Source organism: Brachycentrus maculatus, unplaced genomic scaffold, assembly GCF_059751285.1.
Source record: "Brachycentrus maculatus isolate JH-2025_06_01 unplaced genomic scaffold, ASM5975128v1 h1tg000549l, whole genome shotgun sequence".
In the NCBI taxonomy this organism is placed as follows: Eukaryota; Metazoa; Arthropoda; class Insecta; order Trichoptera; family Brachycentridae; genus Brachycentrus; species Brachycentrus maculatus.
Genome location: NW_028281293.1, coordinates 58,228 through 196,769, shown reverse-complemented (window position 1 = coordinate 196,769; position 138,542 = coordinate 58,228). Strand labels below are relative to the sequence as shown.

Here is a 138,542-nt window from a genome sequence, read left to right as displayed (position 1 = left end):
GTCAGAGCGTTTGACTACCATGATGGACGCTCTGGGCTCAATTCTCAGGGGGGTCGAAATACATAAAAGTGATTTTTACCATAATATTTATTTGATATTACCCTGGACTGGTACCTGAAGCGCTGGGCTGATCACCTTTCACTCGTGTATCGTGATTTTTTTTAAATGTCAATATGTAATTTATGTTTTTTTAAATGTTCAAGTATTATTTAACTTCTGATTGCAAACAGCTATATATGGTTGTATCGAACGTTTTAATCAATATCACCAGTCCGTTTTTGGTTGGTTGGAAGATAATGCTTTTTAGCAATAAGCCCGCCAATGTACTTATTTCTTTCCTCACACCCAATGGTGCATAGAGCACTGCATCACACATTAGCAGTATTACCGTGATCTTACGGTCACCTTTCAGTCATGTATTTATTTATTTATTTAAACTTCATGTACAGAAAATAAATTAGTATATAAGCGGGCTTATTGCTAAATAGCAATATCTTCCAACCAACCAAAAACAGACTAGTGATGTTGAAAATAAACGTTTGATACCATATATAGCTGTTTGCAATCAGAGGGTAGATGGTACTTGAGAATTAAAAAAATAACATAAATTACGAATTGACATTAAAAAAAACATGAATTACAAAACATGATAATAAGGAGGGCAAAGAAAAAATGGGGGTTTAAGGAAGGAGGTTGAGGGAAAAACTAATGAAGGAGGTTTGATGGATAGTTAGGATTCTAATGATAATGTGGCAACCCACAACAATCGAATGAACGAGCATAATCGAACACGCTGTGGCAACTCGACAACCGAATGAACGAGCATAATCGAACACCCAAACCGAGCTCGCACCGAACGGGAACCAGACCGTTACATTTCGTCACCGCCCGTCCACTGATCGACACGTCCTTCAACTGTTCTCACATTAGAATCACGCGATTATTCTTAAATATTTCTTGATTGTAATTTTTTAGAACTGAATAAATTTGTGTTAAAAGTAATCCGCTTTCATCTTGCTTCCCTTCTGTTAAATTAAGTTGGTGTTCAACTAGAACCCACAATAAATATTGATGTCTCAGACGTTTCTTAAAAGTTAATAGAGAAGGTGCATTTGCAAATGTTGGAGAATAGTTCCACGATGTAGTATATCCGAGCTGTCTATAGTGATTAAGCATAAGAGCAAACATTGATCTTGTTGTATGGCGCCTCTGAGCTAATTATAACAAACATTGCAAGTGTATTAACCTAACCTGGCGAGGATGATATTCGCTCTTGTACGACAGACACTACACAGTTATACACATCATCATATCTAGCTGCCAACCAAAAGTATATAATAAAAAAAATATATAAAATCGGTTAAGGTTTATGAGAAGATTTATAACTGAATGATAAAGATATTGCTAGCACAGTAGTCAAAATATATGATAAATCTTCTTCTTCTTCTAACCCTTATCCGCACCTCAATGGTGCATAGGGCACTGTGTCATATAAACGCAGTGTTATCTTGATCGTTTACACATGAAGGAAAGGTGATCAGCCCTCCGCTTCAGGTACCAGTGCATGGTAATTTTAAATAAATATTACAGTGAAAAATCATTTAAATTTATTTTACCCCCCTTGGGAATCGAACCCGGGACCTCCGAAAAATATATATATATATATATATATATATATATATATATATATATATATATATATATATATATATATATATATATATATATATATATATATATATATATATATATATATATATATATATATATATATATATATATATATATATATATATATATATATATATATATATATATATATATATATATATATATATTTATATATATATATTTATATATATATTATATATATATATATATATATATATATATATATATATATATATATATATATATATATATATATATATATATATATATATATAAACGTAAGCATACGGTAAGTCAGGAATACCCAGTTCAAAGCAATATATTGGAAATGTTTAGTACAAATCTGGTCGTGTCTATTGCATTCAGTAATATCAGTAATATTATGAATATCGTGTTTCATACTATCGTGTATCAATTTTCAATGAATAGATTTAATTAGGATACTACATAAACGTATCTATATCTGGAATCAACCCAAGGTATACTAATTAATTGTAATCTACATAATATCGTCAATGTACTGTCAAAAGCTTTGCATAGAAATCACGGTTTTGTATAGAAATCAATTATTTCAAGAAACACTGACAAAAATCATGTTACTTGTCTGATTTAAGCCATTATCTACGTCGTACTGGATCTCGCTGGTCAACAATAAACTTTACTTTACTTTTCTTTCATTCTAAGGGGTTTTGTGGGGAAAATAACATGGACAGGTATGGTGGACTTTTTAGGGAATTTTTTTTTCTAAGGCCCCAAGGAATACTATTACTAAAAAAAGATGTTGATTTCTAATTCGCATGGACTATGAATGTCTTATGTATAATGTATATACATATATACATGTATGTATATATATATATATATATATATATATATATATATATATATATATATATATATATATATATATATATATATATATATATATATATATAAACATGTAGAAGGGTGTCTCTTATATGGCTCAGTAAATTATTCACTTAAGTTAGATAAAAATGAAAATGAGTTTTATGATGTGGCCGCAAAACCAAAATACCTTATGCGGCCCTTGGTGCCTTTTGAGTTTGACACCTCTGGTCTAATATATATACTCGTATAATACAGTATCCCTAGTAAAATAGTTCTTCTTCTTCCTTCTGTGCCACTTGTAACGAAGATCGGCGATCATCATGTTCACTTTTGATGCTGCAGCTCGGAACAGAGATTTGGTTGTTCTGCCAAACCATTGTCGTAGGTTTTTCAGCCATGATGTCATTCGGCGTCCTTGAGTTCTTCGCCTTTCAATCTTTCCTTGTATGATAAGGTGGAAAGACGATATTTTTCATTTCTCATGACGTGTCCGAAGTACATCAGCGCACTCTGCTTGATGGTTGGTAAGAGAAATAATTGGCTGATATTAAAAATAGCAAGGTTGAACGCAGCCATATAATGCACCTTGAGAAGAATTTGATTAGGGAGTTTTGGAATAGGGGAAGTGCAGTTAAGGGGTGCGGAATATTATTTCTCGCAATGAGGTTTTCTTTTTGCATCCCTCGCTCTCCTCGGCAAACTATTTCCGAGTGCCTTCTCCGCCGGGGGGAGAGCTCGAGACGCGAGGGCAGGAGAGCGGTAAAACGAGATTTATGGGAGCAATACAGGCGCAAGATTTTGTGAAATACCGCGAGGTGTTTGTTGAAATGAAGGAAGGAATATCACGTTGGAAGAGGAGCGTATGTCCGCCTCCGTGGTCAGCACGCTCGGCTACCATTCTAGAGGTCCCGGGCTCTATATTGGAGAAAAAAAGCTCTGTCATAAAGCTCGATGCTGCTCATGTTGCCTAAACAAGGCGCATCATGCAAATGAAGTTGTGTTATAAAATTACATAAATCAAGGCGTTAAGTCAATTATCCGTTTATATTCATAGTAAGAAAATTACCTTTGTTGCAAATTAGGTTGCGTAAACTCACTATGGATTTTTTCCGCTTACTGAATAACATTATGTTATTTAGTTACCTACACGAATGAGTTATTTTTTAGATTTTTTTTTGACATCTCAACATAGATGAAGAAGAATATGGAAGTCTGGGCATTTACGGAGCTTACGGCCGTCATAGGCTGGTTTAAGTGATCACTTTACACACGTGTAATATTCACCAATTCTACTCATGATTAACAACCACACTACTCAAATTCTTGAAAGTTCTACATATGGTACATATATATGATCCAATTTTGAATCATTGTCCGAGAATCGCTAGAATTTTTACTATTGACGTCTATTAGTGAGACGAAGAAGTTTTTAATAAAGTGGAAATTCTTATATTTGTATGTAAAAAAAATGTAAGATAAATAACTCCTGTAATTGAAGATAATCCAGATTTGTGAACTGAACACAAATCTGAAAAAGCATATTTTTGTGAAAGTATTTGGACACACTCAAAATATCGTATATAAACATTTATATCTTTACTTTTTTGTCCGACTTTATATTCTCATAACTGTTATTAGCATCCAATGGTGCATAGAGTACTACATCGTTGAAAAACAGTGTTATTTTGACAGTCCATGGAATAATTAAATAAATATTGAGTTAAAAACCACTTACATAGGAAATTATTTTGACCCGCCTCTTAGAATCGAGCCTGGGTCAAGCACAGCATCCAAACGTTCTGACTACTCAACTATGGAAGCGAACTATATATTAGTGTAATACATTTTCATATCGGTAGATTAGAGAACGTCTGTAATAAGAGCGACGAGTATTTTGTTCAGTTCACAAAAGGCCAGATTACAAAGGGTCGGAAGTAATAATGGTTACTTCGACACATAAATATGGTCCTCCCTAACTACTTGCTCGACTACCCCATCGGCCGGGGGTGAGGGAACATCCCTCGTACTAGACCCACCTCCAGTGCAGCTCGGGACAATAAGGGCTGGTCTGTTAGAGGTAATATAATTGCATGAAGGGATGCGGATGTTGTGAAAATAAAATCGATGGTAAATCAAACTCAATCGAATGAAGCCGCTTTATTTTAATGAGATTTTTATGTTTATAATTTGTTACGCATGTCGTTTTGCAAATAAATACTTAACATTTTATGTTTGTATTCAAAATGCATCAGTTTGTAAATTAAACCAAATCCACTCTTTTATATTATGGTATGTGTATTATGCGTAATATTTTGCAAGTACGTATACGGCATATCGCTCACTCCTTTCAACAACGTCATGTATCAAAAATCGTTAATTTTTAGTTTTGCATGTTTTCAGAATGCCCAGAAAATGTACTATATCCCAGCAAAAGCGGCATATTTTTAACATAATATTTACCCGCTACAGGGCAGAAAGTGTTGTTTTAGGATTTTGAAGAAAATCTATTGTTTAATTATTTTTTATAATAAAATGAATATTTTTCAAATGGAGAAAAAACATTCAGGTTTTACCTAAAAAGATCTGTTGCACTGTAAAAAGTTCAATAAGTGGCTTGAAATTTATTTTTAAACTTTGAAAACGATCTCCTGATAAATCAAGTTTTATGATTGATGACGTTGTTGAAAGGAGTGAGCGATACGTATAAATGTATGTATTCAAAATGCATCAGTTTGTAAAATAAACGATATCTTTTGATAATCTCTTAATTATTGCATCTATAAAAATTGTTTTGGTATATTGAAATTGTTCAGAGTTAATCTAGTATATTAATACTACCCATTAATATGCATATTTAAATCAAAATGAAATATAACATACTCAATTTATATTGTAAACAGTGTAATCTTTAATGATAATATGTGTATAACGTATAAATATTAATAAATCAATAGATTTATTAAAAATAAATAAAAATCTTTTAAAGAGTAAAAAGTTCACATTTAGCAATTTGTATATTATTTCCGCATTACATTAATTCCTTTTAAATTCATTATGGATAAAAATTAAAAGAAGTGCATTGAGATGGCTTGGACATGTGGAATGAATGAGTGAAAAAATAACAGTAAAACAAATTTATAGGGTTAACTTAGTTTAAAATAAAATCAGAGTAAGACCGAAGAAAATTTGACATGATCAAGTATTTCTAATGCCTAAGAGCAGTTAAGTAAGTAGTCAGAATAATTAGCGTATATGTATGAAAAAGATCTATGAATGTGGAAGAAACATTTTTTTTGCAATGAAAAAGTGATGTAAAACTCCACACTATTCTCTCTGCCTACCCCTGCGGGGAAACAACCGCATGAAAGTACTTAGAAAAAAAAAGTCTTTAACCACTCTCATTAATTCCTCTCCTTTCCTTCTCCTTCCTGCAGAATCTATTTTTTACACCACACCCTTACCCTTTTACCCCCTTCCTCACACACACACTCCCACTCTTTTATTTTTATTTTAATCTCATAATGTTTTTGATAGTTATTATAACATAAATCTCTTACTCCTTTCAAGAACGTCATAAATCAAAATTTATCAATTTTCAGTTGTGCATGTTTTCGGAATGCCCAAAAAATGTACTATATCCCAGCAAAAGCAGCATTTTTAACTAAATATTTACCCGTTATAGGGCAGAAAGTGTTATTTTTGCTTTTTGAAGAAAAGCTATTGTTCAATTATCTTTTTTAAACAAACTTAATATTTTTCAAATAGAAAACAAACGTTCATAATTTACCTAAAAAGATCTGTTGCACAGTAAAAAGTTCAATAAATGGCTTGATATTTATTTGAAATACATTGTGTTATATTTTAAACTTTAAAAACGTTCTCCTGAAAAATCAAGTTTTTTGATTTATGACATTCTTGAAAGGAGTGAGCGAAATGTGGAATTGTTTAATTCCACATTAAGTTAATTAGATAGATCACCATGGTATCTGTAAATAAATTTAACGAATAACGGAAATATTTTGTTAGGTCCGTCGGAAATGAGCTAGAGATAAGAGTACGTCAAATCAATTTATCTTCGGGTGACTGACCGGATCAATTGCGTATGTTGAAGATTGGTTTGGCTTTCATCATAGCAGGATTATGGAGATGAGGACCGGCTTTAGATGGCTTCTTATTGTCGTGTCTGATGAGATATAGTCTGAACACCACCTCTTAATAAAATATTGAGTACGGAAATTCGAATAGCATAATAGACATAATATTTCGTTACTGTGAGTAAAGAAATGTAATTTTTTGACATCTCATCAAAGATGAAGAAGAATATGGAAGTCTGGGCATTGACGTGGTTGACGACCGTCATAGGCCGGTTTACACACGTGTAACATGCACAGATTCTACCCATTATTGAGTGGTGTGGTTGTCAATAAAAAATAATATGATTTAAATAATCACTTAATAATATGAATAATATAAAATAATATGAAAAATACTCCTTCAATTGAAGATAATCCAGATTTGTGAACAAGTATTTGGACACACTCAAAATGTTGTTAAGAAATGTATTCCTTAATTTTATTTATATTATTATTTTAAAAAGAAAAGTGTTTTTCATTATTCACAAAAATACTTCAATTTTATACTATTTCTGTGATCCTAAGCGGCTCATTATTAGAAATATGTATCAAATTTTGGTAAAGTGGGTTCGAACCGAGAAACTCTGACTCAAGAGTCCGCGAAATTGACCACGGGACCACGACCCGACTAAAAAAAAAGATTAAAAAAGTGTTATGTCGATAAAACAGAGTGCAGTGACAGAAAAAAAACCAAGATGGCGACGGTACGTCAGTTTTGAGAAGGACTTTATAATTGTGAAATCTCGTTTTACAACAATTTATAATTTTTTAAATTTTATTTATCGTACAACATTTTAAGTGTGTTTAAATACTTGTTCACTCAGGATTATCTTCGCTTAGGAGTTATTTTAAACATTTTTAACATAGTTACGTGGATGAAGAAGAATATGGAGGTTTGGGTATTTACATTTATGTTGAGAAGTCAAAATTTTTATAAATAACTACTAAGCGGAGGTAATCCGGATTTGTGAACAAGAATTTGGACACACAAAATTTTGCAAATATATTAACTGGTCAAATTATAAGCTTCATAGAAAATTGAAAATCATGTTTTCAAGCGTGGCTCAAGTATGTCGATTTAATCCAAAATTCGGACCTTGCACACAAATTGAAAGAATCTGCTTTATAAAAAGATTTCCCTATTCCAACAAAGACGGCTTTTGCAAACTCACATGCACTATGTCACTAGTGAATTAATATATCTAAAAGTTCCAAAAAGTGATTAGTGTGGTTGTCAATCATGGATAGAATTGGTAAATGTTACACGTGTGTAAAGTGATCACTTGACCAAGCCTATGACGGTCGTAAGCCCTGTAAATTCCCAGACTGCCATGCTCTTCATTATCTATGTTGAGATGTCAAAAATGTTTATTTATCATGATGAATTCCATACGAATACATACATACCGCACACTTGTATGGTAATATGAGTTGTCGACAAACGGTTTTGGATTCATCCGTACATTTAAACATTTAAATATATGACTAACTAACTGTCACGCCGCTTCCCCGCAGAGGTAGGCAGAGAGAGTAGAACGCCACACTCTGTCTTTGCAAACATTCTTTGCCTCTTCCACGTTCATGCATCTCCTCATACATACCCGCCGATTATTACAACTCCTAACCTGACCACTTTCAAGTATTTGGCATACCTGATCGTGCCATTTCAATAAATGTAAGTTCAAAAATTGATTTCTATTTATATTATATTCATAACTGTTACCGCATTTTAAATGTTATTGTTATAGTATAACCCTACTTACATTCATTGAATTTTAATCCATTTTCTCAGAAATTTTATATTAAATCCTATTTTCAACCCCTATCTTGTGTTTATAACAATTTTGTTTAGTCTCCAACCAGTCGGGGATGACGGTTACGATAAAATCAGATCTCTAGTCAAATGAACAAAAAATCAATAATTGATTCGGCGGTTTCTTTGTGCTAACATCTTTGCATTTTTATTTACGCAAGTTTTAGTTGGTAAATACCACTATTTCTTAAAATCTATCGTAACATGTGTTTCGATGTATTCCCCATAATTTTTATACAATATGTAGAATATACAATAAGTCAATTGTACAATGATGCGGAATGATGCATCTAAACACCTGGCACAATAGATTTTTATGAATAGAGGTATTTACCAAGTAATATTTTAATTAAAAATAAATAAAATAAAACCAGAAAAAACTATATATTTGTTGTTTTATGGCATGCATTTCCATCAAAAAATATCAATGCAAAAATTAATTTAAAAAATGTACTTTGCGTGAATAGTAGAAATAATATCATACAATAGGAAACAAGTCCATTGTTATTTTTTCAAAACCTGAGGCGTAAAAAAAGGCCGCAGCGCGTGTGCACCCGAGGCCATAGAATTGGAAACCATTGACAAGTATTAAATAAAATCAGAACCATGGTGGTCTACACAAAGCACGTCAAAGTTTAGTTCAAATAAATAAATCAATTAATTAAGTTATGAGAAACTATTTTATAGCATAAGGTAAAATTCAGAACGCGAACGGCTGGCTAGGTGCCGGACTTGTTGCCACGTACATATGAAAAAAAGTATATATAAGGTCCTCGAGTCTACTAAAATCGCATGTGATTAACATTTTGTGTAGTGTGTGTGAATAGTGCTATGGTGGTGACGTGTGTTCGCATGCTGTTGCAGTGATTGTCCTGACGAAGAGACGGGTACGTCTCGAAACCGGCAGAAAAAATCTCGGTGAGTGGTTATTTACTAATATTTCTAACATTTTTGTTAAAAAATATATAAAAGTAAAAATGAATAACCTTAAAGTAAATGCTTTAAATATAAATTTAAAAAATATATAAAAGTAAAAATGAGTAACCATAAAGTAAATGCTTTAAATATGAATAATATTGAGAATTTATTATTGTTTATATTTATTTTAAATTAAGCTTTTTTTAGAATACACATTAAAAATACATTTTTATCATTTTTTCATTCTTTACCTTCCAACTATTTATTTTAAACCACATATTTATTTCAAACAAAAACTCATTTTTTCAATATGCAAATTCAATTACGTTAAATGTTTACTGGATTTGAAAAGAAAATTAAGTTGCGGGCTATCGAATTTCCCGCCTAAAAGTTTAAAAAATTAGGTAAATCACGTTTTTCTGGTATTCAACTGTCCGACATCGTTCCATTCGGTAGATCAATTAATTTTTCCATACCTCTTTTGTCTATTATAATTCAACTTGAAAGTACAAATTAGTTCTACAAGTCCATCCCTTTTTTCGGAAACACGTAGTTATCATCTAGGCCTTTTCAGTTTGTGGAAACGGTATAATGGAAAAGTGCTTTACGGGGGCCCACCTTTGTGGGTATTGAGAGAGATTTAAAGAGAAATTTCTTGACCCATTACTGTCGAAAGGTATTCAAAATGTGGAACTAAGGACGTACCATTGAAGGGAAAGGAGGTCATTATTCCGCCAATTTAGTTCTATTTCTGTCACCTAAAGAGGAATCTACCATAATCGAAATAACAAAAATCCATTTAAACATAGTATGAATTACATACAAATCAACGTTAATATTAGTCATATCGGACACTGGGTAAATATACCACCAATGGGATGATATGTCAATTTTAAGGTGTCTTAACTTTATATATTTATGTATATATATATATATATATATATATATATATATATATATATATATATATATATATACACATATATATATATATATATATATATATATATATATATATATATATATATATATATATATATATATATATATATATATATATATATATATATTATATATATATACATATATATATATATATATATATATATATATATATATATATATATATATATATATATATATATATATATATATATATATATATATATATATATATATAAATATAGATTTATTAAATTGGAAGTGTTTTTGCTAAATTTATATAGAAAAGAAAAAAAAACATTTCACTTTGTGGTTAAAATTACAAAACAATTAGTCTAGTGCTACGAAATGAAATGATATACATAGTAAAACGATGGTCTGACGAAATGGAAAGGGAAAAGATTTATTTATACCCCGGTTGGTAACTGTGACTGGTTGAACCGTGAAATTAACTAGGTAAACTTGACAAGCAATTTTACGAAATGGAAAACCGCTCGCAGAAACAAAAACAACTGTCTATTAAAACAAGAACTAACCATGTTTACAGGTTTTTACACTTTTATTTTATTTACATTTTTTTCTCACATGTTTGTTCACAAAACTGGGTGTGTTCTTTTTTTTTGTCGTAATTTCAACTAGAAGAAGAATTTTTTTAGGTTTATTTATTGATTGGGCTTTTCATTTGTATAACTCCATAATCATTTATATTAATATTAAAATCAAACATTGATTAATAGGGTATATTTTATTAAAAAAAAACATGAAAATACTAAATTAAATTCGTGACAGTTGTTTCACCTTGTTAGGGCATTATCAAACTACTATCAAGTAATACTGACAGGAGTTTGATAATGCCATAACAATTGTTACGGTTTTAAAAAATGTTTTTTTAAAAAATATTTTACATATCGCTCACTCCTTTCAACAACGTTATATATCAAAAATCGTTAATTTTATGTTTTCGGAATGCCCAGAAAATGTACTTTATCCCAGCAAAAGCATCATATTTTTAACGTCATATTTACCCGCTACAGGGCAAAAAGTGTTGTTTTTTCATTTAAAAGAAAAGGTACTGTATAATTATTTTTTTAAATAAACTAAATATTTTCGAATGGGGAAAAAACCTTCAGATTTAACCTAAAAAGATGTGTTGCACGGTAAAAAGTTTAATAAGTGGCTTAGTATTTATTATTCATACATTTCATTATATATTTAAACTTTAAAAACGATATCCTAAAAAATCAAGTTTTAAGATATCGCTCACTCCTTTCAAGAACGTCATAAATCAAAAAACTTGATTTTTCAGGAGAACGTTTTTAAAGTTTAAAAATATAATACAATGTATTAAAAATAAATATCAAGCCACTTATCGAACTTTTTACTTTGCAACAGATCTTTTTAGGTAAAACCTGAAGGTTTTTTCTCCATTTGAAAAATATTTAGTATATTTAAAAAAATAATTAAACAATACTTTTTCTTCAAAATGCAAAAACAACACTTTCTGCTCTGTAGCGGGTAAATATTAAGTTAAAAATATGCCTCTTTTGCTGAGATATAGTACATTTTCTGGGCATTCTGAAAACATGCACAACTGAAAATTGACGATTTTTGATTTATGACGTTCTTGAAAGGAGTGAGCGATATGTGACGTTGTTAAAAGGAGTGAGGGATATAAGAAAACGGAAGTCTGGACATTTTACGAATTTACGAATGTCTGCAATATAAAATATTTATAATACAGTGGAACTCCTCATAACGATCATAATTTGTTCCAGAATCTTACTCGTTAAGCGAAACGCCAGTTAAGCGAAAAAAAAATTGCGAGGAAGTCCCGATTCACAAGTTAATGTCGTGTAAAAGGGGCGTTACCTTTCTCCATAACTCATTTTGCAAAATGTCACTCGTTAAGGGAGTAACTTATAACATTTTTTTTGCTCGTTATTCAAATTGCTCGTTATGAGAGGTTCCACTGTAATAGATAAATCGATGATTTCCTGTTTCAAGGAACAGCTCGGCTGTCCAAACTCAAAACACAGTAAGGGACATTTTTTTGTAGTATTTTTTTTTTACATTTTTGGACTAAGTAGATTCTACTTAGTCAAAATGCAACAAAAAAACCGTAATAGATATATCGATGATTTCCTGTTTCAAGGAACAGCTCGGCTGTCCAAACTCAAAACACAGTAAGGGACATTTTTTTGTAGTATTTTTTTTAACATTTTTGGACTAAGTAGATTCTACTTAGTCAAAATGCAACAAAAAAACCGTAATAGATATATCGATGATTTCCTGTTTCAAGGAACAGCTCGGCTGTCCAAACTCAAAACACAGTAAGGGACATTTTTTTGTAGTATTTTTTTTAACATTTTTGGACTAAGTAGATTCTACTTAGTCAAAATGCAACAAAAAAACCGTAATAGATATATCGATGATTTCCTGTTTCAAGGAACAGCTCGGCTGTCCAAACTCAGAACACAGTAAGGGACATTTTTTTGTAGTATTTTTTTTTAAACATTTTTGGACTAAGTAGATTCTACTTAGTCAAAATGCAACAAAAAAACCGCAAAAATGCAAAACACAGTAAGGGACATTTTTTGTAGTATGTTTTTTTTTTACATTTTTGGACTTAGTAGATTCTACTTAGTCAAAATGCAACAAAAAAACCGTACTAAAAAAAAATGTCTCTTACTGTGTTTTAAGTTTGGACAGCCGACTGACGGATATTATATAAAATCCATTAACATTTTTTTACATTGTAGCTAAAAATATTGTCAATGAATGCCACCAATATCCTTTTTTACTTGCAAATGAATCGTCGTTATGTGGCGGCACGTTCAGGGAGACTTATTGAAGGTGGCGGAGAGTAAACCCAATATACCGAACGAAGACTAATTTTGTGTTCTTTCCATTAGAGCTTTGTAATAAATTAAATTTAGGTGACACTCCGCGTAAATCATAAAAGATGAATATTTCAGAGAATCGTTAAATGAAAAAAAAAAACATATAATTTATATTTGAAGCACTAACTTTATGATTATATTTGTTTAATGTATGAATTGTTAAATCAAATACTGATTTTATGAGTCTACTAAGTTGCGTTTTAATGTTAAAAAAAACTTAAAAAATAATATTGTGACATTCAAAATGCCATCACTAGGCTAAACAATTATCTTGATATTAATTTTTAAGTGATTTTTTAAACAATAAAATACAACTTAGTAGACCCATAAAATCTGTGTTTGATAAAACACTTAATACATAAATTAAAATGGAACTCTACAAATTAAACGCCAAATCAATAAATACATGTATTTGTATAATTTATATTTGAAGCACTTTGTGATCTTCCATTTTATAATTAAAATGTAACGTTGTTTTAAAATCACTATAAATATTTTTATACTTTATTTGTTTTTATTTAGTCTTGATGAAGAAGCGGTTAGCTTTGAAACCGGTAGACATTATAATTAAGTTATAATAAAATATTTATAGTGATTATAAAATAAAGTTACATTTTAAGTAGAATTAGTAAAATATCACGTTAAGTTATCGTTGCAAAGTTGGGTTTTGAAATTTCCAAATAATTAAGGAGTTGTGTTGACAAATGTTCCCTTGGTTAAACCATTTGAAAAAAAAGCAGCCTGTCGCACTTGGTCCAGAAGGTCTGGCCCGGGATTCTGGGTGTCTTCTTGCGCGTTGCTTCCGTCTGTACGCAATTCCCGAATCATCTTTTTGCTGAATCGATCCCGTTCATCTGGAATCTGTAAATCCCGTTTTTGTCTGCAGCGAATTCAGATAAATGTAATTTATCGAGGAGCGTGATGTGCAAAAGTTTTGAGTAGTTTTTCGGCTGCTGGTAGACGGGGTGAATGGAGCTCCGCGCTATTTGCCGAGCTAAGATTTATGGTCACCAAAGAGACCCGAAAGGTTTTCCATTTGCCCGGCTTCTCCCGGTCATTGTGCAAAAACCCTTGGTATAAATCCAATATAACGGAACTACAGTACAACTGTTCGCGTTTAACGAAGTTATCCCACGGTTAGAGCACTTTTTAGGGGTAGACCAAAATCAAGCCCTTAAGAGTGCTGTTTTATAAATATGATTTTTTTCTTAAATTCATTTTCAAACATATATAATGTTGCCGATGAGTAATTTCCATTACTCATTCTAGGATAATAGTAAGGAAAATTAAAAAAAAAGTTATGTAGGTAAAGCTTTCGACTCATCAAATAATATTTCCAATATAACCAACTAAATAACCATCATGCCGCTTTTCCGCACTGGTAGGCACAGAGAATAGAACGCCACACCTTCTGTCTTCACAAACATTCTTCGTCTCTTCCATGTGTTAATGAAAGATGCGTGGAAAGCGATTTTTATCACCTCAAAAAGCTGGTGAAGACTTTCAAAAGCATATTTCTACGATATCAGCTTTAGAGTGTAATAAAAATGTTTCCAGAATTGGTTTGAATGTGTTCAAAAGTGCATAGACCTTATATGCGAATATTTCAAAAGGCAATAAAACACTTGTTTCAAATTTGTTCGTTTCATTTTCACTTTTTGTAAAAACTTAAAAGACAACCCTCGTATATATCCATTTTCAATTGAATATTTTACTTCGTAGATACCACTTTTTTTTTAAATTATCTATTGTGACACATTTGTTTCGATGCATTCCCCATAATTTTCACACACCGTATGCAAACACGTATAAACGTGTACTACGCCGTAGCGTAGGGGCCGTACCCCCTGCCAATAATAATACCGAATTTTATTCGCAAATAAACGTATTTTATTTGCAAAAACCCCACTTAAAAGTGGCAGATTTATTCTGTTGGGGAGGGATATTTTTTATTATTTTAAAATTCTCCCTTTTAATAGCCAACAAGGAAAAACGTGGTCTGCCACATTGTATCTACTTCTTCGTTCATGTAACATGGTTATATATGGCAAAAGGTAAAACCTTTAGATACAAACATACATACGACTATGTACACACGAACGAGCGAATCCCCATATAAATTTCTTTATTTTTTTTTAAATGGGGGTTATATTGAAAATTTACCATGCTAATGATATACAAGGTTTATAGATGAATTAGTGGATATTGGTTACTTCTAGCTTCTTTTATAGATCCTCAGGATCTGTCTTTGCCTCCGCCTGTCGCTCTTGGAATCGACTACCAGCTATCTCTCCACCTTTTTGGAGGTCTGCCTGGGGGTCTACGTCCTTCAGGGTTTCCTTAAGGGCGATACTTGTAATTAATAACACATTTTAATTTATTCTGTGTTTTAATTTACTATTTTATTAAACTTTATAAAAAAGTAAAACTTTGTTTTTAACCACATTTATTTTTGGTACCTTTCTCCAACCAGTTTCAAAGAACCTTGTCATCTTCTGGGATAGTCATGTTCTCATTTAAGAAATACATACTTTAGATGAACATGTATTTTGTTAACACGTTAAATGTCATGGGGGCACCGGTGACCTCGCCTGTATTTGATCGCAGTGCCATGGGGGCACCAGTGACCTATATCAAGAGCTATATTCAAAATCCTTTAACTATGGAACACACCGTCAAATAAAAAAAATAACATTTTGAGTGTGTCCAAATACTTGTTCACAAAATCTGGATTATCTCCAATTACAGGAGTTATTTTCATATTATTTTTGACATCTCATCAAACATGATCTCTTCTTCATCTTTGATGAGATGTCAAAAATAATATGAAAATAACTCCTGTAATTGGAGATAATTCAGATTTTGTGAACAAGTATTTGGACACACTCAAAATGTTGTAAATAAATTGTCTGGTTAAATTATAAGCTTGAATAATAAAAATGAAAATGGTATTTTCTGGCGTTTCTCATGTGTGTGATTATAATCCAGGATTTGGATCTCACATACTAATATAAGAGTTTCTGCTAAATAAAAAGCTTCTTTACATCTCACCAATAGATGTCTCTAGTGAAGTTCTAGTGATTCAAGAACAAGGTTTCTAAATTGGTTCATATATACAGAACTTCCAAGAATTTGAGTAGTGTGGTTGTCAATAATGGGTAGAATTGGTAAATGTTACACGTGTGTAAAGTGATCACTTAAACCAGCCTATGACGGTCGTCAGCCCCGTAAATGCCCAGACTTCCATATTCTTCTTCATCTTTGATGAGATGTCAAAAATAATACAAAAAAATAAATAAACTAAATACATTATATTATTAAAATACATAGATTACCGAGCAGTTTTATATTGTGAATTTCAAAATTGACAAATTTTTGTGTGGGCATTTAACGTGTTAACAACAAAGTTCTTGTTTTATTTTGTTAATTTTATAAAATCTGCAAAGAACCTTTCAAGATTTTTTTCAGTTTGAAAATAATGCAATGGATTGAAAAGCGTTTCAATTAGCAATTTTACAACAAACCTCAGACAGGATTGCTCAACATCAGTGGGAGAGCAATACGTTTGATATTTAATCACAAAAAGTAACTACTGTGTAACGATCTGTGTTTAGTAGGTACTAGATAATACAATATTATTTCGGGAGGTTTCATCTAAAACGGGGACCATTTTCAGAAGTGAAATTAAAGTACACAGTAATGAAAAATTACCTCTTAATTTCAGTCTGCAATCATCCCAGATATAAAACAAAAGCAAATTAAAATTAAAATTAAACCACATCCGCTTCCAAGGTGGAGAATATGGAGTCCACAAACTGTCTCCATGGTTTTCTGTCGGCTGCCAGCTCCCTTGCATCCTCCCGAGTCAGATCAGCGTTCCGAAGCTCTGACGAGAACTGCCGACGAATTGCCAGCAGTTGTCGTCCTGGGCGGCGCGAACCTGATGCCTTGTAAAAGAGGCAAGCTTGATTAAGGCTCTCTCATGAGGCATGCGGAGTACATGGCCAAGCCAACTGAATCGCCTTTTCTTGACGACAGTTGTGACCAAGATTTGCTGCGTCCTACGTCTTATCTCTTCATTCCTCACAAAGTCAAACTACGGCACGCATAAAATTCTCCGCAGACACCTGTTCTCAAAGCTCAGTACACGGCTGCTAAGGGGCCTTTGTAAGGTGCCATGTTTCACAGCCGTATAAGAGAACAGAAGCATTACAGGCATTGTATAGGCGGCTTTTCCACAGCGGTAAGAAGAAAATAAAATGAAACTAATATTTTTCAAACAAACTTCGCTTCTTCTACATTCAAGCATTTCCTTATACATACCCGCCGATCATTTAGACTCCTGACCTAACCTCGCCCAAGCATTTAAATTACTTGATCTTGTCAAGTTTTTCTAGATCTTCCTCTGCTTCTATTACCAATCACACTCGTCTCATAAATTTGTCTAACTATACTTTCTTCACTCATCCGATTCACATGTCTAAACCATCTCGATAGACCTTTCTTAATTTAATTTCCATTATTTCCTTAAAACACCATTCGAACATCTATCAAACATCATTTTTCCGCACATTCATCGGAGAGATCGTATTTCAACAGCATTCAGTCTACTTTCATCCATCTTTTGCAAAGCCTATACTTCACGTTCATACATAAGGTTAGGCTTTTATTCAATTAAACTTACTTCAATGCACCGTTAACTCTATTCCCAGCATTCACATTCCTTTCCATATCTTCTAATCAATCTTGCCATCTCTAGAAAACATATTTCACAAATATGCTAAATCATAATTTAATTATGATTTAGCATATTTGTGAAGTATGTTTTCTAGGGATGGAAAGATTGAAAAAGATATACAAAGGAAAGTTTAATTTTTTTTTTAAATAGTAATAATATAAATTTGAATAAAACAATAATTTAAAGAATAGAATTAAAACACATACTTCACAAATATGCTTAATCATAATTTAATTATGATTAAGCATATTTGTGAAGTATGTTTTCTAGGGATGGAAAGATTGAAAAAGATATACATGCAAAGGAAAGTTTTGCAATTTTTTTATTTGAAATAGTAATAATATAAATTTGAATAAAACAATAATTTAAAAAATAGAATTAAAACACCATATATTTTGTAAATATTTATTTATTAAAGGAAATTATTTACAGAAGTTGAGAAATCGTTTGAAGTTTGAAGATAGGTACACCAGATATACAATAAAGGTCAAAAATGGTACACCAGATATACAATAAACGTCAAAAATGAAAAAGAAAACTCGTTTCTATATGAGATAATAGTAAATTTACAAGTCAAAAGTCCAGTGTGTGATGAAAAAAACAAGTGATTTCAAATACTTAAAAAATAGTATAAAAACGTAAGTAGGCAAAAAATACACAACATTTTAAGTGTGTCCAAATATTTGTTCACAAATTCTGGGTTTGTTTACACTTTGAGTGTTTATATTGATATCTCAACATAGATGAAGTATAATGTGAAAAATATGGGTATTCACAGGGTTTAAATGTCATAGGCTGGTTTAAGTCTGGAAAATAATCATAGTATGAAAAATGATTCGGAAAGAATCTTACATACATTTTATAAAGGTCTCTTAAATAAATAAAAAAACATACTGAACTCTTTAACCAGCCTATGATTAATAATATGTCTAGGTAAATGTACCCAAACTTCCATATTATTTTTCTTAATTAAAAAAAGGAGAAATATCTGTGTTTTTATTAGTTTCACAAATATTTCAATTTCATACTATTTCTGTGAGCCTAAGCGGCTCATTATTAGAAATAGGTATAAAATTGTGGTAGAGTGGGTTCGAACCGAGAAACTCTGACTTAAGAGTCCGCGACACTAACCACGGGACCACAACCCGACACCATTCTTTTTCATCTATGTTGAGATATCAAAAAAGAAAAAAATACATTCATTTTCTTATTATTTAATAATGATAATAATAATAAATTGTGGATGATTTATAAAGCTCCATTTTCGTTTTAATATCTTTAAGGTCACATCAAGAATATCATTATTTATTTACATATTTTTATCACATACTTTATTGAGTAAACACCATAAACTAACAAGTAATTTGTCACATATTAAAATATATATTTATCAAAAATATATATAACATCAACGTGAACGACTTTTCAAAAAGTCAACAGAAATAAATCTATTATTAAATTCGTCGTACTGATTAATTTTAACACATACTTATATGCAAAAGAAAAAATATTAGATTAAAATTTACTTATAATTAGGAATGTTCGAAGTATCACGAAATAAATCAAGATGCCGAATAAGTTAATGTTCGGAAAAAACATGGCTCCTTATTTAAATATATATTTATATATATATATATATATATATATATATATATATATATATATATATATATATATATATATATATAAATATATATATATACACACACACACACACACACAGATATATTTGTTTTATGTATTAGTTTTTAAATCAAACACAGATTTTATGAGTCTACTAAGTTGTATTTTGTTGTTAAAAAACACATAAACTTTATATTGTGACATTGAAAATGCCATAACTAGGCGAAACAATTGCCACAATATTAATGTTAAGGTTTTTTTAACAATAAAATACAAATTAGTAGACCCATAAAATCTGTGTTTGATTGAACACTTAATACATAAATTAAAATGGAGTTCTACAAATTAAGCGCCAAATCAATCAATACAAATATTTGTCTAATTTATATTTGAAGCCCTTACTTTGTGATTTTCCATTTTATAATTAAAATGTAACTTTGTTTTAAATCACTATAAATATTTTGTTATAACTTAATTATAACGTCTACCGGTTTCGAAGCCAACCACTTTTTTATCAAGACTGAATGATACTTATCAGTTCTTGAATGTTTTTTGGAGATACTTTGTGGCACATTTTATAAACTTTATAAAATTAAACAACTTTATTTTAACCACTTTTTTCAATGTGGTTAAAACAAATTTGTTTGATTTTATAAAGATACTAATCAGTCTTGATAAAGAAGCGGTTAGCTTCGAAACCGGTAGACAATATAATTAAGTTATAATAAAATGTTTATTTAAAGCGATTTTAAAACAAAGTTACATTTTAATTATAATTATATTTGTATGGAAATCTAAGCAAATGTTTCTTTTTCTTCATATTTATCTATAAGGCGTCATTCACAGGGTGTTTTTTCAGTACTATATATAACAACAATTATTTTTTTAATTAGTTTACTGAATAAAATATAAATTTGTCACATTTTTACTACTTAACCTAGGTAACGCAGTTTTATAATCATCATCGATTTTGTGACAACATCCTAATAAGGCACGATATACAAACATAGTATTCATTATATATTTTTAATATTCTTAATTTATTACACAAGAAAAAAATATTCTGAAAATATATAAGAAAAAAATTGTAGTGAGGCTGAGATTCGTTACGAAAGTTAACGCTTTAACTACAAAGTGTAAAAAGTCTAACTGTATTTTTAATTGAAAAAATATTCATTTAAAAAATCAGAAACTTTAAGATTGTGATAACATGAATTGACAACCGAAAAAATGGCCAAGTCATTACTTCGATTATTAATATATCATAAAAGCCCCGAGTAAAGAAAAAAATATCTACATTCAGTAGTTAGAGCGTAAACTTCCACTTGTAATCGCAGCCCAGGAATGTATTATAACAGTAAATATAATTGATACAAATTCCAATTTTGAAAAATGTGATAATTTAATTTAACCTTCATTTAGTCGCGCCATGTTATTTTGAGTAATTTAAATTGCCATTTTAAATGTAATCTATATCATATTTTCCATTTCTTTTTCCTAACTCTTATCTACACCTAATGGTGTTTAAAGACACTGCATCGTTTTGACGAAGTGTTATCTTGATCGTTACATGCATAGAGGCAAAGTGATCAATACTGCGCTTCGAGTAACAGTCCAGGGAAATATTGAAAAAATATTATGGAGAAAAATCACAATTAATTTGAATGATTTATCACAATTTCACAAGAATTTAAATATTTGCAGCATAATCTTCATGTTTAGACATTTTATATATAACCGCTCACCCTGGTGTAAGGCACTATTTGTCTTCGGACAGATTTATAACGCATGTGATAAGTTTTTTTTCTGTAGAGGTATGAATGCATATATTGCCGTAGTAATGGTGCATAGTGTTGTTTGCAATAGTGTAGTGATTATTCTGACGAAGACACGTGTACGTCTCAAAACTGGTAGACTAAATTTCAGTTAGTGGTTACTAGCATTTTAACTCTTAACTGCCCAGGCCATGAAAACCCCTCCAATGCTCACGGGGTCTATATGGGCCCAAATGCATAGTATTATATTATTGATTATTGCTTGACTACCGTTTAGTTTTTTTGGGCTGGCAACACTTCTTTTGTAACACTGACAATATTGCTTCATACCAGTTTACATTTATTCCGTTATTTCGTTAAAGAAAAAAAAATGGGAATTAGAAAAAAATCCTGGGCTGTTAAGCAGTTTAAAATTTTTTGGCCTAATATTGACCCTAGGGGCAGTCGTGGGTTAACACAAGTATTCATGAAATATTTCATATCCTGTACTGCGTGTGCAACGAAATAATGGTTTAATTTAAATGGCATTAAATAAGAAAAAAAGTTACTATAACTGGTATAAATTAAATAACTGCTAATATCGACTATCTTCATAGGAATGACATGGATTACAGTAAAAAAAATATTGTCAGATGTCAGTAAAACACTTTACATTAAGACAAATCAATCAATTATTTGTTCTAAAATACAAAATCAACTAAAATACAACATAAAGCTACATATCAAGAATTATTTTACGATTGAAATGACTAAAATTTAGGAATCGAACGAATTAAGAGTTATGACTGTAACTGTGATTCAGAATTCAAAACTAATGGCCTTTGAAAAGCTGCCTTACTCTAATTTTGATCTTTGATACAGGAAATACACTAATTAAGTAGGAAGTATCAGAGGAAAATTTATAAAATGACAAAAATTAAGATTATCGTATGCAGAAACTAGTTTGGTTAACATCACACATGAGAGTTTACAATGTTTATTCTTCGAGACTATCAGAATCACTGGCGTCGTAAATGGCACTGTGGATTTCTTGAACAATGTTCGTATTCTTTTGCTGTGATTTGTCGGTATTGCCCAATCTGCTGTAGCTCACATCGCTAGAGCCCACTCCTCCGATGCAGCAAATTCGCACTCCTAGCTTGGTCAGTAGACACGCGAGAAGAAAGTAGAAGATGACGCCGGCAACCAACGCCATGATAATGGCAAACAGTATATACAGCCTGAAGAGCCAAGAGGCGCTTTCGATTTGAGGGAGAACTTGCAATGGATAGCAATAGTTCTCAGGAATGCTGACAGAAGTGGTCGAAGAATTCACGAGTCTCGCATCTTCGGGGCATGTAAGGCACTGGTAGCTGTAAGGGCCGGAGCACGTAGCGCAGGAATAGTGGCAGTCCAAGCAGATTCTAGGAGGCACTGGCTTCATGATATTCCTAGACACGTGCAGTCTCTTCTGCCCTGAGTGAGAGCCCCTCTTCTTAAGGGAAGCCGACAAGGCTTCGATGCTGTCGGGATTGGCAACCGTCTCCTGGGGTTTCGGCTTGACCACCTTCTCGTAGAATGATCGACTGGCGAACGTTTTATCGGGACACTGGACAAAGCATTGGCCAGAGAAGAGGAAGAACGCCGGTTTGCATTCTGTAGGAAAAGAAATAACGTCATTAGAAAACGAGACAAAACAAAAGCTCACTGTATAAACGAAAGCGAAAAAGGCACGTAAAGAATTAGTGAAATATAGTAAAAAAATAAGAGCAAATGATTGCAATATAAAACAAAATGTGTAGCACTGTCAATTTCGTTAGAACTTATCTGTAAAAAAGACAAATGTCTTATATTGATATTTATATTTCTTAGTACCTATAATAAATAGTAATTTAACAAATGTAAGTAGGATGTTAATAGTTCCAAATATTAAAACAAAAAAAAATGCTTAAAAGCGTTATTATGTAAGTAACAAATCAAATTAAGATACAATCTCCTATCAAGATAGGAGATAAGCTTGAGCTTATGGGAACATATTAAAAGGAATCAAATGAACTTATTATTTAAACATTATAACATTGTTTACATAAAGTGTTTTATTCCTGTAAGATAAAGGCTAAGTGGACTTTAATGTGTTTTAATACAAAAAAAAATATTAGTAGAAAATTAAATACATTGATTTAAGAGCATATTTACTAACTTCTTTGTAATAAAAATACATCATTAATGATATTTTCGTGATTTAAAAAAAACTGGTTGCATTTCATAAATAAATATTAAATTAACAATATCAACTTAATATACCTGCAAATTATAATATGCACAAAAATAATTATTACATAAACTGTGTACTTAGATTTATAATTTATAGATTCTTAAAAAAAAATAGAAAAACGGACTATTGGGATAACGTTTAAGTAAAATAGACAATTGTTCTATTGAAATCAATACAAAAAAGTGTAAGATACAGGTATAAACAATAAAAATACTACAAATCACCAAACACCAGAGAAAAATACGGTAAGAAAAAGAGTCATGCCGTTACAAGATCTACTGAAGCAACGAAGAACGACACAAGGAATTCTAAAACAAGTGTGGAAGTAAAAAAAGGAATATTCAAAAAGAATGAAAAAGAAAAGAAAGAGGGTAGAGTTTTATACACAGTACGAGATATCAACACCGCACAAGCATAGAAGCAAAACAGAAAACAAGGAGCGGGGAAGATAATCAAACTCACCCTCCGCTTGTAGAAAGCTCAACGATTCTCTTCTCGTCTTAATCTTTAATTCTTCAAAGTTCTAGGCGGTTAGTTTCGTATGAAACAATTTCAATAGAGGCTTCGAAACAACCTTACAATCGTATGCTTTAAGTTCGTCTGATGGGCCCTGGCGCTGATTGGTTCTCTAATCGGTGCAAGAAGTTTCTAGTAGTAGTGACCCCCACCTGTTAACTCAGATAATACACACAAGAGACAAGATACGTTCAATTAGGCAACAAGCATATACTCCGAACCATCTCATCACGACATATCGGCTTTTACAGGGATACCAATAGGTTTCTTGGATTAGTCAGAAGACATAAGGAAGTATGGTAGAAATATAAAGCACACAAATAGATAAACATTTAAAATTAATATTTATCATTATTAATTTAAGTTTTACTAGGTAAATACTACTGTTTTATAAAATCTATTGTGACACGTGTCCCAAGGACACATCACTTTCAAACACCGTTTATGAAGCTACGTCTAAATTTTAGAGTTGTGTCCTTGGGACGTTGAAGGATGAAGAGAAGGTAGAAGGTGTTTCTTACTGTTATTTTTTATCAGCGGGAACATAGACAAAAGAGGAGAGACTTTAGTCATTGTCATATTGTCGAAAGAGGAGATACTTAAGTTATATTTACTATAGGTTTATTATTATATATATTTTAATGATTTTTATGACATTTAAATTTATGACTTTTGGTATAAATAATTTTGAATTATTGTTGTTATATCGCTCACTCCTTTCAACAACGTCATTTAAAAAAAAAAAACAATTTTCAGTTGTGTTTTCAATGTTTTTGGAATGCCCAGAAAATGTACTATATCCTAGCAAAAGCGGCATATTTTAAACTTAATATTTACCCACTACAGGGCAGAAAGTGTTGTTTTTGTATTTTGAAGAAAAGGTGTTGTTTAATTTTTTTTAATATGTGCACTAGATATTTTTCAAATGCAGAAAAAACATCCAGGATTAACCTAAAAAGATTTGTTGCACAGTAAAAAGTTCAGTAAGTGGCTTGATATTTATTTTTAATACATAAACTTTACAATATCCTGAAAAATCAAGTTTTTTGATAAATGACGTTGTTGAAAGGAGTGAGCGATATGTGTATTTAATAAATGGCTAGCGAACTGTGAAAAATAATTATTTATTAAACATAATTCATAATAATAATTTATAAAAAGTAGTATTTATCAAGTAAATCTTCAATTAAAAATGTATAGATATTAAGTGACTGCCAAATCAATAAATGAAATTAATATTAACAAAATCGTCCTAGTAGGCATCCTTAAAATGGTACATTTAAAAAAAACACAACCATAAAAGCCGATATTGCATGTGCGTGTTTTAAATACTGCAGGCATAATTTTTCCTCGAATTAGTCTACTCTATAATCTATGATTTTGATTAAATATCCTTACTTACCATCATACTAACCATCATATAACCATTGATTACATAAAAGCAGAAAAATATTGAAATTTTAGATTAGTATATCGTAAATAATAAACAGGTTTTAATAAATTATATTTGAAAATAAAAATAAACACTTGTAAACGATCACTTTCGAATTTATTAATGTAAACAGAACTAGAACATCTCTATATTTTTAAAAATTTACTTTAAAAGTTTTACTTGGTAAATAAAACTATTTCTAATCTATAATGACACGTGTTTCGATGCATTTCGATCATTTTCAAATACCGTATCATCTGTAGTTCTCGAAACTAGTCGTGTTTACATTAAACGCCTCAAAACTGGCCTTAAACAAATATTTTATTCATATTTTATATTGAAATTTTCATGTTATTAAAAACAACTGTGAATCAATAAAGTATTGTTATATTTACTTTATATTTATTATGCATATATTATTACTTCATATTTTTATGATTTTTGTTTTCATATAAAACCCTTATATTCATATGATATGCTATGTTTACCATAAAAACAATAACATTTTAGAAATCTTCGTAAATAATGAAATAAAGATAGATTTTTATTTTCCTTGTAGCAGAGAGAATGATGACATGTAAATATTTGTATAAAATTTATGATTTTTCAATAGTTTCTTTATTTATTCTTTTTGACATGTATCACAGGAAAATAAGTCCCTTGTAGTTTTATGATTAAAAAATAGTATACAATAATTGATTCCCCTTAAGTATGCGAACCGGGTTAGATAAAAACCACATAAAAACAAGTAAGAAAAAACAAATAACAAAATAAAACATAAAAAGAGTGAGGCCAAAAAAACGGGGTTTTAATCACAATAAAACAAATCTTTTATTTTGTATGAAAACATTTCTCATTTTATTGTATTATTTAAGTCTTTCGTAGGTTATAGTTTTAAATATATACATTTAAAAATTATTACAGTACAATGTCGGGTTAATTCAAATTGAAATCAATTTACATACATTCATATTTCGAAATGCACAATTATAATATTTTAGGTTAACAGGGTGATTTACAATAAATAGCTTTAGAACTTCAATTTATCAGGTCGTTCAGAATTGAACTAATTGTAAACTGTCGTTTAAAGTAACGTAGAACAATTGACTTGAATTTTGATGTGTTACTTGAGCCCAGTACAAAAAAATAAATCTGTATTTGGTCTACAATAATGAACGTATCGACCTGAATCGTTGTTTCCCTGGCACTTATTGTCACGATACTTCGATCGATACCACGATCTAAATATTTTTTTGTACTGGGCTCAAGTAACACATCAAAGTTCAAGTAGCCCCGTTCTATGTAGGTGAGTAAATTGATAGGTTATATAGCAAATACGAAATAATTTCATTAAACAGTTCATGAATTATGCTGAGAATTTAAGATAAATGAAATATTTAAATTAATAAGATGTCGAGTGTAAAGACTTAACGGAGAAAATGCAAAGAAATGATGTAAATTTTAAGTATTTTTTAAAATATATGATGCAATAATAATAATCACCGTAAACGTACATTCATCTCACTTAAACACTATTTAAGTATAAATATCACAAATCATAAAGTGAAATATCAAAAGAGTCTTTGACATTTTTTTTAAATTCCATAGTCCTTCATAAGATGATGATGTCCATATTTTGCTATCTATCCACGAGTATAAATCGAAGTAAAAGAGATATTTGTAACTATCACTTTGAGATGATTAGTAGGTGTGACGCAGAAAAACGTCTAGTTTTGTGAAAATAACAAAATTTCTTCAAATTTTGATTGCCTGCGCTCAGTTAAGTAGGCTCACATTTCGCATTAAATATATTGTTAAATATGTTACCATATTATGGTAAATATGCATTTCTAAATTTTCACCTTGGTATACCTTGAATTGAAAAAGTTTGCGGAACACTGTTATAGAGAATGTCACAAGTACATATCTCATATGGTGATTGACAAAAATTCATCGTGTGATAAACTTCGATTACTCTATTTTGTATATTAAAAGTATTGTTAATATTGTGGTATGTTCATATAACATTCTTTTTAACATTCATCGTTCACTTTGTGTAATACCACTTTGAATTGGTATTACACAAAGTGAACGATGAATGATAAGGAGAGTGTCGATTAATCTCACTAAAACAGTGATGAAAACAAGGCTTTTATCCGTATAATAAATGAATACAGTAAACCCTTCTATAACGTATATAAAGATACCGCATTATCAAAGGGAATGTTATAAGGAGTTTTTAAAACTGTTTTTTTCATTTTAACCAGCGGAAAAGACTGAAATGAGTCATTAAGAATTGAAATACAGTAATTAAACTCCTATCTCTAAACTCTTAACTCTTATCTTAACTGTCCGCCTCCGTAGTGTAATGGTCAGCAAGCTCGGCTACCGTTCTGGAGGTCCTGGGTTCAATTCCCAGGGGGGTAAAATAAATACAAGTGATTTTTTCACTGTAATATTTATTTAATATCACCCTAGACTGGTACCTGAAGCGGAGGGCTGATCACCTTTCCTTCATGTGTAAAAACGATCAAGATAACACTGCGTTTATATGAAGCAGTGCCCTATGCACCATTTGGGTGCGGATAAGGGTTTTTTTTACTATTATTATAAATTAAACTCTTATAACGTTCCCTTCGATAACGCTGTACCTATCTCAACGTTAAAGGGGGGTTTACTGTATATATTATCACACTGTAAAAAATAATGATTCGATAAATTTATCAAAAGTGGGCAGAATGCAACAGTTTTAGAACTGAATCAAGAAATACGAGATGCGTGAACAAATATAATTTTCTCTCTTACTTCGTGAAAAACCCCATTTCACTTTATATATCTACATTTGACTAACTCCCTTTATCATCTTCATAATGCTACTAACATATAACTTAATTAATATTCACATATAAAGTTACACTATCATTATTGGTAAAAGATATGTATTTTAAATTTACTTATCTTTTAACGTATAACATACTATATCGTAATAAACAAATTACATAGGCTGATGATTTGAGAGAACCTTAAAAAATATCGCTCCCAACAATACAAATTAATATATAATTAGATTAAAACCAATATTTTTAGCTTTTCCACTTTATTTTTATTTGACCAGCGACCGGGTTTCGTCGTTACCGACATCATCAGACTGGTGGGAGGCTATATAAATTGTTATGTTATATATAAAACAAGGCAGGAGTTGATAACCATGATTTGATATAATTTTATTGAGAAATTAATTTAATTTGAGTGAATTTAAGTATTGTATGATATTAAAAATATTTTATATTATTTTTGTGTGTTTTTTTTTTTAATATCATACAATACTTAAATTCACTCAAATTAAATTAATTACTCAATAAAATTATATCAAATCATGGTTATCAACTCCTGCCTTGTTTTATATATATAACATAACAATTTGTATAGCCTCCCACCAGTCTGATGATGTCGGTAACGACGAAACCCGGTCGCTGGTCAAATAAAAATAAAGCGGAAAAGCTAAAAATATTGGTTTTAATCTAATAATATATTAAAAATGCAATTCCATCACGAAGTGTCAGTGGATAATATAAATCTAATATAAATTAAGATTAAATTTAAAAAATAAGTAGGAAATCGGACAAGGAATTTTATTTAATTTAAGATACTTATTTTCATCTTCAAAATTTAGGAACATGATAGATTAACAAAACTTGTATTAATAAAACTGTGATGGATGGTTTTATAAAATTCTACATTAAGATAATCGTGTTAAGTTGAATGCCGCCAAATAATCAAATTAGTAAATTTATTTTGTATGTAAAGCATTGATAACTTTGTGGTATGGTAAAGCTAGTGTTTTAGCCTAGAATTTTTACTCATGAATTACATGAAATTATAGTAACTTTAAACATAAAGAGTAAATCCACTCACAAGTAGGCATAGGCTATGAAACTTATAAAGTTGAAGCCTGAGTAGGGACATGATGAACGGTGTTGCAAAAGTCGTAGCTAGATTTCAGAGTCACTTGGACGTTAGGTAATTAAAAAATAAATAAATAATAAAGTGGTATGGTAATAAAACACTCTCCTTACTATCCATTGTTTACTTTGTGTAATACAACTTTTTTAAAGCACTTATTTGTGACGGTTTCGGAAAATTATTCCATCAATGGGAACATTTTCAAAAGTGGACTCGAAGTTAAATTTAGTTGGTTATTTATTATGGGTAAGTCTTTATTGATTGCTTTACATATTTCTAATTTTTCTAGATTATCTACCCAAAGACCATTTTTATTTACATGTAAAATTTCTATATGAAGTAGTGTTACACAAAGTAAACAATGGATGGTAAGGAGAGTGTTTTATTAATAAATTTATTAATAAAACATAAATATGACACACGAACAAGCATTTTATTGGAAGGCATCTCTCTGAGCAAACTAACCGGGTACTGAGAACTTTCAAAGTAAGTTTCAAAGTATGACAATGATTTATCGGTCTTCCGTTTTTGTCGATAAGTGACGTCGTCCTATGTGATCGATCCAAGTTTTACAAGGATATACGAGAATAATATAATATAAATGAAAGGAAGCATCCGGGAACAGAAAATTTCATAGAATAGATCGCAAAGTTCGAGAAAAATATACAAAGGAAATATCTCGTTGTATGAGAAAGATGTCAAACCCTAGCTTCCAATCACATTTTAAATTAAATGATAGCCTTTGTATGAATTTACGATTTTTCAAATGGATATTAGAAAATATATACTAAAGAAATATAATTCGTCGTTTGCGTTTAAACAGGGAGTTTTTATATTTACATTTTAAAGCAAATTCAACACTCGCGATTTCCCCGTATGAAAAATAGCGTAGTTAATTCATTCTGCAATGTGTATACAGAAATTAAACTTAAGATAATACTACTGCTTAGAAATGTATATATTTATTAAGATAAGCAGTGTTTAAACATGAAAAAAAACGGTTTGAATTAGCTTTGCAATTTGAAAACCATGTATAGTATTAGGAATATTTTGGTAAAAACGTTTATATCGTAGTCGTACACAAGAAAGTGACCAACTACCAAATCGTAAAATGTTCAGGAGGGCCATTTAAGTCTCTTTTGCTTGGCAAGAAAATAAACATCAATGCAGTTAGTCATTTTTAACAAGTCAACATATTATACCTCCAAGTTTAAAACCGCATAATATATCAAATAGTCAATAATCACGTTTTTGTAAAAAATGCACTTTGTCACACAAATATATATATATATATATATATATATATATATATATATATATATATATATATATATATATATATATATATATATATATATAAAAATATATATATATATATATATATATATATATATATATATATATATATATATATATATATATATATATATATATATATATATATACCCAGAAATTAATGCAATATATGTATATGTTCAAGACTGGTGATCATCATAAATTATATTATGTACAAGTGTATAAAATGATCACTTAAGCCAGCCAAATGCCAGGTCGTGAGCCCTGGAATGCTCAAGTATCCATTTTTTATAATTTTAATAATTAAAAACGATAGATGATTGGTTCAAACACCATTCATATAGATCAGTATATTACTTTATCCATAGAGAGATGCAAAAATGTGGAAGAGGATAATATTGCTTGCAAAAACAGATTGGTGTGGGTTCTAGTACAAAGTCAGATTTTCCATCTTACATGGTTTTAAAACTGGACCGCCGATGTGTTTGTTATTGATGATGTGTGATATTACATTTTAAGCTTGTGTGATATTCGTGTGACATTCATATATTAAGTAAGGTAATTGCACTTGACATTTAAGCGACATTTTTCATATTTGCGCTCGTATGTTACAAATTGTCACTAAGTTAATTTATTAGGAATCAGTGTTTGTTGTATTTTGTGCGAAAGAAAACAAGGTAAGTACTTAGTATAAAATTTGGCATACAAATCCCTTATTCTTAAGACGAAAGGGTTCTAATCTACACTTAGAATCAAATAAGTATTGTCTATGGATAGACACTCAATACTTGGCACTTTACGTTTTATATTTACATGGTGCAGTTCATGTCATACAGCAGGATTCAATGAAGGGGTATGGAAACAAACACGGAAGTGTCCATCTTGGTTTAAGAGCAAGGTGGAAAATTGAGTTGAGCTAAGTGGAAAAAATGTTTTATAATTTTTCACATAAATATTTTTTTAAGAATGAAAAAAATTACTGTGACGAGGTTATATTTATATAACGCGTTTAAAATGGGGATGTTTCAAATTATTTATAAAACAGCATCTTTGCGATATAACGCGTTTAAAATATGAATGTTTCAAATTATCTATAAAACGACATATTTGCTCGTTAAAGATCTAACGCGTTTAAAATATGGAAATATGGATGTTTCAAATTATTTATAAAACAACATCTTTGCGATATAACGCGTTTGAAATATGGATGTTTAAAATTATCTATAAAACGACATATTTGCTCGTTAAAGATCTAACGCGTTTAAAATATGGACGTTTCAAATTATCTATAAAACGACATATTTGCTCGTTAAAGATCTAATGCGTTTAAAACATGAATGTTTCAAATTATCTATAAAACGACATATTTGTGCGCTAAAGATCTAACACGTTTAAAATACGTATGTTTTAAATTATGTATAAAACGACATATTTGTGCGCTAAAGATCCAACACGTTTAAAAAACGAATGTTTCAAATTCTATAAAACGACATATTCACGCGCTAAAGATCTAACGCGTTACAATAGCGATGTTTTAAATTATATATGAAATGACATATTTGCACGATAAAGATCTATAACCTCGCAAAAGTATATATTTAAAATTTTACAGCATTGAGAATTGTGGCTTTTAAACAAGCAAGTTGGAGCAGGGTATGGGATTTACATTTGAAACGTCATCATCATGTTGACTAATGGCAAGCCGTTTAATATTTTCTTATTTATAAAACAGAAAATTAACAATATATTAATTCATTTAGTATCATATTAAAAGCATCGTTAAAATACAATACATAGATATTTAACGTTATCCCCGATTTGTCGAAACACCCTATTATTTTAAGCATTACTATATATAAAAGGATATCTTTTAATACAAATTCCATTATGAATTAACAATGAATATGGGAGTCGAACACTGCAATATATCGTTCCGAACATTTTTAATTTGTTGCCGACGATATTAGAGGTCAAATAAAATATGGAACAAAGTTAATTTATGAAAATTGTAAAATGTTTACATTCTTAATTTTTCTCTTTTTTGTGTGTATATTGGGTTAAAATCGTTTAAAACAATAAAAAAAAAGGATTCAAAAAGAACTCAACCGACAAGACACAAAAGGTGGCTTGGTGGGTCTCTGCAAAAAAATGTTTTAAATATGTTTAAAATTGTGATTTCAATAAATGTATACAATTTATGTTAAAAATAAAAAAAATATTTAATGTTATCCCCGATTTGTCAAAACACCCTATTATTTTAAGCATCATTATATATAAAATGATATATTTTAATACAAATTCCATTTCGAATCTTTTATAATTTTATTCCTTTGAAGAAATATCTACCAAATGAAGCATACACTTCCATCTTTGTTTCCAAACTCCTGAAATATTCAATAAATCTTTCCTACGTCAATTTTTTAAGGTTTGCTGGATGCATATGAAAAATCACAAAACGCTCACTCCTTTCAACAACGTCATATATCAAAATACTTTATTTTTCAGGAGATCGTTTTTAAAGTTTTAGAATATAATGAAATGCATTAAAAATAAATATCAAGTCACTTATTGAACTTTTTACTGTGCAATAGATCATTTTAGGTAAAACCTGAACGTTTTTTCTCCATTCGAAATATATTTAGTTTATTTTAAAAAAAAAATTAAACAATACCTTTTCTTCAAAATTCAAAAACAACACTTTTTGCCCTGTAGCGGGTATTAAGTAAAAATATGCCGCTTTTGCCGAGATATAGTACATTTTCTGGGCATTTCGAAAACATGCACAACTGAAAATTGACGTTTTTCGATATATTATGGCGTTGTTGAAAAGAGTACATTGAAACTATAAATGTAGTTAAGTTGTTTTTTTTGATGAGCGAATGAATGAATAACATATTTAAAATTTATTACCATACTACAAAGTAATTTTAACTTTGTAGTATGGTAATAAAATACTCTACTTATCATTCATCGTTCACTTTATATAATTCCACTTAAAAATACTACTTCAAGACTACCGACTTCAGAATAACCATTCCAACATCAGAACAAATTTAAACCAAATGATGAAATGGTTATCCCAAAACGGGTAGCCATGAAGTAGTGTTTTTAAGTGGTATTGCGCAAAGTGAACTATGAATGATAAGGAGAGTGTTGAAACAACATAAGATTAAAATACAATTATTAAAAAATATATAAATTAATGTTTATACAAGTAAACTACAAGTAAAATTATTTAAAATTAATCTGGAATCCATGTTAGATTTTTTCACAAAATGTACAAATATTATTGTAATGAGAAATACTGTAAAAAAATTGAAACTTACTTATTTACAAAATATTAAATAAATCTGACTGTAAATAACATGTAACTTAGTAAATAAACTTCCCTTTATTATAATACAAACAGCAATAAACATAAAAAAGGATATCATTATTTCATATATTATGTGGTATCAATAAGTGATGTTTAAATATAATTCATTTAGGATATAATGCGATGTAGAAATATCTATTTGAAGGGCTTAAAACTAATGGTAAAACATAACATCTAGATCATTTTACTATTGCTAACAAATGAGGAACGCAAGGACAATAATGATGACATTAATAAGTTACATGTCGCTCCTTTGGTGTAACAATGACGCAATTACACTTTTTAAAAAATCAAGGTAAAAACGTATATATCGTAGTCGTACAGGAGAAAGTGACCAACTAACAAAACGTAAAATGTTCAGGAGGGCCATTCAAGTCGCTTTTGCTTGGAAATAAAGTAAACATCAATGCAGTTGGTCATTTTTAACAAGTCAATATATTTTACAACATTTTGAGTGCGTCCAAATACTTGTTCACAAAATCTGGATTATCTCCAATTACAGGAGTTATTTTCATATTATTTTTTAGTGAAGTTCTAGTGAAGAACAAGGTTTCTAAATTGGTTCATATATATAGAACTTCCAAGGATTGTGGTTGTCAATAATGGGTAGAATTGGTGAATGTTACACGTGTGTAAAGTGATCACTTAAACCAGCCTATGACGGTCGTCAGCCCCGTAAATGCCCAGACTTCCATATTCTTCTTCATCTTTGATGAGATGTCAAAAAATAATAAGTCAATATATACTTCCAAGTTTAAAATCCTTTGGGATTTTTTCAGGGCAATATTAAGCTAGTAAGATATCAAACAGTCAATGATCACGTTTTTTAAAAAAAAATGCACTTGGTCTCTTTCTCGTGTATGCTTATGTCAAAATGTGCGCAAATACTGTTTACATAGGGAGAAACATCAACAGAATTGCTTTTGTGGTGAAATTGTCATTGTAGAATTGAGTGAAATGGCACCATTTCTGTTGCTACAGCATCTGAATGGCATCCCCTGAATATTTCTAAAAGCGTAATCACCCCATTGTTGCACCAAATGACCGAAATATCAAAATTAATTTCGTGTAGTTCATTCATGATTTTTTTCGTAATAACCCCTATGAACACTTGCATAGTTCCGTTTATTGCGGCAAACGAACCGCAAACGCAACGCAATAACGTCTGGATATATCGGTCAAATGGGGCAGAATACCATATGCGTAACCGCGTTGATATTGCTCACCGCACGTTCGTTTTAATATATTCCACAGTGTATTTGGGTTGCATCTGGGCTGCGATCCCAGGTATATTGACGTGGTTAAGTCGTTAAATAAGCGCGTTTGTTGAACACGCCAGTGCGCCCAGCTTTGCTGTTATTGAAAAGCATTGCGCGTGCGCGATAGTTATTTAAAAATCAACTTTACGTTTTTTGATATTTGATATTATCAAAGCGTAGATCTGCTACTGTGATATGGAAATTATTGTAAAAACATATGATAAAACGTATAAGCGCGAGCATCAAAATTTCAAATAAACATCTCCCCATCTAGTATCTAGCGAGTGTTTTTGCCTAGAATTTTCACTTACGAATTACATTAAATTATAGCAACTTTAAACATAATGAGTAAATCCGCTCACGAATAGGTATAGCCTATAAAATTTAAAAAGTTACAGCCTTAGTAGGGTCACGATAAGCGGTGTCGCATAAGCCGTAGCTAGATTTCAGAGTCACTTGGACGTTAGGTAATTAAAAAATCATCAGAGGCTAAGTATGAAATCGCGGTTATTTAACGATTTAACTTCTTGGATACGAACCTAAGATCACAGTTCTGAGGCGCGTTTATTTAAATAAACGAACGTGTACAAAGGGACTATTTAAAACAAAACTAACGAAAAATAAATGAGTTACATTTGATCAATGACAGAAGGTTATACAAAATTTAAACAATAATAATTTTATAATTTTGAACACGGACACACTGTAACTTAGTCAATAGACGAACGCAGAAGCGTTCATTTTTGTCAAAAATGTAAAAGGCTTTAATTGGAAAGACGATTCTGGAATACACATCTAACTTACTTTTCAATTGTACTCGCAATATTTACGCTAACAATTTGAAAATTGTCTAACTAAAAGTACAAAACATACCTCGATCACAATATATATTTTTATTAAATAGTGTTGGCTTATTATATTTGGATGACGAGATTGGTTATTCGATCATCGGTTAGCCGAAATCGCCACTGGAAGGAGTGTGGTAATTGGCCGATGATCCGATTACGTCACCGAATGATTTTAACGAACGATTTCCGTCCAATTTGCTAAGAGTTAATTCACGTGAAATAGAGACGTCTGCGCAAAGGGACGATTTATTGGTGGAATCGTTAAAATTATTTAGAAATAATCTAGCTGATGGCCGAGACCATGATTCTAGATTTAACGAAACACGATCGCCTATTACATTTAATTTGTTATTGAATATATCTACACGCGGTTGATTTAAACTATTTATCAGGGACATATTAGCTCCGTCATCTTTCATCACAGATAAGCGAGTAAGAACATGTGGAGAAGAAAATATGACTTGTTTCTTATTCGATACTTTACTAAAAATTGCCAAGGCAAGCACGTCTTTTTCTTCTGAACTTATCGCTAGGTTTTCTGTTTTGTATCCACTATCCATTTGATCGGATTGATTGTCGTTTGAGTCAATTTCTGAATTTCTGTCTTCATTTTGAGATCCATCTTGGTTGGGTGTATTTTGGATGCTGTTGGTGTGTCTCCGCTTGCTAGTTTTCGGTTCGTTTGATGTGGCTTGAGGGACATTGAGTGTATAGAACAATACAAGAAGGAATAAGCACAAACCTATACAGTGTTGGGGTTCCGTCGCTACATAATTGAGACAACCAGAACTGGCGGCCGAGTCGTCGGTGTTAGAATCTTGCGAACCCTGCTTCTCCACTCTTCCATCTTCTCGGATCTGTCGGAAAATTTAGAAAAAATAAGACAACTTCAAAAATTTATTCGGCAGTCACTTTTTTTAAATATGTAATAAATTTAATTTACTTTGTTTATTTTTTATTTTATTTACTTTTTTATATAAAAAAATAATAATTGTAAAACGAACTCCCTCTCTAAACACAAGTATCTACTTTATTAGAGAGGTAGAAACGTTATATTTGAAATGTTTTGAATATTTGACAACTATTTTGTATTATTTAAATATGTATTTTGTAAAAAAAAATTATCTTTTCATTTTTTAACTCAAATTTTACTTGGTTGATATCACTATTTCTTTAAATCTACTGTGACACGTGTTTCAATGCGTTTCGCATCATTTTCTAACACCGTATGACGAATGCGATGCAGTGCCCTATGGACCATTGATTGATTGGTTAGGTTGATATAAAGATGATAAAGTTAAACGTTAATTGAAAGAGTTTCTGCTTAGTAAAAAGCTTCTTTCGTCTCACTGTAGATGTCTCTAGTTCTAGTGATTCAAGTACAATGTTTCAAAATTGGATCATATATATAGAACTTCCTAGAATTTGAGTAGTGTGGTTGTCAATCATTGGTAGAATTCGTGAAGGTTGCACGTGTGTAAAGTGATCACTTAAACTAGCTTACGACGGTCGTAAGCCCCGTAAATGCCCAGACTTCCATATTCTTTTTCACCTTTGATGAGATGTCAAAAAAAAAGTAAACAAATATGTTGACATAACGATGATAAATTCAAACGTATCGAAGTCGAGTAAAAGATAAAAAAAATACTAACTTTTTGAGTATCCCTCCACCTAGAGTTGGACCGATCAGACTCGATGGAGTTGTGTTGGCCCGCTTCGCCCTCGCCCATGTTGAGTTCCACTTGGCCCAGGGAGTTCGGAACGGTGCCGGGAACTATATCCAGACCTTCCTGAGCGGGCACCTCGGTCCCGTAGAATATCATCCCCCACTGGGACAGGGAACCTGAACATCCAAACAGGTCACTTAGAAAAGCAGGAACGGTCGCAGACAATTCGAATGAGAGATCATGCGACATTTCATACATATGAAAAAAAAAACAAAGGAAAAATAAAACTTTGTATACTATCAATAAAATAAATCAAAACACGATCAATGGTTTCATTATTTTTCTTAATGATAGCTATTTCGCCTCGGGCATTATTAAACTATGTCGAAAAAAACAGATACACATATTTAAAAACAAAATTTGTTTAAAGCAGTTCATAAAGTAGAAACGCAAATTGTGTGCAAAAATAGATGGTGTGGAATTCTATTCTCCCTGCCTACCCCACCGGGAAGTGGGGTTGATGGTTATATAGTTTTTTTTTTAAAGTTAAATTCTTCTCATATGCAGTGAATGGATTTTTTTAAGACTGACGTCCAAAATATATGAAAAATATCCTTGGTTTGTACGCTATGGAGGCGAAACAGCTGTCACAAAATTAAATAGTGTCGGTTAAATCATAAAACGTGTTTTAATTATAATAGTAATAACATATTATGAGAGTCTACAAACTACATAAATGCTAACTCAACAGATAAAACTTAAAATGTGAAAGACTTGTATGGAGAAAATCGGCTTTTTACACTAGTTGAAACATGACATAGAAATTCAGGAGTCAATAATTCTAGCAGTAATATGAGTGTTACAGTAATTAAATGAAAAGTTTTCACGAATTTAGAGATAAAAAAGTCAATCATTTTGTAACTCACACATGCTAGACTTTAGGATTTTAAAAAAAATTCTTTTCATTAATTCATTTTAAAAATCTTACCACGGTTCAAGTGCATTATTATAAAACCAATGGCTTAAAATTCATTGCAAATGCGTATTAATTTGTTAGATTGAGTAATTAAACAAACAGTCAAACATGCACTTTCAAGGTTGCAATATTTTCTATAGCACCGATCTTTCTTGGTTATAAAGGTGTATTGAAATAAATCGTCAAAATACTTTTATACGTATCTACATATTGTAATTATTAAAAATATAAAATTGACTAACAAGTGAAATAGAAGTAGACTGACAACACTGAAAAGTGCAACAAGACATATACAGGAACATGCTTGAAACGAAAATAAAAGAAGAGCCTATAAAAAATAAAAGTACAAAAGTAAAATAAAATAACAATAACAAAATAAAATTGGTAAACTTCGCACTACAAAAAGATAAAAAAATAAATTAAAATAAAATAAAAAAACTTCACGTTACACACTATAAAACAAGGATAAAAACTAAAATCAACAAGCGATTGTAAACAGCCAGGCAATATGTTGTTGAAGCTGTAAAGCTATCGGCAATACCCTTGTCTTCCGATGTAAGACTGGACTCGTGGTGATCCCTATCCATCTCGCTGTCCAGAGATTCCTGCGGAGCCAGACCTCGGAGGTACAGCTCGGGATGAAACTGTGACAGGGGGGGATGCTGCCGGGATGGCTTATTTGCGACAACGTCCACCTTGGGATACGGGAACAAAGCAGGATAGATGTGCTGTATTTTTGGATACTTCTGGAATAACGAGGGAATCCTCGAATTCTTAGGGGCTACGTGTCCATCCGGCGGCTGATCGACGAATATGAAGCCTCTGAAGTTTGGAGGGTTCGTGGAGACTTCCATGGTACTCGGGTAAGGCCTTGTCGAGAACAGGTCATCTTCTGTAGACATTCTGGACTCGGATTTCCTAGCGATGGATTCCACTTTATACACAGGATTGTCGGATTTAAGATTGACGTTTAAATCAAACGGTTGCTTTGAAACGTTTTTCTGAAATTTCGTGGTGTGATAAGGTATTGTTGAGTCCGAATTGACTAGAGCCGTTTTGGACAATTTGGTGGTTTTTTCGTGTTTCGGGTTTTTGGTCACTCCTGACATCGTAAGCGTGGTTTCTTGTCTTGGTTTTTCAGTGGTGAGAGACAAAAAATGCGATTTCTTTTGACCGGAAGAAGATGACCGAAGTCCAGACGATGAATCTGTTTGTCTCTGAGGACCTTTTCCATTTCCGTATTGTCTATTGTAAGATGAGGTTTTGTTAGTTATACCTCTGAGGCTGGTTACAGTCGGCCTGATGGAAGACTTGTTTTTGCCTTGAGAGTTTCTGTGTTGATTTTTGACGTTCTTATTCTTTTTTGTGTTCCCGCTTGAGCTGACTACATACTGCGTAGAAAGGTTACCGTTTCCATTATTTTTTCCGGTGTTCTTATTTCTATTTTTGTTAGATGGCATCACGACGGAAGGCACAAGGACGGATTGGGTAATATTAATTTTGTAATAATTGTTATTATAAGGACTGGGATCATTTTTGTCGGCCGGGCTTCCAGTGCCATAGAATATGAGCGCCCAGTCTTGAAGGGTGGCGCGCCCTATAAATGTTCATAACACAAACATATTAGGAAGCGTAAAAGTTATCTCGTTCAGTTAATATAATATGAATCAGGCCTAAATACAAAATATACAGGATTAAGAGAGTTATTAGTTGAAACCGTATTAAATGTATATTGTTAGTTTGATTAAACGTAAATGGTATTTTACAAAATATATGTTATTAAATTTAAAAAAAAAGGATCCATACCCAAATATCTTCCTTCGTTGTGGATCTCCAACTGCCAAATACCATAAGGAGACTCTCCCCATGTATGGACAGACATGAAAGGCCATGAAACGAAACCGTTCCGTGATATATCGTGTGACCTTAAAATAAAACATTCATTTTACAAACAAATGATAACTAATGGTGATTTGAAGAAAGAATGCAAGGCTGAGATAAAACAAATTTATGAGGAGAATGTGGTTGGTAATAAATGCAGAAGAAAACGGAAGAAAACAAAGCATGATCAAGTATTTCAAATGCTTAAAAGTGGTCAGGTCAGGAATCGGAATAATCGGCGGGTTTGTATGAGGACTTGCATGATTAAAAAAAAAAAGTGATGACTAAAAGATAAAGTAATTTTTTAAGTGCATTTCTTCTAACCTGGACGCGAGGAGAGTTGTCTTAGTTCCAGCCGGCGATGTGAGGTTTATCTGCAGATCTCCACGACGAGCGGCCGACAAGGTGATTTTGGCCTGGACATGTTCCAAGTAGTTGACTCCAGCGCAGTGATTTACAGCGAGTTGCAATACCACTTGGCTCTTTGCCGGGATCAACCTAGACAGATAATTGAATCAGATTATGACCGAGTTAAGAACTTTAAGGCTAAAATTAAAATAGCAGTTTTTCTTTAAATCTATCTCAGAGTAAAAGGAGAAATGTGGTAAAGAAAATAGATGAACGTGGGACAGAGCAGTTGGGATTATCTAAGACATCCATTAAGGCATTACAGATATACCAAGAACCGGTCCGTAAAAAGGACTAAATCCAACAGTCAATGAGCTAATGATGAAGAAGAAAAACAACGTGTACAAATAACATAAGAGATATATCAAGACCAGATCCGTAAAAAGGCTTAAATCCACCATTCAATGAGCAAAGATGAAGAAGAAAAAACACAGCGTGCAAATGACACAAGAGATATACCGAGACCAGGTCCGTAAAAAGGTCTCAGTCCAACAGTCAATGAACAAAAGACGAAGAAGATAAAACACAGTGTGCAAATGACATAAGAAATGTACCAATACTAGTTCCATAAATACCTAAATCTAACAGCTAATGATCAAAAGATGAAGAAGAAAAATCACAGTGTGCAAGAGATATACTAAGACCAAGTCAGATAAAAGGCTGAAGTCCAAAATTCAAATGTCATTGAGATAAAGATGAACAAAAAAAAACACAGTGTACAAATGACAAAAAGGCCTAAATCCAACAGTCAATGAACTAAAAATGAAGAAGAAAAACAGAGTTTGTTGATTTGGTGACTTACTTGTCAACATGAGGCGCTGAGACCTCGCAGTGACGCTGCTGGGGAACAGTTCTCCAAGAGCGGGCCAAGCGGACCATGGCAGAGGCATCCATCAATCCATAGCCGAAGGAGTGCGAGACATTCCTACCGACTCCATTGGTCCGCCAGCCAGTGGTGGCGAGGTTGGCTGGCTTTGCAGTGCGTACCACTGTAAAAAATATTTTTTATTAATCCACCCACAAGGAAGGTCATATGTGGGGGTCCTCACCAAAACGTCACATATCCATGATAAATGATTTTAAGTAATCAGAAATTCTAGCTTTTAAAATTGTTACGTTTTGGTGCGATTTAATGATTTCATATTGGTTCAACACAGGATTGGTCACGTTTTGTCGCAATTTTAATTCAGATTTCGATAGTAAACGTAATAGATTTGCATTTCAAGGATTTTTTTGTACAATAATGTAACTTTTTGGTGAGGACCTTCATATATATGACACATATTCAGATTTTATAAAATCTTTAATCAAAATGTGAAATACAAAATAAATTTAAATATTACTGCTGTCCGCTGTCCGTTTTGGGATCGATATTGACATTGTAGACATTGTACCTACTCAGTCCTTAAAAAAACATAGTACATTGCCATAGCTGACTCGCCTAGGGTGCTCAGAATATTAGAAAACGTAGCATCTAAACCGACCAGAATTTGAACTAAAGAACAATATTTCTTCTTACCAATATGCTGCATATCTCTCCATGTCAAATCTCTATTAGCTTCCAGGACCAGCGCACATATTCCAGCAGCGAGAGGCGCAGAGGCCGATGTCCCAGTGTGGCTAGTGGTGCAAGAGTGGTGCAAGTCGGTGGTCACAACCTGTGTACAAAATATCATAAATATCACCCGGTCGCATATGGAAATAAAGAGTCCTAAATAAAGTTTTCTTCAACGGGTACGGTAGCCAGGTACATTATACGTTATTTCGGAAATCAAAACCAGACTATCTAGACGTCCACTGATTAGAAGATTTAATATTGGGTTGATGCAAAAGTTTTGACCGTTTTTTACATATATATATTTTTTTAAATTTTTTCTTGTGTATTATTTATTTAATAAATTATATAATTTCCATCAGTTCTTTTAACCTTCTTCCATCTTTCTATCAACTTATTAATACCAGTAGTATAAAATTCCGCGGATTTTAATGCGAAAAATGAAGTAAGGGATGTTTTTACCTGCTCTATTGAATAATTTTTTTCATCATTAAAATTTTTTCGCAGTGATCGGAATAAATAAAAATCAGAAAGAGCAAGATCTGGAAAATACAGTGGATGCTTGATAACATCCCAATTTAACTCATTTAGCTTGTGTTGGGTCATCATAGCCACATGTGGTCGCGCGTTGTCGTGATGAAACACTGCCCCTTTTCTGTTTACCAATTTTGGTCTATCCTTTTGAAGGACCATGTTCAATTTGGATAATTGCTGACAATATCGTTCTGCTGTACTTGTCTTATCGTGTTCCAAGAGTTCAGAATACACAATACCCTTATTATTCCACCAAACACAAAGTATAACTTTTTTATGGATTTCGGCCTTCGAAGTTGTTAATGGGGCTTGTCCAGGTATAGTCCAATGTCTTTTTCTTGTCACGTTGTTGTACACGACCCATTTCTCATGTCCCATCACCAAACGATGCAAAAAAGGTTCATGTTTTTGTCTCGCACTCAAAGCAACGCGCGTTGAAACACGATCCAATAAATTGGCAGCCGACAATTGATGAGGTATCCAAACGTCGTACCGCGAAACCATTTCCATACGCTTCAAATGTCTTAATGCGATTGTTTGGTTGACTCCCATCATTGACACAATCTCCCTGATGGTTAGACGTAGATTGGTGTCAATTATGACTTTTAATTCGTCGTCATCAGACTTCAATGGCCGCCCGGTACGTGGTTTATCAATGAGTGAAAAATCTCCAGATCGGAATTTTGCAAACCATCTTTGTACCTGTCGAACTTTGATGACATCTGCTCCATACACTTTACAAATGTTTTTGGTTGCCACACTCGCGGTATTGTCTTTACGGAATTCATAAAGTAAACAATACGTAAATGCACTTTATCGAACGACATTTTGAAAAAATACAAGGGGTTATTACTGTACTCTGGCCAGGCCAAAACTGAATAGAAAGTAGAGGGAAAGCATCCTTTATACAATGGAATCATAAAAAAAGAAGATTCTATTCATAATTTATGAAAAATTTTTTTTTTACCTGGGATCATAAAAAACGGTCATTACTTTTGCATCAACCCAATAGATAATACTATATTTAATCTTCTTCCTTTTAGAGTATTTTTTTTGATGTTTTAAATCACTTAACGATATGAATGTGTATATTAACCCTTTGGTGGGCGGTGGGAAGATGTATTCCCACCTAAGAAAATGGCACAAAAAAGTCATTGGGGAGCAGTGTTTTCACTTGGATTTTACTAATGTCAATTAAAAAATATAATGATTTTTATTCCGACTAAAATTAGGTGACTGAAATGGTTCCGTGGGATATATGCTTCCCACCACGATTATCTTTTTACCACGAATATTTTTTTAATATTTTTTTTTACATTCATATTATAAAATGGCTTGTTAACAAATTCAGGTAAGTAATTTGAAGTAATTATAAGGAATAAAATTTGTCCACCAAAGGGTTAAAATCATACCTGTTTATCATTTGTGGATCCGCTGCTGTAAGTGGTCGCCAAGGTCGAGCTGCACATCTCGGAGTACCAGGGCACTTCGCCCTTCTCCGTGGCAGAGCTGATTGAAAGGGTCCAGATGGAGTTGGTATACCCATCGCAGTTGCAGTTGTCATGATCTCTGCCCCCGTTGCCAGAGGCCCACACGAAGATGGACCCCTTGCCAGCTCGACCCTTGGAACAAAGAAAAAAATGTATATAAAATTACAATAAATAAAATGGAAAACAAAATTTAAAATAAACACTTTTCATGATAAAATTATTATATAAATTCGGAATATAAAATATGATTTGTAATTCGAAGGAATAAAAAAAACCGTTGATTTTCGATTATTTTTTTACATCTAGAGAAAGACCGAAAAATTCATGGATGCTGCAAAGAGAAAATATGGTTCGAAGACATGGCCTAGGTGACGTTGTCCATGACAGGAGGACCTACAACCTGAGGACGAGGAGAGTTAACCCCAGCAGCCTACAAAGACGATAAGTTGGGATGTAGCCAGGAAGAAGAAGAAGACATTATTTTTTTATATCAAACATAGATGAAGAAGGAAGAATGTGGAGGTCTGGATAATTACAGGGGCTACGACCGTCAAAGGCTGGTTTAAGTGATGGATCTACCCACGATTGGCAACCACACTAATTCTTGAAACTTCTAGATATACGAGTAAATTAAAACAAAGTAAATAAAATAAAAAACTTGGTATGGAATCTAGGAAGGGGTGAGTCTTATATCGCTCACTCCTTTCAAGAACGTCATAAATCAGAAATCGTCAATTTTCAGTTGGGCGTGTTTTCGGAATGCCCAGAAAATGTACTATGTCCCAGAAAAAGCGGCATATTTTTAACTTAATATTTACCCGCTACAGGGCAGAAAGTGTTGTTTTTGCATTTTGAAGAAAAGGTATTGTTAAATTATTTTTTTAAATATATTAAATGTTTTTCAAATTGAGAAAAAACCTCCAGGTTTTACCTAAAAAGATCCGTTGCACAGTAAAAAGTTCAGAAAGTGGCTATATATTTATTTTTAATACATTGTATTATTAGATTTATATTATCCACTGACACTTAGTGATGGAATTGCATTTTAATATATTATTAGATTCAAACCAATATTTTTAGCTTTTCCACTTTATTTTTATTTGACCAGCGACCGGGTTCGTCGTTACCGACATCATCAGACTGGTGATGTCGGTAACGACGAAACCCGGTCGCTGGTCAAATAAAAATAAAGTGGAAAAGCTAAAAATATTGGTTTTAATCGAATAATATATAACATTGTATTATATTTTTAAACTTTAAAAAGTTCTCCTGAAAAATCAAGTTTTTTTTATTTATGACGTTCTTGAAAGGAGTGAGCGATATGTGTTTTAAATTATATACATAGATCTATACAGATCCCGGTGATGGAGCCACTGACCTATAACTAGCATAATAATAAGTAATCTCTATCTACCTTAGTTACACCTTCTATGAATGCCCTTGTAGCTAGCTCTCCAGGTCCATCGACAGACTTTCCGTCATCATCAGGACCCCAGGAGGCGCTGTAGATGTCTATGTGCTGGGGGTTCAGGCTCAAGGATCTGGCTTCCACGGCGTCCGTGACGTCGCCGTCCAACATCCGGACTCCTGGTAAAGAAGAAAAATAAAAAAAATAATTAAAGAAATGTACCAAGCAATGTTGATTATAAATATGCAATAAAACGATGTATGGTAGAAGTTCGAATGCTGACAAAAAAATGCGATGTTGTGTACGAATGGTTGTTGAATAAAAATGGATAGAATTTTACCACAAAGTGTCTGCCAAATCAATAAATGAAATGATAAATTTCCCACAGTGTGTATTTAAATCACTCGCACTTCAGAAAAAAAAAACATTGGACGCCCGTATAAAAACCATAACAAAAAAGAACGCCACAAATTGATCTGTGATGATATTTTCCTTAAATTATTCTTCCTGAACATTGTTAATTTACATATCACTAAATTATATACAAACATATATTTTTATCGGAAATTGTACGGCTTTAATTTAAAAAATATATAAAAAAAATAGTTACATTAACAATAGTAAACATTATATTACATTAACAAAAATAGTTACATTTATAATAATAAAGCAAATTAAACAATTCCACATTTATGTTATAATAACAATTAAAACATTAAGAGATAAAAAAGAAAAAAAAGGAAGAGTGAGAGTGTGTGTGTGAGAAAGGGAGTAAAAGGGAAAGGGTATGGTATAAAAAATGATAAATGCAGGAAGGAAAAAAAAGGAGAGTTATTTATGAGAGTGGTTAAAGATTTTTTTCTATGGAACAAGATTAAAAAAGAATATATTTAAAATATACATACACATACACACACACACACACACACACACACATATATATATATATATATATATATATATATATATATATATATATATATATATATATATATATATATATATATATAGGGTCCGCCATCTAAAGTTTTTTTTTTCAACTAGTGCTTATTTCGTGAATGGTAACACTTAGCTCATGTCTGATTTGACAGATAATTAGTTTTATCCTTCCGCTGAGCGAATATGGTTGTGTATACGTTTGAACAACGCTGGGAAATATTGCGACATTACTTTGAAAATCATGGTAATGTTGCAGAATGTGTGCGAAAATTGCGTACGGTTTTTGGAAGAAGAGAAGCACCGTCAGCTCCGTATGTTCGTTATCTTGTGAAAAAAGTGAAAGAAACTGGCATCCTCATCGATAAACCAAAGCGTGAAAAGCCAAAAACAGTGCGTACACCCGAGAATATCGATGTTGTGGCAGAAAGTGTGCGTGAAGCGCCATCAACATCAATTCACCGTCGTTCTCAACAATTGAACATTTCGGAGACATCATTGAGACGAATTTTGCATAAAGACCTTGGTATGACGCCATACAAAGTCCAATTGGTTCAGGAGTTGAAGCCAACTGACCATCCAATGCGTTTTCGCTTCGCTGAGTGGGCCTGCGATCGACTTACAGAAGATGCCGATTTTGCCAAAAAAATCATCTTTTCGGATGAAGCTCATTTTGATCTTGGCGGGTATGTAAACAAGCAAAATTGTCGTATTTGGGGCACAGAAAACCAGCACGCATACATTGAAAAGCCGGTACACCCAAAACGAGTCACTGTTTGGTGCGGATTTTGGTCCAGAGGCATAATTGGGCCATTTTTCTTTGAAAATGAGCAAGGAGTGGCCGTTACAGTCAATGGCGATCGTTATCGGGCCATGTTGAACGGATTTTTGTTCACAAAAATTGAAGAGGAAGATATTGGCAACATTTGGTTTCAACAGGACGGCGCTACGTGCCACACAGCCGAAGCTACACTCGATGTTTTGCGCCCTGTTTTTGAAGATCGCATTATCAGCCGCAGAGCTGATGTCGTTTGGCCACCTCGGAGCTGCGATTTGACACCGTTGGACTATTATTTGTGGGGTGCCCTCAAAGATAAATGTTACGCCGACAAGCCAGAGACAGTTGACGCTTTAAAGGACAATATTCGTGAAGCCATTGGTGAAATACAGCTGCACACAATCGATAATGTGCTTAAAAATTGGACCGATCGTGTAGGCTACTGCATGGCCAGCCGAGGCAGCCATTTGAATGAAATTATTTTCCATTATTAACCGGAAGGATTGTACTTATAAATAAAAAAAGAAATTTGAGAAAATATTCAGTAGTTTTGTTTTTATAGCATTTTCAAAAAAAAAAAGTTATTTGGCGGACCCTTTATATATATATATATATATATATATATATATATATATATATATATATATATATATATATATATATTATAATAATAAAACCCTTATCCACACCCCAATGGTGCATAGGGCACTGCGTCATATAAACGCAGTGTTATCTTGATCGTTTACACATGAAGGAAAGGTGATCAGCCCTCCGCTTCTAGTACCAGTCCAGGGTAATATTGAATAAATATTACAGTGAAAAAATCACTCATATTTGTTCTTACCCCCCCTGAGAATCGAACCCGGGTCCTCCAGAACGGTAGCCGAGCGTGCTTACCATTACACTACGGAGGCGGACAAATATATATATATATATATATATATATATATATATATATATATATATATATATATATATATATATATATATATATATATATATATATATATATATATATCTTTTAGAGCAAAAGTATAAAAATAGCCGATAAAATTGTTTGCTCCCGGAAACTGTTTCGCAGGATTCCATAAAGTGTTCAATACAGCAAATTGAGACCTTTCCTAAATTCTGGGGAAGCGCTAGTAAAAGGGTCGTGCTGATTTCTAGCGCTTACAACTTTTACAAGTGCAAACGAGTTTTTCTCAAATCTGGCCGATTTGCGATTTCCAATACGCCCTGGGCTTCGTCCATTCAGACTTCCTCCGTAAAAGTTGGCTCGGAGATTAGCCCCGGATTCAGAGACGCTCGCCACACGGATATCGAAATATTTTCAGTGGATGCGAGCAAAAAAGGTAGATAGATAATATTTACTACAACTCAACTTTTAAAATTAGAATATTAATATAAAATATGTATTATAGATACGGGCTCAGAATTTGTAATATAATTATGTATTACATGAAAGTATTATAACAAATTATGATAAATTACCAAAACAAAAATTGTCATGAACATATTACTAGAAATAAGGATAAAATAATACTGCCATTTAAAAAAAACAGAGTCTCAAAATTGTTTAATGTATAAGGGTTTGAAAATATATGATGAGATGCCTGAATGTATGAAGAATGAAAGGAGTCTGAAAGAATTTAAAAATAAATGTTTTGTTTACTGTAAGGAAAGTAAATATGTATGGTAAATTAAGTGATGAAATGTAGATATAGTAAATTAAGTGAATATAATAGTTGAAATTAGTTGTAATATAAGCTTACTTAAGAAATATTAAAAACAAAAACAGAAAAAATAAAATATATATATATATATATATATATATATATATATATATATATATATATATATATATATATATATATATATATATATATATATATATAAATATATATAAATTTTTATATATATATATATATATATATATATATATATATATATATATATATATATATATATATATATATATATATATATATATATATATATATATATATATATATATATATATATATATATATATAAAGTTATTCATTTGCAGGGACGGAAAGGAATAATTCGTGAAAAAATCAGGGATAAAATCACCAATACACAAACGTTTCTGTGCGTGGCGTGCTAGTAGTGCGCAGATCGTCTTACGTGGCGGTCGTGTCGCTACGCCAGCTATTGCGGCTACTTGCGGGGTATTTTTTCTCGTTTTCAGATACTTCTCAGAGCTAACATTGCAAGATTGTTACATCTGAACTTCAACTATGATCAATAAAAGCAACATATAGGAATATTCACATTTTTCCCATTTTTAAAAACGGGAATGTGTATTTTGACAAATGTACAAAATACATTTGTCACCGGTGCACGAGGAAATTTTTAGCACCGTAAGGGCGACTGTCCACTACCCGGAATTTGACCGTCCGGCAGTCCGGTTTTGAAAAATGAAAGCGACTACGACAGTTTAGCGTGATCGAATTTACGCACAACGTGTTCACGCACTCATCAAGAGCTCCGATCCGAAGAAAGATGGACAAAAGAACAAGCCAATCCAAGCCAATCGTCGTTTGAAAACGCTAACTGACGTGACGGACAGTAAAATTCCGCGTAATTCCGTGTAGTGGACAAACGCCCTAAGGGAAAAGATAAAGCACAACGATTCTGTGGCAGTAAAGATACGTGTATTTTTTTAAATCCGGGGGTCGATTAAGACTATCCATCTTTCATCCAGACTGTGAATATGGCTCGCCTTGGGCAGAACACGTACAGGAAACTTTAATCTCCCGTTCTAGGTGATTTTGGTAATAGCTTCGTGTTGACAAATGAAAAGATTAGTGTCCATCTGAATGGCACGGCGTGGAATTAGCTGGATTTCCTTTTTGACGAGGTGAAAGGTGGGAGAATTTGTCACAAGAAGGAATCAAATTTATTTCAGGCAAGCAAATGGTTCGATACAAACTGGCATTAGGAGAATCCCTCGTGACGTTCCTGAATAGGAACACGATAATCCGATTCTCATTAGCAATTTTGAGGTTCCCGGAAGCCAATATACGAATTTTATTGGAATAACAGACAAAGGGTTAATAGAAAGGGCCTTGAAAGAATCCTTTACTTGAGAATATACACGTACATTTATGGAAATGCCTGAACTAGGAATCACAAATATATTCCTTGCGTTGATCTAAACTAGAAAGGACGTAAAGACTACGCGCGTAGTGAAAAAATATCCTTATTTGTAATTTATACTATAATATAATATATTATATGAATAAATCTATCATTATATTTAAATAATATATTAAGTCTGCAGATGACAGGTTTATTTACATGAATTTTATACTTGTCCGCCTCTGTAGTGTAATGGTCAGCATGCTCGGCTACCGTTCTGGAGGCCCTGGATTCGATTCCCAGGGGGAGGGGGGTCAAATAAATATTCTTCTAACCCTTATCCGCACCCGATGGTGCATAGGGCACTGCATCATATAAACGCAGTGTTATCTTAATCGTGAACACATGAAGGAACGGTGATCAGCCCTACGCTTCAGGCACTAGTACAGGGTAATATTGAATAAATATTACAGCGAAGAAATGACTTCAATTGCATATTTGACCCCCCCTGGGAATTAAACCCGGGACCTCCAGTACGGTAGCCGACCGTGCTGACCATTACACTACGGAGGCGGACAAATAAATATAAGAGATTTTTTCACTCTAATATTTATTCAATATAAACCTTGATTGGTACCTGTAGCGGAAGTCTGATCACCCTTCCTTCATGTGTTAACGATCAAGATAACACTGCGTTTATATGATTTAGTGCCCTATGTACCATCGGTTAGCATATATATATATATATATATATATATATATATATATATATATATATATATATATATATATATATATATATATATATATATATATATATATATATATATATATATATATATATATATATATATATATATATATATATATATATATATATATATATATATATATATATATATATATATATATATATATATATATATATATATATATATATATATATATATATATGTATTATATATAAGTTATCAAAGTATAGTTGCCCTTCCTAGAGGTGTCCGAATATATTCCGAAATTTCTCCAACGCAACACGAAATTGTTCTCGACACAGACCACACGGTCCAATGTCCAGTTTCCGAAAGGCCTTTAACTATTCACCCGGAAGGTAAACTACACAAGACTCGGATACACGAGATGGTGTTTGTATTGGAACCCTAAAGATCGATACGACAAAGTTATCCTGGGGTGAAAGCAGACAGCATTCACTTATTTGTTCAAGGGATGGATTTAATATGGTAAACGCAAGGAAAATATCGCAGAGGTCATAAGGATGAAATTGAATCGAAGCCTTTCATGGCACCCTTTATTATTTATTGATTCGGCATTAACTTTGTGGAACAACATGACAATTTATATAATATATTTGAAAAAAATTTCTTGTCTCAACGAAAGCAGTATAGCCGCTTGTGTACTACACGGAATTTTACCGTCCGGCAGTCCGGTTTTGAGATATAAAAGCGACTACGACAGTTTAGCGTGATCGAATTTACACGCAACGTGATCCGAAGAAAGATGGACAAAAAGCTCAAGCCAATCATCGTTTTATCATTTTATTTATTGATTTGGCGTTTAATTTGTAGAACTCCATTTTAATTTATGTGTTAATTTCAAATCAAACTCAGATTCATTCGTTTGACAATGCCCTAACAAGGCGAAACAATAGTCACAATATTATTTTTTTATGTTTTTTTGTTAATAAAATACAACTTAGTAGACTCAAAAAATCTGTGTTTGATTAAAAATTAATACATAAATTAAAATCGTTTTATCACGCTAACTGAAGTGCCGGACAGTAAAATTCCGTGTGGTGCACAAACGCCCTATTAGCGCTCATACTGAATAAATCGGGTCACCATCGCCTTACATTAGATATATAAATCCAAGCAGAGAAATTAGATGGCGCTGTAAACCATAATGCTATAAATAACCGACGACCTGAAGTGCTTTTGCGAATACCTCACTACATTCTCGCGGGAATGCATTGAATCAAATCAGATCGCATTAATCACACTGGTGACACGCTGCGATTCGAGTCGGGCAGGCCGATAAGGTTAATGGACGTCCGTTGTCTGTGTATGGACAGTGAATGGTCATTGTCAGCGTCGGCCAATGGGAAGTATGCTAACTAACTGATAGGCCAAACACTATGTACTGATTATTCTGAATATTGATTGCTTACTGCATATATGGACAGCTGCCGACCCTCAATCATCTAACGGTGGGGACGGGAGCATTTCGTGGTAACGTAACGTCGTAGCTTCGCTCGCGGCGAGCGCTCCGACTATGGATGGAGCGATCGGCTCGCTGTACTGACTACACGAATGCTCGCATCGTAACGTGTTACGTTACGACGAAATGACTCCGGTCAGTCTCCACCATTAACTCTTACCACTCTGTAGGCCAGACATTCTGGCCCGTATGATTCTAGTAGGCAGCTCCGTGGGCCACAATGTCTGGCCCGGCGCAGGTATAACTTTAATCACTGATTTCTCTATCACCCAAGTGTATTCTACCAAAAAATATTTCAGATAAATACAGTTAATCTTAATTAACATGGTCATACGAATTGCCAGACAGGGTGTCTCAAAATTAGGGAACCAAAATATTTATTTTAATGGTAAAAAAAAACGTCGCATTTTTTTTTATCAGAGTAGCTTTTTGTCAGTTATGAGAAAAAATGGTCAGAGTGGAAAAGGTTGAACTAACTAATCATCATGTCGCTTCACGCTGCGGTATATACGTACATACCCGCCAATTATTCAGACTCCTAACCTGATCACGGCTGAGTATTTGATATACCTGATCAAGTCAAGTTTTCCTCGGCCTTCCTCTCCTTCTTTTACCAACCACATTCATCTCATAAATTTGTTTTACCGTTCTTTCGACAGATTGGTGTTCTATTCTCTCTGCCTATCCCTACGGGGAAGTGGCATAATGGTTAGTTTTACTAATACTATTTATAGAATTGGCGTTTAATTTGTAGAAATCTATTTTAATTTATACGTTAAATGTCGACACACAACCCGACGGTTGTGGTCCTGTGGTTAGTGTTGCGGACTCTTACCAGAATTTCTCGGTTCGAACCCACTCTACCACAATTTGATGCCTATTTTTAATGATTAGCTGCTTAGGCTCACAGAAATAGCATACAATCGAAATATTTGTAAAAATAATAAAAACACAATTATTTCTCTTAAAAAAAATATATATATATATATATATATATATATCGCAGTCATACAGGAGAAAGTGACCAAGTGCACTTTTTAGAAAGACGTGATCATTGACTATTCGTTATCTTACTAGCTTCATATTGCCCTAAAAAAGTCCTAAAGGATTTTAAAACATGGAAGTATAATATATTGACTTGTTAAAAATGACTAACCTGCATTTACGTTTATTTTCTTGCCGAGCAAAGGTGACTTAAATGGCCCTCCTGAACATTTTACGTTTTGTTAGTTGGTCACTTTCTCCTGTACGACAACGATATATTAACATCAAACACTGATTTTTAGAGTCTACATAATTGTACTTTATTCTTTAAAATACGTCAAAATAAAATTTGTGACAATTGTTTCGTCTTATGAGATTTTCAAACTACTTTATTTATTATTATAAAATACAATTTAGTAGACTATAAAAATCAGTGTTTGATTTTGATATTTCATTCAAAACCTTATCCGCACCATAGGTGCAAAGGGCACTGAATAATACAAACGCAGTGTTATCTTGATCGTTTAACGCATAAAGGAAAGGTGATCAGCCTTCCGCTTCAGATACCAGTCCAGGGTACTATGGAATAAATATTAGAGTGAAAAAATCACTTACATTTATTTTACCCCCCTGGGAATCGAACCCGGGACTTCAGAAAGTTGGCCGAGTGTGCTGACCATTACACTACGGAGGCGGACAAAAAATATAATATATACCTATATACTTTTTATATTTAATATTTAAGCGGATTTTAATATTCAATACATATAAAGTTTTTTATTGAGAGTATTCATTCATAAAGCCTTCAGAGTAAGTGTAACCCATTGATCCATCGTAATTTAATGTAACAGCTTTTTAAAATGTAAAAATGATATCTTCAAAAAATATAACGTGTCTCCGGGGGAAGGAATGGGGATAGGTAAGACGAATGGGAGGGAAAGTCGTAGAAAATGTAAAGTCAAGAATTATACTGTCATTGGTCCCAGCGGGTTCTGAACAAAACTTAACTGTATGTGAAATGTTACACAATGTCTTAACAATCCAACTTTCGCGCAGAATGCATTAAGTTACCATGCCAGTGAGTTAGGAGACAATCTCCAAATCGTAAATGACAACGAAAATGAAGGAAATTTTAATAAATAAGAAATAATACAAAATAAAGCAATGAATGTAGTTCTTAAGAAAAAAAGATAAAATAAAATAGAAAAAAATGAGAGAAAAACTAAACTGATTATCTATAACAAAAGGACTTTTTTATTTATAAGGAAATTTAATATGCTGATCTTTATACATATATTTTAATACAAATACGAGTACATGTGGAAAAAACTATATGGTTATTTCATTATATATTTTATAAAATGTAGTTCCACTAAGAAATGTCAGCACAAAACTTAAATCAAATTGAAATTAAATCATATTTATTGTTTAATGTTACTGTAATTTCATGTAATTAATGAGAGTAAATTCTAGAATCGCATGTAATCAACATTTTATGTAGTTAGTTATAAATATGTGAAAAGCGCTATGGTAGTGACATGAAGTATTGTTTGCATGCTATTGTAGTAATTATCCTGACGAAGAGACGGGTACTTGGTTATATACTAATATTACTATTTGTAAAAAAAGATTTAAAAAAAGTAAAAACACTATTCGAACACTCGTTCCGAATCCAAATTTGAAATTTAAAAATTACCTCCGACACTAGCGCCATAGGCCACGCCCACTGCGCAGAGCGAGTTGTTGGCCGTAGCGGCCACCTCTCCTGCACATCGCGTCCCGTGGCGGTTGGAGTCCACCATGTCGTACCTAGGAGATGGGTCCTCGTCGTGGTTGTTGACGTCATATGAGGCTTGAGGGTCCTGAAAAGAAAAAGAGAAAAATATATACTTTGAAAAACACAAAAAAGTCGTCACTTGGACATGAAAATTAGACACGAAGAGGCTTGCAGGAGGAGAGTGACAGAACGATGGTACGTTAGTGCGAATGAGTGTGATAGCGTATAAGAGAACGCAAGGCAAATGGTCGGATAACATTTTGAGTGTGTCCAAATACTTTTTCTCTCGTGTACCACTCTGTCGAGTTCAAGAGTGTATAAAGTTTGATCGATATATCTAGAGGTAGTGCTCAATAAAAAAAGCTTCTTCATCTCACCAATAGATGTCTCTCGTGAACGTTCTAGTGATTCTTGTACAACGTTTCGAAATTGGATAAATAATATAGAACTTCCGAAAATTTGAGTAGTGTGGTTTACACGCGTGTAAAGCGATCACTTAAACCAGCCTATGACGGTCGTAAGCCCCGTTAATGCCCAGACTTACATATTCTTCGTCATCTATGTTGAGATGCATAAAAATAATAAAAAAATAATTCATTGAAAATCACAAAAAAATCGTAATTTGGACATAAACGTGTCTGGTTGTAGTACCGTGGTTAATGTCGCGAGCTCTAGAGTCAGAGTTCCTCGGTTCGAACCCACTCTATTACAATTTGATATCTATTTCTAATAATGAGCCGCTTAGGCTCACGGAAATAGTAAAATAATAAAAAACACAAATGTTTCTCTTTATATGCATACAAACATAATTAAATGCAATGTACCAAGAAATATCATTTTTTTTTAAACTTTAGTTTTGTGGAAGAGTAATTTCTCAATACGGATAGGTACACAGTATTATAAGGGATAAAATTCAAGACACTATTAAGGAACTCAATTAAAAAGGTAAAACAAATTTATGAGGCGAATGTAATTGGAAAAAGGAGCAGAGGAAGACCGATAAAAACTTGGCACGATCAGGTATGCTAAATACTTGAAAGTGGTCAGGTTAGGAGTCGTAACAATTGGCGGGCATGTATGAGGGGATTCATGAACGTGGAAGACGCGAAGAATGTTTGCAAAGACAGAGTGGTGTGGCGTTCTATTCTCTCTGCCTACCCCTGCGGAGAAGGGTAAAGGTTCTTACATTCGTATTTCGGCTTAGCTCAAATCATAATTTAATTCTGGCCTTCTAGTGGATAAGAAACCTCAAAGGGCGATCATGTACCCAAGAGTCAAGAAATATATATTTTTTTAAAACTTTAGTTTTATGCAAGTCCGCCTCCGTAGTGTAATGGTCAGCATGCTCGGCTACCGTTCTGGAGGTCCCGGGTTCGATTCCCAGGGGGGTTTAATAAATATAAGTGATTTTTTCACTCTAATATTTATTCAATATTACACTGGACTGGTATCTGAAGTGGAGGGCTGATCACCTTTCCTTCATGTGTAATCGATCGAGATAACACTGCGTTTATATGAAGCAGTGCCCTATGCACCATTGGGGTGCGGTAAGGGATTTATTATTATTATTTATGCAAGAGTAATTTAGCAATACGGATAGACAGTATTATAAGGAATAAAATTCAAGACACTTTTAAGGAACTCAATTAAAAATACATCATAACAAGTTTATCTTCAAGGAAAGAGTACGATGAAAAAAGGTTAGTAAAAAATCCAAATGCAAGTAAAATGCTAATAACAGTAGTTGGAACTGCCTTAACAACTTTGTGCTGAGGGTTGGTTTTCCATTCACGGGGTGCGCTGTAAGGAAACTTTGCCCCATAATTCACAACTTTACCGATACATTGTGTAGCGTCAGCAACTTTGTATTAGACAAGACAATGTTTATTTTTTTCTTGGATGATGATATCGACGATAGCGTTTTTCGTGTAGTTTATTCAAACACCAACTATGGGTGGTGATAAATCGCGAGATTGAAAGTTCAATAACTCTTTCTTTCAAAAACGTTTCAAGTACGCCAATTGCAATATTACATTTGAGCGAAGAATATTTTTGTTATGTTTGTCTATATATATGTGTATATATATATATATATATATATATATATATATATATATATATATATATATATATATATATATATATATATATATATAAATATATATATATATATATATATATATATATATATATATATATATATATATATATATATATATATATATATATATGTACATATATATATATATATATATATATATATATATATATATATATATATATATATATATATATATATATATATATATATATATATATATATATATATATTATATAAATATATATATATATATATATATATATATATATATATATATATATATATATATATATATATATATATATATATATATATATATATATATATATATATATATATATATATATATATATATATATATATATATATATATATATATATATATATATATATATATATATATATATATATATATATATATATATATATTTATATATATATATATATATATATATATATATATATATATATATATATATATATATATATATTTATATATATATATATATTTATATATATATATATATATATATATATATATATATATATATATATATATATGTTTATATTTATATGTTTATATATATATGTATATATATATATATATATATATATATATATATATATATATATATATATATATATATATATATATATATATATAATATATATATATATATATATATATATATATATATATATATATATATATATATATATATATATATATATATATATATATATATATATAAATATATATATTTTTTTTTATATAAATTTTACAAATGACCGGAATGATAGGACCACAATCAGCCACACTTCCAGATGTATAGATTTACTTTTTCATATGTGAAAGAGATCCAAAAAAATGTTATATAGGTGTTCAATAATGGACAGAATGGTGAACGTACACAAGAGTACGAACAAGTGATCACTTAAGCCAGCCAAGTTCCAGGTAGTGAGCCCTGGGGTGTTCAGAATTCAATCTTCTTTCGTATAAAAAATCAAATATGTTTTATCTCAAGTTGGGACACATATAAAATAAAAATTTAATTTATCTGAGAAAATACTATATTGTGATGTTCCCTTGGCCGTTTTTGAAGAGAGTTTTTATTTAAATTTGATTTCATTCGAGCAATTCAAATATTACATCCAAAAACTGAACTTCTTCGGTTTATGCGTGCGAATGAATATTTTAAACTACATCAGCAGTAGAATAGTTTTAAAAATGTGATGTAAAAAACTAACGAAATTCTCGTGTATTGAGCAATTTTCTCGTTTCATTTCCATAAACCGACACGCGCCGCGGGGGAATAAACGCGAGAAACACATTAATTTTAACGAAATTCTAAGAGCGTGTATTTTAAAACACTCGCAAATGTGAAACACATCTTGAGTTTTACAGGCGCCGTTTCGTAGTGTACTTGTGAAACTTTAACAGTGAACAGGCGTGTAATTTATTCTAAAACACATCCTCGTACGAATGCCTACCAAAAGTTACCTGCCCGTTAACAAGTTCCTTGATCGAATAAACACCAATTTCTAACGGGCCGCTTCTCAAAATAACGTCACGGAAAATAAAGTGTAAAACGTATACGTGCCCGACGCGCTCACCTTAGACCAGGGGTTCCCAAAGTGTGCGCCGCGGCGCCCTGGTGCGCCGTAGATAGTCAAGAGGGGCGCCGTGAGTCGATCCTCTATCATTATCCGAAACCACAAATATTCACGGGTTTGCAACAATTTTTCAACAATTTCAATTTAGAGAGCTAGCATCTTTCTACCCAACTTCTATAGTTGTAGGTACCTATTTCTTTCGACTATAAGATATATACATATGTATATAGTCACATTATCTTTTCCAAATAGTTTACTAAAGTAGGGCGCCGTGACAAAATACTAAACTTGGAAGTGTGCCGCGGGCTGAAAAAGATTGGGAACCCCTGCCTTAGACTATCGCGCGAGGCAAAGGTAAACATTATACAGTGTGGCGCAAAATTAATCATTCTATCGGAAGATGTTATAATGGCGTCGTACGTCAATCATATTTGACATTTCGCTCACTCCTTTCAAGAACGTCATAAATCAAAAATCGTCAATTTTCAGTTATGCATGTTTTCAGAATGCCCAGAAAATGTACTATATCCCAGCAAAAGAGGCATATTTTTAACTTAATATTTACCCGGTTCAGGGCAGATTGCGTTGTTTTTTCATTTTGAAGAAAAGGTATTGTTTAATTATTTTTTTAAATAAACTAAATATTTTTCGAATAGAGAAAATACCTTCAGGTTTTACCTAAAAAGTTCTGTTGCACAGTAAAAAGTTCAATTAGTGGCTTGATATTTATTTTGAATACATTGTATTATATTTTCAAACTTTAAAAACGTTCTCCTGAAAAATCAAGTATTTTGATTTATGACGTTCTTGAAAGGAGTTAGCGATTTGTGATCTAGACAGACTCACAAGTGAATGTCGTGAAAAAGGGACTCGCCCTTTCTCTGCAACTCGTTATGCTAAATTTCGCTCGTTAAGGAAGCAACCTTTTCACTTTTTTGTTTTAGTTCGTTTTGCGAATTACACGTTATGAGAGGTGCTCGCTGTGACAGGTTCCTGTACTTTTATTTGACCAGTTGATCAATTATTTATTATTATTTATTCTCAGAATCAGACAGTGGATTATTTACTTTACGGATGACAAATTAACACATATTAATATAGACAAATGAAGACGTGTCATCAGTAGCGTGAATAATCCAGCATCCGATAGATAATAATAAATTGTTGTTCATTCCACAATTCTTAGAATCGTTCAAAACAAAATATTGTATAATAACATACCCAAATATTACTTGTGCATAAATTTAATTTAAATCGCCTATCTGTGCGGTGATCTAGCGATGGTCAATCTGATCACTCAAATTTACCGAACATCAAAAGAAAAATATTGAGGTGTTATCTTACATTCGTATTTCGGCTTAGCGCAAATCATAATTTAATTCTGGCCTTCGAGTGGATGAGAAACCTCAAAGGACGATCATGTACTCAAGAGTCTAAGAGTAGTGGATTACATACACCTCATGTGATATTACTATGGGAGGCATGGTTTCCAAGCGAGGGTACATTTCGTCCGAAATTTATTATGAAGGAGGGATGAGTTGGCATTTTGTTTTTAACCTTTTGGGTAGTAAGACTTTTGCGGTTACTATTTTTAATATCAACATAAATAATTAAAAAATAAAATGGGTGAGATGATTAAGAAAAACTCGGTAACATTGTTGAATTAAATTTGGCGAGACCGAATTACACAGCCAGAGTTATCACCAATCGAACATCTATCATACAACGTTTTTCCACACATTCGTCTGAAAGAACGCATTTTGACTGCATCCAGTCTACCTTTATCCTATTTTTTTATTTTTCGCTAGAGTACTTACCGAATTACCAAAAGTGCCATGTCTAAGCTAGACAAAATCTGGAAAGACCGAAGTGTGAGTAAAAACCCCAAGATAAAGCTTGTCAGGAGTTTGGTCCACTCCGATTTTCTGAAACATGCACCATAAAAGCAGCTGAAAGGAGAAAAATTGACGCTTTCGAAATGTGGTGTTGGAGGCGTATGCTCCGTAATTCCATGGACAGCTAGACGCATCAACGAGTCCATTCACCAGGAACTACACTTTGTTTGGATGGCATGAATCTAGCCAATGTCTGTAGACGACGGATTCTTCAGTTCTTTAGACACGTTGCGCGTGGTAATGAGGATAGCCTGGAATGACTGGTTGTGGTTGGTAGCCTGTATGGAAAGATCTCCACACGATGGACCGATCAAGTTAAGGCAGCAAGCAGTATGCACCTCGGTGGTTTGAGCGCTACGTGCAGCGCAGTCAGGGGATAACTGGAGAAGACTCATTGCTTTATCAAGAGTCACAACCCTCAGAAATGAGGACTAAGACGAAGAAGAAGAAGAGTACCGAAAGCCCGTATTTCGAATTTTCGTAGCCAAAGGGTTAAGAAACAGGTGCCTGTGAAGCTCAATTCCTCAAGAAAACTTAAACGTAAAATATCCTGGATAGAACATTTGTACGTGAACGGCAAATGGTAATGTTCTCGTCTCGAGACGTAGGAACCTTTTGACCAGCGTGGTCAATAAATTGCTGGAAACGTATAAGCTTATAAATAAGCGAAAAGCTCGCATGATAGTAGAAGTTGGATTCGAAGTATTGACTTGAATTGAACCGAAGGTAGGATATAAATTTTGCGGTTTATTGGAAAAACATCGCACAACGTTTTATAATACTTGGTAGGCAAAGAGGATGGAACGCCACACTCGTCTGGCTTGATATACACTCCTAACTTTCTTGACATCTGTACATCTAGTCATTCATTATCATACCCTCCGATAGCGTAGACTTTTGACATCATCAGATTTTAAGTTCTGATTCATGTTAGACCTCGACTCTTAATGCATGTTTGTTCTGCAAACCCTAGTGCAAGTTGGTCTGGTGGTAGTGATCGTCCTGACGAAGAGACGGGTACGTCTCGAAACCGGTAGACATAGAAATCTCGGTGAGTGGTTACATAATAATATTACTTATATTTTGTAAAAAAAAAGTATTTATCACTTATATTTATTTGACCCCCCATGGTAATCGAAACCGGGACCTACGATAGCCGAGCGTGCTTACTACTAACTGACTGACTGACACTACGGAGGTGGATAAAAAAAGCCTCTCTTCATCTCACCAATAGATGTCTCTAGTGAAGTTCTAGTGATTCAAGAACAATGTTTCAAAATTGGTTCATATATATATTTAGAACTTCCAAGAATTTGAGTAGTGTGGTTGTCATTAATGAGTAAAATTGGCGAATGTTACAGTGTGTAAAGTGATCACTTAAACCAGTCTATGACGGTTGTCAGCCCCGTAAATGTCCAGACTTCCATATTATTCTTCATCTTTGATGAGATGTCAAATATAATTTAAAAAGGTGAGTTTTTTTTTATGAAATTCGTAAAATGTACCACAAAAATCAACAAAATACTAAAAAAACAGGTAATGAAGATTATACTGAAGCTACCAACATACGTTTCAACTAAGTATCTTGTTGGTGGTCCTGTTTACAAGTAATAACACATACACAAGCTCCATCATATTAAATATTTCTTCGCCGTCTTCCTTCCGAAAGCGAGTACCATTCACACATCACATTAGCGAGACCCCATATTCTGAAGGATTCCAAATTAAATCATCGCCCCACGACGTCTATGTATGAAAATTCAACTCGGGCAAAACTTGCCGACTAAGTTAGAGCAAAACAAAGCTAGTTTCGTTCGTCCCGCCGCAAGTGACGAAGCCTGCCACGAGAGTCCCGTACTCTTGGACTTTAGTACTTCTTGGGACTCTAGCCGGAAATTCAAAAGACTAAATTCATAAACTGAGTCGCAGGTTTTCTCGAACTAATGTAAGATATTTGGGTCGTGCTGACATGACAGTGTTGATAAATTAAGACAACATGGTTAGTTTTCAAATAAATAAAATTTCAAGTTTTAGACGTTTCAACTTCATATGAGACATCTATCATCCTCTTTATACGATAGAAGATGAAAGTCTGAGCATTACAACTTTATTTTTTGTTTATGGCAGCGCCATCTGTTAAACATAAAAGCAACTCATGCATTTCTTAAGATTGCTTGTGGCGGACAGCGTGCTTGTTGACAGCTGCTGACATTGAGAATTTTTTAGCATTATTGCTCCATAGATTTTCTAAATGTGTATTTTATTTGCTTTATAAGCGTTGTAAAATACATATGACAAAAAATAAATTTAAAACCCATATTTTTATTTTATTTTATTTAAAATACTAAGCCACAGCAAAACGTGGCCGGATACAGCAGGTATTAAATAAAATAAGAATTTGAACAACATTTTTTTTTTGATATCTCATCAAAGATGAAGAAGAATATGGAAATCTGGGCATTTACGGGGCTGACGACCGTCATAGGCTGGTTTAAGTGATCACTTTACACACGTGTAACATTCACCAATTCTACCCATTATTGACAACCACACTACTCAAATTCTTGAAAGTTCTGTTTATATGAACCAATTTAGAAACCTTGTTCTTGAATCACTAGAACTTCACTAGAGACATCTATTGGTGAGATGTAAAGAAACTTTTTATTAAGTAGAAACTCTTATATTAGTATGTGAGGTCCGAATCCTGGATTATAATCACACACATGAAAAACGCCAGAAAATACCATTTTCATTTTTATTATTTAAGCTTATAATTTGACCAGACAATTTATTTACAACATTTTGAGTGTGTCCAAATACTTGTTCACAAAATCTGGATTATCTCCATTATCGTCATAGGCTTAAACCAGCCTATGACGATCGTCAGCCCCGTAAATGCCCAGACTTCCATATTCTTCTTCATCTTTGATGAGATATCAAAAAATAATATGAAAATAACTCCTGTAATTGGAGATAATCCAGATTTTGTGAACAAGTATTTGGACACACTCAAAATGTTGTACCATTTATTTGTTGTATTAAAAGCAAGACGATGATATTTTTAAATATATTTCATATAAAACCTTCTTTACAAAAATACTCTATAGGGTTTCCTAAACACGTGAAGTCTATAACCAAAGCGTCGATTTTTCATTAATAACAGGCAGTAAAGCGAAAAGTAGGAAGTTTTGTTAATTTTACGAATGGCAAGAAATGAAAACAAAATTTAAATTTGCACACGCAAGTCCAGTCTTCATTCAAACTATAAAGACAGCATTTTGAATGTGTCCAAATACTTGTTCACAAATCTGTATTATCTCCAATTATAGGAGTTATTTTTTACATTATTTTTTGACATCTCAACATACATAGATGAAAACGAATATGGAAGTCTGGGCATTTACGGGGCTTACGACCGTCATAGGCTGGTTTAAGTGATCACTTTACACATGTGTAGCATTCATCACATTGCCCTTGATTGACAACCACATTACTAAAATTCTTAGAACTTCTTTTAAAAAATGTACATTGTTTAAATTTGAAATATATCGCTTGAATTGACTAGAATTTCACTAGAGACATCTATGGTGGCTGCTTAATAACAGATTTCTTCATCCCATCATATATGGCTAATGTGAACTCACGCATACTGTGTTACGAATTTTATTTATTTTTAAATACATATATACAATATTTGAAATCAAATCACAACATTTTGAGTGTGTTTAAATACATAAAAATCTGAGTTTCTGCACTAATTTTTCATAATTATCTTTTTTATATTTTAGACATCTAAACAAAGATGAAGAAGATTATTGTAAACTCAATGATGAAGCGTTATGAGATTGATGATTTCTACGAGTTCCAAAAATTTGGAATCATGGGTATGAATGTTAAACGTGTGTAAAATGATCACTTAACCAGCCTTTGATAGGTCAAAAGCCCTGTAAATACCCAGCCTTCCATATTCTTCATCTTTGATGTGATTATCTATATGTTTCTTACATTTCCAATCACAAAACTGAAAATGTAACTAATATTATAAAGAAGTGACGCTTACGACCGTTTCGCTCTCCAACCCCGATATTATTAGCCAAGATACTGAAATGTGCGGAGAATTACGAAAATATGATAACGCAATAATTTGGCATTGTATTAATTCCCTCGAAAGGGTATAAAAAGAAAAATTCGGTGTCCTTTTAGGGATTTTTTCAAAGGAGACGCTGTTATATTAAGCTTCGAAAGAAAGCATAAAGGAGAGAGGGCTGGGGACCAATATTTCCTACAATTTGTTCCTAAACCAATCATAATTTTAATAAGGAAAAATAATTTTAATAAGGTAGGACCAAGTGTCACTTTTTATTATCTTATATTACACAGGGAAATATCGTTTAACGAAATTATTCAATCTATTATGGTAACAATATTTCGATTTAGTCCAAATATCTGTTCACAAAATCAGGGTTGGAAAAATGAATTTTTTCCAATGGGTTATAACAAAATGAATATTTAATTTGTTAGCGAAGATTATTGAAAATATTTTATTTATTTCGATTAAGTCATCATATACATAATTACAAATTAGAAATTACGGTAATGTGCCGTCACCGAGTTTTCCCGTGCCGATGGCACACTTTACAATGTACCGAGGAAATGTCTTTTTAACTTTTGCAAACATAACTTTGTTAATATTGTTCATATATTTTTTTGACATCTCAACACAGATGAAGAAGAATATGGAAGTCTGGGCATTTACGGGGCTTACACACCTGTAACATTTACTAATTCTACCCATGATTGACAATCACACTACTTAAATTCTATGTTAAGGTGTCAAAAAATAATATGAAGAATAACTGCTATAATTGGAGATAATCCAGATTTGTGTACTTGATCGTATTCAAAATAAATTTCTAAAAATGTTGGATGGTAAGCTTCATTTATGTTTCAACTCTAACGAAGAATCTTCAGCCTTCCATAAATTATCTTCACTTAGTAAACGTAGGAATATATCAGATTAATTTTTTTTGTATAAAGTTATAAATAGTATAACTGATAGCCCCTATCTTCTTGAGCAGATACCTTTTCATTGTTTAATTAGATTCACTAGACAAAGTCATCCTTTTTATAATCCAGCACCATCAAATAACGATTTGGAAAATTCCTTTATTCATCGAAGTTGTGGGAAATCCAATGAATGTTGTACCCACTTTGATATGTTTTACTCCAATCTTTCAAACTTTAAAGCTAAATTGTTCGAAATCTTATAAACCTAAAAGGGTAATTCTATTTCCAGTCCTTTCCTTTTCTTCTTTTCCTATAACTGTCATCTCCTTTTCTCCTTATCCCATCTTTGTCTCATTTCTCTTCTTATATATAGACTTTTCTTATGCATAGGTGTGAAGAACTGTAATTGGTACTCATGACTTTTTTTGTATTCTGATTTATCATATGTTGTAACTGTTGTTTTACCTTCCAATAAAATAAAATAAATATATTTGGACACTCAAAATATTGTTATTATTGTATAATAAACGCCTATTTTCAGCATTTAATTGAACTGAATATTCTTAATAAATTATTTAATTTATTACAATAATTTTCCATTCACGCGGCGCGTTCACAAGTAATACCGAAAGTTGACCAATTTAATGTAAAAGCTTTCGAAAAGCGGTTAAATATTTAATGAGTGAGTATCCAATGTGGTTGATGTAATATGTAATATCGAGGCGTCCTTGGTAGTGATTAACAAGCTCGGCATTAAACTTTGGACGTCCCTCAACCTCATGTACGAGAGACTCCAAAGTAAATCTAATGACGAAGCTTTAGCATTAATATATTTTGCCGGGAGAGCTTTTGGTGTTACTTCGGCTGGAAAGTGTTGCGAAACTTTAGTCGCTAGAAGGCAACAGTTTTGTGCACCAATAATATGTTTCTTGCGACTTTCCACATTGTATTTCAAAGGACCTAATTTCATTTTACAAACAGGACATTTTAAATAAAAAAAATTAGTGAAACATTTTTGCAACATTTTGAGTGTGCCCAAATACTTGTTCACAAATCTGGATTATCTCCAATTATATGAGTATTTTTCATATTATTTTTTGACATCTCATCAAAGATGAAGAAGAATATGGAAGAAGCATTTACGGGGCTGACGACCGTCATAGGCTGGTTCAAGTGATCACTTTACACACGTGTAACATTCACCAATTCTACCCGATATTGACCAACCACAATACTTAATTTCTTGAATGTTCTATATTTATGAACCAATTTTGAAACATTATTCTTGAATTACTAGAACTTCACTTGGTGAGATGAAATTGAGTGTGAATGTCAATAATGGGTAGAATTGGTGAATGTTACACGTGTATAAAGTGATCACTTAAACCAGCCTATGACGGTCGTCAGCCCCGTATGTGCCCAGACTTCCATATTCTTCTTCATCTTTGATGAGATGTCAAAAAATAATATGAAAATTAACTCCTATACTTGGAGATAATCCAGATTTGTGATCAAGTATTTGGACACACTCAAAATGTTGTACAATGTTCTTAATCTTTATTCTGACATAATTGAAAATTGGAAACCGAATTTTAGGTGGCTGGAGCTTATTTTGCCAGCCGTCAAGTATTTCACGTAGACGAGCATAGTAGAGAGAAATAAAGTTTTAATTGTGACCGCCCGCAGTTTGGAAGTTTTAGACCGAAGTCATGGCGTAGGCAAGACTGTGAAATACTTGTATTCACGGGGATAAACTATTTGCAGCACTCTGTATAATTATTTCAGGAAACGGAGTGCTTTGTTTTTATTTCATCAAAATTGTTTGATATAATGATTAAAGAAAACACTTCGTTTTTTACCACTTGAGTTTTATTATAGACTACATGTTTCAGAAGTTAAACTTCCATCATTCAGGTCTGTATAATAACTACAATAGAAATTTAGAAATTAATTTAGAAATCCAAAAGAAACTGAATTCTAATAATAATTTATTAAATAATATATTGTTTCAAAATTCTTCACCATTGTTTTCCATTTTTCCTTTATTTTCAAACTCCGTCCCTTGACTTCCTCTTACTTTCCCCTCTCCTTATTTATAGAACAATTTTATATTTTATATTTTAGTTATTATACAGACCTGAATGATGGAAGTTTAACTTCTGAAACATGTAGTCTATAATAAAACTCAAGTGGTAAAAAACGAAGTGTTTTCTTTAATCATTGTAACATGTCTTACCACAAAGTTAATGCCGAAACAATAAATAAAATATTGTTTGAAATAATGTTCTGAAGCTTTACCGATTTAATAATGAATAAATATTAATTTCTGTTCCTCGACCCTCTGTTTTACCTTTATATGAATACGTGCAATATCTGTACTTGGCCTGTTTAATAAATACGTAGACTGACGTCATAACACAAAATGTACTTTATTTATAAGTTACAAGTATGGGTCTTCTTCAAGTATTCACCTCCCCGACGCACACACTTATCCCAACGGTGTTTCCACTTTTGGAAACGGTCCTGAAATGCTTATTTTGAGATGTCTTTCTGCTCCTTTATCGCATTTGTCTTGATATTAACAATTTTATTTATGTAATTATGTATTTGTATACACAGTAAAACCCCCTATAACGTTAAGATAGGTAAGTACCGCATTATCAGAGGGAATGTTATAAGTCTTTATAAAATTAATAGACTTTGCTTTCACCACTTTTTTTTATTCATACAATTCAATCTACCGGTTTCAACAATATATTGTCATCATCAGGGTTTATTTAAAAAAAAACATTAAAAATATTAAAATACTTTCACCGAAAACTTCCACACACTCCATTAAAATCCTAAATGTTATTTTTCAAATGTTATTTAATTTTTTTTTAAAAAGTGGTGAAAACAAAGTCTATTAATTTAAAAAGGATGTAAAATGTACCACAAAGTATCAGCATGAACATTCAAGAAATGTTATAAGTGGGGCATGTGTGATTATATGTATGGATGTAAAGGAAGCTAGGAGTGTATGTCAGGACAAAAAAGTGTGGTTTTTCATCCTCTTTGCCTACCCCTGCGGGAAAACGGCGTGATGGTAGTGGCAGTAGTAGTAGAACGTGTGTGTGTGTGTGTGTGCTTGTATGGAATCGCAGCCTTGGGCTGTGCTAAAGTTGCATACATTACTTCAAACTAAATGGCGTAAATTGTATAATTTAATACCAGGGAGGCAGCTCTGAGAATATGCAATTTAAGAACGAGTCACAAGAAACAAAGATTTATGGAGATAAGGGATGAATCTGTTTTCAACTTACTCGTGTTATAAGGAATTATGTTGAAACAGGGTTTGAAGAAATAAGAGAAAGATTAAATTATTTTAAGAAATACAAAGGACTGTTATTTTATATATATTTTATCTAAGTATATCTCAACTTTTGGTTTGGAATTCTGGGCATTTACGGGGCTTACGACTGTCGTAGGCTGGTCTGAGTGATCATATTACACACGAGTAGCATTCATCATTCTGCCCTTGATTGACAACCACATTACATAAATTCTTGGAACTTCTTTACATATATGTATATTGTTTAAATTTGAAATGTATTGCTTGAATTGACTAGAATTTCACTAGAGACATCTATGGGGAGACGAAATGATGAAATGATGATGATCTATAAGTCGAAAGCCCCGTAAATGCCCAGACTTCCATATTCTTCTTCATCTATGCTGAGATGTCAAAAAATAATATATTTTTATTCATTTATATTAAATAACATTTAACGCTTCTTAAAGCTCAATAATCTCTTTAATTTAAGTTGGAAAACCGCTGAATAACTATTCGATCATGCTCGAATCACAGTAACCGATTATAGTACCATTATGAATATAAATGGTTGAAAAGTTTAAACTCAAATGATAATGAAACATAATATTAAATCCATTAATTAAACTTACGAGAACTAAATATATATTACGGTCAGGTTGGATCAGTAGTTCTGAAACTTTTTGAAGTCAGGGAGCACTTTTGATCTTACGGAAAATTTGCGGTGCACCAAAACTAAAGATTAAAAAAACAAACAAATATAACTTAAATAAAAAATGAAACTGATTATTAATATAAGACATGTTAAAAATTATATTAACTTTTAATAAAATACATAAAAACGTGAACTTATTGCGGCGAAAATTATTTAAAAAATGTGTTTTTATTATTTACACAAAAATTTCAATTTCAAACTAATGCCCCTTGACTAACCCCCTCCTCCTAACTTACCCCTCTCCGTATTTAACGAACAGTTTTTTTAAATTTTATATTTTAGTTATTATTCAGACCTGACGATGGAAGTTAAGCTTCCGTAACTAGAAGTCATTAATAAACTCATGTGGTATATAAACAATTGTTTCCTCAATCATTTTTTCATACTATTTCTGTGAGCTTAAGCGGCTCATTATTAGATATACGTATCAACTTGTGGTGGAGTGAGTTCGAACCGAGAAACTCTGACTTAAGAGTCCGCGACACTAACCACGGGACCACAACCTGACACATTTAATGTGACACCTGAGCTTGTCGGCTTTTGCAAATTTCAGCGATATTCGGTCTTATATTTGATATATCGTAGTCGTACATGAGAAAGTGACCAACCACCAAAACGTAAAATGTTCAGGAGGGCCATTTAAGTCACTATTGCTTGGCAAGAAAATAAACACCAATGCACTTAGTCATTTTTAACTAGTCAATATATTATCCTTCCAAGTTTAAAATCTTTTGGGATTTTTTCAGGGCAATATTAAGCTAGTAAGATATCAAATAGTTGGTTACTTTATCCTGTATGACGACGATATATGTAAACTATCATTTCTTCATCCAAATTGCTAAGCCAAATCCTTTCAATGAACCTACTGTTGAGGAAGCACCGTCTGTACAAATAGGTCCCATGATATTTTCAATTGTTCTAAGGATTATATTATAGAATCCAAGATATCTCGACCGACCGATGAGGTGAGCACACACAACCTCCCTTCGCAAGGGTGCTGCCATCTAGCCATTTTATTTGCAACTTAAAATGCACAGTAAATGAGCCAACATTAAATTTTGATTTTCATAATTTCGCGGAGTACTAGCAACATGCTCGCGGAGGACCAATGCTCCGCGGACCAGCGGTTAAGAACCACTGGGTTAGATTGTAAATTACAATTTAGGGCGACCCTTCATTAGTGTTTCAGCGGGAAAGTTATGGCGATTAATTAAAATTAAATACTTATTAAAATTAAGTGATAAAATAAGCATTTTAATTAATAAGGTAATCTTTCACTTGATAACAATTGAGATTTATTTAAATAAAAGGGACCTTGTCTTATCAATTTAATCAAATTATTCTTCAAGAGAAATTGATTAAAATGCTGACTTACATGACGGGCGCCATGGCGTAGTTGGGTAGACGCTCGATTGCGAAACTGGCATCGCGAGTTCGATTCCCGCCAATTGAAAGGTAAATCCAAGAAATATTTATTTTCAGGTCTGGGTGCTTGTAATGTATTTTGCACTTCTAGAATTCTTATCCTTACTATCCTACATGCAGACAAGCTTAACAAAGTAGAGGCTTTGAAGGTTTTTCCTTTAAAAAAATGAATTGATAGAATTTGGACAAAATTGTGTTATGTAACACAATAATTGAAGTCAAATTCTCAGGCGGCGATTCGATAATCGATAATTGATAATTATACGTCGGGCGCTATATATGAACAGTGAGGTACGACGAGTTGTGTAAGGAATTATTTATAAATGTGTTTTGTGTTTATTTACGTTCTTTAACTTTGTGGCTTGTGGTTGTTAGTAACAAAATTTGTGTTATGATTGCCGTGATTACCTTTAAGTGATCGAATAAAAAACAATTACGTAACAACTTACGAGTATTTAAAAAAATCGATATTTTATTCGATAGCCCATCACTGGTACAAACGTCACCCCGACCGTAAAATGTTCCCTACGATGTAATAGTAATTTTATATGCGAAAGTTTTGCGATGCGTTCATATCTCTCTCGGACCGTAAAGCGATAAAATAAGAGCAACCATTTCTTTACATTGTCTCTGCCTTAATTTTGGAAGCGTTCCAAATGACCGTCCGAAGTCGCTAACAACGCAGAAAGGAATTACCACCCCCGCTGAACGAAAAATGTTACCGCATGTCCTTAAAACGACCCGAAATAGCGGAGAAACAAGTTGTAGCAAAATGGGGAAATAGCTTCGCATACGAAATGCTTGAAAATTCCTTACTGAAATGCTTGTGCACTCGATCCTTCTATAAAATAAATCACCCTAAAAAAAAGTTACAAGAATATAAAAAAATGGATACCATAAAAAATGTTACATTCAACATTTTGAGTGTGTTCAAACACTCAATCAAAAGCTTCTTTCATCTCACCAATATAAGTCCGTAGTGAAATTCTAGTGATTGAAGCACAATGTTTCGAAATGGAATTATATATATATATATATATATATATATATATATATATATATATATATATATATATATATATATATATATATATATATATATAAATATATTTATATATATATATATATATATATATATATATATATATATATATATATATATATATATATATATAATATATATATATATATATATATATATATATATATATATATATATATATATATATATATATATATATATATATATATATATATATATATATATATATATATATGTATATATATATATATATATATATATATATATATATATATATATATATATATATATATATATATGTGTATATATATATATATATATATATATATATATATATATATATATATATATATATATATATATATGTATATATATATGTATATATATATATATATATATATATATATATATATATATATATATATATATATATATATATATATATATATATATATATATATATATATATATATATATATATATATATGTATATATATATGTATATATATATGTATATATATATATATATATATATATATATATATATATATATATATTTATATATATATATATATATATATATATATATATATATATATATATATATATATATATATATATATATATATATATATATATATATATATATATATATATATATATATATATATATATATATATATATATATATATATATATATATATATATATATATATAAAGAAGTTACAAGAATTTGAGTAGTGTGGTTGTCAATCATAGGTAGAATTGGTGAATGTTACACGTGTGTAAAGGGATCACTTAAACCGGCCTATGACGGTCATAAGCCCCGTTAATGTCCACCTTCTATATTCTTCTTCATCTATGCTGAGATGTTAAAAAAATAATAGGAAAAGTCATCATTAATATATGAGACAAAAATAATTTTTCATTGATTGATTCGGCGGTCACTTTGTCTATCGATTTTGAATTTAAGTTTTACTTAATGAAAACCACTTTTTTATAATAAACCTAAGTTTATTAAATAGAAGTGGTATTTATCAACTAAAACATAAGTTGAAAATCAGTAAACAAAAGTTTTATTCAATTAATTTTTAAGACGTTGATAAGTTTTTGTTAAAAAAAAAACAGTTCTTGAAATTCCAGTGTTTGCACCAAATTTGTTAAAAATTTAATAAAGTATAAGCAAAACTATGAAAGGGTCACTATATTCTATTTTTCTAATTCGTGGAATAGGCCTTGTGGCCTGTTTTAATGGGGGATTAGCCTCCTGAGATGTCGATACCCAGCTGTCAACTCTTTACTAGGAGGGATCTACCTTGGGGTTGGCCGTGCATGGAATATGGGAAAGTTTGAATGGTTCCATTATCCTCACGTGCGCATACCATTGTCTATATATTCCATATATCGTACTTATACAGGAGAAAGTGACCAAGTGCATTTTTTACAAAAACATGATCATTGACTATTTGATATCTTACTAGCTTAATAGTGCCCGGAAAAAATCCCAAAGGATTTTAAACTTGGAAGTATAATATATTGACTTGTTAAAAATGACTAGCTGCATTGATGTTTATTTTCTTGCCAAGCAAAAGTGACTTAAATGGCCCTCCTGAACATTTTACATTTTATTAGTTGGTCACTTTCTCATGTACGACTACGATATGGGACATATACAATTTTGTATTAATGTGTTTGTACATAAAAATCTGAAAAATATATTTCTTTTAATTTTACATTTAAAAAAAGTCTTCTCCAATTTTGAGGTTTATTTATTTATTTTCATTTTGCGTAAACCAAAAGAGAAAATAACTCAAGTTATTCCAATTCGGAATCGGACGAGTAATTAAATTTTAATACCGAAGCGTATGAAAACAAGGCATTTTGGATGTTTCCGCAAAATTATTTGGGCAGAATTATAAGACGGACAAATAAACTCGTATTTCCACAAATTGGTTTTGCTTCATCTCTAGAGTGCCCGGATTCTAGAAAATCGCCAATTACGAGGATCTTCTGGAATACGAGGAGTCGTAAAAACCGGTGGTTGAAATCCACAAAACTTGGAGTAGTTTCCAAAGCCGACGAGCGCGCTAAGGGCTCCAACTCCCCTCTCTAATAACATCACTCCCAATATACCGCGAACAATCAAAAAGCGATCTGAGATATTGTTACAAGATTCAGTTATACCTACGTAAGGCAGTTATCGATTCACGGATGAATCCCATTCTTAGAAAATTTTATGAGATATACATCCAGCCTTTAAAGTTGGAAAAATATCGCGAAAATTCATTATCAGAATTTTAAAAATATCTAAAGTGCCTTAATAATAATAATAAATAAAGGATATTGTATTTATTATAAATTCATTATCTCAGGGGTTCCCAAAGTGTGCGCCGCGGCGCTCTGGTGCGCCGTAGAAAGTAAAGAGGGGCGCCGTGAGTCGATCCTCTATCATTATCCGAAACCACAAATATTTTCTTTTTTGCTGTTCTGTTTCGATTCTGAATTCTTATAAATATAATAAAACTCTTTTCTTTCTTGTTAGTAATTATTTTTCGGAATTTGCAAATCATATAATAGATACTAATCACTCATTTCACTCTCATAAATTAAAATTATTACACCTTGTTCCATATAAAGGCCAAATTATGAATTATCTTGAAAATTTAGAAATCCAAAAAAACCTGAATTCTAACAATAATTTATTAAATAATATATTTTTTCAAAATTCTTCACCATTGCTTTCCATTTTTCCTTTGTTTTCAAACTCCGTCCCTTGACTAACCCCTTCTCCTTACTTTCCCTTCTCCTAATTTATAGAACAATTTTATATTTTATATTTTAGTTACTATACAGACCTGAATGATGGAAGTTTAACTTCTGAAACATGTAGTCTATAATAAAACTCAAGTGGTAAAAAACGAAGTGTTTTCTTTAATCATTATAATAAAACTCAATTTCATATTGTGGATGTTTTAATTTTTGTGCCTATCTACCCAACTACTATTATTGTAGGTACCTACCTGTTCTTTTCGACTTAAATATAAACGGGGTCTTTCATTAAGTTCTTTCTATCTTAATTTTTTTTATAAAACCAAGAGTGCGTCAGAGATTTATCATCAACAATATGGCCGTTATTAACTGTAAAAGTTTGAAAGTCTTTATTGAAAGACCCTTATATGTAGTCACTATATCTATTCCAAATAGCTTACTTATGTAGGGCGCCGTGACAATTTATTTATTTTTTTAATTTTTTTATTACAAGGAAAAACAACAGTTTCAATACATGAAAAAAACAGAATACAAAAATAATAATCATGAATACCAATAACAGTTTTTCACATTTATACATAGGAAAGTAAGAGAGAAAAAATCTTTATAAAACAAGAGATATGCGATAAGGATGGGATAAATTCATTTGTAAATTTGAAGGAAAGAGAAGATTCATTTGTCTTCTCTTTCATTCAAATTTAAGTTTTGTGTAAATGTCAGACGGTAACAATTTCACTTAAGTCTACATTTGACCTGATGATGGAATGATTACGAAACCGGTTGTCACAAAGTAGTGTATTTTAAAGAGGCACTACACAACTTGAACTATGAATGATAAAGAGAGTATTATATTACTATAACACAAAGTTAACAATGCTTTTAATATATGTACAATATATATTCAATTTATAATATAATATAAACCTTTAAAATAGTTTAGTCAACTTAATAAAATCTTTGGTTTTAATAAGCGAAAATACAAAATAAGCAGAATTTAAAGAAAATTCCGGGAAAATATGAATTTCACAAAAGCAGAAATTTCGCAAAAAATGTGACTTAATTTTCAATTAAGAAAGGATTTATGAATACACCAAGAACGAGACTGTAAACGTCACCCTTGTAATGTAGGTGAACGGGGTCGTGTAAGACAGGGATGGGCTGAAGGCGATGCGATGTTAAGCCGAATTTCATTAGCGTTACTGAAACTTATGAATGCCGTCAGATGCAATTTTTAAAAAAATATGATTTTAAAAAATAAATATATATTTTTGCATTTTTGATTTCTTTAGTTAGCTTATATTACATTCAATATACACTATTTTTTACACTCAATTTACATCATGCATATTAAATGTATGTTTAAATTTTCTAACAGTAAACAAATAAAATTTTTAATAATAATGTTGATTGCCCAGAGCTTTTATCACTCATCAATTTAAGAGTCCCGGTACAGACCAGAAACAAAACCTTATTTAAAATCCCTAAAATGTACACCAAGTCCTACCAAAATTCGTTTTAAATCGAGCCTGCGATATGTGCAGTGAAATGCTTAATGAAATAGACATCAATAATGTTTCTTTAATACGTTTATTAGAAATATTGTTGATGTCTATTTGACAATTTGATAAAGAAAATTTCTATTATTTGAAAAAAACATTTAATGTTAGTTTATTATATAGTTATACTTTTATGTACATGACAGTTTATTTTTATATTATTTAAGTGAAAACCTGTAACTGAAATTTTATTTTTTTATTATATTGTGGTATTTTTGTAAATGTTCTGTTGGTTTTCCAATAAATAAATAAATAAATTAAATAAAATATATTTTTAAATTTTTTCTATTATTTTCATTCTTCATTCAGAAATCTCATATTAAATTTTCAAACTCTTATACATTATAAAATTTTGCGATTCTGTTTTATTTTCAAAAAATTAAATTAAATCTTATTTTATTCTTTTTCTAGTTCATGATTTTTTTTGTTCAGAACTTTTTTATCCTTAAAATATTATTTGAAATATATGGTTTTTGAAAGAGATAAAAGTATATCTGGGTGTGAAATTTTGGTAAATGAGGAAATTATGGAATAGGTCAAACATTTCGTATACTTGGAAAGTATGTTTTTTAGAAATGGAAAGGTTGATAAAGTTATAGAAAGGAGAGTGAATGCTAGGAACAGAGTGAATGGTGCACTGAAATCAGTTATGGCAAATAAAAACCTTTATCGAAAGCTAAATTGGCAGTACACAACGGAGTCCTGGTTTCAACCCTAATGTATGGAAGTGAAACATGGAGTTAGCAAAAAAAGGATTAAAGTAGACTGAATGGTATGCAAAGCATTACCGATAAAATTAAGAAAAGTGTGTTGAGAGTGTTTGGGCATGTGGAACGAATGAGTGAGTAAAGAACGGTGAATCAAATTTATGAAGTTGGAAAAAAGAGTAGAGGAGAACCGAGAAAAACTTGGCACGATCATTAATGCCAAATGCTTTGAAGCGGTCAAGTTGGGAGTCGAAATAATCGGCGAGTATGTATGAGGAGATGCATGAACGTGGAAGAGGCGAAGAATGTTTGCAAAGACAGAGTGGTGTGGCGTTCTATTCTCTCTGCCTACCCCTGCGGGGAAGCGGCGTGGTGGTTAGTTGTTTAGTTATTTTGATGCATTTTCAGCATGGTGTAAGACAAAAATAACACAAAACGTAAAGCCTAGACGGGGTATGGAGGCTTGCAGCGTCAAGGGGGGTTCACGAAAGCCATTTCTCATAGCCAACACGGCTGTCCAAACTTAAAACACAGTAAGGTACATTTTTTTGTATTTAGAATCTACTTAGTCCAAAAATGCAAAAAAAAACGTACTTCAAAAAAATGTCCCTTACTGTGTTTTGAGCTTGGACAGCCGAACAGACGTCGCAAAAGCCTTTAAATTATGAACTTAGCCTGAAAAAGCGGCCAAAGCTCGCCGGAATAAATTATTCGACACATTGTCAACAAGTCTGACGTTGTGACATTACGATTAAAGGTCAAAAGAATAATAACTAAAAAATGTTAAATTCTTAATAACGGGGGGCTTAGGCCTACAAGAATAGTATGAAATTAAAATAAATAAAAGCTTTCTCAATTCAACATAGATGGATGTTGTACCCAAACTCATACGTACTATGGCATGATATTAATCACATAACTTATGTCCGCCTCCGTAGTGTAATGGTCAGCACGCTCGGCTACCGTTCTGGAGGTCCCAGGTTCGATTTCCAGGGGGGGATCAAATAAATATAGGTGATTTTTTCACTCAAATATTTATTCAATATTACCCTGGACTGGTACCTGAAGTGGAGGGCTGATCACCTTTCCTTCATGTGTTAACGATCAAGATAACACTGCGCTTATATGATGCAGTGCTCTATGCACCATCGGGGTGCGAGAAAGGGTTTTAAAAAAACTTATAACTCAAATTTTTAAACTGGTCAAATTATAAGCTACATAAAAAAATTAAAATGATGTTTTCAGGCGTTTCCCAGTATGAGAAAATAATCCGGGGTTCGGATGCTGCATCCATCCTAATAAAAGGTTCTCTGCTAAATAAGAAGTATTCTCAATCCAATATAGACGGCTGTTATGAACTCATGTGTACTGTGTCATGAGATTGATCATATATTTAGGAGTTTAAAAAATTTGAGAAGTGTGGTTGTCAATCATGGGCAGAATATTACACGTGTGTAAAATGATCACTTAACCAGTTAATGACAGGTCAAACAAAAGCCCTAAAAATACCCATATTTCTATATTCTTCTTCATCTGTGTTAAGTCGTCACAATACAAAATAAAGTCCTGAATGGAAAAACCCAATTTGTGAACAACGATTTGGACACACATATTCTTCTTCAACTAAGTTGAGATGTCATAATATAAAAAAAAGGTTTATTATTAACCTGTCGAAAGTCAACGAAAAAGAGAACCAACAAAAAAGAGAATATCAAGAATAGTTATAATACATATCGCTTACTCCTTTCAAGAACGTCATAAATCGAAAAACTTGATTTTTCAGGAGAACGTTTTTAAAGTTTAAAAATATAACACAATGTTTTAAAAATAAATGTCAAGCCACTTATTGATCTTTTTACTCTGCAACAGTTCTTTTTAGGTAAAACCTGAAGGTTTTTTCTCCATTTGAAAAATATTTGATGTATTTAAAAAAATAATTAAACAATACATTTTCTTCAAAATGAAAAAACAACGCAATCTGCCCTGAACCGGGTAAATATTAAGTTAAAAATATGCCTCTTTTGCTGGGATATAGTACATTTTCTGGGCATTCCGAAAACATGCACAACTGAAAATTGACGATTTTTGATTTATGACGTTCTTGAAAGGAGTGAGCGATATGTTATACAGTGAATCAGTGATTTGGAGTAACATTGAATATGAGAATTCAAACCGTGAAATTTCAAAACGTGATTCAAGCAATAAAAGGATTCTATACGTGTACAGATTTCTTATTGTAAATGTGTAATAAAATCAAACAGGAAATGGTTTTTCTATCGCACTGGTTCTATTGTGAAAGCTGTAAAGGAAACGTTCCGGAGACCAAACGCAGTAAAGATTTTATGTACCGTAAATAAACGCAATCTACATATTTATAGGGCGAATACAACTACACAATTTGAATATTAAATGAGAAATATCCTTACAACATTTTGAGTGTGTCCAAATAATTGTTCACAAAATCTGGATTATCTCCAATTACAGGAGTTATTTTCATATTAATGACACACTCAAAATGTTGTAAATAAATTATCTGGTCAAATTATAAGCTTAATAATAAAAATGAAAATGGTATTTTCTGGCGTTTCTCATGTGTGTGATTATAATCCAGGATTCGGATCTCACATACTAATATAAGAGTTTCTGCTTAATAAAAAGCTTCTTTACATCTCACCAATAGATGTCTCTAGTGAAGTTCTAGTGATTCATGAACAAGGTTTCTAAATTGGTTCATATATATATAGAACTTCCAAGAATTTGAGTAGTGTGGTTGTCAATAATGGGTAGAATTGGTGAATGTTACACGTGTGTAAAGTGATCACTTAAACCAGCCCATGACGGTCGTAAGCCCCGTAAATGCCCAGACTTCCATATTCTTCTTCATCTTTGATGAGATGTCAAAAAATAATACGAGAAATATCCTTATTATTTATTGATTTGTGAATATTTGTAGAATTATATGATGTAAATGTGACAATAAAACACTTGTATAATACTTTATTTGAATTTATTAATGTTAAGGCAGTACTCGCGAATATCCAGTTCAGGAAGCGATCTACCGCGCAAGACGTTTTTCCACGAACAAATTTTTCTGGACACATACTAAAAATATATTTTTGACACTCTTTTACCTAAAGAAAATTGAGTTGCGATGTATTGATTACTGGGTCTTAACGAGACTAGTTTCGAGAACATTAGCTGTTCTCATAACAGATAAAAATACAAACTCAAAACAGTTTTTATTATCGATTGTTGATGAAAACAAGTCGTGCTTTTAATAAATTCAAAAGTAGTTTTCAAGATCGATCTTTCGCAATGAAACATAAAAGAAGCATAATGGAAGACCGAGGAAAACTTGGCTTGATCAAGTATTTCAAATACATGAAAGTGGTAACGTCAAGAGTCGGAATTATCAGCGTGTATGTATGAGAAAATGTATGAATGTGGAAGAGGTGACGATTGTGTGCAAAGACAGACTGGTGTGTGGCGTTCTATTGTTTCTGCCAACCCCTGTGAGGAAGCGGCGTCATGGTTAGTTAGTTAGTTAGAATCAACTTAATAAGTAAACAACATTTTGAGTGTGTCCATTCACAAATCTGGATTATTTCCAACTATAGGAGTTTTTTTTAAATATTTTGTTGAGATGTCAAAAAATAATATTAATTAGTTGAATCTGGAATTTCGTACGTATAAGATAAAGTCCGCCTCCGTAGTGTAATGGTCAGCACGCTCGGCTACCTTTCTGGAGGTCCCGAGTTCGATTCCCAGGGGGGAGCGAAATAAATATAAGTGATTTTTTTAGTGTAATATTTATTCATGTTACCCTGGACTGGTTACTGAAGCGGAGGGCTGATCCTTCATGTGTTGACGACAAGATAACACTGCGTTTATATGATGCAGTGCCCTATGCACCATTGGGTGCGGATAAGGGTTGGTAGTAGTAAAGATAAAGTGCTGACCACTGCGTCACACAAAATAAGATTTGTGCCAAAAGCCGGCAAACTCCTCTTTTTGTCGAAGAAATAAAAATTGTCACATACACGCAGGGAAAATATCGAATCCGAATAATTTCGAGCGAATTTCACGTCAGTTCTTTGGTGAATGGAGGTGGATGCCTTGGACGCCGGACAGGGAAGAAAGATGGGGGGGAGGGGTACAGGAAGTGAGGGGGAACAGGAAATAAGACCATGTCGCCGAATCGGTATCGTGTTTGCCAGAAGATATAGTACTCCCAACACATAATATGCGGCAATACACTTTGGCTTTGGTCCAGTGCAGTTGAAAACTGTACAGAACCCACGGACCCGTCTCCAGAATGGGGCGAATACACCGAAAAATAAACAAGCGAGGTCTCATCTACATTTAGACGACACGAATAAAATTTATAAGCTCGAATAAATAATGAAAAAAACTTAATTAAATTGCTTTTTTGACATCTCAACATATATAGAAGAAGAAGAATATAGTAGTCTGGGCATTTACGGAGATTACGACCGTCGTAGGCTAGTTTAATTGATCACTTTAATTCACCGATCTACCCATGATTGACAATCACAGTAATCAAATTCTATATATATATATATATGATCCAATTTTGAAACGTTATGCTTGAATCACTAGAACTTTACTAGAGACATCTATTCGGCTGTCCAAATTTAAAACACAGTAAGGGACATTTTTTTGTAGTAGGTTTTTTTTTTGCATTTATGGACTAAGTAGACTCTACTTAGTCCAAAAATGAAAAAAAAAACCTACTACAAAAAAAAATGTCCCTTACTGTGTTTCAAATTTGGACAGCCGTATTGTGATATAAAATAAGCTTTTTATCAAGCAGAAACTCTTTCAATTGTATGTAAAGTCCAAATCGTGGATTATAATCACATACATGAGAAACGCCAGAATATATCTTTTTCATTTCAATATTTTTAGCTTTTAATTTGTTATACCCTGTAAATGCCCAGATTTCCATTTTCTTCTTCATCTTTGATGAGATGTCAAAAAATTACCGAACGAAGAATTTATATTCATAACAACAATTTAAGTGTGTCCAAATACTTGTTCACAAATCTGGATTATCTCCAATTATAGGAGTATTTTTCATATTATTTTTTGACATCTCATCAAAGATGAAGAAAAATAATAATATTGATGAGATGTAAAAAAATTATATGAAAAATAACTCCTATAATTGGAGATAATCCAGATTTGTGAACAAGTATTTGGACATACTCAAAATGTTGTAAATAAATTATCTGGTCAAATTATAAGCTGAAATAATAAAAATGAAAATGATATTCTCTGACTTTTGTCATGTCGCTCACTCCTTTCAAGAACGTCATAAATCAAAAAACTTGATCTTTCAGGAGAACGTTTTTAAAGTTTAAAATATAACACAATGTATAAAAAATAAATATCAAGCCACTAATTGAACTTTTTACTGTGCTACAGATCTTTTATGGTAAAACCAGAAGGTTTTTTCTCCATTTGATATTTGATAAAATATTTAGTTTATTTAAAAATATAATAAAACAATACATTTTCTTAAAAATGCAAAAACAACAGATTCTGCCCTGTAGCGGGTAAATATTAAGTTAAAAATGTGCCTCTTTTGCTGGGATATAGTACATTTTCTGGGCATTCCGCAAACATGCACAACTGAAAATGTACGATTTTTGATTTATGACGTTCTTGAAAGGAGTGAGCGATGTGTGTTATTATAATCCGGGATTCGGACCTCACATAATAAAATAAGAGTTTCTGCTCAATAAAAACTTCTTTTCATCTCACCACTATTGGTAATCCACTCACATCTATATCTTTATCTTTGATGAGATGTCAAAAAATAATTATAAAGAATATCTACCTTTTTATTTTCAGATATATTTGTTAGCAAAAGAAACTAACAAAAAAGCTGAAGAGTTGAAAAGAAACGGAAAAATAGTTTACGATCTCCATCGCCATGACAACGCTACTACCTTGTAACGAAATCCGTTGAAGTGAACATTCAGTATGCAAAGAATTTCGTACACAGGTTTCGGATGGGGCTACAACGCTTAAAGTTCGCATCAACTTCAAATGGCTGGCGTAAAGAATTTAAATATTGCCCGAGGTATCAAGAAACGTTTAGCGCGGCAGAAGAGGGTAGGTGTGTAGTGAATATATTGAAAAAAGAGGAATAAAAACCGCAGAAAACGAGAAAAGAATGTGTGCCATAAGGAAAGGTACGAATAGGGTAGGAGCGAAAGAAAATTTGGTATGTCACATTACTACAAAGTGGATTCATTCAGTTAAAAGTTCAAAAAGTACACGAACAAGTTCAATAAAATGTACAAAAAGGGAAAAATACGAACAAAAAAATGTTTTTATTCACTCAAACATGCTTAAGTTCTCTCTCTGGTACAGGACTATTTATCAAGCTTTTCCCACTATCTCATCGTAAAAGAAAATATTCTTTTAAAAACAGTAAAATCTCGAAATAACGGACTTATTAGAAAGAGGGGTCGGTTAAAGTCGAAAGTCGGGTTGTGGTCCCGTGGTTAATGTCGCGGATTATTATGTCAGAGTTTCTCGGTTCGAGCCCCTCTACCGCAATTTGATACCTATTTCTAATAGTGAGCCGCTTAGGCTGACAGAAATAGTATGAAATTGAAATATTTGTGGAAATAATAAAAACAAAAATATTTCTCTCTTTATTTAAAAAACAAAAAATGTCAAATATCGTAAGGTAATCTTATACAGTAAATTAAACACTTATTCCAAAGAATTAACTAAAGCTACACAAGAAAAAAGTATCTTGATTAATTGATTCGGCAGTCACTATTAGGTAAAACCAGCATTTGACGACCGTCATATGCTGGTTTAAGTGATAACTTTACACACGGGTAACATTCCCCAATTCTACCCATTATTGACAACCACTCTACTCGAATTCCTGGAAGTTCTATATATATATATATATATATATATATATATATATATATATATATATATATATATATATATATATATATATATATATATATATATATATATATATATATATATATATATATGTATATATAAAGGGTCCGCCAAATAACTTTTTTTTTTTGAAAACAGGGCGCAAAACATCGAGTGTAGCTTCGGCTGTGTGGCACGTAGCGCCGTCCTGTTGAAACCAAATGTTGCCAATATCCTCCTCTTCAATTTTTGTGAACAAAAATCCGTTCAACATGGCCCGATAACGATCGCCATTGACTGTAACGGCCACTCCTTGCTCATTTTCAAAGAAAAATGGCCCAATTATGCCTCTGGACCAAAATCCGCACCAAACAGTGACTCGTTTTGGGTGTACCGGCTTTTCAATGTATGCGTGCGGGTTTTCTGTGCCCCAAATACGACAATTTTGCTTGTTTACATACCCGCCAAGATCAAAATGAGCTTCATCCGAAAAGATGATTTTTTTGGCAAAATCGGCATCTTCTGTAAGTCGATCGCAGGCCCACTCAGCGAAGCGAAAACGCATTGGATGGTCAGTTGGCTTCAACTCCTGAACCAATTGGACTTTGTATGGCGTCATACCAAGGTCTTTATGCAAAATTCGTCTCAATGATGTCTCCGAAATGTTCAATTGTTGAGAACGACGGTGAATTGATGTTGATGGCGCTTCACGCACACTTTCTGCCACAACATCGATATTCTCGGGTGTACGCACTGTTTTTGGCTTTTCACGCTTTGGTTTATCGATGAGGATGCCAGTTTCTTTCACTTTTTTCACAAGATAACGAACATACGGAGCTGACGGTGCTTCTCTTCTTCCAAAAACCGTACGCAATTTTCGCACACATTCTGCAACATTACCATGATTTTCAAAGTAATGTCGCAATATTTCCCAGCGTTGTTCAAGCGTATACACAACCATATTCGCTCAGCGGAAGGATAAAACTAATTATCTGTCAAATCAGACATGAGCTAAGTGTTACCATTCACGAAATAAGCACTAGTTGAAAAAAAAAACTTTAGATGGCGGACCCTATATGTATATATATATATATATATATATATATATATATATATATATATATATATATATATATATATATATATATATATATATATGTAATAAAATAACTAGGTACCTACCTATACATTTTATTAAGTACTTACAAAAAGTACCTACATAAAACAGTTCAACCACCAGATGCCGCATGCGTCGCTCAGAATAAAACAAAAGACTTCCGATAATATTATTGACTGTCAGAATCAGATAGATAGATAGATAGATAGATATAAAATTATTATAAAGATAAATTAAGAATAAACTTTAATTACAAAGCAACACATTGTTTATTTTATTATTATACACCCACTTTACATATTATTTACACTTAATTTTCAAAAGGAAAATATTACCACGTTATAAAACGACGATTTTGTTAATTGGAAATGGATGATGAAACATTAGATGTATTAAAACAATTACTACAATATGTTCGGAGTGAGAGAGAAAAATTAGAAGATGATCAAAGAAAACGATTAGAAGATAATCAAAGAAGACGTGGAAATCTAAGAACTAGTGATAAAATTAAAGATAAAAGTCCATGTAAGATTTGTGAAAATTTAAATAAGGGAACTCGATATCACTCTGAAGCAACGTGCTGGTTTAAAACAAAAGAGGATGATAAGATTAATAATAAAAATGAAGATTTACAAATTACACAGAAACAGTGCTTGAAGAATGAAAATAAAAATAATGTGGAAAAAATTTCTACAAAATATAAAATAAAATATACTCCAGAAAAGAAAAATTTCGAAGCAGATTGTATGAGCAGGAATCCAGTATTAGAATCGAAGGAAAATGCAGATGAACAATTAAAAGTTGTAAATTTGGTTAAATTACAAGATAATTTAAAAGATCAGAATAAAAATAAAGACATACAAATAACACAGAAACAGTGCTTGAAAAATGAAAATAAAAATAAAGTAGAAAAAACTTCTACGAAAGATAAAATAAAATATTCTCCAGGAAAGAAAAATTTAGAAGTAGATTGTCCAAGCAGGAATTCAGTATTAAACTCGAATGAAAATGCAGATGAACAATTAAAAGTTGTAAATTTAGTTAAATTAGAAGATAATTTAAGAGATCAGAATAAAAATGAAGGAATTCAAAAGAAAAAAACAAATGGATTGAAAAAAAACTGTGTCTACTTTAAAAGGGTCAAGAAGAAAAAAAAAAAGAAAGAAAAAAAAAAGAACGAAAAAAAAAAAAAACTTTATTATATCACTAAACTTATACACGAAGATGATCCGGAGGACGAGTGAAAATTTTACTATGAATTTTCATCCCCAAGGGGGGAGATGTAATAAAATAACTAGGTACCTACCTATACATTTTATTAAGTACTTACAAAAAGTACCTACATAAAACAGTTCAACCACCAGATGCCGCATGCGTCGCTCAGAATAAAACAAAAGACTTCCGATAATATTATTGACTGTCAGAATCAGATAGATAGATAGATAGATAGATATAAAATTATTATAAAGATAAATTAAGAATAAACTTTAATTACAAAGCAACACATTGTTTATTTTATTATTATACACCCACTTTACATATTATTTACACTTAATTTTCAAAAGGAAAATATTACCACGTTATATATATATATATATATATATATATATATATGAATAAATTTTGAATCGTTGTTCTTGAATCACTAGAGACAACACCAGAAAATATAATTTTCATTTTTATTATTTAAGCTTATAATTTGACCAGATAATTTATTTACAACATCCAACATACAACACACTCAAAATGTTGTAAGTAAAACTTAAATTTAGAAAAAAGCAAGCATCTTGTAACATAGTTAGCGAATATCGCAAAAATAATTTTCCAGGGTTAAAAACTGTAGTTTATTATTGAAGTACAAGATGCACTTACGTAGTTGGCAATAAGATCAGGATGGTCCATTTCGAGTCCATCATCCAAGATGGCGACCACGACCCCCTTCCCGGTGATGCCCTCCCTCCAGGCTGGAATCACGTTCATGTCCAACCCGCCCCCCCGGTGCTGAAATAAAAATTACAGAAATAAAGTTAGAAAAATTCTCGACATATCTTAAAGTACACTGATCTCTATCTGAGCCAATGGGATATACGACACCGCGTCAAATATCAATATGTGTAAACGACCTATAATAAACATATGTTCAACTTATTCCACAAATACTTTTGAAATTAATTTGTTAGATGATAATTACCTATGTAAGTGATCACTTTACACACGTGTAACATTCACCAATTCTACCCATTATTGACAACCACACTACTCACTTGGAAGTTCTATACATATATATATATATATATATATATATATATATATATATATATATATATATATATATATATATATATATATATATATATATATATATATATATATATATATATATATATATATATATATATATATATATATATACATATTTAAATATATTTAAATATATATTTGTCCCACCATAAAATGAATGCCGAAATGATAAATTACATCAAGTTACTCGTATTTGAACTTATGAATTATTTAAATAATTTATTATTATTCGGTTCATAATCGTTATGCTCAACACAAACACTTCAAGACAAATTCCAGACATTTTTGTAGAGTTTTGTCGTAGATTGCGAATGTAACATCTCAAATAGCTCAGCACTGTATCTAAGTAGGCATTATCATCAGCTGTAAACCGCTCTTTCAAAGGCACTTTAATGAAAATGGCGCTATGATAATAATAATAACGATAATCCTTTGTCGCAAGTGGGGCGACGTTCCTCGCAAGTTAATTAAGAACTCTACGATATTATTACACAATTCGGAAAGAATGTCAGTTCGCGAGGATGCGATAAACAGGGGTAATCAAGGCAAGACGTTTTCTCGGTAACTTGTGGACACAATACTACAGTAATTCCTCGACTTACGCTATTAATTCGTCGCAAGGATATCGTTCAAGTAAAAAAAATATGATAACTTTTATTTTATCATTTTTTATATAATTTGTTACAATTTCTATGCATTTCTACTTAATAAAATCTTATATTTTATTGCACTGAGCCTCTCCAAAAAAGAAACAGATGTTGGTCTTGGAGAGGGATTTTTTTCTTCTTTTTCGTTTTTTTTCAATAGTCTCATGTATTACATTGAAAAAATATATTACAGGGGAACAAATATATTTAAGCGATACGAGGGAGTTATCTTCTTTAGTTTTCTATTGAATAGTCTGTATAACGTAGGCGTACAGGAGAAAGTGACCAACTACCAAAACGTAAAATGCTCAGGAGGGCCATTTAAGTCACTATTGCTTGGCAAGAAAATAAACACCAATGCAGTAAGTCATTTTTGACTAGTCAATATATTATACTTCCAAATTTAAAATTCTTCGTGATTTTTTTCAGGGCTATTATATTAAGCTAGTAAGATATTAAATAGTCAATTATCACGTTTTTGTAAAACAATGCACTTGGTCAAATTTCTCCTGTATGACTACGATATGTTTGTAGTGTTGGTTAAGTTTCTTTTTTACAGTGATTGTGTCTTTTATGGTATATTTGTGTTATGCAATAATTTGTTTTAAAGAATAAAGGACATACAAGTATATTAAACAAGTCTTAAAAAGTAAAGGTTTTATGGGTCAATTCATTTAAAAAAAAAAAATCGGAAAAAATACCGAGCGCAAATACATAGCCAAAATACAGATAGTTAATATGTTTATGTATATTCAATAAATGAAATGATATTAATCAATTTATTTTTATTTTCAAATCGTGTAAGTACGAATAAACGTTAGTCGAAATCACGTAAGTAAAGGACTTAATGTATCGGGGAGGAGGGCCCTCAGCAAAGCAAAAAGCGCGAAGCGTCATAATAAGAGGAATGGGAAGCAGCCGGGGACTCTCGCATTATTGCTTCCGGAATACCGCGCATACAACTGAGCTTCTCAAAGTGACAAATTTACTTGGAGTATAATTTGTTTTAGTGTATTTTTACCGCTCTGAGATTATTAACTGGCCGCCGTTCGTCAGGATAGTAAATGCCCTATATAATTGCATTCCTTATTTTTATGTTATCATGTTGGGAGTGTGGTTATATCGTAGTCGTACTGGTGAAACTGACCAACTAACAAAACGTAAAATGTTCAGGAGAGCCATTTAAGTCACTTTTGCTTGGCAAGAAAATAAACATCAATACAGTTGGTCATTTTTAACAAGTCAATATATTTTATATATTATTTCGAGAAATAAAAATACTTTGTATTCTGATCCACTCGCATTTGTGAATGGATCAGAATACAAAGTATTTTTATTTCTCGAAATAATATATCAATATGATCCACAAAGTTAATGCTTTCAATATTCAAAACACAATATATTTTACTTCCAAGTTTAAAATCCTTTGGGATTTTTTTCAGGGCAATATTAAGCTAGTAAGATATCAAATAGACAATGATCACGTAATTGTAAAAAATGCACTTGGTCACTTTCTCCTGTATGACTACGATATATACAGTAGCGAGTACTCAAATCATTCCAGACAGAAAATATCAGTTATTTTAAATAATATTTCTTGTTGTGATTCCTCGATATATTTTCAGTCCAAATTATTAAACAACACTGCTTAAAAATGATATTTAAAAAAATTGCCTATTTAACGAACAATTTTTTTTTCTAAAATTTTTATAAAAATGCAAAAAATCCATGACAAAACGGATTGAAGCAGTAAAAAAAAGAAGGAACAACAAAGTTGGTACTGTATTTTTTTGGTTTTCGATTATTGTAAGTATTATGTACCTATATAATTTAATTTTAAATCAATATGTACATTTTTTAAAATTATATGAGAATTTTTGATTTTCGTGAGAAAAAATTAAAAATTTACAAATTAACTATAAAATTACAAAAAAAAAATTGGTCACTAAATAGGCATTTTTTGGTATATCATCTTTAAGCAGTGTTGTTTAATAATTTGGACTGAAAATCTATCAAGAAATCACAACAAAAAAATTATTAAAAAAAAACTGATATTTTCAGTCTGGAAATAAAAGTCCGGTCTAAAATAAAAATCAAGAATGGTGGATAGATTTTCTTGTAATCAATTAAAAACATATGAAAAATAGAATTAATTTTTGCCTATTGTATCTTTCTTTTATTTAAAAAGATACTTCAAAAATTTTAGTTGTAAAAATTATATTAACCCTCCGCATACTTCTCTGCGCATAGTAAATTTTTCTCTCTTTTTTTACCCTGTGTTTTTTCGAAATAGTGTAAAAAGGTAATAAAAATTAATATGTTATCATTGATAAAACAAAAACAAAAAACAATCGGTAATTACTGAGCAAATATATCCAGACTCCAAAAACCATTGAAGCACTTACCGTTTAAATAAAACAAACCTGTTTCATTAATTAACAACAAAATTGAGTGATTTTTTGCGTGTAATGTACAAAAATTTGATGTATACATCAAAAACCATTGTTTACGTTTGAAGGCAGTCAATCAAAATTTTATTTACAAAAAAAAAACATTACGAGCGACGCGTACAAGTTAAAAAATGGCCATTCTGAAACAAATTATTTGTTTTTTCCACAGTGAATCAAGCTAAATTTACAGTAGACTTGTCAAAATATAAAATGTTTATTCTATTACCATCAAAAGTATGCGTTAGCGAAAATCGGGATATTTATTTTATTTTCGAATATTACACAATAAAAACACTCTAAAAAATTAATCTACAGTCATGTTGATTTATGATGCAGTGTGAATATAATTATAAAAACATTTAATAAATCAAATTATGAAAAATATGAAATAAAATGACAATGAAACTGATAAAGGTTTTTACCGGCCTTTGAAATGTAATGGTTAACGAATTAAGTGAATATGTACAATAATAATAATAAATAATAAAACCCTTATCCGCACCCCAATGGTGCATAGGGCACTGTGTCATATAAACGCAGTGTTAACTTGATCGTTTACACAAGAAGGAAGGGTGATCAGCCCTCCGCTTCAGGTACCAGTCCATGGTAATATTGAATAAATATTACAGTGAAAAAATCACTTATATTTATTTTACCCCCCTTGGGAATCGAACCCGGGACCTCCAGAACGGTAGCCGAGCGTGCTGACCATTACACTACGGAGGTGGACTGTGTATAATGATCGATATGTATATGTACGATACGATACTTATTTATTTATTCACACAACCGCCCGAGGGCTTTTACAAGTGACAAAAATCAAGTGACAAAAAAATAAGAGCTGTTATAAGTATAAGTTACAAAAAAAATAGAAATTTTATAAGTACAAGTTACAAAAAAATATAGAAATTTTATAAGTACAAGTTACAAAAAACATAGAGTTGTTATAAGTATAAGTTACAAACAAAATATAGAATTGTTCAAAGTATAAGACAAGAAGATTCAGATACATAAAATAACAAGAAAGTATGATCTACATTACAAAAATTACATGAATAGTCTAGCAGCTAGACTATTCATCCTGAGCTAGACTCTAGCTGACAGAAAACTATTACGTAATGCTTGTTTATACGCAGATAGGGAGTTGGAAAAAATGTCTGCAGCTTCACTCGTTACCAAGATTATGGATTCTTGGTAATATGTATATGTATAAACAGTATAAAATGTATATGAATCAATTGCCCTTCGTTAGATAAATAAATAATCGAAAAAAAATAATATTTGTCTCAATACTAAGGTGGTATTGTATAAAAGATAAATGGGAAAAACTAAAAGGAACAGTCGAAAAATCGTTTGTATGGGAATGGCCAGGTCGAATTACTTTCAATGGATGGCGTTCTTGGCGGACCTATAAATTGATACGACTATTTAATAAGTTTCATTTTTAAAATTCATTTACAACATTTTGAGTGTGTCCAAATACTTTTTCACAAAATCTGGATTATCTCCAATTACAGGAGTTATTTTAATTGTAGATAATCCAGATTTTGTGAATAAGTATTTGGACACAGTCAAAATGTTGTAAATAAATTATCTGGTCAAATTATAAGTTTAAATAATAAAAATGAAAATGATATTTTCTGGCGTTTCTCATGTGTGTGATTATAATCCGGGATTCGGACCTCACATACTAATATAAGAGTTTCTGCTTAGTAAAAAGCTTCTTTACATCACACCAATAGATGTCTCTAGCGAACTTCTAGTGATTCAAGAACAAGGTTTCTAAATTAGTTCATATATATAGAACTTCCAAGAATTTGAGTAGTGTGGTTGTCAATAATGGGTAGAATTGGTGAATGTTACACGTGTGTAAAGTGATCACTTAAACCAGCCTATAACGGTCGTCAGCCCCGTAAATGCCCAGACTTCCATATTCTTCTTCATCTTTGATGAGATGTCAAAAAATAATTTAAAATTCATTAAATTTTAAAAATGACTATTTAATAAGTTTCATTAAAATATATATGAAATGAGTGCTTTCTATTTCATTTCACCAGACTGAGCCACAACAACTCGTGGCCGAGTACAAGCTAGTCTTAACTAAAAAACTTAAAGCTTAGGTTTAAACTTCAAGTGTTATGGAGCAGAATAGTCGCTGTTCAAGTTATTTCATGATGTTCATATATTCAAAATTCCGATACAACTTCATTCAAAAGAGTTAAAAATAGCGCAGTACATTTCAGTAGAGCGTCAAATAAATAAAACATTATTTAAAACAGGTTCTAAAATGTTCGAGAAGTGCACTCGTACCTTATAGGAAATACTGGCGATAAAAGGCGTTTGGAAAATATGCTAATCTACCTTTGTACGAAATCAGAAATAGAAAAATAATTTTCCACATATACATAAATGCGTTTTCTTGGGCCTATTCAGTAGTAAGAATATATGAAGAATAAATGTGCAAAAAGCGCTAGAATTGCCGACAGTAGGTACCTAGAGACAACTGCATTATGTTAAGGCTTAGTTAGTTATTAATAGCCAGCAACTTAATTTTCTCAAAACCCTGTTATCAATTGACGTAATTGATTTTTTTAAAAACACATTTTAATATTAAAAAAAAAAAGTTTTTCTTCGAAATAAATATATGGTTTAGAAAAAAAAAATCTATATATATATATATATATATATATATATATATATATTTATTTATATATAAATATATAAAGATATATATATATATATATATATATATATATATATATATATATATATATATATATATATATATATATATATATATATATATATATATATATATATATATATATATATGTATATATATATATATATATATATATATATATATATAAATATATATATATATATATATATATATATATATATATATATATATATATATATATATATATATATATATATATATATATATATATATATATATATATATATATATATATATATATATATATATATATATGTAATAAAATAACTAGGTACCTACCTATACATTTTATTAAGTACTTACAAATAGTACCTACATAAAACAGTTCTACCACCAGATGTCGCATGCGTCGCACAGAATTAAACAAAAGAGATCCGATAGAAAAAATATAATATTATTAACTGTCAGAATCAGATAGATATAAAAATTATTGTAAAGAATTATTAAGAATAAACTTTTATTGTCGTTTCTTTAATTACAAAGCAACACATTGTTTATTTTATTATTATACACCCACTTTACATATTATTTACACCCAATTTACAAAAGAAAAATATTACCACGTTATATATATATATATATATATATATATATATATATATATATATATATATATATATATATATATATATATATATATATATATATATATATATATATATATATATATATATATAAATGTATATATATATATATATATACATATATATATATATATATATATATATATATATATATATATATATATATATATATATATTTAAAACTATAAATATATGGTTTTGAAAAGACTCCTTATCTTTCAATAACAAAGAGTTTTTGAAAGGTAAGGAGTAAAAAAATCAAATAAGAAGTTATTTCAAAATTATTTGAGAAAAAAAGCTCCTGATTGGAAATAATACAGATCTGTGAACAAGTATTTGGACACACTCAAAATGTTGTAATTTATTTTATCATCCGTAGGGCGTCTAGTATCTGATGAATAAAAAATACTAAAAAAATTGAAATCATCTCAATTTTTGTATTAATGTAAACTATTTTAGCCCTGGTGAGTTCTCAGATGAACGTACACAACATATTTTAGAGAAAAATATAACATCATTTCCTAAGGAGATGTTTATTATTACGGCAGTAATATTCCCGATTTGTAGCAAATAACGCGCATTCGCAGTGAATAGATCAAATTTCGTTCCGGAATCCGGAGGAAGAGAACAAGAAAGCAATTTAGCAACCGATATATTCAGATACAAGCAGGAAATTTGACTGCCACTTTCATGAATGCAGCGCTTCCGGCGCTTCGAGCTCCCAACAGGAAATCAGAACCTTGATATCCCGCGGGACCTATTCAAATACGAATATTAAATTATTTTTACTCATAATTAAAATGTAACTTTGTTTTAAAATCACTTTAAATATTTAGTTATGACTTAATTATAATGTCTACCGGTTTCGAAGCTAACCGCTTCTTTATCAAGACTGATTATTACTAAAACTGTATCTACTAAACAATATTCAAAATATTTTGACGGTTAATGAAATAAACTTTCTAACTAACTAACCATAGTGCCGCCTCTCCCCAGGGGTAAGCAGAGAGAATAGAATGCCACGCCGTTCTGTCACTGCTAACAAAATTTTGCCTTTTCCATACTCATGTTATACATCTTCTCATCCATAAACGCCGATTATTCTCTGACTCCTGACCTGACCACGTTCATATATTTCAAATAATTAATAATGCCGAATTCCTCAGTCTCCTCTGCTTCTATTGCCAACCGCGTTCGCCTCATTAATTTGTTTAAATATCCTTTCTTTACTCATTCGATTCACATGCCCAAACCATCCCAACACAACTTTCTTAATTTTATCAATGCTCATAAATAATATTAATATATAACTCTCCTATCATTCGTCCTTCACGTTGTATAATACCACTTTCAATAAACGATGAACGATGAGGAAAATGTTATTTTACCATACCACAAAATTAACAATGCTTTGAATATCCAAAAGATGTAAATAAAATTATGAAAAACATGAAATAAAATGACAATGAAACTGACAAAGGTTTTTACCGGCCTTTGAAGTGTAATAGTTAACGAATTAAGTGAATATGAACGATAATGTATGTATAATGATCGATATGTATACGTACGATACGATATACACACATATATATATATATATATATATATATATATATATATATATATATATATACATATATATACATATATATATATATATATATATATATATATATATATATATATATATATATATATATATATATATATATATATATATATATATATATATATATATATATATAAATAAATATTATTGTTCATTTCTGGAGACCTTTGACATTATATTTAAATCAAAGGTAAGAAGTGGTCTTAATTAAAATTGGGGAATTCTCAAGGAGTACGTTTTATTTTCTCGTGAAAAGATCACCATTTTGGTAATTGAATGAGTATTTATTTTAATCTTTTGAGTTTTAGCAATACAAATCTTTTCATTGAGGGCTGCGTCTCTCGGTACAAATTGTTTTCATATAAAACGAAGAGTCCTCCATCCCTCTTGAATCTCCTCTCGGAGACTTCGCATTAAAACCCCCATCAGCATTTAATTAAAAATATTCTTCATTTTTCATGAGTTTTCGCTTTTAATTAAACATTCAATATCGTAAAGCCTCTTCGCGTTCCCTGCTTTTTGAAAGGCTACCTGAATAGAGTAAATATTTTTATTTTTCTTCCCTTCAAGGGAAGGATTCAGCTTGTTTGAATGCGGTAATTTGAGAGTTCCTGAAAAGGATGTTTGAAAATTATTCTCAATATATTCCTTTATGGAAAAAATGCATACTGTCAGTGTATTTGCACGGATTACGACCTATCTTAGCCTGCTTTAAGATATCACTTTATACACGTCGAACATAATTTTTTCCTTTATAAAATAAAACAACTTTGTTTTAACCACTTTTTATTGGTACACTTTTTCCAACTGGTTTCGACAAGAACCTTGTCATCATCAGGGTTTATGTACTAATTCTAAAACATTGAAATACTCATAGTTAGGTTATAGTCAATTACCCTTCCCTTACGATCCAAAAACTTCCACGCACTCCGTACCTACACCATATGAAAATGTGATTTAAAAATGTGATTAAAAAAAAGCGGTTGGAAAAAGTGTACCTATAAAAAGTGGTAGAAACAAAGTTATTTCATTTTATAAAGTTTATAAAATGTGCCACAAAGTATTTGCGAAAAGCATTCAAGAAAAAATATTTTTTTTCCTTTCCTTAATTGATTCGGCAGTCACTTACTTTGTGGTAAAATCAATCCACTTTTAATATAAGTTTTACTAAGTAAATACCACTATTTCAAAAAATCTATAGTGACACGTGTTTCGGTGCGTTCCGCACCATTTTCAAACACCGTTATATAGAAATACGGTAAGTAAAACTAAAATAAAAAAGGATCAATTTGTTTAAATGTTCTTTTTTCACTCATTCGATTCGCGTGCCCAAGCCATCTAAACATACATTTAAAAAAAATACAGATAATATATCAGACCACAATGCGTGTTTCGATGACTCGTATTATAAAAAACTTTTTCTCTACGTTCATCTACTTATGAAACTTGATATGGTGGTTGAAAAGTTTTACTCGGTCTTCATTTGCTCCTATATCCAACTTCATCCGCTTGTAAATTTATTTTGCTGTTCTGTTTTTACTTTTGCTCAAAATAAAATATCAACTTTATTGTGAACTATATACATCCACTTGAATTTTTTAAGAGATATAAACTAAATATGCTATAAATCATTTTACATTTTTTATGTTTTTAAGTTTTTAATTTAAATATAAGTATATACAAATATTAAAAAAAAAATATATGTATATACTTATATTTTTTTGTTTTCTGATAGTCAAGTATTTTTGTATTTTATTATTATGAACACTATTATTCTAGTTCTACTTATAATACCTATACCCTTATACCCTTTACTATGACCTAAATTATATTGTATACTTACACACAGGCCATGCCATTGTGGGATCTTCTTTTGTATTTATATTTTATTCATATTTTTTTGTATTTGAATTTACGTCATGTTTGTATAATACAAAAGAATTTAATATAAAGAAACAAAAAAAAACATTACAGGCAAGGAAAATTTCTTTAGCCAACTAACTAATATATTAAAAAATAAATAAAAAAGTCAATGGTTTTCACTTATAACAATAATCAACATGTCAATATGATCAGACCTGAAGATGGAAGCAGCTTCCGAAACTTGTCATAAAAATAAACATAAAATAAAGTGGTTAAAAAACAAGTGTATTTCTTTTACTATTTCATCATGTCTTACCACAAAGTGAATGCCGAAACAATAAATAAAATATTATTTTTTGACATCTCATCAAAAATGAATAAGAACATGGAAGTCTGGGCATTTACGGGGCTGACGACCGTCATAGGCTGGTTTAAGTGATCACTTTACACACGTGTAACATTCACCAATTCTACCCATTATTGACAGCCACACAATTAAAATTCTTGAAAGTTCTATATATATGAACCAACTTTGAAACATTATTCTTGAATCACTAGAACTTCACTAGAGACATCTATTGGTGAGATGAAAAATAAATGATTCTATTATTCTTCTTCATCTTTGATGAGATGTCAAAAAATAATATGAAAATAACTCCTATAAAATGTCGTAAATAAATAAAATATCTTTATTTTGAAATAGAATTTTCTATCATCAAATTTTCTATCATCATTGAAATATCATTTTCTCACCTTTTAATAAAAAGAACGATTCGTAACCTCAAAAACATACCTCACTTTGACATCTAATTAATCCCGGGCAGTTATCATCACAAGGAGCTACCAACTTTTTGTGCGGAAACTTTCAATCAACTTTCTCATTAATTTATATGAAACTTCTCATCTCGCAAACAGTGCGGCCAATCCATCTTCCAGACGAGCAGCGTTGATTGATTGGCGGGGGGAAATAATTGATATAACCGGCGACAACGCACCGTTTCGGCTGATCAAGATAGGAGGGAATTGCTCTAATTGGAGATAGAACATTGTGTTTCCAGGGCTATTAGGTAAATGGATCATCGTCACAATATTAATTTTTTATGTGTTTTTGTGTGTTTTTGTCCGCCTCCGTAGTGTAATGGTCAGCACGCTCGGCTACCGTTCTGGAGGTTCCGGGTTCGATTCCCAGGGGGGTCAAATAAATATAAGTGATTTTTGCACTGGAATATTTATTCAATACTACCCTGGACTGGTACCTGAAGCGGAGGGCTGATCACCTTTCCTTCATGTGTAAACGATCAAGATAACACTGCGTTTATATGAAGCAGTGCCCTATGCACCATTGGTGTGCGGATAAGGGTTTTATTATTATTATTTTTGTTAGTAAAATACAACTTAGTAGACTCAAAAAATCTGTGTTTCATTTAAAATTCATACGTTGATTAAAATGGAGTTCTGCAAATTAAACGCCAAATCAATAAATAATTAAATGGATCATTCTCATGGTGTGTTATTATTGGCTAATAAATTAATATGAAAAATCACAAGACTATCGGTAACATTCTTATTAAAATCTGTAGAGAAGTAAAGGAGATATGAAGGTTTAAACATTAGATATTTTAATAAAACGAAAAATGGACACCGCTTTAAGTCATCAAAATTTACGTCATCGGGTGTGATATGAGGCGTATCCCTTTGTGTATCTGCTTTAAAGAGCTGTAATAGCAGTAGTGTGGATTCGTTTCTTTGACGTCATTCGTTACCAACTTACGAAAACAACTTATTTACGGAGGCGAATTTTGCAGAAAAGAATGTTGAATGAAAATATTGATTTTATCGGTTGTTATAAACACAAAACGAGTCTGCACTTTATTATCTTCAATTTATATATAAACTCAATCTTTTATAGGTTGAGTATGTCACATTAGATATTCCTCCAGAGTGATAATACCCTATTTTCTTCCGTAATCGTGGCGCTGGGTGTAAAAGTGGAGTTACCCACATCTTTTAAAAGCTCTGAAAAGGGAGAATCTCGTTTACGACACTAGAAATAAGGCATTTTTACGATTTATTCTATTAAACGAGTATTAAATATATCGTTGCTCTCCTAACTAACTGTTAAATCTGCATTTTTTTTCAGGAGAACTTATATTCTCAAAATTTTTAATATTTAAAGCACTTAATGAGTTTTATTTTTATACACGACTAGTTTCTAAAACGTACTACAGATGTTTTCAACTACAGGTGAAAATTAAAAACTGATCAAAACATCTGTTCGTTTTCGAAACTAGTCGTGTTTAAAAATAAAACCCATTAAATTAAAGGGTTTATTACACGTTTTTATTTATTTTTTTTTAATTATCAACATGTCATTCCACAAAGTTAATGCCGAATCAATAAAAAATAAAATATTTAAAGCATTTACTTTGTGGTTAGTCATTTTTACATATTTTTTTTTACAAAATGTTAGTAATATTTTGTATTTATTACGGTCAATTAACTGTATATATTCTGGATTTAAATTGTAATTTAAAAGCTTTATTTATGTTGGAATGTATTTTCTATTTTTCAAGACTATAAATAAGGATATTAAAAATGATATAAAAATTGGAACGTAGGGTTTATTTTTATATGAATCATTGAAATTCGCTTTGTGGTTGTAGATACATATAGAATCGATAGTTTAAAAAAAATATGTGATGTTTTCAGCATATTAATCGAACGAGTGAAGAAAAAACAGAAAAAAACATAGTTGAGGTGAATGTAGTGTGAACAGCAGGGTGAATAGAAGCAGAGGAAGACCGAAGAAAACTTGGGATGATCAAGTAATTAAAAGGCTTGAATGTGGCCAGGTTAAGAGTCGGAATAATCGGCGGGTATGTATGATGAATGTGAAAGAGCAGATTGTTTGCAATGACAAATCAGAGTGGCATTCTATTCTCTCTAACTACCCCTGCGAGGACCGGCGCGACGAACTTACTTATGTAAGTTTGTAGCAATGTGAACTTTGGAGTACTTGATAAAATAATTTATTTCAAAATCCGATAAACGTCAACACAGTTACGGGCCAAAGTTATAAGACAGGCCCGAGAAAGTTTTCGCATTTTACCAACGATATGTGATCAATGTATTAAAGCGATGACCAGTGGCGTGCATTCCATATAGGCAGAAAAACATTGCCTACCATGGCTTACTCGCGTTCCATATAGAAACAAGTCCAGTGCCTACTATGCCTTATCCTTACCCAACTCTACTCCCTACCCTGATTAAAAACACATATCGCTCACTCCTTTCAAGAACGTCATAAATCAAACATCGTCAACTTTCAGTTTTGCATGTCTTCGGAATGCCCAGAAAATGTACTATATCCCAGAAAAAAAGGCATATTTTTAACTTAATATTTACAGTGGCAGAAAGTGTTGTTTTTGCATTTTGAAGAAAAGGTATTGTTTTATTATTTAAAAAAAAAATAAACTAATTATTTTTCAAATGGAGAAAAAAACTTCAGGTTTAACCTAAAAAGTTTGTTGCAGAGTAAAAAGTTCAATAAGTGGCTTGATATTTATTTTTAATAAATTGTATTATATGTTGAAACTTTAAAAACATTCTCCTGAAAAATCAAGTTTTTTTTATTTATGACGTTCTTGAAAGGATTGAGCGATATGCACTAGAGACTATAGCTCTGACAAAGAGAAATGCAGAGAAGCTCAAGTACACACAGAGATCCATTCAAAGATCCATGCTTGGTTTGATAATAAAAAAATGAGGATACCAGGAAAAGAACCAAAGTAGATGATATCATGGTTCGCGTGCCAAAATTCAAATGACTATGGGCAGGACATATTGCAACACAGGACCCACAAGATGGACCACAATTTTTAACGATGGAGACCTTGGAAGAACAAAAGAGGTGTCGGAAGACCCCAAAAGAGATGGTCCGACGACATAGTTGCTGTGGGGGGTAGAAACTGGCTGCAAGCAGCAACCGGCCGGAGGAAATGGAAAGAAGGGGAAAAGGCCTATATTCAGCAAAAAAAGGACAAAGGGCTCATGAAGAAGAAAAAGAAGAAGAATACGCCACTGGCGAGGCCGATATTAAGGGGGGTATAATATTTGCAGAGGACGCGAAAGTGACACCTGTCTGGCAAAGTAAGTTTTGTTGTGCGAAGGAATAAATCGATTCTTATCGTTTGGCCCATCACTCACGATCCTGTGACACAAGTTATCTTTGTAGCGCCTGAAAACTTTCTTAAAGCGAGAAAAGTGAATTCTCGAGGAAAACTTTTCCACAAAATGTAATTTTTTGTGGACATTTATAAGTGAATAAAAAAACAAACAAAAAAGTCACGCAGCGTTCTTACAGGGGTAGGTAGAGAAAAAACATTTTTAATTTAAGTTTTACTTGGTGAATACCGCTATTTCTTAAAATCTTTTGTGACACGTGTACGATGCATTCCGCGTCATTTTCAAACACCATATATGATTTAAATAACATAATAGATTATAAGAAAAAGTTTTTTTACCAAGTGAATTTTAAACTGTCCGTATCCAAGGTGAAATGGTTAGCACGCTCGGCTACCGTACTGGAGGTCCCGGATTTTAATCCCAGGGGGGAGGTTAAAATAAGAAAAAAATGTTTTTTTAAAACTAATATTTATTTAATATTACTCTTGACTAGTACCTGAAGCACAGGGCTAATCACCTTTCGTTCGCGTGTTAACAATCAAGATAACAATACGATTATATGATGCAGTGCTCTATGCACTATCGGGTAAGGATGAGGGTTTGAAGAAGCAGTAATTCCGAGTTTATTCGCATATTTTAAAACTTAGCGTTGGCAGTATGTAATCAACGATATAAATGAAAACTGAGCGGGTGAATATTATTCTTAGCTTTGTGTAAAAGAGTCCGCGAAAAAAGTAGTGGTCCATTTCTACACGCTTGCTGAATATACCAAACAAAGAAAGCACAATGGATCTCACGTGAAAAGCGTGCTGTGTTGTGCAAACGAAAAAAGACGAAAAACTGATTTTACCTCCAGAAGGTACTTGAAGCAAGATGTTTAAAGCGAAGCCGTTCCATTTCCTACATGTTTATAAATTTAGTATTATTTTACATGTCGAGAATTTTTTACTAAAATGTCGAAGGATAGTGGATAAAATTTTGTAAAAACACATTAAAAATATTCAGTTTAGCAAAAAATATTTCAAAACAACGAAAAATATTTTTTCACTTATTTATTCGGCACTTTGTGGTGGTAATCGATTGATTTATAATTTAAAATTAATTTTACTTGGTAAATACAACTTTATCCTTTAATAATAAATCCATAAATTAAAATATGATAAACCAATTATGTGTTTATAATGAATAAAAAATCTTTAAAAAACAATATGGCAATGACTTAAGCTTTCCCCCTTCAACCCATATTCCCACTGAAATAAAAAAAAATCTTCAACGTCTTATTGACAAAACTCAAAAATATAGATTTCGTTTCACGTACGGTGTTTGATAATGACGCGGAATGCATCGGAATACGCGTCACAACAGATTTTAATAAGTTTACCAAGTAAAACTTTTATTAAAAATGGACAGATCTTAATTTTTACAAAGTAACTGTCGAATGAATTAGAAAATAATGAAATGGAATTTAAAATATTTAGTTCATAAATGAAATTGTAGAATAGACAGTGGCGTGCACAGACAATTTATGAGGGTAAGCAGTAGAGGTAGGAAGTAACGTAAGCCAGATACTACTTACTAAAGTAGGTAGTAAGTTAAGCTGGTACTACTTAGTAAGGTAAGGTAGGTACTGGTTGCGTTGTTATACCATATGTCACGCGGGTATGTTAGGATAGGCACCGTTTTTCTGCCTATGTGGAAGGCACGCCCCTAAGTATAGCCCGCCCCCTAGGTGCATTAAATTATAATACAGATGCCTTATCCGTAGAGTGAATTAAAATTTTAATTTTTGTAACAGTATTAAACTAGTAAGAAATATAAATGTAGATAAACTACTCACCAAATACCACATCTGCGGCCAGCGTGAATCGTTGAGAGGAAAATCCGTATCGGGTCCCGGGAAGTATGAATTACTTGTAAGTCTCTGTGAAAACGGAAGCAAGAGATCTCTATCAGTTCTATTAGGGCCAGCCGTACTGAGCACAGAATTCTGAACAGTGCTCCGGGCGTCTGTGGAAGAACTTTGGCTGTCTCCCGTCGCCCTTGGATTCAAACTGCTTTCGGTGTTTGCAGAGACACCAGTAATGGTTTGACTACTGTCTGTGGTGGTCTGAGTGCTTTGGGCGGTTGGGGGTTCGCTTCGAACCGCTTGGGGCGTGGTGCTGTGGAGGTTCGCGAAGGAGATGAAGTCCCTCTTCTTTCGCGAGAGGATCTTCTGTTGTTTCGCCCACCGGACTCTCTCGTCTGCAGAGAGCTTTCTGTGGTAGTAGTTGGACGGGGATATCGACCTTCGTCGCACGGAGTTGTGGTGGAAGTGGTAAAAGTCTCCAAGAATCTGAAAAAAAAACAAAAAAATTAAATACAAAAACTAACTAACTAACTAACTAACCATCACGCCGCTTCCCCGCAGGGGTAGGCAGAGAGAATAGAACGCCACACCACTCTGTCTTTGCAAACATTCTTCGCCTCTTCCACGTTCATGCATCTCCTCATAGATACCCACCGATTATTAATTTTTATGTGTTTAAAAAAAATACAACTAAGTAGACTCAAAAAATCTGTGCTTGATTTAAAAATTATTACACACTCAAAATATTGAATAAAATAACTGGTAAAATAAGATGTTTTTTTTTTTAAATAAATAATTCAGGTAGAATCTTATCTGAACCATACATTAAGCCAAGAATTATTAGTATTTTTTTAATATTGAACCCCTGCATTAAACATTAAAAATATTGAGAATGTGTCAATATTACCGTATATTGTAAAGCGCTCTTGAGGAGATTTCTTACGTAAACGACGCTATATAAATTGACCGACAAATAAATACATAAATCAGACATACCTACATATTCGACTAACCTGCCAGAAACCTAAACAAACCCACTAAATAAAATAAACAGAACTTCTGTTTATTCATTCGGTTAAAATGTTTAAATTACAGTAGAAAATAGGCCAGATTCGACCACGAATGTTAATTTTGATATTAACTTTTCCAATTGATGGAGACTACAACTTTACCGAATAGAGCCCGATGTATATACAAGGTGTTTTTTCTTTAAAGGTTTGGTTTTTAAACTGATAAAACAATTTCTACAGACTGTCAATTTGACAGTTGATTTGTAGTCAGTATGTACGTTTGTCATTTCACAATGATTACACTGAATGACCATTCGCGTTGTAGGTTCGGTGAATGGGCCGAAAACAATATTCAGCTTGATCCTCTTTTTCAACGCAAAATTTTGTTCACCGATGAGGCAAATTTTTGGTTAAATGGCTAAGTCGATAAGTAGAATTGCCGAATTTGGAGTGGAGAAGCCCAGAAGCCTTTTTAGAGACGCCCTCACATCCATTAAAAGTCACTGTTTAGTTTGCTTTATGGGCAGGTGGAATCATTGGCCCATATTTTAAAAATGACTATACCGGTCAGAATGTTACGACCAATGAAGAGCGCTACAGAACCATGATTACTGACTTCTTCGTACCTTAGTTGAATGACATTGATGTGACAAAGCTTCGGTTTCAAGGAGATGGCACAACATGCCACAATTTGCAATTTGCCATGCAATCGATTTGCGGGAAATTTAAATTTTTATACCTCAAAAAAAAAACATCCTTTATAATAAAGAAACCAGCTTCTATGAACAAACTTCCCATTTTAATAAATATTCTCAACTAAACAGACGGATAAATAACCGAAATCGCTTTAACGTTACAAAATTAAACTCGTATTTATTTACAAGTTGAGTCTAGTAAATTCAGTTTCAAAACTAAAACAAATATGTTCTCATAAAATATGGTTCTCGTATGTATAAACAAATACGAAAATGAGAGGATTTTTAAAAGGCTTTTCGTAATACTAGGAATTCTCGTAACTTTGCCTAGATAACTTTTATAATACAGTGGTCAGAAAGTCGAACGAGTTTGATTTTTAGATCGGTTTAAAACAATTAAATATTTTATTTATTGTTTCGGCATTAACTTTGTGGTAAGACATGTTACAATGATAAAAAAGAAAACACTTGTTTTTTACCACTTGAGTTTTATTATAGACTACCTGTTTCAGAAGTTAAACTTCCATCATTCAGGTCTGTATAATAACAATGATTAAAGAAAACACTTGTTTTTTACCACTTGAGTTTTATTATAGACTACATGTTTCAGAAGTTAAATTTCCATCATTCAGGTCTGTATAATAACTACAATGATTAAAGAAAACACTTACAATGATGAAAGAAAACACTTGTTTTTTACCACTTGAATTTTATTATAGACGAAGTTATATTAGAATTATTACGAAGTTAATATAGTTTCAGAAGTTAAACTTCCATCATTCAGGTCAATGATTAGTTATTATACAGACCTGAATGATGAAAGTTTAACTTCTGAAACATGTAGTCTATAATAAAACACAAGTGGTAAAAAACAAGTGTTTTCTTTAATTATTATTAAATATTTGTATTTTACGTTAACAGGTGCAACACTACACCAGCAGATACTGTATAACACTTAGTAAGTTTAAGTGTAAGTTTTCGAAACTAGTCGTGTATAATAATAAAACTCATTAAGTGGTTTATTGCAAGTGTTTAATTAACAACAAAATAATATTGTATAACACGTCTAAATCAAGTCAATAATTCAATAAAAAAAATAAAACACTTGTTTAAAACCACTATTGAGTTTATAAATGTAACATGACTAGTTTCAAGAACTACTGATATTTTCATCAACGGCTGAAAATACAAAATCAACTACAACAGTTTTGTATTTTCACCTGCAGATTAGTTATTGAAACTTGTCGTATTCAGAAATAATCTCAAAAGTGATCTTGTATAAGTGTTTTATTTTTATATTTAAATAACCATATTAATCTACAAACTCCTGACCTGACCATTTTCAAGTATTTGAAATACTTTGTCATGCCAAGTTTTTCTCGGTCTTCTTCTGCCAATTATATTCGCCTCATGAATTTGTTTTATTGTTTTTTCTTCACTCATTCGTTCCACATACCCAAACTTCATCAATCACAATACAAATAACTTAGGTAATTTTATTGACTAAGTTTTTTGCCTTGCATTATTTAATACATCGTCTTGCAGCACATTTGCCTGAGAGATCACATTTTGAGTGCATTCAGTCTACTATCATTCCTTTTTTATCAACTCCATGCTTCACTTACACTTTGCGTACATTAGGGTTAGAATAAGGACTCCATTGTGTACTGCCAAATTATCGAACATTTATCATATATCATTTTGCAGCACATTCATCTGAGAGATCCCATTAATATTACATTCTGTCTACTTTCATCCTTCTTTTGCCAACTCCATGCTTCACTTCCATGCTTTAGAGGACTCCGTTGCGTACTGCAAGTTAAGCTTTAGCTGATAGGCTTTTATATGCTAAAACTGATTTCAGCACACATTTCCTTCTGTTGAGATATCGTGGGTATACTGGCAACAAAACGTTAACTCTAAAATCCATGTCATTTAAAGCTTTAGACTGAATAAAATACCCGTTATTAAACTTAAAAATTAATTTACTTTTAAAACCACATAAACATCACATTTCAAACTACTTTGTATTTTGCCAGTAAATATGTAATTTGCAAATCATATAATAGATACTAATCACTCATTTCACTCTCATAAATTAAAATTATTACACCTTGTTCCATATAAAGGCCAAATTATGAATTATCTTGAAAATTTAGAAATACAAAAAAACCTGAATTCTAATAATAATTTATTAAATAATATATTGTTTCAAAATTCTTCGCCATTGCTTTCAATTTTTCCTTTGTTTTCAAACTCCGTTCCTTGACTAACCCCTTCCCCTTACTTTCCCCTCTCCTTATTTATAGAAAAATTTTATATTTTATATTTTAGTTATTATACAGACCTGAATGATGGAAGTTTAACTTCTGAAACATGTAGTCTTTAATATAACTCAAGTGGTAAAAAACAAAGTGTTTTTTTTAATTATTGAAATATGTAGAACGTTGAAAACTTTTGAATACTGCATCATTAAGTCAAAATTGCATATTTTCGAGTTGATTTTTTTTCCAGTACGCCCACGATATTAAGTTATATTTAAAAACGCAAAGGTTCATTATTGCTCAGTCAGTAAAAAATGTTAAAACGAAGAGAAAAAACTAACAATAATAAAACATAAAAACGAAACAACATAAGTGCTAAGAAAAGGTTTTAAATATTTATTATACTGGCGATCACCATCCCAAAATTGAATTCATCGATAGGGTGGAATTCAGACAAGATTTTCAGGGTAGAACCTGAAAGGCTTCGCTTCTATTTCAGTAAACATGATATAGGATCATTATCACTTGGCCCGGAGGTCCAACGGCGATTTATGAGGGTCGATGGCCCCAAAATCTCGAATTTAAATTCCACAAGGCGTGAGAAATTTTCAGGATCTTGTTTGCAGAACATGACCATTAAAAGTTGATGTAGAGATTAATGGTGAATCTGCATAAAATGGTTCCGTAATACAAAAATAATTATAAGTAATTGGTGGTTCGATCATAAAGAATTTATTTTATTTTATGATTATTTAATATAACTAACTATAATTATTTTAAATAATTTATTAATTTTCTGTACATTTATACTTTGCAATCTCAAAATTAATTACGCAGTTCTCTCCAACAAAAAAACTGACCACTTATATTACTAATAATAATAACAATGGTTTCACTATTTTAGCTAAACCCTTATTTTCCATGACTTATTTTTTTTATCTTTTATTCCATAATTTGTAATTTAATAAGTGTGTTATTTTCAACTTTGTTGAGATGTCATTATAAATAACTTCTAGATGGACAAATCCAGATTTGTAGATACTAAAAATATTTTGAATAAAATAACTGATAAAATTAAAAGTTTAATCGGTAATTTTAACTTGATAAATTCTACTATTTCATCAAATCTATTGTGACACATGTTTCAATGCATTTCACTTAATTTTCAAATACCGTATGTGAAACTAAGCCGCTCTTCATCCTTCAACGTCTCAAAGACACAATTCTAAAATTTAGACTTAGCTTCACATACGGTGTTTGAAAATGATGCGAAAAGCATCGAAACGAGTGTTACAATAGATTTTAAGAAAAAGTGGTGTTTAAAAATGCTCAATAAAAAAAAACCTTCAATCGATACAAAATGGTGATTTATAAAAAATAAAATAATTGTCATTTCCAAATAATGTATTTTTTTAAATTTATTTATAGGATCAACCCGCAAAGCCTCCCCACTTTTAGAGGTTTTTCCTCAGAAATACATCATAAACATCCAGACAACTTACATATAAATCTTTCATGATTTTATTTTGCGATTGGCGGAAATCGAACCCACGACACCAGTTTCGCAGTCGAGCATCTACCCAACTACGCCACGACGCCTATCACATGAAAGGTATGTTGCACGAAGAAACTTTTTTTCAAGTAGTCGAGCTACCAGTACAAGACAAAATAAAATGAATTTTCATAACTTTCATATGTGGAGGTCCTCACCAAAAAGTAACAATTTCATTATTGCACAAAAAATCCTTTAAATGCAAATCTTTTCTGTTTAATGTATTCTATGAAATCTTAATTCAAGTTGCGACCAAACGTGACCAATCCTGAGATCAATATGAAATCATTAAATAGCACCAAAACTTAACAATTTTACAAGCTACAATTTCTGTTTACTTAAAATCATTTATAATGGAAATGTAACGTTTTGGAATGGACCTCCACATATAACGTTGACAATATTTTTAAAGTGTGTCCGAACTTTCGTTCGCTGGATTTCACCCCACATAGGGGTGGTTTATTGACGTTGGGACATCAATATTTTTTTTCTTTATATAAAATTTATTAAACGAAGTGATTTTTCCCGAAGAAAGAGGTTAACATCTTTTCCGAGTAATAACAGTAAACAAACTTTTTATAGATATTATTGTATCGTATTTTTACTTCTTGATAAATACAGAGTTCATGTTACTCGTAAAATTTATTTCTTCAATTAATTTTCTGTATTGAATAAAAATATTTCATACGATATCCATACACACAAGTTTTTTCTTACGTCGAGCTAAAAATAATATTGTTTGGAGTTAGTTGTGGAAAAAAAACTAATCTTTAGAGATAATATCGTGAGTATACAGGCAAAAAACGTTAAACCTAAAATTCCTGTTTTAATAATCCCTGTTATAATAAAACTTTTAGCCTGAGTAAAATGCCCGCTATTAAACTCAATGTTGGATTTATGTACTTTAAAACTACATAAATATGACATTTAAAACTACAAAGTGTATTTTCCAGTTTAAAAAACGTTTGAAAATTTAATAATATGCATTATTAAGTCAAAATTGCAATTTTTGAGTTCACGTTTTTTGCCAGTATCCCCACGATATGTGCGTGGCGATTATGATTGAATTTACTCTCATATATCCGAAAAAATATAAGTTTTGTATATATGTATGAGTAGAATCAACTCGTGCCAAGTGTTTTTGCCTAAAATTTTCACTCACGAATTACATTATATTATAGTAACTTTAAAAATAGAGAGTAAATCCACTCACGAGTAGGCATAGGCTATCAAATTTTAAAAAAATAAGGCCTGAATAGGGTCATGACAAACGGTGGTGCATAAGCCGTAGTTAGATATCAGAGTCACTTGGGCGTTAGGTAATTAAAAAAAAGGAGTAGAAACATGAATGTGGAACAGGCGAAGATCATTTGCAAAGACAGATTGGTGTGGCGTTCTATTCCCTCTGCTTACCCCTGTGGATAGCGGTGTCATGGGTAGTCGGTTTTATCTGTAGGTAGGTCCATTTATTTCAACTAGCTCTTGAAAAAAATTCAAAGATATAAAAAAAATAGTATCAGTCTTGAAAAAGAAGCGGTTAGTTTCAAAACCGGTAGACATAATAATTTAATATAAAAAGTTATTTTAAAACAAAGTTATATTTTAATTAAAAATATAAAGTTATTTAATTTCAACCTGAATCAGATATTTTGTGTCCGCTTTTCACCGTTTTACATATTTATATTCTAGTGTAGAAAGTTATCTCTTTTAATATTTCTAAGAATTTGCATTTTGCACTCTTTATTTTATTTTTCAACCCGCCATTCTCTTTTATTTATATTGAATCTGCAGATTAGTCACAGAAATGGAAAATCCAAGGGAAATGGTAAATTCCGTTAGCAATGAAAATATTTAAGTTCATCTCATATAAAACAGTGATATTACATACACTTTAATCTTGTTACACTATATAATTATAAAAACCTCATAATTATTTAACCTTATAATCCTGAAAGATAAAAAAATACTAAACTTGTATTTGTGAATTAGTTTCGTACAACACTCTTCCGATAAGATTTTTTTTAAGAGCAATCAAAGGCAAATTTTTAAGGCAATGTGCAAACTTTTTGAGCTCACGGTTTTATACCTATCTCAAAATATAAACATTTGAAGAACCTACTTTCAGTCTACCTGATTTTTTTAAAAATTGGACGACAATTTTATTTTGAATCTTCTTTTTCTTCTTGTTGTAGGGCTTGTGACCTGTTTTTAAAAGAGATTAGCCTCCTGCGATGTCGATTCCCAGCTATCGATCCATCTCTTTGCTGGTCTACCCGAATCTTTAATTTTGAATCTGTCACAAAAAAATATATACTGAAAAATCGAAAAATTGCAAATTCTGAAAAATAGGAGGAAAATAAATAAAAATCAAACTGAATAGAGAAATATAAAAACAGAGGTCTGATTTAACTTTCGTCGCAAGGATTTTCTTCTTCGGTCCATCCTTTGTAAAACTGAAAGGTTTACCTTTGTCGGCCCGAAGGGCTTCGCTTTCTTTTTGAGTCGAATATCTAATATAGAAAATGACACCACAAGCATTGTAACAAAATAAAAAATTTAAAGCGTGTACATTAAAATCGAAAATATGCAAGAATACTATTGCCAAGGTGTAGAAGAATCCCGTTTCGGAAAACTTCTTCAGACATATGGAGCACATCAATATCCAATGAGATATCGTTCAACATAGCGGTAGCTATTCCTACAGGCATAACCATCGGCAGGTTGGTCTTGTGTATAGGAATGTGAAACAATCTATGATGCAGTTCCCTATGCACCATTGGGGTATGGATAAGGGTTTGAAAAAAATATTTATGTAAGAAACAGTTTTAAAAATATGGAATGTCGTGTATGTAGTACAATTTGAGGATAGTGATTTAAAATACTATCACACTTTAGCTGAAAATTTCTTATAACGTAAAATGTCGGCGTAGTGAAAATGCGAGCAATCTTGGCGTTTAACCCGGGCGCTTTGACTATCGGGACAAAGCTGGTTTTATTAGATAATTAAAATATTTGCTTGTAAACAGGGCGACAGAGCCTGCGAAGGTACGACAATACGTAACAGTTAACAGCCGAGGGCTGAACTCAGAATCTTGGGTCGTTTGGTTACAAAGCTTGTTTTACCTTTGATTACTTACGTACAACACGGGTACGTCTGAAATCTACAGTGAAAGCTTTGAAATGAGGACCAACATATATATTTATTTTTTAAATAATAATATTATATTTCAAAAATACATTAACTCTAGATATACTGGAACTTTATTTAACGTACTTCGGATCTAACGGATGAAAAATTCGGTCAGTTTAAAAAAATCAAAAATCGTCTGTTAATATTATACAAACGAGTAAATCTCCTCATGTTGACAATTTTACAATTAAAATTAACGCATTTTAGTTATTTTTTTTATTTTTTATTTCTTAATTTTGCTTATATTACAACTAATATAAATTATTATTTACACTTAATTTCCATGATCTATAAAAATCTATTTACATCTCTTTACACCAAACAAATTTGATTATAAAAAAAAAATAGCAAACTTCAATAGTGCTAACAAAACTTGATTCCTATTGCAAAGCAGGATTACCAAAAGCAATCTCATCAATATCAAACAGCAATGTTAGTTTAAGACGGGTACTCGAAGACAATAAATATAATTTTATTGAACAATTGTTTATTAATATCTAAATACAGTGTTTATATTTTCAACAACAAAAAAAATAATTTTAAACATATTTCTATATAACGGACCTTCGACTTTAACGGACACTCCCTTTCCCCAATTAGTCCGTTATATTGAGGTTTTACTGTACCTAGCGTAATAATGATAGATGTTTGAATGGTGACATAAGGAAAGAATGCAAGGCTGAGATAAGCAAATGCAATAAAAAATGATGTGTTTTTATATCGTTTCGGCATGTGAAACGAATGAGTGAAGAAAAAACAGCGAAACAAATTTATAAGGCGAATGTAGTTGAAAATAGAAGCAGAGGAGGACTGAAAAAAATAAGCGGACTGAAATAATAAAAATAATAAAAAGAAAGAAATAAGAAATAATAAAAAATACAAATAAATATAAATAAATAAAAAAACACCTATAATAACGAAAAACGTTATATCTGCAACATATAGTTTCTAAACAAGTTAAAGTCGACATAATTAAACAACCCATGATTTTCCCCTTATTTTCTCCAAAACACACCGAATATCAGATATGGGAATTATTATTTGCGTCCCAATAAACAGTTTACGTTAAATAAGAGAGATAAAATCTGAACCGAATTGGCAATATCACTAAAGTTATAATCGGTTCCAATCCGATGGCCAGGTGCTGTCGATTGTACCTTTACAGTACCGAAATTAACTTGCGATATTTCTGGGTGCGGATTTCCTATAGCCCTGGAAGGTATGCCTACCGCAGTACCCACTTCCCCGTGAAGGAAGATAAAGGAGTATCCGGTTTTTCTAAGGTATCGTAACAATTTCAAACAATTGGCCATCTTGTACTGAAGGGTTGTTTATATTTTAAAAGGCAAAGTAGGTAAACTGCCCGAGAAAAGCGAATTCAATTCAATATTAAAAAGTGAACGTTGAAAAAAATATTTTAAAATATTATCAGTTTTGCGTTCAAATTATTAAACGCAGGGAGAGTAAAATATTTTTTCAGGAAAATATTATCAAATTAAACTAACTAACTAACTAACTAACCATCACGCCGCTTATCCGCAGGGGTAGGCAGAGAGAAAAGAGCGCCACACATCTCTGTCCTTGCAAACATTCTTCGCCTCTTCCACGTTCATGCATCTCCTCATACATACCCGCCGATTGTTACGACTCCTAACCTGAGCACTTTCAAGTATTTGGCATACCTGATCGTGCCATGTTATTCTCGGTCTTCCTCTGCTTCTTTTCCCACTAACATTCGCCTCATAAATTTGTTTTACCGTTCATGTCCAAACCATCTCAACACACCTTTCTTAATTTTATCGATAATGCTTATCTCAGGTTTGCATTCCTTCCTTATTTCACTATTCGCACATCTATCATACATCGTTTTGTCGCAGATTCTTCTGAGAGATCGCATTTCGACTGCATTCAGTCTACTTTCATCCTTCTTTTTCCAACTCCACGTTTCACTTCCATACATTAGAGTTGGAACCAGGACTCCGTTGTGCACTGCCAGTTTAGCTTCTGCTGATAGGTTTTTATTTGCTATAACTGATTTGTGAGTGCACCATTCACTTTGTTCCCAGCATTCACTCTCCTTTCTATATCTTTATCAATCTTTCCATCCCTAGAAAACATACTACCCAAATACACGAAATCATCTACCTGTTCCAAAATCTCTCCGTATACCAATATTTCACATTCAGATCTGCATTCTTCTCTTTCAAAAACCATAATCTTGGATTTGCTAACATTCATCAATAAATCACTTTCCTTGCACACATTATACACTTCATCAAATTAACAATACCACAATTGAAAGGAAAAGAAAATATTAGGGTTTTACAAGCAAAATAACAACATTCTGTACTCAAACGTAAGACTCAAAATGTTATAAATTTTATGAAAGGGATATTTCTGAAGAAAAAAAACTTGGTGTTGGTGTGAGCTCAGTTAATATTTTTTTAAACCATTTTTCTGTATGTTTTTTGAGTCCAAGACTACAAAAAATTAAGTATTGTTTAATAATTTATTAGTTTTACTCATTTAATAAGTAAATTTCAATTAATTTCTGATTAAAATTCAATTTAGTTTGAATTGAACCTTAATATTCTAAATTTAAGTATGGGCAAGTCTTAAGACATATCTCCAAGAAAATGTAGGGAAGTACCAACCTAACTACTTCATTCCACATATTTCTAAAGAGAGATAGCAGCACTCACAGGTATTTTGAAGTCTGGGGTTAACCGGAAAAAAAAGAAAAATTCATAAAAACCCACCTCTAGAAGCAGCCCGCGTCTGAAAAAGTGGGAGAAAAACGATCACCACTCCGCGTGGTCACCGTAAAATCAGGACATCTATTTCCAAAATCGTAAAACGTGTGTTGATTGTCCACTACGTTGATAAACGATGTAGGAATCAACGCCTCCAAAATGACAGTTTGGAGACGGTTAGTTGAAGTAAATCTAATTGGTCGACGTCCAACCAAAAAATTACGCCTGACTGAGGCCATGAAGAAAAAACGACTCTTATGGGCCAGAACACTCCGGAATATGACTGTTTCGGACTGGAATCGAGTATTTATGACTTATATTTGTATAATAAAATAAGAAGATAATAAAAAATACACATTTTCGCAATCATGGTAATACTTTATAGGTCTGCTTCTAAGACGAGTCAACATTTAAAATTTTGGTGGGAAAAACTTAATTCGTCCGACGGGGCCCAGGAGAAAAATTCCACCCGGACTGCCTGGTGAAGAGAGCTAAAAACACCCTGTTAGCATAATGTTGTGGTCCATGATCTCATTTAAGGGTATGGGACGCCTCCATATCATGGAAGGGACCATGAGGCAAGACCAGTACCAGCGAGTACTGAAAAGTCGGCTCCAGCCGAAGCTAAGGAATGGTTCCCTGGTGATGAAGGGTATGTGTTTATGCATGAATAAGTACCGTGTCATAAAGCCAGGAGTGTTACCACATTCCTGGCTGAAAAAAATGTCTGTTGAGTATGTGTTTTGCCTTGCCCGGGCAATTTGCTGGATATGAACCCCATTGAAAATATTTGGGGGCTAACGAAACGGGAAATTGCTAAAAAAAGTCATCACCACCAAGCGGTTACTGAAAGAAACTCTTATCAGAGTATGGCATGGTAACCCTAATCTTCGGCACAATACAAAAATCTGCAAAGAAAGCATGCCCCGACGTTTGGAAGTTGTAATTGCAGCATAGGGTGTTATTACTAAATATTAAGGTTTTTTCTGAAATTTTTGAATAATCGCTTTTTATGATAAAAATAAATTACTTTTATTAAATGTAGGATTACATTGTTTCTAAATTCTAAATAAAGCACCCCAATCAATTAAAAAAATAATTGAAAAACCTAATTATTTGCTAATTAAATTAATTTGATCATGAAAATTACAGGAAATTCGAAGTGTCCCTAATAATTTGGCCACCCACTGTATATATATATATATATATATATATATATATATATATATATATATATATATATATATATATATATATATGTATATATATATATATATATAAATATATATATATCGGAATTCGCTAACCATTTAATAGATAATGATCCCAAATTTAACCACAATAACGTAGAAATCCTAAAAATAATCAATACGAAAAGCCATAAACTGCAGCATTTTGAAACAATAGAAATTCATAAGAATATAAATAACAATAAACCCATAGTTAACAATATGACAATGACTAAAGCCTCCCCCCTTTTGTCTATGTTCCCTCTGATAAGAAATAAAAATAATAATAAAAATTTAATTAATAAATAAAAATAAGAAACAGCTACTACCCCCTCTTCAACCTTCAACGTCCCAAGGACCCAACTCTAAAATTTAGAATTAGCTTCACATACGGTGTTTGAAAATGATGCGGAATGCATCGAAACACGTGTCACAGTAGATTTTAAGAAATAGTGGTATTTACTAAGTTAAACATTAATTAAAAAAAAAAATATATATATATATATATATATATATATATATATATATATATATATATATATATATATATATATATATATATATATATATATATATATATATATATATATATATATATATATATATATATATATATATATATATATATATATATATATATATATATATATATCCTTTATTTCGCAATTGCTTTCACATGTAAGTTATATAGGATAGAGTAGTGTGGCGTTCTATTCTCTCTGTCTACCTCTGCGGTTTTCTGTTTGAAATAATTAGAATTAACTCCATATCATAGAATATATTGTTATACCATATATTGCATATGCACGCAATCACGCATAGGCAGTACCGATGTGAGATTTTATTTATTTATATTTATTTGGACTCCGCATCCATGGTGTAGTAGTGAGCGTGTTTTTCGTCCGTGCTGGAGGTCCCAGGTTCGATTCCCAGGATGGGGGGGGGGGGGGTAAAATAAATATAAGTGATATTACACTGCAATAATTATTTTATATTACCCTAAAGCGCAGGCGTGAACATCTTGCCTTAATGTATGTAACGATCAAGATAACACTGCGTCAATACGATGCAGTGACCTATGCACCATTGGGTGCAGATAAGGGTAAGAATAATTTTTTGGATTTTATTTAATCTCTTTTCGTTTGAAACACATGTCATATAAATGAACGCTTTAACTATTAAAAAATAAAAAGGGAAATGTGGAAAAATTCAAAATTCGTAAATAAATCAACGACCCACCCCATTACAATTTTTTTAATCTATTCAGTTTCTCCTGTAGACAAGGTCGAATGGGTTTAGTTGGTTTGAACATTAAAAATGCAAAATTCATCACAACCATAAAAAGGGTATAAACCCCATTTGGGCCATTAAAAGTTTTAAAGTTAATGGAAAATAAAGCATTAAACATCTTTGCAAGCTTCTAGAAAGGCGTCAAGGTTATGAAAATAAATACAAAGAACTTATCGAGCTTTTTTAATCCAAGAGAAAAAAAGTATTACGCAAAAATTTGCACCTTGTTTTTTGATTAATTCAAAGTTAAAACTCGGACGGTTAAATAAATAGAGGGTGAATTAAAGCCTTGATATTATATTCAAAATAATTACACCACCAGGAATACAGGAATAGTCGTTTACCAGGAATTAATCTCTTTTACTTTAATTAAAAAAACTCTTTTTAATTGAACCTTGGCGAGCAATAAAAATATGAACAAGACATTTTAAAAAGCTTCACGTTAACACATAAAGAGGAGAGTCATTAAATGCGATGCAAATCTAAAAAATACAAATAAAATAGTCTACGTATTCACAACGAACACAGGCGTTATAAGCTAAATATTAATATTATAAATAAAAATATGCAATGAAATCGAACGATATTTATTTATTATTGAAGTCTGCATTTAACCCTATAGGGCGTTATAGTTGAACCCCGTAAATCCGAACTAATAAGGGCTGTGGCCTGTTTGGATTCGGAAAAGTTCGGATAAGCCAAAAAAAAATGTAATACAGTACATATTAACATAGTATTTCAAACTACAGTAGTTAAGTCTTTTAAATTTTTTGAATTTCATTCAATTATTTTTTTACATTTTAATATAATATTACAGTACTTGACTAGCAATACATTTACATTACTGTATACTTTTTCAACTTTTAATGATTTAAGTCCCTGAGTATATAAAATAAGCAATGTTTCATCAATTTCAATTATTCATTCGGCAGTCACTTTGCGGTAATATTTATCAATTTTAATAGATTTATATTATCCACTGACACTTCGTGATGGAATTGCATTTTTAATTTAATATTAGATTAAAACCAATATTTTTAGCTTTTCCACTTTTTTATTTGACCAGCGACCGGGTTTCGTCGTTACCGACATCATCAGACTGGTGAGAGGCTATACAAATTGTTATGTTATATATAAAAGAAGGCAGGAGTTGATAATTATGATTTGATATAATTTTATTGAGAAATTAATTTAATTTGAGTGAATTTAAGTATTGTATGATATTAAAAATATTTTTTATAAAAAATATTTTTAATATCATACAATACTTAAATTCACTCAAATTAAATTAATTTCTCAATAAAATTATATCAAATCATGGTTATCAACTCCTGCCTTTTTTTATATACAACATAACAATTTGTATAGCCTCTCACCAGTCTGATGATGTCGGTAACGACGAAACCCGGTCGCTGGTCAAATAAAAAAGTTGAAAAGCTAAAAATATTGGTTTTAATCTAATAACAAATTATCCATTTTAATATTATATTTTACTTGGTAAATACCGCTATTTCTTGAAATCTGTTGTGACATGTGATTCGATGCATTCAGCGTAGGCCGTAGTCAAACATCGTATGCTGCATGTATCCAAATAAGTGTCACAAGAGATTTAAAGATATAGTGGTGATAAAGAAGTAAAATTTTAAATAAAAAATGTCATTATTCTTTGCAGGGAATCATACGATATATTAATTCAACTGAAATAGTAAATAATATATATTATGCATATTTTTTTGTATCGGGGATCACACAATGCATCGAAACACGATCGATTTGAAAAATAGTGGTATTTAACAAGAAAATTTCAATATAAGAAAGTAATTTTTTCTTTGCATGGAATCATACGATATGATAATTTAACGGATAAATGAAATACTAATCTTTTTGTCGGGTATATTTTTTGTATCGAGGATCTCACAATGCATCGAAACACGATAAGATTTTTGAGGAATAGGAATACATATTTAACTAGAGAAAAAAAAACATAATTCTTCGCAAAAAAATCAAACAATATAACAATTCAATGGGAAAATTAAAAATATATTTTAATTTTAGGTAAAATAAATATGTCGGGGATGATGCTAGGAATCTCGCCACGTTGGTTTCCGACCTTTAAGCTACCAGGAGCTCAGCATCCGAGAAGGATGCAGCATGCAGGCTGCAACTGACATATTTAGTGGTCTACCTATCCCAACAGTCCTCCGGCAAGAGTCCTCCTCTCATTGAATTATTATCGATTAATTCCCAGTGCCTACTCATAAGTCCATATCTAAGAATTCAAATAAAAAAATAAATATAGAATATATAAAAATAAATATATCACAGATAAAAAAATAAAATAAAAATTATTAGAATAAACAAAAATCAACTGAATGATCTTTAAACGTACATAATAAGCAAGGCAAATAATAAACGCAACTCTCGTCTAAAAAAATCTAATTCATTCGTGATAATATTGATTCTAAACTATTTTTAATTATCTTAATATTATAATTTATAAAATTACATTTTCGTCCGCCTCCGTAGTGTAATGGTCAGCACGCTCGGCTACCGTTCTGGAGGTCCCGGGTTCGATTCCCAAGGGGGGTAAAATAAATATAAGTGATTTTTTCACTGTAATATTTATTCAATATTACTCTGGACTGGTACCTGAAGCGGAGGGCTGATTACCTTTCCTTCATGCGTAAACGATCAAGATAACACTGCGTTTATATGACGCAGTGCCCTATGCACCATTGGGTGCGGATAAGGTTTTTTTTTATTTATTTATATATAAAATTACATTTATTGCTTGTCAATTTGTATTTTCACCTGTTGATGAGAGCATCTATAGTTCTCGAAACTAGTCGTGTTTACATTAATAAACTCAAAAAGTGTCTTGTTTGTATACTTTAATTTATATAAACATTTAACATAATTTCACAAAGCAAATGCCTAATCAATAAAGAAATAATACAGTCGTATATCACAATTAAATATCCCACTATTTAGTGAAACTTCCCTCTTAATATCGGATTATGAAGGAAATACGTGCGCTTATAATCGGCATCAAAAATTCATTAAGTATAAAAATTTAATAATTTATGGGTTATTTCCGGTCGATTCCTTCCTCAGCGGAAAATTCCCTAAACGGGAGAACTTCCGGTTGTAAATTATGAAAAATCTGTCTCGGATTATTTATCAAATCGGAAAAATAACTTTAGAAATAAGTATTTTCAGTTAAACGAGTATGAAAGGAATTTTAACGCTAGCATTTTTTTTTCAAATTCGATTCTCTTGACCAATATCCGCAGTCAAAAAGTGCATAAGGAACCGCTTCTTCGACTTATTTTTAGAATCCACTGTCACACGTGTTTCGATGCATTCCGCATAATTTTTAAACACCGTATGAAAAATAATTCGGATTCTCATGCATGTGATTATAATCCAGGATTCGGACCTCACATACAAATTAAAGAGATTCTGCTCAATAAAAAGCTTCTTTCATCTCAGCAATACTTCATCTTTGTTGAGATGTCAAAAATGAACAAGTAAAACCTAAATTAAAAATGGATAGATATTACTATAAAGTGACTGCCGAATCAATTAAAGAAAAAAAGCATTTTAAAATATCGCTCACTCCTTTCAAGAAAGTCATCAAAAACCGTCAATTTTCAGTTGTACATGTTTTTGGAATGTCCAGAAAATGTACTTTATCCCAGCGAAAGCGGCATATTTTTAACTTAATATTTGCCGGCTACAGGGCAGGAAGTGTTGTTTTTGTATTTTGAAGAAAAGGTATTGTTTAAGTATTTTTTTTTAAATACTAAATATTTTTCAAATGGAGGATAAACAGTCAGGTTTTACCTAAAAAGATCTGTTGCACAGTTAAAAGTTCAATAAGTGGCTTGATATTTATTTTTAATATATTTCATTATATTTTTAAACTTTAAAAACGTTCTCCTGAAAATCTTTTTTTTATGTATGACGTTCTTTAAAGAATTGAGCGATATGTTAAAAGTGAGCATTCCAATGCATAAACTAATTTAACAAAAAAATCTTAAAAATGTAATATTCAGTAGGACCCCACTTAACGATGTTTCGCTTAACGCTTTTCCAGTAGTAGTAGAATACCCTGAAATCGCACGTAGTATCTATGTATTGACATTTCTTCAATTCGAGCACGATTTGTTGCTTAGCGTCCGCATGCAATCTCGTGACGTATTTTATTATATTTAAATTACGTGATAAGATATTAATATTAGGTATTTAAGATTAACTCCTTTAGCTCTTAAACTCATTAAAACGTATTCCTGCGTTAAACAGAGTCGTATGTACGCCAATTCAATTCAATTCAATGATTTAAATAATAATTAAAATATTTCATTTTTCATTCAAACCCTTATCCGCACCCCAATGGTGCATAGGGCACTGCATCATATAAACGCAGTGTTATCTTGATCATTAACACATGAAGGAAAGGTGATCAGCCCTCCGCTTCAGGTAACCAGTCCAGGGTAATATTGAATAAATATTACAGTGAAAAAATCACTTATATTTATTCGACCCTCCCTGGGAATCGAACCCGGGACCTCCAGTACGGTAGCCGAGCGTGCTGACCATTACACTACGGAGGCGGACAAAATAAAAAACAATTAAAATATACATTAAAAAAAATATTTAAGTAAGGAAGAACACTCTTATTAATGATGTAGAAGAATCCCGCTTCGGAATACCCCCTTGGACACATGGAACAGATCAACATCCGGCGTGATATTGTTCGGCATAGCGGTAGCTCTTCCTACAGGCATAACCATCGGCAGGTTGGTCCTGTACATAGGAATGTATAGGTAGGTATGTAATAAATGCATGAAATTAGCTGATTTTCGTTTGTTAAATGCAAAACATGATTTGAACGTAGATAAATCATAATAATTATCATAATTAATTCCCTTCCTACCACTATTTGACAAAGCCGATAGGGCATTATTTTATTAAGGTACACAAATTGGAAATTTATCGCAAACCAATACATCGATTGCGCCTATAATTACGCCGAATCGCCTAGAAAATTAATTCCGAATAACCGGAATATAATGCCGAACGAAACACATAAAGTATCCCAAATTGTGGTAATCTAGAGCGATTCAATTAACTTATCAAAGTTGGAAATCAAATTTAGGACCGCTGTACATTTGTATGTAAGTTATATGAAAGCCACAATTAATATCCGTTTTATTATCTATTTTTAATTTATGGGATGTACCCAAAATGTAATTAATTGATAAAACCAATAAGAATGCGTAGAGAAATATAAGAGTAATATTTAAAATGGAAGACAAAAAATCAGCTTGTTTTTTATTGTGCTTGAAAAATCCCATCCCTAATATAAAAAATACCCATAGAGCGCCACACCACTCCGTCCTTGCAAACATTCTTCGCCTCTTCCACGTTCATGCATCTCCTCATACATACCCGCCGATTGTTACGACTCCTAACCTGACCACTTTCAAGTATTTGGCATACCTGATTATTTGAATAATTTGAACTTAACTATTAAATTTCATTTGTTGATTCGACAGTTACTTTGTGATCTATCCATTCTTATTGATTTCTCAACATAGGTAAAGAAGAATATCGATGTTTGGGTATCGTCCATTCGTTATAGGCTGGTTTAAGTGATCACTTTATACGCGTGTATCATTCACTACTATACCAATAATTGACCCACCACACTACTCAAATTTCATTAAAAAGTAGAATTTATCCTTTAAAGGCGATTCAGTTGGCTTGGCCATGTACTCCGCGTGCCTCCTGAGATCCTTAATCAAGCTTGCCTCTTTTACAAGGCATCAGGTTCGCGCCGCCCAGGACGACCACTGCTCACAATTCGTCGGCAGTTCTCGTCAGAACTTCGGGACGCGGATCTGACTTGGAAGGATGCAAGGGAGCTAGCAGCCGACAGAAAAGCCTGAAGACAGTTTGTGGACTCCATATGCTCCACCTTGGGAGCTGATATGGTTTTAATTAATTAATTTATAATTTAACTAACACTTTTATTCACATACGTCATGATGGGTCGGACACAAGTTTTGTAAATCTCGATTTTGCTGCCGATCTTCATCTCAGGATTTTCCATATGGCATTTTTCAGGCATCCTGAGATGGCTGCAGCCTTGTCACTTGCCCATAACTTCGCATCGCAGATCCGTTTGACCACACAGGTCCATACCCAGGTATTTTAACTTTTCCACCTGCGCTACGAAGACGCCATCCACAGTCACACTACATCCCACTGGGATCCGAGAGAACACCATGCTCTTGGTCTTTGTAGCGGATTAAGTGACATTATTTTTTGACATCTCATCAAAGATGAAGAAGAATATGAAAGTCTGGGCATTTACGGGGCTGACGACCGTCATAGGCTGGTTTAAGTGATCACTTTACACACGGTAACATTCACCAATTCTACCCATTATTGACAACCACACTACTCAAATTCTTGGAAGTTCTATATATATGAACCAATTTTGAAACCTTGTTCTTGAATCACTAGAACTTCACTAGAGACATCTATTGGTGAGATGTAAAGAAGCTTTTTACTAAGCAGAAACTCTTATATTAGTATGTGAGGTCTAAATCCTGGATTACAATCACACGCGTGAGTAACGCCAGAAAATACCATTTTGATTTTTATTATTTAAGCTTATAATTTGAACAAGTATTTGGACACACTCAAAATGTTGTAGATAAAGTCATATTGTATTTTGACTAGCCAGATAGAATGCGTGCGAGAGTAGTTGCAGGTCCCCTTCAGTCTCAGCGAATACAACAGCGGTATTTATCAAAAATATAAATTAAAATAATCTGGGACAATTGAACGCTACATAAACGCAAAAATATAACTTGCATTATTTATGAATCTATTTCTTTTATACAATAGAATCTAATCGCAACGGCTTGACATTTATATTGAAGATTCCACATTTATGTTTGAAAACTGTTTTATTTAAAGTAAGCGGGCAGCTTAAGTTATAAATCTATTGACTCGGCACATTGAACGGAACGGGCAAGCGTTGAATAAAAACTACCCATGAAACTTTTCTAATTTCAATAAATCTTAGTCTTTCATTATAAGGGAAACATATTTTCACATAATTGACGTTGATGTCAGAGGTAGAAAGAAAATTTTCGAACAAATCCACTAAATTTATAAGAGTTTTCATATTATGATCAGTAGGTAATAAAACAACAATTATATCAAACTTTTATCAAAATGTATCTTGTTAGACCAGTGACCGGGTTTCGTCTTTACCGAGCTCATCGTCATGTTAGTGACGACGAAACCCGGTTTTACTTGGTAAATACCACGCCTCCGTGGTGTAATGGTTAGCGTGTTTAGCTACCGAGCTGGAGGTCCCGGGATCGATTCCAAGAGGGGGGAGGGGTGAAAATAAATACTAGCGATTTTACACTATAATATTGATTGATTATTATGATTATTATCCTAGACTGATCCCTAAAGTTCAGGAGTGATCACCTTGCATTCTTGAAAGAAATTATCAAAATAACACTGAGTCAATACGATCCAGTGCTCTATGCACCATTGGATGCGGATAAGGGTTAGAAGAAGAAGAAGAAGAAGTAAAAAAATATTTTTCTTGTATTATGTTTAAAGAAAAATTATTGCCAATTCCGTTTTGGTCAGAAATTTGCATTCACTAAAATACCATTGTTTCGTTAGTACGTGTTTCGATGCATTCCGCATCATTTCAAACCCTGTGTCTTGAAAATGATGCGGAATGCATCGAAACACATTTCACCATACGTTTTTGAAAAAAAACTGGTTCTTACCAAGTAAAATTTAAATTAATAATAATGAATAAAAGTTAGATAATCCGGTTACTATATTTTATTTACCTTTCACGTACATAAACATATCGCTCACTCCTTTCAAGAACGTCATGTTTTCGGAATGCCCAGAAAATGAACAATATCCCAGCAAAAGCGGCATATTTTTAACTTAATATTTACCCGCTATAGGGCAGAAAGTGTTGGTTTTGCATTTTGAAGAAAGGGTATTGTTTAATTATTTTTTTAATACAATAAATATTTTTCAAATGGAGAAAAAACCTTCAAGTTTTACCTAAAAAGATCTGTTGCATAGTAAAAAGTTTAATAAGTGGCTTGATATCGAAATTAATGCAAAATATTATATTTTCAAACTAAAAAAACTTTCTTCTGAAATATCATGTTTTTTGATTTATGACGTTCTTGAAAGGGGTGAGCGATATGTTTATGTACGTGAAAGGTTAATAAAATTAGGCGATTTACCTCAACAACGTAGTGGACATTATTCATTAAGATTCGTTGGGCGGTCAGGAAAAGGATTTGTTGGGATTGTTACGGAAATAAGTGGTCATTATTTAAACATGTCGCGTAAATGTTAGTCGTCGGTCGTGATACCCAGAGGAGAGGGCCATCGGTATGCAAACGGGAACCAACAAACATATTGAAATACAAGGATTTTGCGAAGTTATTTGAAAGCATGTTAAACAATACATTATTATTATTATTAAAATCCAGCTTTAAGGGATAGTGCGAATGATTGTAATATTCAAATGGTAAAGTTGCATGCACGATTATGAACAATATTGTGAGGTCAAAAAAAATCCTAAATGAAGAAAACCCAGAATTGTGAACGAGTATTTGAACACACTAAAAATGCTGTAAAAGTAACTTATAAAAGCTGCATAAAATAGAAAATCATAATTTCAGGTGTTTCCTAGTATGTTAAAATAATCCGGGGTTCGGATTTTGCGTACTAACTAAACTAACTGACATATTTTTATTTCCAGCAAAAACTTATATTTTCGAAACAAAAACGGTGTTTTAAGCAAATAATTCAATTGAGTTCAAAGTTACCTGGGAAACCTGGTTTTCTTAAAAGAAAATTACGTACAACATTTTGAGTGTGTCCAAATACTTGTTCACAAAATCTGGATTATCTCCAATTACAGGAGTTATTAATAACTCCTGTAATTGGAGATAATCCAGATTTTGTGAACAAGTATTTGGACACACTCAAAATGTTGTAAATAAATTATCTGGTCAAATTATAAGCTTAATAATGAAAATGAAAATGGTATTTTCTGGCGTTTCTCATGTGTGTGATTATAATCCAGGATTCGGATCTCACATACTAATATAAGAGTTTCTGCTTAATAAAAAGCTTCTTTACATCTCACCAATAGATGTCTCTAGTGAAGTTCTAGTGATTCATGAACAAGGTTTCTAAATTGGTTCATATATATAGAACTTCCAAGAATTTGAGTAGTGTGGTTGTCAATAATGGGTAGAATTGGTGAATGTTACACGTGTTTAAAGTGATCACTTAAACCAGCCTATGACGGTCGTAAGCCCCGTAAATGCCCAGACTTCCATATTCTTCTTCATCTTTGATGAGATGTCAAAAAATAATAAGAAAATTACGTTATGCGATTTATCGTATATAGGTCTAAAACGCTTTTTCTAACCCGAAACCATTAGTGCATAGGGTACTGCATTAAATTAACGCGAGGATCTTAATCGTTTACATAAAGGCATGTTGATTAGTTCTGCGTTTCAGGTACCAATTCAGGATAATATAAAATAAATATATATTGCCGAATCAATTTATGCAAATATAAATAACTATATAAGTGGACAACCCCAGAGTGGTTTATTTTCAAACAAAGAATTAGACACCTATTAAAAAAATATCAATTTAAATTTGGTTGGTTGGTTGGCCGTTTACTGCTTATCGACCCCCCTTGTTAGCCCGTGTCCGGAAGCTGAGAGGTCAACTTAAGGGCTGTTAAAATAAAAGGACTAAGATAAAAAGATCATTTCTGTTGTCCTCGAGTAATGGGGGTATGTGTTAAATTGTTGTAAGGGCTTTAAAAGACAACCTGAATTATGGAAAAACGAAAAAAAAAAAATACTATTTTTCTTTCTACCGAGTCTACCAACCTTTTTATTATTATTATTTCAGCCATCTGTTTACAAAATAATTTCATTAATTGATTGTCGCTTTGTAGTAAACCTCCGCCTTTAGTCCGCCTCTGTGGTGTAATGGTTAGAGTGTTTACAAACCGTGCTGGAGGTCCCGGGTTCGATTCCCGGGGGGGTGGTGTAAATAAATATTAGTGAATTTACGCTTAAATACTTATTTAATATTATCCTGGACTGGTCCCTGAAGCACAGGAATGATCGCTTTTGCTTTTGTGTAAGTAACGATCAAGATAACACTTCGTCAATACGATATAGGGCCCTTTGCACCATTGAGTGCGTAAAGGGTTAGAGAGATTGTACTAAATTCTATGCATTTTAAATTTAAGTTTTACTTTTACGACATTTTCCTTTGCCCTCCTAATTATCATCTTTTGTAATTTATATTTTTTTAAATGTTAATCTGTAATTCATGTTTTTTTTAAATGTTCGAGTACTATCTACCCTCTGATTGCAAACAGCTACATATGGTATCAAACGTTTTGATCAATATCATCAGTCTGTTTTTGGTTGGTTGGAATATATTGCTTTTTAGCAATAAGCCCGCCAATGTACTTATTTATTTTCCGTACATGAAGTTTAAATAAATAAATATTTGAAAATGATGCGGAATGCATCGAAACACGTGTCACAATAGATTTTAAGAAATAATGGTAAACTTATACCAAGTAAAACTTTAATAAAAAATAAAACACTTTACATGCTGAAAAGTTGAATATTTAATACCTTATCTCCATTTCTGGTTACATGCTTTGTAGATTGTAATTCAAAAACGATTCTTGAGAGCATTCACCTAAAAACATTCTTAATGTTTTCACAAATTTGAGTTTTTCTACTTATATTTTACAAATATTACCCAGCCTTCCATGATATTCTATGTGTATTCTCAAGTCATATACTGAATAAGCCATAAATTGAGAAGATATATGTAAATTAAAATAATTAAAAATATTTTTCAAATGTTGAAATGTAGTTGTAAGTACACATGACTCACTCCTTTCAACAACGTCATATATAAAAAAAAAACTAGATTTTTCAGGAGATTGTTTTCAAAGTTTAAAAATATAATAAAATGTATTAAAAATAAATATCAAGCCAGTTATTGAACTTCTTACAGTGCAACAGATCTTTTTAGGTACAACCTGAAGGTTTTTTTTTCTCTATTTGAAAACATTTAGTATATTTAAACAAATAATTAAACAATACCTTTTCTTCAAAATGCAAAAACCACACTTTCTGCCCTGAAGCGGGTAAATATTTAGTTTTAAATATGCCGCTTTTGCTGGGATATAGTACATTTTCAGGGCACTTCGAAAATATGCACAGCTGAAAATTCACGATTTTTGATATATGATGTTGTTGAAAGGAGTGAGCGATATGTATAAGGGATGCGGGAAATTACAAATAAGTGTTGCGTATTGTTAAATGAATTGATATATTTTTCTCTTTTTTCGCACCGTGCTATTTCGAAATCGTGAATGGGAGTTCAATTTACAAGTAAATTCAAGTGCATAATAGATTTAAAACTCGCGAAAGAAGAAAAAAAGCCATCATGGAGGCCCTAAACAACATTTTACACGTAAAAGACTGATCGAAATACGCACAGTAAGGGACTTTAGGACAAAACCCGTGAAAAACAACCTTTTCGAAAGCTTTTTCAAGTGGGGCGCATTATCACGACAGTCCACGTAACAAGCGCTTGCAAGGGTGTGCCTTTATGTAACCTATAAACGTGACCGATAAAATGAAAATCGTACGAGGATTTGAATAATTTATTGCAAATTGAAATCGCGGACGCGGGAAAATTAATGCCCTCATTAAAATTTATAGAGATATCTCAAAAATAAAAATAAAATTAATTGGGTCGTTAATGTGAAGAACTGTATGTTATTATCTTATCCCATATCGAATGGTGTAAACTGGCAGTACACAACGGAGTCCTGGTTGCAACTCTAACGTATGGAAGTGAAACACGGAGTTGGCAAAAGAAGGATGAAAGTAGACTGTAGTAGTAAATGCAGTCGAAATGCGATCTCTCAGGAGAATGTGCGACAAAACGATGTATGATACATGGGTAAATGCACAGACTTCCATATTCTTCTTCATCTTTGATGAGATGTCAAAAAAAAAATTAAAAAAAGATATTTTTTACTATATATTTTTTTATCAAATTTAATTAAAAAATTATTTATCACGGTGACTACCGAATAAATTTAGGACATATTACTCTAGATTACTTTCAGTTTTTGAAGACACTAGTTTTTTTAGAAATTTTTCGAAACCCTTAAGGATATAAAATATTTCAGTATCAAACATTGCTACCGATAGTAATGAAAAGTTGTTTGTATATTTTTGAATGAAGAAAATGTTTCGTGATTGATATTGAAAATTACACGTTCGAGATAATAAAGAGAATAAGTAGGTTATCTCATATGTGCTTCAAAAGCTTTGAGGTAGCAACGTGATGGTAATCTTATTGATTAACGAAAGCACTTGACATCAAACGACGTCTTAACCCATTTTTCTACGGTATTAATGGTGTCAATTTCACTCCCTTACTAAGCTGAAAAGCTCGCCCAAGGTTACAACGAAATAAAACGTCTTTTTTGGGTCTGTAAAAAATAAAATAAAACTAGAACAACCGCTGTTTCAAATTAGTCCCGGGAAAGTTAATTAGTTAATGAATAAAATTAACCCCTCGTGCCTGAATTTAAAGTACCCTTAACGAAATAATTCCTAGCACTTAAAACTAGCCGCTAATATTTTCTTTCCCAATGCAAACAGCACTTTCGTGAATGGAAACACACAAATCACCGACAAAATATTTAATTCCACATTTTCGAAACGGTATTTAGATAGTAGCTGAACATATTTTCATTTTCCACCCTTGCATGTTTGCAAAAACCCTTTTAGGCCTTGAGCGTTTTGACCGGAAAGGAAACAAAAGATAAAAAGAAAAGAAAGGGAGATGAATAAGCGGGATTGATAATAGGGCGTTAACCCTTTGGCTACCAGAACCTGTGGTTACTATGCAAGAAATATCGCGATTTAAATAATTCAAAAGTAAAATGAGTTCGTCAATTTATAAACACTCTGTGCCATTTTTTAAATGAAAAACACTTGAATTTTTGCCACTTGAGTTTATTTAATGACGACTTTTTTCGGAAGCTATGCTTCCATCTTCAGGTCTAAATGTAAACTGAAGATGGAAGCATAACAGTGGTAAAAAGTGTTTTTCATTTAAAATTTCATCATGTCTTACCACAAAATGAATGCCGAAAAAAAAAACTGAATTGTTGAAATAATTTTTAAGTTTTTAAGTTCCATCTTCGGCGAGGAAAATATCTGTCAGAGTTTAGTTAACTAAATGTATGCATCGTTAAAAAATCGACTAACAAGTACATAAATGCTGCTCGCTTACAGTCAATTTCCTTTTTATGCCGTGCGCAAAACACTGCAAATCAAAGAGTTGCTGACCTAATTGACGACTGTGTTGAAAGGAATAGAGCAGGGGTGTGAGTCATTAACTTTTTAAAATATTCGTATCAATTAATTGCATATTGATGATAAACCCTGACACGTAAACTTGTATATAATTGAAGAATATCACTGTTTTTCACATCTTATTTTTCGCGGAAACAAAATTGGTTTAACATCCGCATAACACTGAAGATCAAACGGCTCGTTGACATAATTTCTAACATCTGGTGTTAAAGGAAATAGTGTAGGGTTGCGTGTAATAAACAAATAAAAAAAAAAGATTTTCGCATAACTCTGAAGGAATCCCTAATACGTGGTTCAAAATATACCTGATATTTGTATAAATCATGACGTTGTATCCGACGGATCTGATATTTCTCGCTACAGTACCTAAAGCCGATATATCGGATTGTGGTAGCCAAAGGGTTAAGAGATAAAGTATGAATCCTATATAAATAATATTACATTCAAACGATATTTCGTATTTTCATGCGAATCCAAAAATCGCGCGTTATGTACAATAGTATCATTATCACAAAGGGAAACCTTTTTGACTCTTCCCCAAAAACCCGAAGAGGCAATATTGAAGTTTGTATATACCTTATTTTAGCTTTATTAGCTTTCTATCAATAAATAATACATGTGTCTCAAGACGAAGCATCTTTCGTTTTTAAACGATAGGCGATGCGAATCTGAGCATCCCAGGGCTTACGACCTGGCATTAGGCTGACATTATTGAACATTCACATTACATTAAATGCACTGCTGTTGAATGTCTCTCGTATGTTAGTTGTAATTATTGAAAATTTTGGAATTCTTACTTGGGCTCTCAGTCAAGCCCTCAGCGCGGCCGAACGCGTCGTTATTTGAACGCCCGAGATCTAGGCCTTATTGACATTTAAAAAAAAATATTATCCTGGTCAGATACCCGACGTTCAGGACTACTTACTTTACCTCAATATTTTTGTTAACATCGCGTCGATCTGATGTAGTGCCCTGCGCACCATATGCTACGGATGTGGGTAAGAAAAAGAAAAATATTTTAATAATTTAAAAAGTGCGGTAAGAAATGTGAAATATTACGCAAAAATTTTGCGGTACTCGATCTATAAGTGTGATGAAAAATTATATCGGAAATTGCCGTTATCAGTAAAACTCTCAGCGGACCGTCATCAAAAATCAATTTTCTTAGTACCGAGGGGAGAAATAGACCAAAATAACAATCCAAGCCACCAAAGCCTGAAGAAAAAAGGAAAATTATTAAATTCTTAATATTCCTTAGAAATTGCGTTTTTATCTTGATTAAAACTGTCGTATACATTTTTTCCTGAAATTAATATGAAGTTTTCGCTCCTGGAGAGATATAAATAATGAGATGTACAGTGGAACCTCTTATAGCGAGAAAAAAAATCTAGAATCTCACCGTTATGAAACACTCGTTAAGCGAAACCATTTTTTCAATAAATAAATGTAAAAAACGAATATTTATTCATATTATTTTTGACATCTCATCAAAGATGAAGAAGAATATAGATGTCAAAAATAATATGAAAATAACTCCCGTAATTTAAGATAATCCAGATTTTGTGAACAAGTATTTGGACACACTCAAAACGTTGTAAATGTAATTAGTAATTGAAGAAGCAGAAGACCGAGAAAAAATATTGTGAATATCTATTCAATGCAAAAGATATTTTTAAAAAAAGGCTTTTTTCAAATAAAATTATGTATTTATTAATTATTTAGGAGCATTTGAATGTGAAATGCAATATCGATTTGCAAAAAAAATGTAGTAAAAAAAAAACAAAACAAAACTACTGCTATAATTTTTTCGTTTATTATTTAAGAAAAACAATTATTATATTTGAAAAAAGCACCTTAAAGGCATTTGTTTTTGTCTACAATTCAATATTCAGTGGAAATATGACACCACATTATCATTGAATACGTTTGCAGAACACATAGAACCACATTTTCTCTTATCGAGCCAGAAGATTGTTAATCTGCTACTTCCGTCTCTTCCACTAACAAACTCTTATCTCATCCATAAGTTTTTCGGTGGTCAGCTCTTGGCTGTGCTCTTCCAAAAGCTCATCAATATCGTTGTTATCCTCTAGTCCCATGGTATTCACCAAAGACACCTTTCTGCGTAACTCGTTATGCGAAATTTCTCTCATTACGGAGCATTTCTTCACAAACTGTTTTACTCGCTATGCGAATTATTCGTTATAGGAGGTTCCACTGTTTAGAATAACTTATACCCTCTGAGAAGCGAATTTATTACTTTAATAAAACGTCAGTTTGTTTGAAGAAAGCTTCTTTCTTTTATCTATTTCTTCTTTAATGGTTACCAATATCAGATTCTTTGAAACAACCAAACGATGACAATAGCCCGTCTTGAATATGAATCAGTCCGCACAGTCGTAATGGAATAAATATATAAAACTTCTTTTCTCCGATCTTTTTTGGGGACAGTAATTTACATTTATTTGACATTTTCCTAAAAGGGAACGACTATATTTCTGCTTTTCGAGTGCTTTATTGTGAAAAAGTGGTTTAAGCGAACAGGATCCATATGTTGGTTTAAGCGTGATCTAGTTGAGGATATATTAAGGGATAAAATAATTTCGATGTGTAGTTTAAATTTGAAAGCAAAAAATACACAAAAATCAGGCTTTTATTTTTAATAACAATAATACGTGACTTTCACCATATACTCGTAAATCGCTCACTCCTTTCAAGAACGTCATACATCAAAAATCATCAATTTTCAGTTGTGCATGTTTTCGGAATGCCCAAAAAATGAACTTTATCCCAGCAAAAGCGGCATATTTTTAACTTAATATTTACCCGCTACAGGGCAGAAAGTGTTGTTTTTTCATTTTGAAGAAAAGGTATTGTTTAATATTTTTTTTCAAATATACTTAATATTTTTCGAATGGAGAAAAAACATTCAGGTTTTATCTAAAAAGATATGTTGCACAGTAAAAAGTTCAATAAGTGGCTTGATATATATTTTTAATACATTGTATTTTATTTTTAAACTTTAAAAACGTTCTACTGAAAAATCGAGTTTTTTGATTTTTGACGTTCTTGAAAGGAGTGAGCGATACGGTCTTTGAAAATGATGCGATATGCATCGAAACACATTGTCACAATAGATTTAAAGAAATACTGGCAATTACCAAGTAAATTTTAAATTGAAAATATGTGTTAAATGTTTGACCGATTTATTGTAGTTGTTTACTTAGTATCAGGCGTTAAAAAAATGGAGCAAAAAAATTGCCAGAGATTATACGTAAGAACCATTTTCCAGAAAAGCATGCTCCTCGGATACTGGAAAGATTTTCTTTTAAAGGCGCGGACCTTTTGTACTAGAGGACACTTTTATGATCTTAAAAAGAAAAAAAACTTCGAGAGCAATTTATTCCCTTACAAAAACTTGCTTAGCGAGAAATTTTAGGGTAAAATGTTAAATTAAAAGATAAAATGATATTACCATATTTAAAAAAAAGGATCTAATATATATTTTGTAAAACAAAAAAAATACAGTGCTTTCCATGAAAACGTCGTGTTCGTAAATATTCTGTAGGAAATAAAATTGAACTTTTTTATATTCTTCAGTATAAATTTATTTTTTTAAATAGAAAACAATTTTATTTTATTTCTTTATTTTTAATTGGTACATGTTTCATTTTATCCAATCAATATATGCTTAATTGTCACGACCATATCAAATATAATCTATAATCTTGTGGTGTCAAAGGCTACGTAACCGGGGGACATGTTTGATTGGATTTATGAATGTGAAGGAAGTTAGGAGTGTATGTCAGGACAGAAGAGTATGGCGTCCCATCCTCTCAGCCAACCACTGCAGTAAACGGCGTGATGGTAGTAGTAGTAGTAATACATGTTTAACATATCGCTCACTCCTTACAAGAACGTCATAAATAAAAAATCGTCAATTGTCAGTTGTGAATGTTTTCGGAATGCCCAGAAAATGTACTATATCCCAGCAAAATGGGTATATTTTTAACTTAATATTTACCCGCTACAGGGCAGAAAGTGTTGTTTTTGTATTTTGAAGAAAAAGCATTATTTAATTATTTTTTAAACATACCAAATATTTTTCAAATGGAATAAAAACCTTCAGGTTTTCCCTAAAAAGATCTGTTGATATTTATTTTTAATGCATTGTATTATATTTTTAAACTTTAAAAACGTTCTCCTGAAAAATCAAGTGTTTTGATTTATGACGTTCTTGAAAGGAGTGAGCGATATGTGAGCAAAATTTTCATTTTTCTTTAATCAAAAGTGCTATTAATCTTCCGCAGCCTCGAACTGCTTCCCTGCAAGAATACGCAGAGAGGATGGAACGTCACACATGTCTATTCAGACTCTCCTAGCTTACATAGACATTTGACTCCGTCAGGTTTAAGGTTCTAATTGATTTTGTAGTTTCAAGTCCTCAGTTGTTGTTGCCCTAATCTAATATTCACAACTGTCAAATATCTGATTCTTTTATACCCTCCTTCCTTCATTCATCTTCATCTCACGTTCTTGGGTAGCTACCCCACACACAAACATGTTTAGCCGACACAAGGCTTGGCCCAAATTATTTGATTATAAACCATGAAAAATTACACAAATCGAATATTTTTATACGACCTCGAAACAAATCTGTTCATAAAAATTACAGAAATCAAGACGCAAAGCTTTGAACGAAATATTGAAATAAACGGCTTTATAGATTCAACAATAAATTCTAAAGAATAAACAGCTTCAAGGATTTCAAACACATCGACACGTGAGTTAGCTTCAAAAGAAAAGACTGAGCAAAACCACAACAAACTACGACATTGATCGATTAAACTGTGAGTGGATATAGGCCAGAGAATAAAAGTCTACCCAAATATCAGTTTTAACTTGTGAATTCAACTCTTAACTCCAAAGTTGTTAGTCATTCAGATTTACGTCGTCTGATCTCAACAAATAACGGATGAAATAATGCATTTTGCATATTAAAAGCATTATTAACCTTCCCTTCCCGGTGTTGTGTACCTAGTACACATTGCTTCTAATAACCATAATATCTCTATAAATATAAAAAATACAAGGCTAAGATTTTAGGTATTCCTCCATAACATATTTACGCATTGATTTAAAAAATAAAATTAATAATAATCAGAATTTATCGGGTACATCGGAGGTATTATATATATAAACAGCGCGTGAAGAGTGTGCGGCAACAGGGACACTATATTCGCATCTCACTCTTGCATACATGCACTTAACATTCTCTCTAGGTCGTCATTTTAATTATAAAATGGAAAATAACAAAGTTATAATAATAAAACCCTTATCCGCACCCAATGGTGCATAGGGCACTGCGTCATATAAACGCAGTGTTATCTTGATCGTTTACACGTGAAGGAAAGGTGATCAGCCCTCCGCTTCAGGTACCAGTCCAGGGTAATATTAAATAAATATTACAGTGAAAAAATCACTTATATTTATTTTACCCCCTTTGGGAATCGAACCCGGAACCTCCAGAACGGTAGCCGAGCGTGCTGACCATTACACTACGGAGGCAGGCAAAGTTAGTGCTGCAAATAAAAATTATATAAAAACCGCTATTTGGGATAATTCTTTTAATTTGTGTTCTGTTACGTTTATGATGAATAAATAATTGTACAAAGTAAATATTTATAATGCTGAGTGGTAACAGTAGGAAAGTGTGTGATAAATAACATTGAATAAATTAAAAGTTGAAAACACCTGTTCACGGCGCTCTATTCAGCCGTATAATATGCGCGTTAAATTTAAACATTCACTAAAGGTAATTACTAAAGAGGATTGAAACATAATATTTTCATATAAATTTATTTTTAAAATCAACTCTTTACATTTGAAAATGAAATAAATTTAATTTAAATAAAAAAGTTTAATAAAAATATATATGAATATCATCGTGAAACAAATTTCATTCAAACGTTATTTGACCAGCAACCGGGTTTCGTCGAAACCGACATCATCAGACTCATGTCGGTTCCGCCAAAACCTGGTTGCTGGTTTAATGAAATTAATGTGGTAAAAATACATAGTTGTTATTTTATTCTGTAAAATGTAGTTCCACCAAGAAATGTCAGTACAAAACTTAAATTTATCAAAAATTATTATTAATATTAGTTAAATTAAATTAAATTTAACAAAAAATATCTTAAATCATGAAACCCAATTATATAAATATTTTGATTAATTTATTGCTTTGGCGTTTAATTTAATAACTCCATTTTAATTTATGTTTTTATTTTAAAACAAAACACAGATTTTTTTAGTATACTAAGTTGTATTTTATTAAAAAAAACAGGTAAAAATGAATATTAACACAATATTAATATTTATGTGTTTTTTGATAAAATACAAGTTAGCAGACTCATAAAATCTGTGTTTGATTTAAAATTAATACAAATTATATTAATCGTAAACATTAAATTTCATGCACATTAAATGTGCATGAAAATACATCGTAGCAATATGCCTTAATAATTGAACTACAATACATCGCGAAACAATTATAAAATAAAT

The 138,542-nt window shown here is 31.7% G+C and overlaps 2 protein-coding genes across 2 annotated transcripts; both read right to left on the bottom strand.

Moving 5' to 3' along the window:
* Nucleotides 1-21,385: 21,385 nt before the first annotated feature.
* LOC148301528 (furin-like protease 1) lies at nucleotides 21,386-112,522 on the bottom strand. Its single transcript, XM_088273114.1, has 13 exons — nucleotides 112,451-112,522; nucleotides 104,455-104,949; nucleotides 88,108-88,236; nucleotides 55,957-56,122; nucleotides 46,232-46,404; nucleotides 44,740-44,949; nucleotides 42,758-42,896; nucleotides 42,041-42,227; nucleotides 41,155-41,328; nucleotides 40,756-40,874; nucleotides 37,959-38,149; nucleotides 37,049-37,163; nucleotides 21,386-22,997 (listed from the first exon to the last, which is right to left on the bottom strand). Exons 1-13 carry the CDS (start codon nucleotides 112,520-112,522, stop codon nucleotides 22,339-22,341), a joined length of 2,829 nt encoding a protein of 942 aa, XP_088129240.1. The 3' UTR covers nucleotides 21,386-22,338.
* Nucleotides 39,295-40,553, bottom strand: LOC148301529 (uncharacterized; the record flags this gene model as incomplete). The annotated part of the gene is made up of 1 exon (XM_088273113.1): nucleotides 39,295-40,553. A coding segment is annotated over one exon (1,152 nt), but the record flags the coding sequence as incomplete, so codon positions are not given.
* Nucleotides 112,523-138,542: the final 26,020 nt, after the last annotated feature.

Bases quoted from the DNA above. Each gene is read 5' to 3' on its own strand.
- LOC148301528 (XM_088273114.1), bottom strand. From the start codon at position 112,522: ATGCTTGTGGTGTCATTTTCTATATTAGATATTCGACTCAAAAAGAAA. The intron at 44,950-46,231 runs GTAGATAGAGAT...CTTTGTTCCAAG, and splicing joins TCATAGAAGGTGTAACTAAG to GGTCGAGCTGGCAAGGGGTC. The intron at 22,998-37,048 runs GTTTGTGCTTAT...CTTTTCCTACAG, and splicing joins GGAACCCCAACACTGTATAG to AATGCAAACCGGCGTTCTTC.